General features: G+C 37.2%; 2 protein-coding genes, 1 long non-coding RNA gene and 1 pseudogene across 7 annotated transcripts; 1 reads left to right on the top strand and 3 right to left on the bottom strand.

Moving 5' to 3' along the window:
- Positions 1–288: 288 nt before the first annotated feature.
- Positions 289–11,996, bottom strand: RAG2 (recombination activating 2). The gene is made up of 2 exons (XM_003773690.2): positions 11,815–11,996; positions 289–2,749 (listed from the first exon to the last, which is right to left on the bottom strand). The coding sequence occupies exon 2, from the start codon at positions 2,719–2,721 to the stop codon at positions 1,135–1,137; it is 1,587 nt and encodes a 528-aa protein (XP_003773738.1). The 5' UTR covers positions 2,722–2,749; positions 11,815–11,996; the 3' UTR covers positions 289–1,134.
- IFTAP (intraflagellar transport associated protein) lies at positions 4,498–83,722 on the top strand. Of its 5 annotated transcripts, XM_031944183.1 has the most exons (11): positions 4,500–4,722; positions 10,722–10,759; positions 12,034–12,067; positions 40,758–40,907; positions 59,730–59,872; positions 61,577–61,651; positions 62,332–62,403; positions 65,182–65,248; positions 74,811–74,953; positions 76,445–76,552; positions 83,464–83,722. In XM_031944183.1, exons 3-10 carry the CDS (start codon positions 12,034–12,036, stop codon positions 76,505–76,507), a joined length of 747 nt encoding a protein of 248 aa, XP_031800043.1. In that variant the 5' UTR covers positions 4,500–4,722; positions 10,722–10,759; the 3' UTR covers positions 76,508–76,552; positions 83,464–83,722. The 5 variants fall into 5 exon arrangements, with proteins under 5 accessions (XP_031800042.1, XP_012408025.1, XP_031800043.1 ...); XM_031944180.1 differs by lacking the exon at positions 76,445–76,552; XM_031944182.1 differs by lacking the exons at positions 12,034–12,067; positions 76,445–76,552 and having other exon boundaries at positions 4,498–4,722.
- A 20,334-nt stretch (positions 83,723–104,056) lies between these two features.
- On the bottom strand, positions 104,057–105,192 carry LOC100924688 (annotated as a pseudogene).
- A 2,717-nt stretch (positions 105,193–107,909) lies between these two features.
- Positions 107,910–112,729, bottom strand: LOC116419962. Its single transcript, XR_004230285.1, has 3 exons — positions 112,648–112,729; positions 109,708–109,789; positions 107,910–108,279 (listed from the first exon to the last, which is right to left on the bottom strand). It is a non-coding gene; the product is annotated as an uncharacterized LOC116419962 (long non-coding RNA).
- Between the last annotated feature and the right edge of the window lie 25,317 nt (positions 112,730–138,046).

Genomic DNA, 138,046 nt, shown 5'->3' on the forward strand with positions numbered 1-138,046 from the left:
ATATGAAAGTAATGGAAAATTATTGTTGTATAAAAAATGATGAACAAGCTGATATTAGAAAGGTCTAGAGAGATTGGTGCTGAATGAAACAAGCAGAACCAGGAAAACAGTGTTACACAACAAGAGCAAAATTGGTGCAATGATTAACACTGACAGACTTGGTTCTTCTCAGCAGTTCAGTGATCCAAGGCAATCCCAATAAACTCTGGATGAAAAATGCTATCTATATCCAGAGAGAGAGCTATGGATACTCAATGTAAATCAACATCTTATGTTCACTTTTTCCTTCTTTTTCTTCTGTTTTTTTCCTTGTGATTTTTCCCTTTCATTCTGACTTTTCTAACATAATTCATAAGCAGATTTGTAAAAAGCTGAATGTACATGTATAATCAAAAATGTTGTTTTACACAGTAACTGGGGAAAACAAAAATTAAAAAAAAACAAACAACCCTCTTCCCACTAAATGGTACATAAGGATCCCTCCATACTGCCATGTTGATTTAGAAAACTACATATTAACATTATCTATGCTCTTTTATGCTTTTATTTATTTAATCAACTAATTCCCAATTACATCTTAATTTGTTTTGGTTACTTTCAGTATTATTGGCCATATATAGCACATCTCTGACCAAAAAGGCATGAAAAATTTTAAAATTAAAAAATTAAAAGTTCTATAGAAACATAAGCTATTATGAGTATATTTCTATGTTTAAGGTTTTTCAAGGTTTTTCAATATTCAGATATGAAATTCTCAACAAAATGGAAATGAAGTGGATCTGAGTTCAAATTTTGCTCCAATCTGTGACTACAGATAAATCTTATAAACTTTCTGGGATTCAAGTTCCTTATCTGTAAAATAAAGAACTTGAAGATCTCTTCTAACTCCAAAGTTATGATTTGGAAGCCTCTATGTGTATTACTTGCTGAACTTAGTTTCATTTAATAAATATATTTGGAATTGGATTTAATGAACTCCCTCTCCTCAGGACTAAACTCATAAGGGTAAAAAAAAAAGATACATTTTTTTTTCCCAGTGGACAAAACAGAAACTCCCTATGTTAAAACTGTGATTTTAAAGCTTAGGTCTAAAAAATTGATGTGTGGAATTTAAATCCAAAAATTTTTATAATTCTAATCAAATAACTTTCTGAAAAATGATTTCTTGGCTGGAGTTATTATTTTTACGGGGGCTTTTTTGTGGAGAGGTTTCAATGGGGTTCTTTTTAAAGGCAGAGTCTTCTTTGGTGTTTGTAGGCCCCTTGCCATTTCCACATGCTCATTACAGAAATATTTACTGCTTCCTTCTGAGAGATGAATGAGCAACTGCTCGGCCAAATTCATACACTGGGCATGGACCCAGTGGCCGTCTCCATGAGAACAGTAAATCATGGCAGGCTTGTTGAGTTCAGTGGAATAGAAGGGTACCCAGGTATTGATGTCAATGTCACAGGTGGGGCAGCAGATGATCCAATAACCTGTTTGTGATTCATCTTCTTCGTCATCTTCATTATAGGTATCAATATCATCATCCCCATCAAAGCTGTTGATTTCTGCACTGAAACAAAATTCTTCTGAGTCTTCGAAGGGAGTGGAGTCACCTGGGTCTTCTGCTGATGTTTGACTGCAGGAGACTGTTGCCTGTTCTTCATCCATTGGGTCATCTCCACCACACTTCAAGGTGTAGAAATAGTGTGCATCTGACATAGCTTGCTTATTGTCCCCTGGTATACCAAGAAAAACGGTCCCATCTCCCATGCTGCTTCCAAACCATAACTTGCTGTGTTTAATATCAGGGGTCCAATCTGGAGTCTCCATATCTTGGATCTCAATCTTGTTGTCCTCTACCGTAACAATGTTGCAGACCATCCTTTTTTGATTTTCAAGCTGGTAGCCCCCCACAATGACAAACTCATTGCTTTTAGTTTGAGTCAGGATGGCACTGGAGATCGAGATTCCTCCTGGTAAGACAGTACAAGTCACTGCGGGGCTCCCCAATGGCAGATCCACCTTCAATTTGTACAAGTTGGGAGGTCGGCTATTATTAATGAGAGAATGGCCCCCGAGAATGTAAATAGTATCATTTTTGGCAATGGAGACATGAAAGGAGAGCCCATCCTGGAGCTCTGGAAAGTTGTAGGAGGTACAGCATCCAAATTCAATATCCATTAAAAAGACACATGGAGAGCAGTCAATGACACTGTTCCATTTTTCTGTGGTCCTCTGGGCAGATGGCATATAAGACCGTCCTCCAAAGATAATACACCTGCTCTTTCCTCGGCTATAAACTGCATCAATAGTGTGGCCGTATCTTGCCTCAGGAAGATCTCCAACTAATTCTTTCTCTGTACAACGAAAAGTAACTTTCTTGTTATTCTTGCAAATGGCACTCATGATGTAAATCTTATCTGACAGTTCATTGTTTGGGGTTTTTCCTCCATGGATGATATATTGTTTTGTCTCTGACTCAAGATTACTTTGGAAGATGCATGTAGCTGGATATCGAAGAGGGGGGAGGTAACAGGAGTCCTTAGAGAAAAGAGCAGGCTTCAGTTTGAGCTGGTTCCGTTTGACATCGAAGAGAAAAACACCAGTGGGGCAAGACCTCTTGGGCCAGCCCTTTTGCCCAAAGAAAAAAACTTGTCTATCAAAATTCATCAAAGAGAAACCTGGTTGGATTAGGGAGGCATTATTATTCACTGTTATCATCTGTAGGGACATGTTGACTGATGATGGGCAGATCCTTTATCTAAAGAAATCATAGAAAGCAATAAATAGTAAGAACTCACATTAATATAGTACATTTGTTGTTGTTGTCTTTCTGTTTAGGCTTTGTTCAGTCTATGTGACCTCATCTGGGGCTTTCTGGGCAAAGATTCTGGGATAGTTTGCCATTTCCTTCTCCAGTTCATTTTACAAATGAAGAAGTGGGGCAAGGAGAGGTTAAGTGACTTGTTAAAGTTGCATAGTTGCCAAGTGTCTAAGGTGAATTCCTTGAATTTAGGAAGATGAATCTTCCTGAGTCCGAACTCAACATTCTATCCATTGTGCTCCCTAGATGCCCTTAAAGTAAATAAATATGAATATGTGTGCATATGTGTGTGTGTGTGTGTATGTAAAAACAAAAGTTCAAATGACTACATGTAGGGAAAAATGCAAATTCCTACACACACACACACACACACACACACACACACATTAGTTAAATACAAGGGTTTTGGGGATGGAGCCTCTGAATAGTGAAAGGACTTGACCAGGATCTCACCACTATTGTGAGCCAGCGTTCTAAGCCAGCATTCTTCCTTGAGTCTCTGTCCAAGGTACCTGCCACTACATAGTGACCCTGGAGGTATAGATTACTCGTGAGCTCCTCACTGGGACAGCCACCACCAGCCTTTTCCCATTCAAACTCCGTCCCCTAGATGGGCATTTAGGCGCAATGGAGAGAGACGGCATTGGACTTTTAAGTCAGGAATGTAAATTCAAGTTCATTCTCAGAAGCTTCATTGCAGCCAGCGGGACCTCGGGCCAGTTTTAGGAACTAGATCCGTCAGCTTTCACTAGCACCAGCTTGTTCTGCCTTTGGACAGCTCTTTGCTGAATCTCCGCCTGGGGGAAGGGCTCCACCTTGGCCATCCCAGGTTCCCCAGCCTTGATCATGAAGTCCCCGCTCAGATATTTTCTCTCCCTCCACCCCGTGTCAGCGTCATCTCCGTCCAAGGGCAGGGACTGTCCTTTTGCTTTTATTTGTATTCCCGATGCTTAGCACAGTGGCTGGTATACAGTAAGGACTTAATAAATGCTTGTGACTAACTGGTCTTTCAGCACTGATTTCCTTTTCTGTGAAAAGCAGTTCATAATAGTACCTGCCTCCCTGGGTGGTTGAGAAGCTCAAATAGGACTCTTTAAATGGGACATATTGGTCAATACAATCATTCTATCGATGGGAAAGACCTCTGGGAAGTTAGACGGCGCAGGGGATGGAGTTTAGGGTCTACACGCAGGAAGCCCCGAGTTCAAATTCTGCCTTAGATACTTAACTAACTGTGTGATCCTGAGTAAGTCACTTAACTCTATTTGTGTCAGTTTCCTCATCTCTTAAATGAGCTGGAGAAGGAAATGGAAAACCACTAGTATTTTTGCCGAAAAAACCCCAAATGGGATCACAAACTGTCAGCTACGACCGAACAAGGACAACAGAGCAGCCAATAGGAGCTAAGAATGAATGTCCCCATATTCAACATGTATAGGACTGCTTGCCATCTAGGGGAGGGGATGGAGGGTGGGAGGGAAAAATCGGAGCAGAAGTGAGTGCAAGGGATAATGTTGTAAAAAATTACCCTGGCATGGGTTCTGTCAATAAAAAGTTACTATAAGAAAAAAAAAAAAAAAAAAAAAAGAAAAAAAAGAATGAATGTCCCCCCTTTCCTCCTTCCCTCCCCTTCCTGTTAAGCCAGGAGAGCCAGAACCTTCCACCAGAGCTTTTTCACCCGGGGACGGATTTAAGGGTAGGACTTGTTTCCCTAGGAATTCTGGGAATTGTAGTTTCAGTTGATCCAACATTCCCCTCAGTCCTGCGGGCGGGACCGAAACTACATTTCCTAGAAGCCCTTTCGTTCAGGGATGCGAGGCTAACGGACAGCGCAGGCCTCGGCCCTGCTCCCACAGGGAAAGAAGCCCGGACTCCACTCGGCTTAAGATCTAGGGACACTGAGTGACGAGGTGAGCGTCGAGGCCGATTCCGCCGACATTTGCCCGAGGGAGGCCCAGCGGAAGGGGCGGCCCCCGGCGGGGAGCCGCCGTTGTCATGGCGACGCGGGTCCTCTCTCCCTCCCCCCTCGGAGCCGCGGATGGAGGAGCCCGGAGCTGGGGGTGACGGGGGGAGTCCCTTACAGAGGGGAAAACCGAGGGCCGGACGAGGGACTCGGAGGTTGTGGGGCTCGGAGGGGGAGACAGAGGCCCAAAGAAGTAGTGAGATAGGAACGCATAACTCTACCCCCGGCAGCCATTGATTTCCCACCGCGCCTCCCCCTTCCCCCCCTTTCCTCCTCCTCCCCGTGTGACAGATGAGAAAACCGGGGCCGAGTTGAGGGAGGAGACTTTCCTAAGACTGTCCCGCTGGGGCGTGACGGAGGATTCGAACCCAAGCCCTCGGCCCCAGACCCAGTACCCAGCGCCTCGGAAGGAGGCACTTAAAGGAGGAATGAACGGCCTTTTGGCATTTCCTGATCTAAACCACTGAGTGGGAGTCGCCAAAGTCCAACTTTAGACTCGTTCCGGAGTTTCTTGGTATTACGTCATCGGCTCCCCCCTCCCCCCTGCGTTTGGTCATCCTGCTCTGTATCTGCTGCGGATCGGGTGGCTCTGGAGGGGGAAGGGAGGCGGCTGCCCTCCCTCACTGAAATCCCATTCCCTTGCACCTCCCTGACTGAAAGATCGTCTTCCAGAAGGAAGATGAAAGTGGCTCAAAGAAAACCACTGAATCGCTTTGAGCCTCCACTTGTTCACGTTAATAAAACGAAACAGGTAGAGCGGCTAGACCCGGGGTTTCCTGGGTTTGGGAAGTTCCCTTCATCACTGTAGGTCCGTCATTTCTCTGCAGATTGATTCAGGCAGTTTATTGCTACCTCTTATTCCCACATCCTGCTTTCTGAAATGCGAAGGGTCTTTAGAGTTTCCTTGAGTAGGGACGGGTCAACCTGCCCCGTTATAGGCAGGACTTGAACTCGGGACTTCCTGCTTAGCCATTAAACCGGCTTCATAATGCGCAGAGTGCCCAGGCTTTGGAATAGCTAGAGGACGTGTGAAGTTTAAGTTTTCCTTGCAAACTTGAAAGCACCACATGCGCTTTAAATGTCTCTGTCAATCATTATTAAGAATAAAGTCTCCACCTGGGGTTTGAATGGCTTCTACATACACACTGGAAGTAAGCTGAACTAAAGGAACTCTTATTTTTAAATTTATTTCTTATCAGTGTGTGTGTGTATATATATATATATATATATATATATATAGTTTCTTTTGGTTCACCTTTCTCTTTTTTTTTTTTTCTACTTTTTACTTTTTTTTACTTTCTACTTTCTACTTTTAATTTATCTATTTCTTACCAGCATATAATGGCTTCTACATACACAATGGAAGTAAGCTGAACTAAAGGAACTCTTATTTTTAAATTTATTTCTTATCAGTGTGTGTGTATACACACATGTATATATACATACATATATATGTGTATATATATATATATATATATATATATATATATATGTATATATAGTTTCTTTTGGTTCACCTTTCTCTTTCTCTCCCTATGCTTGTCTTTCTCTGTCTGCTCTGTTAGAACTTAGTTCAAATCTGAGCCCTGACATTATTTTACCAGTATGTGGGCATGATCAAACCATAGAGTCTCAGTTAGTGAGATCATCTAATCCAAGGCTTCTTAACCCCCCCTTTTTTTTTGTGCCTTTGACAATTTGGAGAAGCCTTTGACCCTTCCCTGAATATTTTCAAATTCATGAAATAAATCGCATAGGATGGTAAGGGAAACTGATTCTATTGACACATAATTATCAAGATACTAACAGGTTCACCTTCCTGGCTAAGAACCGCTGACCTAATCTCAGTTTTATGTTGGAAAAAACTGAGACAGAAAGTGATCTTTCCAACATTAGATAATAAAGAGCCAAACAAATTGAAGTTTAGTAGTCTCTACCACACTTCCTCCTAGTGAATCATCCTGACCCTCAATTTCTTTCTCTTTCAAATAGGGGTCATAGTAGTTTCCTTACATAGTTCACACAGAAACACCTTATAAATATAACTTATTGTTATAAGGCAAGTCAGTCTCCCACTCTTTTCTCTCCTTTTCTTTCTCCAAAGAAGAGCCAGCACAATGGTAGAGGGGATTTTAGTTTGTTGCTACCTCTTATTCTTCCTGTCCTGCTTTTGGAAATGGGAAGGGTCTAAGAACAGATTGTTATTTAATAAAAAGTATGCTTTCATATATGAGAGTGCAAATCTAATTCAATTCAGTAAAGATTAAGAATTAAAGACAAAAGCAAAATCGTCCCTGCTCTGCAAAGTTTACATTCTATTGGGTGTATACGGCAAGTACACAGAGGAATTTAATACCAGTTAATTTGAAGAAGGAGAGAGCATTTTCATTTGGGAAGGCTCCACAAGTTGGGACTCCACATCTGATCCTGGCAGGAAACCATTTCTTACAAGGGGCCAAAATGGGAGGGGACAGGAGCCAGGTATGGGAGGTGGCTTACGTCAGTACCTGCAGGTAGGAGATATAATGTCAAGGCCTGGCTGGTGTCTGGGTTATATTGCCAGGTCCATGTAGAGGATTATTCTGAAATAAGGCTGAAAGGTGGGTTGGAGGCAGATTATGTGGGGCTTTAAATGCCAGCCAGAGAAATGTGCATTTTTACAATTTGTTCAGAGGTAATGAAACTTTTTGAGTTGGGTCATGATGAGGTTAGACCTGGGCCTTCAGAAGATGCTTTTGGCAACTGTGTGGACAATGGATCATAGAGGGAAGAGATGGAAAACAGTAGCACCGAGTGGGAAGCCCTCACAGAAAGCCCAGGTGCATCAAAGAGGCCTGGACTAGGGTATTAGCTGGGAGACATAGAGAAATGGAACCCTGAGGGGCAGACTCTTCAGCAGTTAGGGGCATCAAGTGATCCAGGATAAACTCTAAATGTAGGGAGCCTCATTGGCTGAGGATGGATACCTGCCGCACAGAAAAGAGGAGCTGGAAAAAGATGACTTTTTTCAGGGAGGAGAATGGCTTCCATCTTTAGCATTAAGTTGACATGCTGGGGAACATAATGAAGAGTTTTGGGAGATGGCAATATGGGAGTGGGGTTTAGGAGTGCCATTATGGCTGGATACATAAATAAAGGGAGTCTTTAGTATTTAGCCATGGTAAAGAAAGATCAACAAGGAGAAACAGTGTTTAGGGGGAAGAAAAGAAAGCACAGAACAGAAATTTGGGGTGATTGGAGATGGGTGATACTACAACAAAAGAGACTGAGAAGTGGTGCTAGAGAAAAATCAAGAGAAGGAAGCAGCTGCTTTCTGTAAGCCAAAGTGGCAAGTAGGTACCAAAATTGGCTGAGCTTTTAGTATTTATTTCTTTTGTGAAAATAGTACAGTCTCTTTCCTAAAAATGCTTATAACCTAATAAGGCGAAAGAGATTTATGTGATATTAACATTTCTATGGCATTTTAAAGTTTGCAAACTATTATACATATGTATATGTATGTATATATATTTGCACATAAAAATGTACACACATATATGTATATATATACATACTCATATATAAATGTATGTGTACATACACACTTCTATCTAATAAAATCTTTTATTTGAAATTACCCAGACAAATCTGATTCAAGGTAAAATATGATAAGGGCATTTCTTAAATACCTTCTACCATTCAAAGTAAGTATAATTAGGCCTTATTTAGAAGATGAACTTTAGAAGGATATTGGGGTCTGTGAATACTATATGCCATCTCTGTTTAAATAACAGCTAAACTTAAGGTCAAAAGGTTCAGGAAACAAACAGAATCAGTAGTGTCGGAGAGGAGCAGGAAAGCAGGGCTTGGATTTATTGGGCTCTTTTTTAATATGCTACTAAATCTCAAGATCTGAACCTGCCACAAGTGGTGCTGTTAGTGTATAATAACGTGTCACATTTGGAGGATGATGGTCTTAATGCTGACAGGTGATTACTAAGCTTTGGAAACTGGGACAACTGGTTATTGTGTACAGATTTTTGACTTTCTGGGCTAAATAGGACCACTTAGGGATAGAATATGAGTCACCTTGAGTGATTCCCATTGTAATACCCATTGAGTATGGTACCCATTCTCATAAGGTAAAGGTCAAGTTACTTAATTTGGCATTTAAGGGGAGGCCATGGTACAGTGGCTAGACCATGAGACTTGGAGTTAAAAAGACCTGGGTTTGCAAACTGGGTTTGAGATTCTGAACAAGTTACTTGACCTCTTTGTGCCTCAGTTTCCTCATTTGTAAAATGGGAATAATAACAGCAGCTACCTCCCAGAGCTATTGTGATGGTCAAATGCAATCCCATATATAAAGCATTGTGCAAACCTAGAGTACCATGGACATGCTAACTATTATTAGTCACTGTTAAGTCTTTTAACAGTCTAGCTTCAAACTTCCAACTACCTTATTTGACATAACTCTCTATTTTACAGTCTGTGCTCCGGTATAACTGGATTTCTGACTGTTCCATTTACATCTATGTATTTCTATAGGCCACCTTGTCCCACCCGCCTATTAAAATCCTCCTCTTCTGTAGTGCCATGTCCTCTCTGAAGTCTTTCTTGAGCATTTTTTTTTCCTATTCTCTCCCTCATCCTTGTCACATTCCACTTTGTATCACATTTAAAGGTGTACCATATATTTTTCCTCTTAAATTGGAAGTAGATTGCATGTTGCTTTTCACCTACAAGGTAAAACATAAGCCTTACAAAGATACTTAAAAGTTATTAAATTAAATGTGTGGTCCAGATAACAAGATCAGTTCAGGTAACATGATTTAGTGCCTTCCTCTTAGGTACTTTCCCCTTAGTCTTTCACACCACTAGTTTATTGTCTTTATCCAGACTCTCAGGGTCTGAAGAATCAGAAATTCCCTCAGTGAAGAGCAAAAGTTTCAAATGGTTTGAGTGACAGTTTCAAATGGTTCTTCCAGATTCTTAGAATTTCTGATTCTGTGATCAGTTTACCACCTACATCCTTGGAGCATGGACATAGTTTCCCAACACTAATCATTGTATCAACATTAAATCTTCTCTTTTAGCAAGTTTTGGACTGAAGAGGGACCTTTAAACATTCTTCTGAATTCCCCAGGGTGGAATCCATTGATAATAATCTGGTCCTTTAGCTACTAATAGGGCTAGAAATGATGTATACGGTGTTTTTTTTTTCCTTATCAAAAAATAAAAAGAAATCTTGGTTTCCTTGGTAAGGAAAAATCTTCTTTTTCCTTAGAAAATAGAGGATATGTGGGTTTAGTGAGGTTTTTATTTATTTTCTTATGTATTTGTTCTAGTGGGCAGTTTTATTTATTCCTGACTTATCCTGGCATAATGGCACAAGAAAGAATGACAGCCATGTAATTAAGAAGGTTCTGGCTATGAATCCATAATAACTGAAAGGAATTATTACTGGTCCTCAATTCAATAAACTGGAACACATAGGTGATTATAAACAGCAGTATGTACATCATTTTCTTCTAGCTGCATAGCTCTGGGGCACAGCCTGCAAAGAAGCCAAAGGCTGGTTGTTTCTAACACCTGGGAAGTCTGTTATTAAACTAAAAAACAACTTTAGCAATGGGGAATGGCTTCCTGATCCCATGGGTGAACCAGATACTATGGAGCAGGCTGGTTTTTGTTCAGTAAGGCTTTTAAAAACAAATTTTCATTTGAACCTGTTGGCATCATTTTTTTTTTGGATGTCATAGGGATTTTAGACTCTCATATGTGAAAGCATGATTATTCTTGATAAAATAAAAAAAATTGCTCTTGGACAAGAATCAAGGAGGACTCTCCTCATCCCTACTAGGTTAGGGTCACTGCAGCTTTGGAAATGAATATTTGACAATATTGAATTTTTGACCTGTCCTCCTTTTGATCCCCTGTTGGTAACTTACCTCATTGTCATTGCAGGGCCCTCAGAACAGTGGCAGAGATGACAAATAAATAAGGTAAGTTTGCTTCTGTGTTTTGTAGCACTCATCAAGTATTTTTCTATTCAATTAAAAATACTCCCTATTTAAAATCATGAAATCAATGCATATATATGTAAATGATCAAATGCATTTCATTTGGGCAACTCATGATTTTGTTCTATTTTTTGGTTAGTTATGGCTCACTTTACTGGGTCATACATATTTTCCTTGAATTAGGCAGTTTAACATTTTCCACAGCTTTCATATATTTGCCATGTCTTGGTTTTTAAAAGAATATTGAAAATAAAAATAATGTAACAACGATCTTTCTTTAAAAAAGAATAAGTTAAAATGGGCCAAATTTTAAACAAGACACTATCCTTCAGCTGAGGGAAATTTCAAAGTGAGCACACATTGAAGAGCCTTTCTAAAAGACAGAAATCTCATACCATTACACTTCTATGGTTTTTCTAACCCCATGCTATCATTTCTCAGTGGGAGAATTTCATTTATTCATTTTGAAGCCAAGAGCACACATTATACTCAAAGCAAGCCTACAATATGAGGTCTGGGTTGGTAGTTTCTCATGTCAATCCTCCTTCCTCCTCCCCACTGATTTTTCCCTTCTTGAAGGAGATACTGGACTCTGGATTAAGATCAGATTTGATTGGTCAGTATTGCCCATGTTTTCCAGATTGCCCCTTAATAGCAGATAAGTTTGTGTAACCGCAGGCATTTAGTGTATGAATTAACACCATCTTGCAAGGTTAATCAGGTTTGATGCATACATTATTTGATTTTTGCTAGCAGTAAAACTGGGATTAGTTTTTCTTTCTGACAGTTCTGCCAGGGAAGCATTTGTGCACTAAGATTAATACACAGCTCTCCAAAGGCGCAGGGATTAAATTCCCGCAGTGTGCTGAGCCAGAAAAGCAACCCAGCTTCCCAATTCTTCATTATCCCTTCCCCATCTGGACACCCAGGCCACTTGAAATGAATAAGCTGCTGAAGTGTGGCGTTATAATTTCCCCCAAAGTTTAGGAAGTGGCCCCCAGCTTTAGGTTTGGTAGAAATGAATGGATTGGACCTACCTGAGTGCCAGAGGGGCTGCTTCCCCCTCCCTGAAATCTTTGCGTCTAAACCAGGATTAAAATATCAGCACTTTGGGAAGCTTCTCTGCCTGCACACTGGGACCGTGGCAGCAGAAAGCTGACAGTGAGAGAGAGTGTGTGTGCTTACAGATGTTCTAATGAACACTCCTCGAATGTGGGTAACTGGCTGTGACCGTTTTTTTTTTTTTTCCTCTTCAGATGGTTCAGGAAGATACCCAGCAGAGTATATGGTGTATGTTCAAAATTTAACTCTTTCATGATTAGTCAGAGAACAAGGAAGGATGGTGGGGCGGGGTGAGGGAGGTGGGGGATTCAGTTTGAGCTTGTGAAGATTTGTTCCTTTGATGTGAATTTTTATAAAGAGAATTTTAGAAAATAATAGCAACAAACGAAAGTTTTGTCAAATTGTGAATTTTTCTCCTAAAGTAGACACTACAGTCAATCAATCAGTAAACATTTATTAAGCCCCTGCTATGTGCCAAGAACTGGGCTAACTGCTAGGGATACAAAAAGGCATAAAGTCTTTCCCTCAAAAAACTTACAATCTGATACAGAGACTGTGCAAATATACAAAACAAGCTATATGTAGGATAAATAGGAAACAAATAGGAGAGGAAAGGTGCTGGAAGTAAGAGATGTTGGGAGGGCTTCCTGGAGAAGGTGGGAACTGAATTGGAACTTAAAGGAAGTCAGGGAGATCCGTAATCAAGGATGGGAGGCAGAGAGAATCGACAAGACTTGGAGAGTCTTGTTCAAGGAACAGCCAGGAGGCCACTGTCACTGCATTTAGGAGTGTGTGTGGGGAGTCAGGTAGAAGAAAACCAGAAAGGTAAGAGGGAGCTAGGAATGAAGGGCTTTGATTGCCAAACAGAGTATTTTATTTTTGTTCCAGAGGTGACAGGGAGGCCCTGTAGTTTATGGAATGAAGGATATGGCACTACTGGTCCTGAGTGTTAGGAAAGCATCAGAATGGAGGAAGGACTGAAAAAGGGATAGACTTGAGGCAGCAGTCCTATCCACAGTAACTGCAGTGATCCAGGCATGAGAGGAGGAGGTGGCAATCTCAAAGGAGAGATGGGCAAAGAGGAAATCAATACGCCTTGGCTTGGTTGTGGAGAGTGAGAGAAGGAGGAGTCTGGGATGGCTCCTAGCTTGGGAGCCTGAGCCACTGGGAAAGAGGGCTGCCCTGAACAGTAATAGAGAAGGCTGGGGAGGAAGGTGCAGTTAGGAGAAAAGGTTTTGGATTTATTGAGTTTGAGATGTCAGCTTGATATCTAATTCAATATGTTTGAAAAGCAGGTGGACATGCAAAAATGAAGGTTAGTGGAGGAATTGGAGTGGGAAAGGTAGATTTGAAAATCATCACCATCCATAGTTAAATATTAATATAGATTTTTAAATCTTAAGGAAACTGATATCATCTGGTAAAGTAGGATGGGAGAAGAGAGGAGGGTCAAGGACAGAACCTTGAGGGATACCTGTGGTTAGAGGATGTGATCTGGAAGAAGATCCAGAAAGGGAGAATAAAAGGGGAACAGACAGGAAGAGAACCAGGAGAATGGTATCCCAGAAAGATGAGAGAGAGAAAGAGAGAGAGAGAGAGAGAGAGAGAGAGAGAGAGAGAGAGAGAGAGAGAGAGAGAGGAGAAAGGAGAAGGAAGGGGAGAGGGAGGGGGAGAGGGAGAAGGAGAGGGAGGGAGAAGGAGAGAGAGGGGAAAGAGGGAGAGATTCAAGAAGGAGAGAGATAGAGATATACTGTGTCAGTTTGCAGAGAGGTCAGGGAGAACAAGTCTTTAGATTTGGCAGTTAAGAAATTATTGGTAACTTTAGAGAGAACAGTTTTAGGGAATGATAAGACTGGAAGCCAGAATAGAGTGAAAAGAGAGAAAATGGAGGCACCTGTTAATAGATGCTCTTTTTGAGGAGTTTAGCTACAGATAACAGATGAGAAATAGAATTATATTTAGGAGGGATGGAAAGGTCAAGTGAGGGCACTTTTGTCGGCAGAAAGAATCAGCCAGTAGCCACGGAGAGACTAAAATCATTGAAAGAGTGGGGATGATAGAGGGGGCCATCCATTGGAGGAGATTGCTTGAGCAATTAAAAGGGTTTAGCCTTGGTAAGAAATAAAGCCAGGCCAGGATGAAGGAGAGGGTATCAGAAGATATTAGAGAGATGGGAGGTGAGCAGGAGTGGAGAAGAGGAAGCTCAGAGTGAATGGACTCAGTTTTTTTTTTTTTTTTCTGCACAATATGACTCAAGGTTCTCCAGGTACAAGAGGGAAAGCAGAGGGACCAAGGGAAGTTTGAGAAGGGAGGAAAAGGTTTGGAAGAAGTGCCACAGAGAGCAGGAGAGTGAGTTGAGATCCTGACAACTTAGATGTGCATTTCTGATGACTTGTTTGTGGACCCAATGAAAGGGGATTTACCTGTGCTCTAGTACCCTCAGCAGCTGGAGGCCAGTGGTCAAAGGAAGAATAAGCCAGGATGGAAAATGGGAGTAGCACATTCTCGTTTTCTTTAAGAATCAGTGTCAGCACCAAATGCTGATTGGTTCTCAGAAATGGCCTGAATGCCGTCCTAAAAAATCTGTAGCAGCAGAAACAAGGTTGGCCAGCCACGTAGCGAAGATTGGGGGATAACACACGGCCTCAGAGTTGCCTTCCTGTCCATGTGCAGTTAAAACATTCAGAACAATGCGTCTGTCCTGCAGCTGCATCCTCAATGGAGGATTTATGGAGAGACACAAACAAGAATTTTATAGTGGGAGAAAGTTGCCTAGATGGGTTGTCGTTTGCATGGGCAGGCTGATGAAATTACAGTTCAATTGAAATGTAGTTTCCTTTGATTTGGACATTTGCCCATACCTTTAAAAATGACAATATCTATTCCAGATATTTCTTCCAGATTATCTTTTTGGTTTGGTGGCAAATAGATTCCATGGGATCTTTTTCATGCTGTTTATATTGGCATGTAAGAGCTATGATTGATTTCAAGCAGAAAGCAGAATGAGAAATTCAGATGAGGAATATCAAAGAATATCAAATGAGCAAAGCAGGTGTTCCATGGTCTGAATTTATCAACACAAATCAAATAGCACAGAATAGAAGGAATTAGTAGCTATTGGCTAGTTTCTGAGATGATGGATTTTAGTAATACCTAAATTTTTCATTATTGAGCATGATAGTTGCCTTCCAGGGAAGATGGGAATTAGCAAAAATATAGAATTACAGAATTCAGAACAGGAGAGAAGATATCTGAGTAAGCAGATTGCCCAACTCTCTCATTTTGTATATTTAGGAAGTTGAGGCCCTGAGAGACGAGGGAAGTCATTAAAAGTCACCCAGAACTCAAGCTCAGAGATGCTGATTCCAAAGCCAGGGCTCTTGGAGCTTAAGGCTATGACCGTGCCTCCTCACTGAGGGTTAGCCAGCTTTAGAGCTGCCCTGACCAGAGTCAGGCCAACTGACCTGCTGACATCTTGTGCGGCCCCCAAGAGAAGGGGCCAGTCAGCATCAGGCCCCCAGCACTCACAGGGGACTGACCCATCGATCAAGGGTCTTAAGAGGGTTAGAAAGGGAGTGTTGGATATAGTGCCGGCCTCTTAAGTCCTCAGAGAGTGTTGGGAAGAGACTGCTTCTAGCTGTGGTTATATGTGATCTGAATGATCTCCGCTCTCCTTTTCCTGCCTGATCTGGCATTTCTGAGTTAGTCACAAGTAGGCAAATCACTGTCATTACTTAGATGTTCTTCCCCAGGTCTCTAGGCAGATTAGAATTCAGACTCTTTACTGTAACATGTTTCTATACCCTTGTCTCGAATCAGTAGCAAATGAACATTTGTAGAATGGGAGTAAATCTAACCCCCAAAGTGAAAAAAAAATCTTTGCATCTGTATGTATTTAGAAAGCTTAACAAGGTGATAACACTGACATCCTTTGATGCTTGGATGGAGCTTGATACGGACAATGAGGACACTCTTTCCCCAATGCAGATATTAACTTCTCCACAGATTCTCATCCTGTGCCATTTCTGTCCATACCTTTTCTGAAATCCATCAAAGAAGATATACCTAAGGAACGGGAACTTCCTGTGATTCAGTTACTATTTTAGGGTCACCGCTAGACTAGGGATTGTCCACCACTTTGTTTATCCTTTCTATTTCATGCCCAGTCCCCTTCCTCTTAAATGATACATGTCCTCAGTGTTATCTTCTGTCACTTCTCATATATGATTTAGTTTTTTTTATTATACTTTTTTATTTAATAGCCTTTTATTTACAGGTTATATGTATGGGTAACTTTACAGCATTAACAATTGCCAAACCTCTTGTTCCAATTTTTCACCTCTTACCCCCCACCCCCTCCCCCAGATGGCAGGATGACCAGTAGATGTTAAATATATTTAAATATAAATTAGATATACAATAAGTATACATGACCAAACTGTTATTTTGCTGTACAAAAAGAATCAGACTCTGAAATATTGTACAATTAGCTTGTGAAGGAAATCAAAAATGCAGGTGGGCATAAATATGGGGATTGGGAATTCAATGTAATGTTTTTTAATCATCTCCCAGAGTTCTTTCTCTGGGCGTAGCTGGTTCAGTTCATTACTGCTCCATTGGAAATGATTTGATTGATCTCATTGCTGAGGATGGCCAGGTCCATCAGAACTGGTCATCATATAGCATTGTTGTTCAAGTATATAAAGATTTCTTGGACCTGCTCATTTCACTCAGCATCAGTTCATGTAAGTCTCTCCAGGCCTTTCTGAAATCATCCTGTTGGTCATTTCTTACAGAACAATAATATTCCATAATATTCATATACCACAATTTATTCAGCCATTCTCCAACTGATGGACATCCATTCAGTTTCCAGTTTCTAGCCACTACAAAAAGGGCTGCCACAAACATTCGTGCACATACAGGTCCCTTTCCCTTCTTTATAATCTCTTTGGGATATAATCCCAGTAGTAACACTGCTGGATCAAAGGGTATGCACAGTTTGATAACTTTTTGAGCATAGTTCCAAACTACTCTCCAAAATGGTTGGATTCGTTCACAACTCCACCAACAATGCATCAATGTCCCAGTTTTCCCGCATCCCCTCCAACAATCATCATTATTTTTTCCTGTCATCTTAGCCAATCTGACAGGTGTGTAGTGGTATCTTAGAGTTGTCTTAATTTGCATTTCTCTGATTAATAATGACTTGGCATCTTTTCATATGACTAGAAATAGTTAATTTCTTCATCTGAGAATTGTCTGTTCATATCCTTTGACCATTTTTCAATTGGAGAATGGCTTGATTTTTTATAAATTAGAGTTAATTCTCTATATATTTTGGAAATGAGGTCTTTATATGATTTAGTTTTTTAAAAATTACATTAAACTAAATTAATTTACTTTTTTACAAGTCACTTTTGCAATAGATTGCAGTATCTTTGTAACAATCATATGTTTTTATGTTGGTTTTTTTGGGGCTGCTTACAATTTGTTGCTTCTGAAATTGTAATCTTCCATTATTTATAGTGAAATAACATTGGCAAGAAAAAAATACTTGTATCAAAAAGATGGCCTTTTTTGGCAATAAGAATTTTGAGATCTTTGAAAACATGGGATAGTATGAGTTTCCCAAATAAGATTCAACTTGATCTCCTTTTATTAAGTTCTAAACTTTGACTTAAATTGGTAATGAATTGTCAATGTACATTTCATTTTTCATATGCAATCTGGCTCATATCTGTGGGTTTAAAGTACTTGAGAAATTTTATAGTACTTTTAGTGACCCTGAGCTTTTCCTGGGATAGGGAGAGATTTGGGGTTTTTTTTGGGGGGTGTGTGTGAAGCAGTCACAGTTAAGTGACTTTCCCAGGGTCATACAGGTAGTATGTATCAAGTGTCTGAGTTTAGATTTGATCTCAGGTCCTCTTGACTCCACTATGCCACCCAGTTGCCCAAAGACCTATATAGACAGCAGTCACATAGAAGGAGGGAATGTGGATGGATGGGTGGAGAGAATACTCATACAGTCCATTGGTGATTGTACTATTTCTGATTAAGTCACTAGTAAGGCAGTCACACTCAGTAGTTATCCAGTCTTCCCCCTGCTTGCAGGCAGAATGGAATTTGTACATATATGTCCATATGTACACAACCTGTATACATCTAATATATATCTACATACACAATATATGTAAATAGTCTTGCTCAGTATCTACAAATGATGTGTGATTGCCCATCCAACTTGATGCGGTAATGAAACAAAAGGGAAGAGAATCAACAATAATAAACCAGAACTATGGAAGAACATTTTGAATGAGAAGGGACTTTAGACAAGTGTACTCTTTTTATTTCATAGATGGGAAATTGAAGCCCATGGGTGTGAATTGATTTGTCCAGTGTTACACATTTAGTGAGTGGGAAAGAATGGGGGGGGGGGGAATCCTTTCATGAAATTATCTTAGTAACTATTGCTATAAACCTTGTAAGCATTTTTTTCCCACTTATAGTGAAGCAGTTTAATCTACAAGATGCATTTCAACAGAAAGAGATGTAAAAATCTGCATTTGAGTTAAAACTTTTAGCTACATAAATATTTATGACCAGATCACCTAGTTCAGTGGAAAAATTCTGGAGGCTGGGGTTGATCTCTAACTCAGTATGAGCCAGCAAGTTGGTGTGGCTGTTAACAAAGGGAATTATCTTCTTAGTCACTTTCAAAAATTAAAGGTCATAATTGCTTCATTTTGATCTGCACCAGTCAATTCACAGCTGGTATTGTACATTATATAGGAAACAGAATTTGGCTAAGTCGAGAAAATATATAGATTCCTCTATATTCAGAATTTTGAGGGGTACAAAAATGACTGTGTTTAATAGTTGGTTCCAGGGAATTAGCAATTTTTGTCCTTAAAAAACAAAGACTCAGGGAAATATTATAATGCTTTTCAGATATTTGAAGTGCTGTTATTTGGAAGAGGGAGTAGTAGTTGATTACATGTGATTCCAGAAAGCATATTTAGGACCAATAGGTGGAATTCTATAAAGGCAGAGTTAGGCTTACTATGACAAAGATCTTTCTAATATTCAAGGCAGTCTGGAATGGATTGTGTCACAAAATAGTGATTTCCTTGTTACTAGAAGTGTTCAAAAAGTGATGGACACCTGTCGAGGATGTTTTAGTAGAATGGATTCTTTCACTGAGAAAAATGTTAGATTTGATGACCTCTAAGGTATCTTCCAAGGCTAAGATATTATCATTTTAAGATTTAGTGTTGCCCAGTAAGTCAATAAAAGTACTTAAAAATAGAATCAGTGGCAGTTTTTCATAATATTTTAGAATAAACTAGAAAATTGAATCATTGCTCTCTGTTAACAAGTGCCTGACCTGTCAGGAAACAATATAAGAGAGATTGGAAAGGGAGATAGTTTGGCTTGTTGAATAAATGATTATTACTATGAGGACCTTCTGAAACTGGCAAAAAGGAGAAAGGAGGAAATGAAGGGAAATCCTAAGAAAGAGACAATTTCTAATTATCATGATGGATTGGTAAGAGGAGAAAAAATGACAGTTAATGTGCCAATTTCATTTAAAACAATTAATTAAATGTAACCAGCTGACCAGAATGACTAGAATAGTCTTTCACTAAAGAATTCCATGATATCTGCTTCAAAAATAGGCCAAAAATGATACTTGTAAATGAAGAGGAAATCCAAATTCTAGGACACTTTTGCAGTGGTGACTGAAATTCCTTTTCCAGAGGGAAAAAGCTTGTTTTTCCACCCTTTGAGCATGGAGAAAATGTTGGCAAAGTGAAATTATGTTTTTTTTAAACACATTGAGAAAGTGAAATCAAAACTGCAAAAAGAAAATATCGAAACCAATCTGTTTCAAACTTTTAGAATTTTACTTCCTAAAAATTTGAATTCTATAGGATATGCAGACACACAATAAAATCACCAAAACTTATGCATACATCATATCCTTTTTTAAAGAAATGATGATAAACAATTTTATTTAGTAATGTATTAATGATATACATTTTCAATATATATATTTTTTCTTTAACATTTTTCTTTAAAGTTTTGATTTCTAAAATCTTATCTCCCTCCCTTCTTCTTTCATGCCCTTCCTGAGGCGCTAAGCAGTCAGATATAGGTTATACATGTATAATTATACAAGCCATTTTCAGATTAGTCATTTTGTTCAAGAAGGCTTAAATAAAAGAAAGAAAAACAAGAGAAAGAAAGTGAAAAATAACATACTTCTGTGTGTATTCAATCAATGACAGTTCTTTCTCTGGAGGTGGACAGAATGCTTCATTATTAATCCTTTGAAATTGTTTTAGATCATTGTATTGCTGAGAATAGCTAAGTCATTCATAGTTCTTCATCAAACAATATTGCTGTTATTGTGCACAGTGGCCTGGTTCTCTTCATTTCACTATCCATCAGTTCACTTTACTCTCCATCAGGATCATGTAAGTCTTCTCAGATTTTTCTGAAATCATCCTGGCTGTCATTTCTTACAGCACAATAATATTCCATTACAAACATATATCACAGCTTGTTTACCTGTTCCCCAGTTGATGGACATGCCTTTGATTTCCAGTTCTTAGCCACTACAAAATGAGCTGCTAAAAATATTTGCCCCAAATAGGTCCTTTTCCTTTTTTTTCATATCTTTGGGATATAGACCTAGCAGTGGTATTGCTGAATCAAAGGATATGCAGTTTTATAACTCTTTGGGCATAGTTTCCAAATTACTCTCCACAATGGTTGCATCTGTTTACAACTCCACCAATAGTGCATTACTGCCCCAGTTTTCCCACATTCCCTCCAAATTCAGCATTTTCTTTTTTTTGGTCACATTAGCCACTCTGATAGGTGTAACAGGTTGTTGTTGGGCTTTGTTGGTAATATGTAGAAATATTAATGATATTAATGGTTTGTTTTGTATCTTGTCCTTTGCTAAACTTGTTAATAATTTCAAGTAGCTTTTTAGTTGATTATATGGGATTTTTATAAAGATAACTTATCATCTGTAGGAGTGATGGTTTTGTTTCTTCATTGCTTATACTAATTCCTGTATATATAATAAAAAATTCTTTTTATTTTCTTATGGGTATAATTAACATTTCTAGTACAATATTAAACAATAGAGGTGATAATAGACATCATTGCTTCATCCCTGATTATACTGGGAAGGCTTCCAGCTTATTCCTATTACAAATAATGCATGCTGATGGTTTTAGGTAAATGTTACTTATCATTTTAGGGTAAATTCCACCATTTTTGGTATAAATCTATTTGGTTGTAATATACGATCTTTGTGATGTATTGCTGAAATCTCTTTGCTAGTATTTTATTTAAAATTTTTGAGGCAATATTCATTAGGGAAATTGGACTATAATTTTCATTCTCTGTTTTGGCTCTTTCTGGTTTGGGTATCAGTACTATGTTTGTGTCATAAAAGGAATCAGGTAGGACTCCTTCTTCACCTATTTTTCCAATAGTATATATAGTATTGGGACATTCTTTAAATAGTAGAATTTGCTTGGGAATCCCTCTGATCTTGGGGTTTTTTTCTTACAAAATTCATTAATTTCTTTTTAAGTTTCTTTTTCATAGATTGGATTATTTACGTATTTTATTTCTTCTGTTACTCTGGATAATTTATGACTATAATGTTCCTGGGGGTTTTCATTTAGGAATCTCTTTCAGACTGTGATTGGTAGATTCTTTCGATTTTTATTTTTCCCTTGGGTTCTAATATATCTGGGTAGTTTTCTTTGATAATGCCTTGAAAAATATTGGCCAGGTGGTGTTTTTAATCATGACTTTTAAGTAGTCCAATGATTCTTATTTTAGTTTTCCTGGATCAATTTTCTAGGTTAGTTGTTTTTCCAGTGAGAAATTTCACATTTTCTTCTTTTTTAAAATTTTGTTTCTTGATGTGTCATAGAGTCATTAGTTTTCAGTTGTTCGATTCTTATTTTTAAGAAATTATTTTCTTCAGTAAGCTTTTGTACTTCTCTTTCCACTTGGCCAATTCTATATTTTAGGGAGTTATTTTCCTTGGTTAAATTTTTATATATCCTTTCAGTGTTATTATTGACTCTTTCCCCCCATGATTCTCTTGTAGTACTCTCATTTCTTTTTCCTTTTTTTTTTTAACTTCTCTAATTTGCTTTTAAAAATTCTTTTAAATCTCTTCTAGGAATTAATTCTTTTTGGGCCTGAGGCCAAATTACAGTTTTCTTCAAGTCTTCACATGTAGCTATTTTCATACTGTTCTCATCTAAGTTTATACCTTGATCCTCCCTATCACCATAGTAGCTTTCTATAGTAAATATTTTTTCTTTTTGCCTTTTTTGGACTTTCTTTGTGACTTGGTGTTTTTATGTGAGAGTTGGATCCCGTTCTTGCACTGCCCCAGGCTTTTTTGGACTGGGGCTGTAGATCTCACTACCAGTTTTCATTGGACATCAGGTTTTAGCTGCTTGCTTCCTCTGGAGGGTAGGCTTCCTTCCGGCCTGGACTGAGGGGAGGGGTAGGGCTTCTCTGCTGGCCTCCCCTTGGTGTGGCCTAGTTGTTGGTCAGCTTTAGCCTCTCTGTCAGTAGGCCTTGGAGGAATAAGGGTGTTGCTGAACTTGCTTAATGGGTACGACCTCTTCTGTAGAAACAGAGTCTTTGTTGATAAGCACCAGGGGAAGGGGTCTTGCTTTTGGCCTGCCCTAAGATAGGCCTTACTACTGGTCAGAATTGGGGTCCTGGTGGCTTGTGCTGGGGGTGGGGGTCGCTGGTTTGTGGCTTTGCAACCCTGCATAGATTAGTCACTTGCTTAGGGGACTGGTGACTTTCAGGAGGGTGAAATCTTTCTAGAGGATTGCCTGAGGCTTAAAGCCCCTTGCTATGAGCCTAGGTGTCTGCTGTTCTCGTCCCACTCCAGTGATAGACATTTCCTGCGTGGCTGCTAAGCTGCTTCTCGGCTAATAGATGGGTTCTGAGATAGTTTTCTGGAAGAGATTTTGAAGGGCTTCAGGTTTCTTTTTCACCCCAACCCCTTGGGATTAGAAGTCATCTTCATATTTTTAATAACTAATTTGCTATTGATAGGAGATAAATATTTATTCTTAATCAAATTATTCTTCTCAGGGAGATTTAAAAAGCACAGTCTTTCTGAAATGGTCCCTGGGTAGCTCTAGGCATGTAGTTTGGATAAACTAAAGGACTTCCTACAAAACATTCCTATTTGCTGGTTAAAAAACAGTTACTTGATTTGAATAATTCTTTTCTTTTTCTCAGAAAACATACATCTCTAAAATTTACATTCTTAGCCATTAGGCCTCAATCCCTACTACTAAAAAGTCCAATGGAATTTGAGAGAATACTTTCTCCAAAATTTGCTTCTTGAAACTGAATTGATTGGGGTTCATCCTAAGGAGCTCTTAGAGTTCTGCTTAAAAGTCTCCTTTTGTGTATTCCTGGTCAGTGCCACCTCCTTTGCTAGGTTTTTGATGGGTGATGGAAGTTGGAGACTGTAGAACAGCCCTAACTCTGGTCTGCAGTTTGATCTTCCATTCATACTCCCTGCTCAGCCCTTCTGCAGAAGAGTGGCAGATGGTGATATTTTGGAGATTGAGGGATCATGGTTCTACCGAGTCAAACCTGGTCCAGAGTGCTTTTAGATCTTCCAAACACTAAGTCCTAAGAGTGGAGAGAAGGTCTCTCCTTTTGCCACTAAGATGAGTTTGAATGTGAGTGAAATGTGTGTACTGTGGACTGAATGCAGAATATATGTCACTTGATGGAGTGCTGATTTCTGAATTTGCTAAGGGGTAGTTTTGGCTGGGGATGTTGTAGGTTTATTTGATGCAGATTACATATACCTCTGGTATTTCAAAAGTTCAAGTATTTTAATCTACTTAATTAAAAGATAATGGATTTTTACAAGATTTTGTTTTATAGGCACATAATTCAGGTTCCTTGGACTCAAGAGAATTTTTAAAAAGAGGAATCTCTAGTGCTTAACTATTTTTCTTTGTTTAATGGAATTAACAACTGTGTAATTGAAATCACACTAATATTCAGCTGACCTAACTTGGTGATTCAATGCAGACATTTCTGTTGTGGTTTAAACAGCTGGGAGGAAGACTGGTTTTTTTGTTTTGTTTTGTTTTTTGTTTGAAATAAAATTGATTTTATCCAATCTGCTGATGATCAGTAAGACTTAATGAATGATAGCCTCAAGAAACTTAATTATTATTATTTGGATGGGTGAGCAGGAAAGGAAAGCACATTTTTCAATAAGAAAGAAAGTTTCTGTTTAGCCATATAACTTTATAGGCTAGCTTTCTTTTCATTCTCCAGAGCTTTCTGAAGGATAAAAACGAGCAACCTTGAACTCTTGTACTATGTACAGAGGCAGCGGAGGACACTGAAAGAAGGCTGGATATAGATTTGAGAGAGCTGACTTCAGATTCTGCTACTGGAACTTAGTTATGTGCCCAGTACTTCTTAATTCTCCCAACCTCTTAATTTTCTCATTTGTAAAACAAGAACAACCATAATAAGTGATAATTTCTTCACCCATCTCATAGGTTTGTTTTGAGACAAGTGCTTTGTAAAGTACCATATTAATTCAAAATACTGTTATATAAAATTTTGGATAATTTGAACTCCATATGACTTTGGTTTTGTTTTGTCACTGATCTGTGCCTTGTTTTTTTCTTCTAATTTTATCTTTTTATATCTCTTCCTTTATAATTTTTTGGCTTTTCTTTTATTATAATCTTGTTCTGATTTATATAGTCACAAAAAGGATTATCCAAGCAACCTTGTTATAATACTGAAGTCTTGCTAAATAATGAAATAGGTTATAACCCTTTTAAGAACAGGTTCTGATCTTTCTGTACAATTTGCTGCACTTATTCTTACTTCAGGGTAGCTAGGTGGCACAGCAGATACAATGCTAGACTGTAGTCAGAATTATCTCCTTGAGTTCAAATGTGGCTCCACCCTGTTTGTGTTAATGGACTGGAGGAAGAAATAGCAAACCACTCCATGATCTTTGTCAAAAAAACTCCAAATGTGTCATGGAGAGTGGGACTTAACTGCAAAATGACTGAGATTTTTCACTTTGATGTGGTCTTCCTCTGCTAGGTCAGGCCTTCTCATCCTTCACAGCCTTCTCATCCTGTGCTATTCATATCCATGGTTGTTTATGAGTTTTCTATGGAAAAGCTATCCAGTATGAAGGATGTTTGTCTACACAAATCTAATTACCAATATTTTCAGGTTTAAGGACCCTTTTTAATGTGAAAAAAAATTGCAGATTGCCCTTCCTCACTACATGATAGTCATTGTACTATTACTATTCATTAAGAAAATATATAGCCAAAAAGCTTCTAGGAATTCAGTAATGCTATGAAATAGCATCTGTATTCATTTAGAAAAGTTTTACTTATATTGTGAGGCATTATTTATGGTTTTGCATGTGCATTTTAGTTAGGACCTTTACTGTTATTCAAAAGGTCCTTCCAGGTTCATATCCTAAAAGCTGGGAACCACTTCTGTGCTTTTCAGTAGTTCATGGGCACCAGTGTTGCACTCACATTGTCTGCCCATTATTGCTTGCCCGTGTTATACAGCTGACCCACTTCTACTCTGCATTGTGTATATTTTCTTTATGATGTCTTTTATGTCACTTCTGACATGTAAATCATTACTGTAATAAGCTGAAGCATACTTAAGCTCACCATGTGCCTGATGATTTTAATTCTTAAGTGACTGTGGTATTTCATGGCAGCACCATGTTTCATAATGATGATAATATAGCTTGGAGAATGTTGATGTTAAAAAGATGAGCTTTTGTGTTAGGAAACAGCAGGGACATCATTGAAATCTCTCTTTAGTTTCCCAGATATAGCCTACCCTCCTCCTCTTTGTCATTTCTCTGCTCAGTTCGCCGTCCCTCTGCTTTCTTTGTCCAAGATAAATATAATATTTCACTAACTCAATAGACTGCCTAGTCAAAAATTGAATATCAATATTTGTGCATTACATATTCTTCACCTACTATTTTTCCCCATGTAGAGTACTGGGTCAATTCCTTTTGAATGACCAAGAACTTTAAGTGGGAGACCTTTTGGTATCCTGTGGCTTAATATAATCAGTACAATATATAGGATTATATAGGAATATATAGGAGCATTTGGAGGATCTCACTATCAATGGGAAGCTTGTGTTTTGTTTGGACTCTCCTTGGGAGTCCTCTGTTAGTGTCAGCCAACCCACGAAGTGCATAGCTCTTAGCTCTTAGTTCTTACTCTTAGCTCCATTTCCTCCTCATAGTATGGAGGTGATCCCACAACCTCTGATGCCTTTCTGGTGGTTCACAAAGCTGTCAGGTTCTACCAGACTGAAAAGGCAGAAGTGTGATCTGTTTGCTACTGACAGGCTAGCCTGGGCAGACATAGCGGATGGACGAGCTCATGAGAGTCACTGGTCATGGGGACATGTCACACAAAGGAAAACAGAGTCACCCCCAGCTTTCCATGGCCACGTTCTTTTTCTGTAGTGATTGTAGTAGAATGGCTGGGGAGAAAGAAAGTGTCAGGCCATCTGCATATACCATCTCAATACAAAAACATTTTTAATTAGTGCTGTATATACACTAACCATTGGGCTAGACATTTGAGAAGAAAAACAAAAGTAGTTCCTGTAATTAAGGAACTTAATACTTCTGGAGGGCAAACAGCACAAAGACACACTGGTGCGGTGGAAAGAGCCCAGAATTTCAAATCAGGGAAAGCTGATCAAGGTTCAAATGCTAACTCTACTACTTACTACTTTGCCTAGAATATAGAATGTGTGAGCTGGGAGGGAAAAAATAATAATTGCGAGGATTCTAAAAATGCATCTTTGCCCACTTACCAATGTCAACATGCTATTAGAGGAATCAAGTCCTATCAGTATTGACATTATCTCTGTAAACGAAACCAGAAAACGTAAGGAGGTTAAAGGTTGATGATTCACAAATTCTTTTTATAAAAAGAATTAAAAGAGTTGGCCAGGTTGCTTCATTTTATACCCAAAACTCCATAAGAAATATCATTTCATGGAAAAAATTATTTTACCTTGCTGTGTTCAGGATACAAACAGATTGTCAAAAAAGAAAGGTGAAGAAGAGAACAGTTACTTATTGAGGAGCTAATATGTGCCAAACTCTGTGCTAAGTACTTTACAATATTATCTCACTGGAGCCTTACAACAACCCTATGAAGTAGCTGCTATGATGATTCTCATTTTGTAGCTGAGGAAACTGAGGCAAACAGAAGTTAAGGAACCAAGGCCAACAAGCTAATCTGTCTGAGGTCACATTTGAGCCCAGGAAGGTGGTCCTGATTCCAGCTCAGTCTTCCACATTCTGTGCTACCTAATTGCCCTAAAGTAAGAATAGGTGTGACAATGCTGAAAGAAGACCTCAGTACTTATTGACTTCAGACCTGGTATTCTATTCATTGAGTCACCTAGCTGCCTATCCGAGAGTATACATTGATTTTTAGAAATCTTGTTGTAAAAGATTGCAAAGAATAATTGGAAAATATAGTTTGAGATTAAGAAATGAAAGAGGCCAAAGGTCTGTAGACTAATTACATATATATCATGGATGCTTTATTTAAGAAGTGGACATGCTGAGCACTGAACACATACACAAATAAAATTGACTGTATTTTAATAGATGATTAATAATCGGTCACTGTTGTGTTATTCTCATATCGGCTGCCTATGTACACTCAGCTCAATTTGAAGGAATAAAGCCATACAATTGCAACAGTGCCAGCCTGATTCATTCATGATGGGAAATGGATAAAAAGCAAAAGATGTTGGCATGGATCATGATCATTTCCATTACTTAAGTCATTGCCATAGTAAGGACACTGGAGAAGCCAACAACTGCTTCTGTTGGCAAACACTTGATTTTAATGAGAAGAGAAATAAGGGAATCAAGGGCAATGTTGGTTTAGAATAGAAGCTATTTTGCAAAATGTTAAGGAAAAGAGTGAGAGAAAATTTTGTGCAATATTACCTCACAAGAACAAAACAACAGTGAAGGAGCAGAACAAGTCTGTGGAAAAGTTGGTATTAGACTTTACTAAGCCAAATTATCTGAAGAGCAATTAGACATGAGACTGGAAGGACAGTAGATGGTTGAAAATGGCATAGCTCTATAAGAATTCCTTTCACAAACTTTTCATCATTGTTATATGAAAAAGACACACTTGAGCTTCATCCTTCTTAGATCCTGATATGCTTTGTGAAGTTGTAATGGCAACTATAAGAGAAATGTAGGAAGAACAGCTGCTCTAAGCCAGATGAACCCCAGAAAACCTTCACGCTGGAGGGTCAGTGTTGAACTCATTGATGGATCATATGTTTTTCAAGATATGTGAAAATAAGATACTGAGAAACTAGAAAGTATAATATCATTAAAAAAAGATGATTGAGAGGATTTTATTAACAATTCATTTGCCTGTTTTCTCATTTCTATAATATCTTTATGAGAATGATCCACTTAATTTTAGAGTGTATTCTTTTTATTCTGAGGCAACTGGGGTTAAGTGATTTGCCCAGGGTCACACAGCTAAGAAGTATTAAGTGTCTGAGACCTGATTTGAACTCAGGTCCTCCTGACTTCAGGACTGGTGCTCTATCCACTGCCCCACCTAGCTGCCCCTAGAGTGTATTCTTGATGAAATTATGAAAAGCTGAACAGACAAATCTTTTTGTAAATTATTTTTAGCAACTATGTCCTCAGTCACACAGTTGAATGAAAGGTACAGATACAAAATCCTGCCATTTATTGCTTGCTGATTATCATAACAATTTACAAAAAAGAACAGAAGGCATCTTTAAAGGTCTTCTATCAAGTTGTCTCCCATGTATATGTGAAGATAGTATGAGATTTCTTGATTGATACAATCTTAGCAGATCTCAGCAATCTTCTAATTATGGACATCAAGCAAGGCATAAAACAGGTAAACATACTTTTTAGGAGGATGTCCAGTGTGGAATCCAAATGAAAGAGGGTTTCCCTGTAGACTACTCCTCCACATGGCATTGAGCTAATTATCTCAAATGCCAGAATAGAACAAGAGTTCTTCATTGAGCCCCACAGCCACTTAAAAGAAATCCCACAGGGAAAACCACATGGATTAAGGATATCCATCACATTCTAATGGGGGAGGGAATAAAGGCAGAAGGTAAGATTTGAGCAGTATTGAAAGAAGATATATAGTAAGAAGCTAAGGTAAGGAGGAGAGAGGAGAACATTCTAAGCATGGCTGACAGTGTAAGGCATAGAGACAGGAGATGCAGGGTCAAGCAAGCCAGCATACCTTGATTGGATTAAGTGAAAAATAAGAAGGGCACGGATTATAAAAAACTTAAAGGCCAAATAGAGTCATTTATATTTGGTCTTGGAGGTAACAGAAAGCTTCTGGAGCTTATTGTATAACTTATTGTATAGTGACTTGGTCAGTTATGCTTTAGGAAAATTGCTTGGGCAGCTGATTGGGGGTATAGGAATGCAGGGGATTTATGGCAGGGAAGTCTAGGGGGAGAGGTGATGAAGGCAAAAATGAGGGTGGAGAAAAGATAGTTTATGTAAGAGGTGCTGAGAAGGTAGAAACTTTTGGAATGGATTGTATATGTGAGGTGAAAGTAAGTGATGAGTTAAGGACTTCACCGAGGTTATGAGCTGAGGTGATTGGGAGGTTGATGATAGTAATTGGGCATTTGGGAAGATATTTTTTGGGAAAAAGAATGAGTTCTGTATTATGAAGCCTGAATGTGGATCGAAGCATAATGTTTTCACCCTTTTTTGGTTTGCTTTTTCTTCTCATGGTTTTTTCCCTTTTGGTATGATTTTTCTTGTACAATATAAGAGATATTCAAATATGTTTGAAAGCCTTGCACATATTTAACCTATATCAGATTGCTTGCTGTCATAGGGAAGTGGAAGTTAAGGGAGAGAGGGAGAAAGATCTGGAACACACAGTCTTACGGAATGTTGAATGTTGAGAACTATCATTAACTTGTATTTGGAAAAATAAAATAATATTGGAAGAAAAAAAAAAAGAATGAGTTCTGTTTTGGACATGTTGAGTTTGAGATGCTTTTGAGACTTCTGATTTAAGATTCCCAAAATGGGTAGTCAGGTACAAAGATTTGTGTAGATTCAGTCTGGGTAAGTAGTTGGGGAAGTGTAGCCACAGTGATGATAATGGTACCCAAGGGAGTTGATGAGATCCAAGTGAGACTGAGGGAAAAGAGAAGAGGGCCCAAGATAGTGCTTTGGGGAATTATTCATAGAGAATGTGACTTGGGCGAATGAAGATCCAACAAATGAATCTGAGAAAGAGCGGTCAAATAGACAGGAAAACTCAACTCCTGTGAATTCTACGTTTACTGGGAATTAGCCTAGAAGAGTGAAGGAATATGCTTTCCTTATTGTCAGTACAGATAGATAAAGAGAATGTCATCAGTCTTCAATAGTCATCAGCATTAATGTCGGTGGTTTGAATCTCCCTTTTAGCTGAATTTTGTGCATACCCTAAACTGTATAAAAATAAACATTCTTTTTAAAAGAGACCTATATCAACCAAATGCTTCATACCTTGGGGCTTGTTTGAGAAGGCCTAAATGTTAGCTGTTGTTTAGTTGCACATGACTCTTTATAGCCTCATTTTTTTTTTTTTTTTTTTTTTGGCAAGGCACTATGGTGGCTTGCCATTTCCTTTTCTGGCTCATTTTATAGATGAGGAAATTGAGTCAAATAGGATTAAGTGATTTGCCCAGACATACAGCTAGTGTTTGATGTCAGATTTGAACTCAGGATGCCTTCCCAATTTCAGATCCATTATACCTTGTTGCCCGAATTATCAAATTTTATAGCATGCTCCATTGAAGTTCAATGTTAAGATCTTGAAAATCTACCAGTGTTATCCTGAATTTTAGTATTTATTTCTTAGGGCTTTTGGTGTGAAGATTTTTGTGATCTATATTAGTTTGGAAAGCTAGAGCAATTGAGAATGGAAGCACATCTCACTGACTTTCATCATAGGGGAATTTCTAGGTCATTACTCCTTAATAAAGTCATAAATTGATAAAGACCCCTCCTGATCTTTCTTTCCCATGGTATTCTATTTTATTATTAGGAGACTCCCCCTCATCTTCAGTTAACCCTAAAGACATAATAAACATTAGATAGTTGCATCTCAGAACTAATGCTAATCTTAACTACCTTTTGAATCAGTCAGTCCATTTATAATGCATTTGATCTCCTTGGGGTTTGGTCACTTGGAAAAAATAAAAGTAAATTACCTTGAAAATTACAGAGGTTACTTGCTTAAAATTTCCTTAGCCAAAGTGAGTTATTTTCATAATATCTTTTTGCATCTCTAATCCTAGCAACAGATTCTTATTGAACTTAGAACCATCAAAATTTGAGAAAGTGGGTTTTAACAGTCCCTTTAAAATCCCAGGAAAATGTCATATTATTTATTATTTCTAAGCAGAAGCAATAAGCCTCAAGTTATGTGTTTCTTTTAAAAACTTTTTTTTTAATGCAGATACACAATCCCCTGTGATGTTAAAAGGAGTTTGCACTTTGAGAGGAGACTAGTCTCCAGGGGGTTTAATTTCACAAAGTTTCTGGCACTCTCTTTTGAAAACATGACCCTCCAGGTGATTTTCATTTTTATGATAAGTGGGAATCTGAATTTAAATATGTTAGAAGTAGAAAGTAAGGTTCTCATAGCTGGAATACTGATATTCAATCTGTAGTGAAATTAATGATGATAATTGACAATTTTATAGGTGGGGTGGGGATGTAGTTTGCATTTATTCCAGCTTTTTCTCATCCTTAGTGTCTCATGGAAACATTATAATATGGTGGAAAGAGGGCTTTGTCATCCTGGGGTAAGCCACTGTCCTTCAGTTTCCTCATCTGTAAAAAAAAAATGATAATGTCGGGCCTATCTTGTGTATCATTTTTGTTCCAGTATCTTCAGGATAGGGATTGGTGTTCAATTTGAGCTCTGTGAGGCTCAGTTTCCCCAGCAGTTTGTCATTGCTTTGGTTGTTGGAAGAAGATCACACACAATCAGGGTACTACTATTTAAATGATTATTTACAGCCAATCCACAACTCTGTGAAGCATTTCCTAGTTTCTGCCATTCTGGTCATTGCTGCTTTGGAATGAAAAGAAGAATGAACAGGTTTGAAACCCATTTTGTAATTTTTGTCGGTTTTATAGGTTGCTGTGGCCAAAAATATTCCCCACTTGGTAGTCAGTCTTCTGCTAACGAGCCTCTTCATGTTCAGCTTCTCTTGTCCAAATTTCAGTGCTGGGCCTGTACTAGAAGCTTTACCGAAACAAGCCAGAGTTTGTGCTGTATTGGCAAAACCTTGGAAAATATTGGGTTTCCAGGAAAGCGAGTCTTTAATAGTTTTTGTTGTCCCCATGTTCTTTTAGTAATTTATTTCCAGGGAGTACACTGTTTATAAATATCATCTCAGGTAGTTGTTTTTCTCTTTTGAAAGAAATAATGATGGGAAATAATAATGATGATCATTATTTTACATAATCATTATTATAGATAAATATATTATGTTTTTATAATAGCACTATGGAATGCTTTAAGATGTTCACTTTGTTGGTTTTTTTGGGTGCCTTTTCCCTTTTCTTCTGTTTCTTTTCTTCACAACATGACTTATAAGGAAATAGGTTTCCATGATTGTACATGTATAACTTCTTTCAGATTGCTTGCCATCTTGGGGATGAGAGAGGGAAGGGAGAGAGAGAGGAAGAAAAACTTGGAACTCAAAATCTTATGAAAATGAATGTTGAAAACATGTAATTGTAAAAAATAAAATACTATTTACAAAAAATAATAGTTTTATTTTGTCATTGTTTTTATGACTTCAATTTCTTTTCCTTGTTCTATTTCTATAGCTAGCATTTATACTGCAATATTGAATAATAATGGTGATAATGGACATCCTTGCTTCATTCCTGATATTACTGTCAAGGCTTCAAGTTCATCCCCCTTACAGATATTGCTTGTTTTTGTTTTTAAATAGATGCTACTTATCACTTTTAAGAAAGAATCCTGTTATTATATCTTTTAGTAATTTTTAATAGAAATGACTGTTGTGTTTTGTGAAAGGCTTTTTCTGCACTAATATTTATATATAATTTGTGTTGTTAATGATTTGGTCAATTATGCTGATGGTTTTTTAACCAATATTGAATTAATCTTGTTATCCTGGTATGACTCTCACCCAGTCATAGTTTATAATCTTTGTGATATGTTGCTACAATCTCTTTGCTAGAATTTTATTTAAAATGTGTTGATATTTACTTACAATTATTTAATTAATTGTAATTATTACAATTAATAATTGTAAATTATTAGACTAATTTATTTATTGGCCTGTAGTTTTGATTTTCTGCTTTTACTCTAGCAAAATCATATTAGAGGTATCATAAAAGGAGTTTGGTGGAACTCCTTTACTTGTTTTTCAAATAGTTAGTATAGCTCATGGATTAATTAGTTCTTAAATGTTTGGTAGAATTCACTTGTGAATCCATCTGGTTCTGGGGATTTTTAATTAGGGAACTCAATTATGGCTTGTTCAACTTCTTGTTCTATGATAGGGTTATTTAAGTATTCTATTTTCTCTTTTGTTAATCTGTGTAAATATGCATCCATTTCACTTATATTGTCAGTTTTACTGGCATATAATTGGGCAAAATAATTTCTAAGAATTGCTTTAATTTCATCTTACTTGTTAAAGCATTCACCCTTTTAATTTTTGATATTAGTAATTTGGTTTTCTTTCTTTTTAAAAAAAATCAAATTAACCAAGGGTTTATCTATTTTATTATTCTCCCCCCATGAAACCAGCTCCTGGTTTTATTTATTAGTTCAATGGTTTTTAAATTTTCAATTTTATTAATCTCTTATTTGATTTTTAGGATTTTCACCTTTTTAAAACTGGGGAATTAAAATTTGTCCTCTTCTAATTTTTTTGGGGGGATATATGCCCAATTTACTAATCTGGTCTTTCCTTTATTGATGTAGATCAACTAGAGATATACATTCCCCCTGTAGGATTACTTTGTCTGCATTCCACAATTTTTGGAATGTTATCTCATTATCATTCTTTGTAATGAAATTATGATTGTTTTTGCGATTAGTTCTTTGATCAACTCATTCTTTAGGATTAGATTACTTAGTTTGCAATTAGCTTTTAATCTATACTTCCATGGCTCTTTATTAAATGTAATATTTTTGCATTATGTATGAAAAAGGTGAATTTAATATTTCTGCTTTTCTGCATTTGGTTCTGAATAAAATGTATGCTCTAATACATGATCAGATATTTTTTGGAGGTGCTATGTACAGCTGAGAAAATCGTATACTCCTTTTTATTCCTATGATTAAATTTATCCAGCTTTAAAATGGAAAAGTTGAATTCCCTCACTACTATAGTTTTACTGTCCATTTCTTCTTGTAATTTACTTAACTTTTTCTTTAGGAATTTGGATACTATGTATCTGCATGGAAAAAAAAAGAAGCAACTCTGCTTTGCTTTTATTGAAGGGGTTTCTAGGACCTTGTACCTGCTTCTGAGCTCTGTTTGCTTGTATTTTGTACTAAAAAACAAAGAACTCTTAATTGTTGAACATGTTGGGATTGTTACCCTGCGCCCCCCCCCCCTTTTTCCTTTTCAGAATATAAGAAGCTAGTTATTTTTTTTCTTTTGTAAACTTTTTTTTGTTTTGTTTAAAAATGGCTTTATAAAAAGACTTTTATAATTCAGAAAAAAAAACCAATTTGGATACTATGCTATTTGGTGCATCCCTGTTTAGTATTGATATTACTTCATTGTCTCTGGCTCCTTTTAGCAAGGTGTAGTTTCCCTGCTTAAATTCTCTCTTTTTGCTTCTGCTTTGTCTGAGATCATAATTACTATCCCTGCCTTTTAAAATTTTGGCTGAAACATAATAGATTTGCTCCAGCTCCTCTTCTTCCATTTTATGGGTGAGTTTTTCCTATTCACATTCACAGTTATGATTATTAACTGTATATTATTTCATGCTATTTTCTTCTGCTTGTCCTCTCTTTTTATCCTATCCTTCCCCTAAAGTGAGTTTTGCTTCTGACCACTGCTTTCTTTTATCTGTTCTCCCTTTTTATCATCTTTCCTTGACTCTCTTCTCTTATTTCTTTTCCCTCTTACTTCCCTATTGGGTAAGATAGAGTTTTCTTATCAGTTGAATGTGTGTATGTATAAATGTGTGTATGTATGTATGTATGTATATGTGTATACATACACACAAATATATATCTATATATAATTTCTCCCTTTTTGAATCAGTTTAAATGTAAATGAGGTTCATTCAAGCATTTTCTGCTCTTCCATCCATTCATCATTTTCCCTTTCTCTATAAAAGTTCTTTCTTGCATGCCTCTTCATTCTTCTCCCTTTCTATGCTCCCAGGATATTTTTCTCTCTTACTTATCCATTTTTATGTCATTCTAACATAATTGACTCACTCCTGTGTTCTCTTTCAATTTAGAATTTTTCCAATGCTAAAAATGATCAAGTTCTTAGAAGTCACACATATCATTTTCCTGTATAGAAAGGTACACAATCTAACCTTATTGAATTATTCTTTCATAGTTGCCTTTTTATGTTTCTTTTGAAATTTTTATCTGAAAATCATCTGTTCTATTTGGCGCTGCTCTTTTCATAAAGAAGATTTGAAAATCCTCTAATTTGTTAAATATCCATTTTTCCTTGAAGGATTATACTGTGTTGGGTTGATTATTCTTGGTTGTAATCATAACTCTTTTGCCGTTCAGAATGTCATATTCTAAGCCCTCTACTCCTTTAACGTGGTAGTTGATAAATCTTGTGTGATCCTGATTATGGATCCATGGTATTTAACTGTTTTTTTCCTCTTGGTTCCAAAAGTATTTTCTTCTTGAATCAGGAGATCTGGAATTTGGCTATAATATTTCCAGGAGCTTTCATTTTGCAATCTTTCAGTTGGTGATTTGTGGAGTCTTTTAATTTCTATTTTATCCTTTGATTCTAGGATATTGGGGGCAGTTATCCAGGATTATTTCTTGAAATATGATATCTACTCTCTATCTTTGATCATGGTTTCCAGGTAACCCCAGAATTCTTAAATTATCTCTTCTGGATCTATTTTTCAGGTCAGCTGTTTTTCCAATGGGATATTTCACATTTCTTCTATTTTTTCATCCATTTGACTTTGTTTTATTGTTTCTTGATGTCTCATGGAATCATTAACCTTCATTTGCCCAATTTTTAATTTTTAAGGGATTGTTTTCTTCTGTGAACTTTTGTATGTTTTTTTTTTTTTACATTTGACCAATTATTCTTTTTTAGATAAGTTTTTTTTTGAAGTTTGCATTGCCATTTTTATTTTATCAATAATAGTATGTTTTTACATAGTGTTTTCCCTCCCTTTCTCAGGGACTTCAAAGTAGTTTATGCAAATTATCTATTTTGTCACATTATCCTTGAACCAGAGGAAAAAAGTATCAAAGCCCCGATGAGAAATTTGGGCTGAATTCTCAATACACAACTACGGGATGGATTCCCCATTTCTCTAAGTTCTGGGAATAAATAAGTCATGGAGATCTCAAAAATCATAGAATGTTAGAATTAGAAGAGTCCTTCGAGATCTCTGAGGCCTTACTTCCAAAAGATATGCTCTGGTCAGACAGTTAAAGTCAAAGCCAAATCTGGATCCCTGGCAGCCTAACTTCCCTGACCACATTTAGAAGGTGAGAAAGTTTAAAGTTATTTTCATTACTGGATTGTTCTCTCTCTTTTTCCATTTGGCCTATTCTGCTTTTTCAGGTATGTTCTTTAGCATTTGTGACTTTTTTTTTAACCAGAGTGTTAATTGTCTTTTCCTAATTTTCTTCCTCCAGTTCCCTTTCTTTCCTAATTTCCCCTCTACTACTCTTGTTTGATTTTAAAATTTTCTTTTAGTTTTCTTTCCAGGAATTTTTGTTGGGCTTATATCCAATTACACATTTTTCTTTGATGCTTTGACTTGTAGCTGTTATTGATATCATTGGCTTCTTTTAAATTTGCATCATCATACTAGCTTGTTATGGTCAGATTATTTTTTTTCTTACTTTTTGTTCCTTTCCACATTCTATTTCTTTTCTTTTGAATTTTATGTTAACATTGTGCTCTGTTCCAGAGCATTTTCATTCTGCCATTTTCAGTCTAATTTTTGGAATGTGGAAGTTTTCAATACTTTCAGGTTGGTATTGTCACTGTTCTCTTGTTCAACTTGCCCTTCCTGAAGAAGGGCCTGGCTCCTTGGGTTTGCAATCAGTATTGAGGAGCAATACTCCTCATGCTCCTCATGTCCCTCCTCCCTCAACAGTAACAGAGCCTCTCTGCCTTGTGGCTGAGAGGGATGCTGTCCCTCAGAACTTCTACTTACTCTCTGCTCTGGAACTCTGACCCCAAAATGGGTGTAGTCCATAGGCCTGTATCTAGTGCAAGCAAAAGGGTTTCCTTATTGTTCTGGAGGGAGAGCTCCCAAAAGCTGCGCGTTTCTGTCACGCGGCTTAGTCCTGCCATGTGGGCTCTGGGCTGGGCGCCGCCAGTCTCAGCTCTTTCTACCCTCTTACATTGTCTTGCCCGGAAGAACATCTCACTCTGACTTTTTTGTGGACTCTGCCACTCCAGAATTTGATTTAAGGAGTGATTTTAAAGTTGTTGGAGGGCAATGTTGGGAGAACTGGGGTTAATGCTTTGCACCATCTTGGCACCACCCCTGGAAATTTGACATAATATTGATGTTAACACATATCAGTCACATGGTATGCTATGAAATCTTAATTTAGAGCCCTACCAAAAAGACCTCAGAAGATATTTCTCAGGGCAAAGCATTTTTCTCAGATAAACATCTTATGGTTAAAAATACTAGTAAGTGTATAGTGCCTGAAAGAGCATTGCTTCCTCCAGACAACCACCACAATTTGCATAAACCACTTGCACTGTCTGGCAAAGGATTATTTGCTCTGTCAATCCCTGGAGACTTTCTTAACATTGGGGTTTTTTTTAATATATTTAAAGAAAGTTCTGAATTTCCAGATACATATATATATATTTGTTAAACATTTTGAATAATGACATTTGGGAAATAGGATATTCCAAAAGACTTAAAAAGGTAATAAAAGCATTGTTATAAATGCCCCCTCCTTCCTCTATTAGTGATAACTACATGCATAAAATAAAAGATTATAATGGGTTTTGCAGTTAATCCCTGTTAATTATTTGTTATTTGTGTCACTGAAATATCTGCAAGAAATGTGTGACATGAATTTCAGTTTGAGAATTGGAATCTTTTAAAAAATATTTAAAATATTGGTCTTGAAATATCCTTAAGGAGACACAGAGAGTCAATTTAAATTGCAAGATAGTTGCCTCTTTCTGATACTTGGTACCCTTGATGTAACAAAAGAAAGTTTATCATTGAAATCTTGTCTTGTATCAGGCAGACTGATAGAAATTCTTGAAGCAATTTGTTTTGGTGGAAAGAACATTGGAAATTCAGTGGACCCAGGTTCTAGAACTTTGTGTTTTATTTTTTTTTTAGAGCTACTAGTTACCAAGTGACTTTGATCTAGTCATGTTTACTCTCTAGGTGTTGGTTTCTGTAGTTATAAAAAAAAGGAAATTGAATTTAGTGATTTTTAATATCCCTTCAGCTCTTCAAATTATCTAATCCTAGTAAAGATTATCTCATTGACAGATGGCTATTAGACATATTTGTGTGTGTTTTTTGTAATATTATTACTATAGCAAATAAATTTTGGCAACATGTGCCAGATTACTATATTGTACATTTCAAAATTTTTCCAGTTAGAGTCATTACTGATATAATATCTAATTTACATATATATTATACACCCACACACACACACATATATATATATATATATACACATATGCACATAAAATGTCTACTTCATATACAAATATGTCTAATTGTACACAACTTATAACTAGATGATAAATCTAACTTTACATGTAATATATGCTTCATAGTATATATCCATACACAGATGCCTGTAAAATTATCTTTAAAAAAAGATCATTGACCTGTTCCTTACTATCAAGTCTTTTCATTTAAAGTTATTATAGTGGAAAAAAGTGGAAGAGGCCTGAATTTGAAACTGACTTTTATTACCATTGTAACTTTGGACAGCTCTTTGTCAAGTCTCTATGCCCTTGATTTCTTTTCCATAAAGTGGATAATGAAATGTATAGAATCTACATGGTTATTTGGGATATTCAGGGAGGAAGGATGAAATTCAAGAAGGACAGACTAGTGCCTATAGTGGGAGGATTTCTTGAGCCCTTTTCAAGGTAACTTATCCACCTTTGGTATTTGCCTGTCACTGTCACTGTCACATGCACAGCTGCTGTACCCTGGTAAACTGTTTTAAGCGCACAGGCTAAACCAGGTTGATGATAAGCAGTGGCCTCAAAAACCATTAGTTCATCAAACCCATCTGCCCCAGCTCATGAAGGCTTCCTCTGGTGGAATGGACATATGAGAACAATTTGTTGTAATGACCAGGAAGTCAGCTAGTGCAGGTGCTGGGGAGTTGTTAGAGCTTGGTCAGATACCAGGCTCCTACAGTGCATTCTGGAGCTATTGCTAGTCATCTTGATCTTTATTTTGCCACTGAATGTTAACGATTCAGGAAGAGAAAGTGAGGCTGACTATTTCCAGTAACTTTGGCCTCACTTAAATCCAAATCATGCATAAGTCAAGAAGACATCAATCACCCCACATTATCTTTGGTTCTTTTTGAAAATGAAGCACAAACAAGAACATATTACAGAGGTTTAAAGAGGATCAAATGAGATAGTTAAAATTCTATACAGTTGTGAGCTATAAATATTAATAAAGAATAATAACAATAATTCAATATTAGGCCACATATATTAGTTGAAATTTATTTCCTTATTGAACAATACCATCATTTTGTAAACTATCATTTGTATTTAAGAGTTTGAATATTGCCTTGATGTCTTTTTATAAATTCTAAAAACATAGGACCATATAGATGTAATAGATTCATTTACTTTTTGGTTATCAAAGGAACATTTTGGATAAGACTTCTAACTTTATTTCTTTACAATAAAAAATCTTTATATCCATAAAATTTCAGAATTAATAGTGAGATATAAAAATAGAGGGACCATTATACTAAAGTGGTGGGGAAAGTATGTAGTAGAAATGATGACTTTCTCTTAGTGTTGTATATTTAAATATTAGGTCTCCAACAATCCGCTAATTCCTGAGGCCCATTTGCCAACAGAGCCATGAAACAGTTTGCCTTCTGATAGATTCTCCTCTCCCTCCTACTGCATAGGTCCCTTGGGCAGAGATTATATTGTACTTAAACTTTTTATACTTATCATACCATAAAGCTTTCTAATGGTAACTCTTGGTGCTAATTTTACAAATTTCTTATTTAGAATGTTCAGAATAGTTTCATAAACTTCTTGTAAATCAGACAGATATTTTATGGAAAAATTAGAGACAAAAAAGTTTAATGACTTGAATATGACAATTATCAAAGGAGTCTTAGAGAGTATATAACTTCTTGATTTCTAAGTTTCCCTGCTATCTCAACTCTTTCCATTTCTCCTTTGGCTTATTAAGTCTACAATTCTTCATATACCTTATTCAGACAATTTTCAGAAGGGCTGTAATTGTGTTCTTTGGTCTTAGAGTTCATTTATTTCTTTTTTCTTTGTATTACAGATGAAGAGGCTGCTCAAATAGGTGTGTCTGTTCAGTTGTTGAGAGTGGGGATCATGGATGACGATCAGTTAATTGCAGAAACCCTGGATCACTTTATTAATCACCGGGAATCGAAAAAGGAACTATCTGCGGACACTTGTCTTTCAAAAGGTAAAATTGAATTGTGATACTTTTATATTTTAACACAATGACGAAAATCTAGTATTTAAATCTAGTTCTTGGTCTGTCTTGTGTTGTCTCCTTATAGAGGCTCTCTGAGCACTTTGTAAACATTCATTTACCCAATTCACTTTGTATTGCCCATTTCTGCATAAGCAGCAAACTCTGACTGCCAACAAACTTAAAAGTTGAAAAGACCAAATTAAAAGGTTATTATTGGTAAAAAAAAAAAAAAAAAAAACATATATTAAGCTTTCCTTTGAAATGATTCAGTATGAATATTTTGATTTCTTTGGACAGGCAATTAGAGGTTAGAGAAGAATCTGTCTGACCTCCTTGACTGGATATACATGGATTAGGGAACATTTCTGATGTCAAACATGTATATGTATGTATTTATGGCATATGTAAAAAATGGCATATCATTATAGCCACATTGACTTTATTCTTGCTGTAAATTGTTGCAAAAATTGAACTTAAATAAATGAGTTCACAAATCATCTAAACTGCATTTCCATGCACAGGAGCTTGGCTTTTTTCTCCTTTTAATATATCCCAAGGCACTAGTTCACATTATAAACTAATGACCTGAAAAAAATCCACTTAACGCACAAAATATTTCTGAGTTGTAAGTGTAAAAACATGTCCTAAACAGTAAACTTTCATTTTTTTCTGAAGCATTTAAAAATTTTCTGAAGTTACAGTGCTCTTAAGCATAGGACCTAATGGTTGGATAGCGAGCAACATAATTGACCTTTCTGAAGAAAACTAATTCACATTCCATCTGCATGAGGAGGACACAGATGTCAGTGCTCCAAAAGACCTTATTCTTTCATTTTCCCAAGTCCTTCATTTGTCTTACTGGGTTCTGTTGCCTCACTGATATGCAGGAGAATCAGTTTTGTGTGAAAGTGGTTATCACCCTGCATACGTTTGCATATTTCTCTAGTAAGTTTTAGTTTCCCAAGTCTATTACCATTTCAATTCAAAAAGAGTGACTGTTCTATTTATTGTCATAATACTTATATGCCAGGATGCTCATGGGATTCATATTCTTTCTAAGATTGTCAAAAGGGTCAGTAATTCTATTAAAAATATTTTCCAGAAAAAATTAAACTATAGCTTTATTAAAAGAAATTCACATTACTGATTCAGAATCTTGGAAATCAGTCTGAAACTGTTAATATTGTAATATAATTCTCACCTATGGTAGATTTATTTTAACTAGATTTTGCAGTTTTTATTAGTTAGCACTTCTGGCTTGCTGAACTGTGTAAAGCTGACAATAAATATTGAGCTCAGAATGAATTGTTTAATAAGATGATTCACTCAATATTTCTGAATGACAAAAACATCATTTAGTGTCTTTGGTTTTCCAGTTGGTGGCCAGGTCTTTCTTTAAATGTGTCTTAGAAAATCAAGATGTAGAATTTGATATCATTCATTGGTGATAACTATGTAGTGGAAAGAATACAAGACTTAGAGTCGGAAGGCTTGGGTTCGAATCTGAATTCAGTCATTTAGTAGTGAAGGTTACTTATTTCTGAGTCTCAATTTACTCATTTTTAGAAAAGGGATAATAATACTTGTATGGCCTATTTTACAAAGTTGTAGAAAATACTTTGTAAACCTTAAAAAAAACCTTAAAAAGTTTCTATTGTTATGAATTATATTTTTAATAATAATAATAATAATAATGTATATAATTATTAGAACACTAATATTGTTATGAAGGATATAATATAAATGACTTTCATTCCTTTACATCTTAACTACTTTGTAGATATATTTCATTAAAGATGTTTTTAAAGGCTTGGCTTCAACTCATCTTTCCAGACTTATTACCCATTATTCTCCTTTCCTGCTGGCCTTCTTATTCTTCAGGCATGACAGTGTTATCTCCCATTTCTGAGCTTTTATACAGGTTCTCCTCCAGGTGTAGCATCTACTTCCTTTCCCCTTCTCACACACACACACACACACACACACACACACACACGCTTTCTCTCTCTCAGACAATACATAGACACACAAACATATACTCACACACATACACACACACCACCCTATGAATCCATTGTTTCCTTTCAAGCTTAAAAGTGTCCCCACCTACCTAAGGACTTTCCCTGTGAGGTATTAGTGCTTCTCTAGGCAGCTAGGTGGTAAACTCAATGCAAGTCACCTTGCCCTCTTTGTCTCAGCTTCCTCACCTGTAAATTGAGCTGGAGAAGGACACGGCAAACCCTCATTCCAGTACTCTGCTAAGAAAATCCCAAAAGGCGTTACAAGGAGTCAGATACCAGGGAAAACGACCAAATGCCTCACCAAATTACCTTGTATTTCTTTGTAATTGTTTTAATGTTGATTTCATATGTTCTTGTTGCCTTCCCCTGTATAACATAAGTCCCTTAAAATAGGGGTAAAAGAGCTTGTTTTCATATCCTTAGCAACTTGTAATGCCTGGCACAAGGTACTTAATAAATGTTGATTGTTTCTTCAAATTATTGATATTATGAAAAATGTTATTTAAAAATCATTTAAACATTCTCAAGTTTTTTTTTTTGTTATATTCTTAAAAAACAAACTCATAGACTTGGGTATAGAACCAAAAAATACAGAACTTTTGACATCAAGCAGAGTCATTAACTTGAGTTTTGCTGGAAATATGAGACCTATAATTATTAGGTCATAAAAGATCTTCATTGACAATGACTTTCTCGGACCTAATTTTATTTTTTTGTGCTAATGTAGATAGATCTCTCAAGAGCAACTCTCTACTGATATTGCTTCATTCAAATGTGACTTAGTGGCTATTCTCACCTGTTGTAAATCCTGAACACTTACTTTTATTTCAGTCCAAACCAAAATTGTCACATGATGCAATTCGGGAAGCATTCACACCACCTTTCTGAATTGTAATTATTGGTCATATTTCTCACACAGAGAAATTGTATATTCAGGAAATCAGTGGCTTAGAAACTGGCATTAAGCCTCTTCAACCCCATTTTATTGCATCTGGTGACCATGAAGGGTTGCATCAGTTATATTCGCTTCAATATCTCTCAATTCATTCTTCACAAAGAGGCTAGTTGTACTGATTTCATGCTTCAGCCTGAAATGTAAGTCAGCTCCTAGAAAAGTTGTCTTTTTTACTGATTATCTGTCAATGGTTCAGGGATGAAGATGAATCTATTGTGCCCTTCTGATTAGCCCTTAAATTATTTATCCATTCTTTGCTTCTCAGGATCAATTCTTATGATTCTAAAAAATTCTGCTTTTCCCAAAGATGCACAATTTTTAGCTTTTTTTGGGTATTCTTTCTATGCAATCCACACATTCTCATTTCTTGGTATATTCATAACCATGAAGATAATTCCTTATGCTTGGGTTCAAGACTTCATGATTTTTAAGTGTAATTTTATTTCCAGTAGTTTTGTTGGTCTGATTTTCACTAAAGCATATTGTGCTTTCAGGACTTTTATTGTTCTTTTAGATTATATCCTTAATAAAAAACAGAATTCCTCTCTTTACCTCCTTTCTTCAGGATTTAATGTTTGGATTATTTCATTTTTGATCCGATTATTGTGTGTCTGAATATTCAGAAATGAGTTATTTTATCTAGTGATGTGTAAACTGATTTGGATTTAGGATTTTCAGGTTATTGACATTTTTAAAAACTTAAATTTATTTAAAATTTACTTTTATTAAAAAAACAGCTAATATAAACTGCAGAAGATTGAATCCATAGGCTTCTGCTTTATTCCCTTCCTCAGTGTCTTTAAGGAACTGTTTTGGTGAATGAATGAAAAAAGAAAAGGAATTTATTATATTTCCTATACAGAGAACCATGCTTAGACCTACAGATAACAGATATAAAAAGTAAAACTGTTTTGGTGTTAAATGAGCCTCTATCTTAACAGGAGGAGATAGCATACACAACATAATCAGGAGCAGAGATTGGTGATAGAAAGATCTCATGGTCCATAGGCTTTAGCAGTATGGTATGTGGGTCGTAAGGCCTTTGGTTTCAATGTTAGAACCTAAGTTTCCTCTGTCAAAACAAGTTCAGAGTTGAGCAGTTTCTGTGTAATTTGGGGCTGAATGGGCAAGAAATTCAGATAGACCTACTTTTTAGTGATTGGACCATCTCCATTCTCTCAGATCACTATGTAATTGTCCAACCTTTTTCTTTATTTAGGCTGTAAAGAGCTTGCTTTGGGATATTTTGAAATACTTTGTTAACCAGTGAATTTTTCTACTCATTTTCCTAAGAGCTTAAAATGTTGGAATTGGAGTTTAGTTTGCAATTCAAATATTTTCACTTGAAAACTTGAGAGAAAGGCATTAATAATAGGTTGGTCACATCCCACATCCCACTTTATAATATAAACATTTTTCCTATCCCATTATTTCCCCCCTCCCCAATCTTCTTGAAAGTAGGACTATTATTTGTGTTTGTCACTTCCTAGGTCCCTAGCCTAGTAGATACCAGGAACTCAAATCTTTGATGAATGCTGAATAAGTGGCTGAAATTTAGCTCTATTCACAGCATATCTAAAACTGACCTGTCTCATTTGGGCACCCCAAACTGTTTGGAGTTTGAACATAAAAACGTATCTTTAAACTTCTGTGGGATACAAAGAGAAGCTTTTCTCAATCTGAAGAATAAATTTGAAATCTGCTATAGAAAAACACCACAGAGAATAATATAAGAAAGCAGCTGGGCCTCTTACCAATTTCAGAGCAGGAAGGGAATTTCAGTAGAGCATAAAAACAGCTTTCCCTTATTAAAAAAAAAGCCAACAGAATAACAATCCTCGCTGTGTTCCCTTTTGCTATTGTTTTCTATCTAGGGCCAGACCGAGACAGGAGCCTTACCCATGTTTTGCTTTGTCTGCATCTGGCTGTTTTCTTACCAGAGGAAGTTGGAAACGGACTGACCAGTTTGGGGCTACCAGGTGGCTCTCTCTAGCTGCCTTCTCTGTGCTGTTGTTATCAGTCATTTAATTCCCTGCTGAATATTGAGCCATGTTTTGAATTCACAATCACTCTGCCAGTGTCTTTTCTCCTGCTTCCTTTAAATTTTTTTTTTAAAAGTCAGATTTGAAAGCATATTTACAAATGTGAATTTTAGCAGTTAAAAAAAGGTACCACAGAAAATAACACATTGAATTGTAATAAGCTTATCTTAACTTAAGGAATAGACTGATGGGATAGTGTTAACCCCATGAGAAATTTGTCGAAGGCATCATGTGAGTGGGACTTACCAATAAAAGCAACTAGGCAGTTCAATAAAACTAATTAAATTAATCTGGTATCCCAAGGGAAGTTGAGCAATTCTTGGAATTAAAGAAACGATGTAATTTCAGGACTTTTAAAATTGATATGTTTTGTCATGTTGCCAAAAAAAAAATCAAATGAGAGAAAAAAAAAGGTTTGCAATTTTCAATTGATCATAAATTCAGCAGCTATCTATATGTAATCTCTTTATCACAATGAAAGATCAACAATCTTGAGGAACATTGAAGAGAAGAATGTTAGGGACAAATGAAATGAACAAATGTATAAGATTCCTGTGAAAAGAAATGACTTCAGAAGTATTAACCTGTCTTACTTCTTTGGGGAAACATCTGTAAATTGTAATTAAGCAGTTTTTTCTTTGCTTCTTTATTTCTTTTTTCATCACCAAATCACTACTGTTAGGGAACAAATCCGACAATTTATGAAACACAGAAAATCTGCTGGTTCAGTTGCAGAAGGGAATTTTCACACTTAAAATATGACAGATTTTGAGCTGACAGAGGCTTTTTGTTTTGGATAATTTGGCATAAATCTCCAGCCACAGTTGTTAGAATTCATTCCATTGTTCACACGACAGTTTGTCCTATAGATACTCATTTGTTCCTTATGTTGATATAGCTTACATGTAATTGTTCTTTGTTGGCAATTTTTAATGTAGTGATGCTATTATAATATGTAACTTTTAAAAATATGCCTTCTGTCAATCAAGCCAGATGTTATAAGAATCAAATAATTGTTTGTTTAAGGCAAATATTAGGAATCATTTTGCCAGATTCTGTCCTTATAAAAACGTGTGTGTGTGTGTGTAGAGAAAGACAGAGAGAGAGAGAGAGAGAGAGAGAGAGAGAGAGAGAGAGAGAGAGAGAATGCACATGAGTGTCTTTTTTGTCAGTGAAACTTTTAACTTCAATAAAATATAGGTCAGACCTTACTGCTGTTGTTGATATAACTACCACTGATTTGTCTGTGTGTCTATTCATCTCTCTCCCCAATTGAAACAACATGAAACATGGCTATTTTTGTATATATTTTCTTTTTCACTTGAGAATTATTTTTAGCCATGGTTATTATATTTTCTTCTTTTGTGGAAAAATGGTGGATTGCTCAGCGAGGCAGCTGAAGTAGTCCTAAGGATATGTTGTGTGATTCAACCCAATGGGCACATATTTAAATGTGAGTAATTTTTAGCAGAATGCCCTTTCAACCATAGAACAATAATATTTTCTTTGAAATGGTCAACTGAATGAGAAAGGACACAAACAGGAAGCTGCTCATATACTTACACGAAGAAAAATATAGGCTATCTAGCATCTGGTTTCATCAGATATTTTCAGTATCATATAGTTTATTATCTAATCTACCTGGATTCTAGAAAGGTTAAATATTGTCTGTTTTAAAACTGTTCTCAACTATTGTTCTTTGTTGATTTTACTGGTTCATTAAAACACATAAGGATAATTTTATTTGTTTTCCGTATATGTAGCTTAAATTATATCATTATAGCAGGGAGTGTAAGGAATTCTGAATTAAGAATCTTATTTTCATTTTCCTGTTCAATCAGCGATGAGACAAATTTCTGTTGAATTTTCTAATCATCTAATCTCTTTTGATAGTTTAAATCCAGTTCTTGATAACTTTTTAGCCATTTGGTTTGTACAATTATTGTTCCTTGATTATAGTGCTAAGACATTCAAATGTTGAATGTCAAAAGTATAAATTTTTAAATTTAGGTTTGCAAAAGTAGTGGTTGATGGGTGGGGTCCCGGAAGTCATCCTTTGTATAATTTTGATAAGACTATATTTGTAATATTTCATTTTTTCTTGACACCTCTACTATTAGAATGAATACATTACCCAGTGGCTTTGAAAAGAATAGCAAGGAAATATGGAACACAAGCTTTTGCAAGAGTAAATGTTGAAAACTGTCTTTGTATGTATTTTGAAAAAGAAAAAGCTATTATAAAAAAAGAAAAAAAAAAAAAGAAAAGAACAACAACCCTGATAGAGCGTTTTTCAAATTGTCTTCCTTTAAATTAAAACTTCTGTGAGGTATCTCTTAAGGATTCCTTGGAAGAAACATGAATATCTCTACTGTCTTTAATATGAGTTTGCCTTAGCCTTCTACCAAAGATTTGAGTTGGATCATTTTAAGAACGTATAAGGCTTCTATTATGGTCCAAATGAAAGAGAATTCATTTGTGATCCAGAGAGAAGAGCACATCCATATGTGATTGAAACATTTTGGTGTTAGTGTACTTAGCTATCTCTATCTTGTTATGGAGTAGGAGGATTGTACCACAATATCCAAGATACTCAGGGTCTCAGAGAGGTCCCAAGTGGGGATAGAACCGGGAGCAAAGCAAGCACCATCTTCTCAGTTCCAAAGTGGGTGATCTTCAAGCACAGGTCTGAAGCCACATCATCCTCCTACTTTTTAAATTGAGGATTGGCTACAAAGTTCTCTGTTTGACGTTCAGCCTCTTCACAATGTGGCCTCCTCCTGCCATTTCAGTCTTCTTCCCCTTCTTCCCATGTTTGTCCTTGATATTCCAGCTTTGCCTACCTTCCTTCAGTTCTGCGCAGATAATCCTCCATTTCTTTACTTGTTGCATTTTTTTTTTTTTTTTTAAATTTAATAGCCTTTAATTTACAGGATATATACATGGGTAACTTTACAGCATTAACAATTGCCAAACCTCTTGTTCCAATTTTTCACCTCTTACCCCCCCACCCCCTCCCCTAAATGGCAGGATGACCAGTAGATGTTAAATATATTAAAATATAACTTAGATACACAATAAGTATACATGACCAAAACATTATTTTGCTGTACAAAAAGAATCAGACTCTGAAATATTGTACAATTAGCTTGTGAAGGAAATCAAAGATGCAGGTGTGCATAAATATAGGGACTGGGAATTCAATGTAATGGTTTTTAGTCATCTCCCAGAGTTCTTTTTCTGGGTATAGCTAGTTCAGTTCATTACTGCTCCATTAGAAATGATTTGGTTGATCTCGTTGCTGAGGATGGCCTGATCCATCAGGACTGGTCATCATCTAGTATTGTTGTTGAAGTATATAATGATCTCCTGGTCCTGCTCATTTCACTTAGCATCAGTTCGTGTAAGTCTCTCCAGGCCTTTCTGAAATCATCCTGTTGGTCATTTCTTACAGAACAGTAATATTCCATAATTTTCATATACCACAATTTATTCAGCCATTCTCCAACTGATGGACATCCATTCAGTTTCCAGTTTCTAGCCACTACAAAAAGGGCTGCCACAAACATTCGTGCACATACAGGTCCCTTTCCCTTCTTTATAATCTCTTTGGGATATAATCCCAGTAGTAACACTGCTGGATCAAAGGGTATGCACAGTTTGATAACTTTTTGAGCATAGTTCCAAACTACTCTCCAAAATGGTTGGATTCGTTCACAACTCCACCAACAATGAATCAATGTCCCAGTTTTCCCACATCCCCTCCAACAATCAACATTATTTTTTCCTGTCATCTTAGCCAATCTGACAGGTGTGTAGTGGTATCTTAGAGTTGTCTTAATTTGCATTTCTCTGATTAATAATGACTTGGAGCATCTTTTCATATGACTAGAAATAGTTTCAATTTCTTCATCTGAGAATTGTCTGTTCATATCCTTTGACCATTTTTCAATTGGAGAATGGCTTGATTTTTTATAAATTAGAGTTAATTCTCTATATATTTTGGAAATGAGGCCTTTATCAGAACCTTTGACTGTAAAAAACTTGTTGCATTTTTAATGGTTGTCCGCCATGCCTGGGATGCTGCTCCTCCTCACTTGTGTCTCATAGCTCCTCTGGTTTCCTTTAAGTCTGAGCTCATATCCCACCTCTGGCAGGAGTCCTTTCCCAGTCTCTCCTCTTGTTGGCGGCTTTCTTCTGTCTGCTCCCTTTATGTCTGTCCATAGTTGTTTACATACTGTCTTCTCCATTAGGATGCAGCCTCCTTGAGCGCAGAAATTGTGTTTTTGGCTTTCTGTGGCTCCTTGGTGCTTAGCACATATTAGGTACTCAATAAATGCTTATTACCTGATCTTCATTGATGACTCTAGTTGATTGTGAAGCCATTCTTATTCCTCACTGGAGACTTCCTTCGGTAATGGAATCTCATGTGCCGAATGAAATTGTTCCAAACCCATGTTAAAAAGTCCGATTTGATACTGGCTGAAATGTATCCTAAGTAAGTCTTGAGGGCCAATTTTTATTTCAGTAGGGCTCTGCCCTCCTCCCACTTCCAGTTAATAACCAAGAATTTTTATGTCAGGCAGTGGGTAAAGAGCCCTGGGGCTACAAGACAAAAATAAAACTGCCCCTTCCCTCAAGGAGTTTACATTCTTTCAGAGAATTAGCATTCATGAAAAAAGTGTATACAGAAGAGATACAAAATGAATGGTGCTTTGCTTTTGAGAATCTGTAACTAACTTCTCTTTCTAGCACAGGAGGAAAAGAGTATTGATATCTTGGCATATTCTTCTGAAAAGTTTGATGATCCCTGAATTATATTGTATATAATTATATGGGTTATTGTGGGAACCCCTGTTGCGAGGATTAAGAGGCTAGGATACCAGAAATATGGACAGCCAGAGTGAACTTGCTCTCAATCTTGAACGTTGCTCTCAATCTCTACTCAAAGTAGGGATGTTGAGGCAGCTAATGGGTGCAGTGAATTGAGTGATGGATGGACTTGGAAGTCAAGAACTGAGTTCAGATCTTGCCTCAAGACAAATTGTGACCTTTCCCAGCTTGTTTTCTTATGTATAAAATGATGGGATTGAAATCAGTGACCTCTTAAATCTCTTCTAATTTTCTGTCCTGTGATGGTTTCTATTCTCTGACCTCTGAGAAGGACTTGAGATAAATAGGTTGTCTCAGCAGGGCTATGATAACTCTTCTTGGAATGGCACACTTGTAGTGGGTGATGAACAGGGGAATTGAGAGGGGAATATTACAAGGATGATGTAGAAAGAAAACATGGTCACGAAAGCTCAACATTTAAGAAAATCTTGCACATATAACCTTAAGAAATTGTGCAGTATTATCTCTGGTGGACATGATGATAACTGCGTTCATTGAAATAGTCAAATCCAAATTGGAGAGAGTAGTAATTCTCAAAGTGTGGTCAGCAGAACCTGCGAAGATGGGGGTTGGGAGAAGTATCCCCACTATTCTTTTGAACTTCCAGCTCAAAACTATTTTCATAATAATACTAAGATATTATTTGCCTATTAAAATATTTTTCCCTTTTCCAACTATCTGCCTGTATGAATGCTTTCCTTCAGATATCACAACAGATTGACTGTAGAAACATATAATCTCACCATTTTCTATTATATCAGGTATGAGATGTGCAAAGATAAATAAAACAATGCTACTATCTTTTCAGTATTTTTCCCCCAGAAAAGTTATTTTTTCTTAAAAATGTTATTTGTGTTAATATGTAATGAAGTTTGTTGTTGTTATTATAAATAATTGTTTAAAAGTTATGTCCATTTTAATTTACAACATAGCAAATATTGATAAACAAATACTCTTTGGGCTCCTCAAGAAGCTTTAGATTATAAAGAGTGCTTGAGATCAAAAAGTTTGAGAACTGTGGGGATAGACTAAGGGATAGTCCTACACTGGCCCCTACTGGAGGGACTAAGCTACTTTGTCTATGAATATTATTTAAATATAGTGCCCAGTAGCTTTTACCAGTCAGCATTCGTATGCTTTGACAAAAAAGATATCTCTTTTGCATCATACATTTCTAGATTGTACTGAAAAATTGATTTGGAAAGGCGATGAGGTTATAGTTCACTATTATAAGACAAGTTGGCAATGAAAAATGAGGTATTTTAAGTGTTATTTTATTTTGTTATTTCTGTCTTTGATCTGAAGCTTAAGATGTAAAAGAATATTGCCTCCTAGTGCAATAGGTCCTAGCTCCTAGGGTCTGGTCCAAGAAATGGTCTGGCTTTTGTTGGAGGTATCCCTGAGAGAAACTCATGGGATCAGAAAATATCATAATTTGAAGGAAGCTCTGAGATATCTCCTAGGTCAGCCCCCACCTTTTAGAACTAAGAAAATTTTTATCAGGAAGAGTGAAATTTGCCCAAATTTATTAATATTAAATATTTCTTTAATTTGCATTATTTTATAAGCATTATATATAATTATATAACTGTTAACTAAATGTTAATTTAAAAGAATTATTAAAAAGAAGAGTTGTGATTTGACCTCAGTTCCTCGGATTCAGTGTATTTCTACTATAGCACACTTATTTTTCTCCTAAAATGTTCTGCTCCATGCCTTATCACTTGGGATCTCCACACCCCTTGGCATCTTCCCTCTTCTGGAAAAGTAGAAACATATAATCTAACCATTGTGCCCATGACTTTATGGTCCTGTGGACAGGGATCATAGTTTCCTGTACCCACTCCTCTTTTTTCCTTCTTTTCTTATTTCTTATGTAGAGCCTAGCAAGATACTAGGTCTATAAGCAGGCATTTAGTTAATAAATTGGTGGGCTTGGTAACTTCCTATTGCCCGAGTATTGTTTCATTTTCTTTGGTCTGGAAAGCTACAAAGTTTAGTTTTCAGTCATTGTGGAAAGTTGTTTGTATTACTGAAATCCCTCTTTGATTTTGAATACTAAACTCTTATTCCTGGTCCCATTTCTTTCATTAACTCATGAGATTGGCTGTGATTAACCATCATCTATTCCTTTACTTACAAAGTGCAAAGGTTAGTTAAACTGGGTGATCTCCAAAGTGTCTTCCGGCCCTAGGAAATCTCTGAACGTGATAACTTTGTAGGGTATCTGCACTCCCTATTTCTCTGGATTGGAATGCTAATAGGATTGAAATAACTGATGTGATATTTTACAGTCTACTCTGTACAGATTAGCTCATTTGTTTCTTCATAACTGCTAAGTTGTTCAAGGGTGATTATTTTTCTTTAAAGGCGAGGACCACTCCTCTATGGCTCTGTGGCTGCCTCCCAAAGTAGAGTCTAAGATGATATTTCTGTTCTCCAAATGAGAGTAGGGGACAAAGGGGAGCCAAGATTCATTCTTTCTCTTTTTATTGCCAATACCTAGCACAGGACCTAGCACGCAGTAGGCACTTAATAAATGCTTGTTGAGTGATTCTGAAGAATTGAAAGTATCACCCAGAGGGCAAAAATGTAAGTTCCTTGAGGGCAGAGACTATTCAGTTTCTGTGTTTGTACCCCTAATATCTGGCACAGTGACCTGGCACATAGTAGATTCTTAATAAATGCTAGTTGATTGATTGATTGCAAAGTACTGGATACTGGCCAGTTGGAATTTGGCTGCGTGTTTGGAGTCTCTCTCTGCCCCTGGTGATGGTGGCCATTACCCTCTGCTATGTCAGAATCCGAATGCTGACACCGGAGAGGAAAGGATTCCTCCACAGACAATCTCTGATCACAAGCAAAAGGGAAGAAGTAGTGCAAGTGGCAGGTGGGGAAACAAAGTAAGCCTTTTATGGTCTGTAGAGAGAAGGAAAAATACTGAGAGGGATTTAGTCTTCTTAATTACCAGCTTTCGAAATGTCTCAGGTGACCCCTTTGTGGCTTCAGTCACAGAACTTACTCAGCACTGAGCCAGGTTGACTCCCCCCTTCCCACCAAATCTTGCTGTTAAGTGACTTCCACTCCCATTTCAAAGTTCATCCCCTTCTTAGCTTGCTGCTCTTGTGGCCCTCATTGAGGGACTCTGTCACACATTCTCCAGGCCACGTAGTGTGTGGGGTGCTTTGGCAGGTTGAGAGCTACTGTGAATAATGAGTCAATTATCCCCTAGCCCGGGGGGAAAGCACAATTATTCCTGGCTGCCCAGACTGAGGTAATTCTCTCCTCCCCATGCCCTTTCAAAGGAAGACCATAAAACAGTTGGAATTCAGAGCACCGAAAAGGAGACATTTGTCTGCTGGATTTGGTTTCTTTGGGTCTCTTCTGATTTATGATTGATTGGTTTTTAAATTGCTTATTTAATTCCAGCAACCACCACCTTGGGGGAGGCTAGTTACCAAGGGGCCTGTGATCAAGGAGCAATGAAGGGAGTTTGCCTCGATGGACAAAGCCCGAGTTGACTGGCCCCTGGCCAAGAATGTGAGAGTACAAGTGACCCCTGCTTCTCAGAGTGCCTGCCCTTGTTACAGACATGCGGACTTGTCCCCTATTCTCTTTGCTGTAAGATTTTTGCAACTCCCTTAGGGATGCACAGAATTTTTTCCTCGTGTTTTGATTTGTTTTGTTTTTTTTTTCCTTTTAGCAATAAATCCAGTGTCTCTTCACTGAGAAGTTGTTTTTGAAATACATGATAGTGACAAGCACTGGGCAATTGTGCCAAAGTTTTTGATAGGGTCTGCTCACACCGAAAGGGTGGTTGTCTCTATCTGTGAAAACTGAGCTTTGATTGCCAGTGGCCCGTCTATCCATACATAGAAAGTTGTCTGGTTTCAATCTATTTTCAATCTATTAGGGTTGAAAGACTTTCCTATGAAAATCAAGGAAGTTTGCTCCATTTCTCTCAGAAATATCACTGCTTTCTGGAAAATATATCATCAGGCTATGGTTAGTATCTAATTTTTCAAGGAATCAATAGCTTCAACCTTTTCAAGGAAAGTAACCTTTTTCTTAGATCTGAAATTAGATACTGGTTGCAGTGGTGGTCTTGGAAGGGCGATCTATTGGAAGCTTGCCTGTTTGGTATCAAAAGGAAATTGAAATTCCATTGCTGCAGAATAATGAAATCTTTTAAAACCTTTAGAAAAACTTTTGTTTCATCTATATTGAAGTTTTGACTCAGAAATGCCCAAAGAAAAGCTCTTTCAGGTCTCAATAACCTTCTTGTGCTCTGAAATATTGCTGTTAGATTTATAAAGTGTATTATGTCTGACACTTATTTCAAAGCAAGAAACATTAGGCATGAGATAAAAGAGTGGGAAAGGACTCTGATGAAAAATAGAAACAGAAAGAGGATGAGAGGAACACTTATGTAGCAAATTTAGATTGCTTGCATTCATATAGCTGTGGAAAATGTCTGGCTACCAAAATGTACTTTTGGGCCATCTGGAATTCAACCAAATTGCCCAAATCAGCCATTTTCAACATTGTCATGTTGAAAAAGATACTTTTTTCTCTCTTTTCTTTTTGGTCTGCCAGAGGTTAATTTTTTTGCTAAATATATATATATATATATATATATATATATATATATATATTAAAGTAATGAAAAGCTATTGTAAGGAGAATTCTGAATTTGAAGGGTGTAGTGTGGGAGAGAGGAAGGGAGGAGAGAGAGAGAGAGAGAGAGAGAGAGAGAGAGAGAGAGAGAGATATTGAGATTCATTTCTTTTTTGGATGTTTTTTGTCATTTAAAAAATGAAGACTTTTTGCTTATAAAAGGGAATAATATTTGAATGGCTAAAAAATTTTAGAGAAAATATCCAGAGACAGGAGAGTACATGTTCTAGAGCTGGCTCAGAGTCAGAAATACTCAAGTAAAAGTACTACCTCAGATATATTCTGATTGTATGACTGGTTTGAGTCACAACTTCTTAGTGCTAAGGTAGATAGGTGTGGCCTATAATAATCTTAGGTGACTCCCCATGACTCTAAGTTGAAGAAAAGGTGTAAATTGCATTGAAAGTAGAAATTCCTCACCCAAGATTTCCTGACCAGTGAAATCCTCTGTTCATCCCTGCCCCTAGCCAGCTTCCAATACTATAGCTAATAAAATTTTGTCAAGTCAAAGACCTTAGAGATAATGACATAGTTTACATTATATTGGGGGGGATATAACATATCCATTGTTAGTTCTTGAATGTAACTCACCATCATTCCTGGCCCGATTAGGCCCTTTGTGTGGGAAGGAGCACCTGAACTGAACCTTGAAGGAAGGTCACAATTTTGAGTGCCGGAGATAAGGAAGGCTTGGGCAAAGTCTCAAATCCATGGAGGAGGAAGGTAGAGCGCTGAGTTTGGGGAACAGCTGGCACTCTGGTTTGTTTGTCTGGAAGGGAGAGGCTGTGAAGAAGGGTACTGAAGGCTTCGAGGAAGGCTGGGGATGAGAGGCTGAGGAGGGTTTTTTAATTTAATGTCAGGAGCTTTTAGAGGCTTTGGAACAGGGAGAGCTAATGGTCAGAGCAGTGCCTTAGTAGGAAGTTTATTTTGATAACTGAGTAGAGGATTGAATGAAGGACTTCAGGAAATGACTCACCAGGAAGCTTAAAATAGTCCAGCTAGGAGGTAATGAGGGCCCAGTGGAGAGAAGACAGCAGAGGACAGCAGCTGGATATATGTGGAATTGATAGCTGTTGGGGAAGAGGGAGAGCGGAGAGGCAAGAATGGCCTTGGGCTTGCAGAGAGGTCCAAAGAAAGAGCAAAGTTGTCAGGCAGCTGGGTTTGGGGCAGTGTGTGTGTGTGTGTGTGTGTGTGTGTGTGTGTGTGTATTAGTTTAATTTTAGACAATGGGACATGAGATCTCAGATGTAGAGCTGGAAGAGACCTTATAACCTTCTAGTTCAGCCCCCAGGAGACAGATAGAACAATAGTGAGACAGCAGGATTTGGAATCAGGAAGAGTAGAGTTCGAATCCTTCCTGAGGCACTTACCAAGATTGTGAACCTGGGCAAGTCATTTAGACTCCTGGATTTTCCCTTGTTCTCATGTACAACAGGACAGTTGGGTTCTGTCTCTGATCCATTTATTCTTCAGATTAGGCAGTAACGGCTTGGAGAAGTCTGGTGCTGGCTCTCAGTGGGGTTTGACTCCAGATCCTCCCATTGACCTCGGGATGGATTTGAGAATCTGAGGAGACCTCCAGGTGCAGGAAAAATGTCTAGTGGACACTTAAAGGTGAAACTTAGAAGCGATACTTTTATTGTTCAGTCATTTTTCAGTCATCTCTGACTTTGTGACCTCATGTAGGATTTTCTTGGCAGAGATACTGGGGTGGTTTGCCATTTCCTTCTCCAGCTCATTTTACAGGTGAGGAAACTGAGGCAAACAAGGTGAAATAACTTGCCCAGGGTCATTCAATTGGCAAAATGCCTGAGACTGGATTTTAGCTTAAGTCTTCCTGACTTCAGGCCCATCCCTCTATCCCTCTAATTTATGACAATAGACAGGATTACCAAGGGAGTTCAGTGAAGAGGGTCCATAGCAGAGCTTCCAGCAACACATTTATGTTGATTGCTTGTGCTAGAGATAAGATATAAAGATAAAGAAGAAGGTCTCAAACAAATCTACTTCTAAATAATACATGGTGACTTTTATGAAAAGACCCAATTATAATTCCAGATTGGTGAAATTTCAAATCTATGATATTTCTTGCATTAACATGATACAGGCACAGATATAATTCCTTTTGAACTCAACACACAGGCTGATGGAAACATGACCTAGTGTTTGTTGAGGGTCAGTGGAAAGTTTGATTGGGAAGGACTGTGAGCCTCAGTAGTTGTGAAGACCCAAGATGATGATTTCTCTTGTAATTGTAAGGAATCCATCATAGTAATATTGGAAACACTCAGTAAGTGCATTAGAAGCCTCCACATTGCATTCCTGGGTGTTATAGTGCTTTTTAGTAACAGATACCCAAGATGATTTTAGCAGCAGTGAGTTCCCCAAATTCCCTATTTGAGATTTTGCTGTTTGTAAGTGAATTTTTACCAATTAATAATTTTTCTTATCTTTAGACCTTCTCACCCTTAAATCTCAAAATACCTTATAAATGCCAGCTCACTATCTTCAGAACATGTCCTCGGGAAAGATAGAACATCATGAAAAATGAAGAGAGCTACTAGACTGGTGCACTTCTAATCACAGTGCTTTTAGGAATGGGACAAAAAGGGGATGTACAAAAGGGGATGGACAAAGGGGATGTTTGAATGTACAAACAATGGGTTGTTAAGTTGTATCACATTTTCGATGGGAAAAGTTATACCCACCAGCTGGATATAGGTCCTTGAAATGAAGTAAATATAAACTTTAGGGTTTTCTTTATGATGAGAGGTGTAAGAAAAATCAAAAATGAATTGAACAGAAAAAAAAATCATTGCCTCCTTCCTTTTCTTCACCTTCCATATTGAATCAGTCTCCAAATCCTTTCATTCCTACTTCTGAGATGGCTTACTTATCCATTTCATTGTGCTCCCTCAACACCCCTAATCTGTAGAAGGGGAATAGATTATTTGCATTATATGTAATTGACTATTTGGGAAGAAAGTATTTTGTAAATCTTAGTTTTTTTCATAAATGTCAACTATTGGGAATGATGTAGATAGAGATTAAGTGCAGCCACTTCATTTTACAAATGAGGATTGATAAAGGAGCTTGGTTCAATTCTCCCAAGTAATGAGTGTAGATCTTACGTTTGGACTCATGTTCTCTATTTCCTTTCTACCCTGTTGACTGTCATCTCATTCTTCTCATGAAATCTTGATGAAAGAGCTCTGAGATAGGTCTCTATTCTGTTATTATTCTTTTCTTAATTATTTGTTTTGTTATAGTTCAGGTGCTGGATAAGTGTTGGATTCAGTTTTGAGAAAATACATGCTCTTTATTTCAGCAGTTCTAATCTTTCTTTACACCAAAAAGTTTCTTGAAAAGTCTGATTTGGGAATGAATTAGTTCATGTTAAAATCTGTGGTCACTTCATTAGCTAATTGGATTCTTTAAATCAGAATTCCAGTTTCAGTTGTGTTGCAAGATTAAATGTTTGTGTTATACTCTCTTTGGCAGTACATGTACGAAAAGTAAAATGATAGAGATAATTAACACTATTCCTCCAGGGCTCATGTAAAGTCATTTAGGGTCCATATTTTTTAAAAAATAGGTTCTTGTTGCCAACCATGACTAATGTGACAAATGATGTGCCTTTAAATTTCTGTTAGAAATTAGTGATATTTGGTAAGAGTTGGGAGTTATTTCCACATTCCTAGAGAACTATAACCCACTGGTTGGCAACCCAAACGTTGTGATGCTATTTTTCCAGCAGCTATTAATTTTGATTTCTACTTTTAAAGTGGACTTGTATTTTAATTCTTCAATGACTCTGTGATCTCATAATCAGAGATCTTCTTTCAATGAGTAGAAATAAGTCATTGACATCTGGAGAAGAGAATCCAGGGTAGGTACACATTTGTTGCTGTTGAGGCTTGTAAGCATGAGCTTGCTGTAAGGGAAGCTGACAAGTCATTCTTCTTGGACGAACTAAAACTATGTGTCACATCTGCAAGGAGGTCTTGCTTACAGGATTTCTTATCCTAGGGTGGGAGCCTAAGTTTTGTTGTTTCCTTGTGATTTGATCTCTTCACATGCTTCTACTTCATTACCTATTTAGTAGAAGTGTTAAGGAGTCACACCATAAGTGGTATGATTATCAGAAGGTCTGCATCACAAAAGGATTGCTTGTGTATGGGCTTAGAGAGATTTTCTAATGGAAGATCATTTATCCTTCCAGATGATCAAGACACCAAGGAGAGAACACCTGGCCCAGATGCTTCAGAAAACAGAGTTGCCTCAGACTTGAATTCTCAGCCTCCGTGCCTTGAGAATGAACAGCCTCATATGCCTTCTCTGGCCAAGACTTCAGAGGAAGAGCAGGTAAGATTTCAGGCACCTTCACTGATCTGGGGATGCAGAATCAGCAATTGGCTCTGAGCTCCAGTTTTCTTTTCTGTCAAAAAAAAAGTTAGACCTATACTTGGTCATAGGTCAGTCTGGTCAGAAACCTTGTGTCTGTATGGATGTAGCCCAGAGAGTCATGTGTCCGCTATGGTCAGGGCAGGACCAGCAAGAGGAACTCAGATGGGAGGTGGGAAGCATGGGGAGTCAGGAAGTCCTGATCTGGTCAGGCCTGGGAGGGAACTGGGGCCTACTTCTGGCCATGTGCTCAGTGAGCATCCTAATGGGCATGTGACTCCAGTTGCAGAGTCCTTTCTATTGGACCTTCCACGCCACCTTCCAGCTGGGTCACCAGGACTAGGCACTGGCCCTCTTGGAGGCCCCAGTCCCTTCAAAAGCTGCACTCTCTGCCATATTCCCCAGAAAGCCTTTCCTGTTTCTTCCACTTCTATCTCTCCCCATCTTTCTCTTGGATGAACTAGGTATGTGTGGTCTTACTCCTGGATCTATCTCCCCAGGAAGCTGGACTGTTTCATCCATGTCTTTGTATTCTTGAAGCCTAGTTTATGCGACTCCTTAGGCTTAATAAAGACCTCTCTGATCCATTAATTGGGATTGTAAAATGTTCTACTTTCACAGATTGCCTTATAAAGCTAGAGTTCTTAACCTCAAGACCCTGAATTTGTTTCTTAACAAAAAAAAAATTATTTCAATATAATTGACTTCCTTCGTTAACCCATGCAATGTATTTTATGCATTTGAAAGCATTATTCTGAAAAAAGGTACCTAGCTAGGGGACCATGGCAATAATAAAGAGGTGCTTATTCTGCTCTAAGGTATTAATCTCCAGTGGTTATGGATATCCCCTAGATTTCCTCCGAAGCCTATGAGGGCTGTCTCACAAAGGATTTTCTCTTGAATCCATTTATTAATTTGTACTTGTATGTCTACTTAGAATAATACATTCTACTGTGTTAGTGACCTGGAGTAGAGAAAAAAAAAATCATTTTTATGGTCTTGAAACCATCTATCTCAAAGGGACAATCAAACTCATATTCTTCATAGTTTTGTGAATTTCATTCTTATCTCTTAATGCCAAGAAGGCTTTTTTCTTTTTTTCTGCAATAATCTTATTTTCTCTACTTACATGTAAAACAATCTGTTACATTTTTAAAAAACTTTTGAGTTCCAGATTCTCTCCCTTTTGTATAAAGTCATGTTGCAAAAGAAAACATAGATCTTCCCCCCCCCCTAAAAAAAAAAAAACCTCGAGAAAATAAAATTTAAAAATATGTTTCAGTCTATATTTGGACACAGTCAGTTCTTTCTCTGGGTATGGATAGCTTTTTTATTTTTATTTTTTTATCGTAAGACATTCAGAGTAGTCTTGGATCATTGTACTGCTTAGAACAGCAAAGTTATTCACAGCTTATCAGCCCAAACACTGTTATCTCTTTGTACACAGTACATTTCACTTTGCTTGAGTTCATGGAGTTCTTTCTAGGTCTTTCTGAGAGCATCCTGCTCATCATTTCTCATAGAATGATAATCTTCCATCATAATCACATTACCATAATTTATTCAGTCACTTCCCAATAGATGGACATCTCCCCAATTTCCAGTTCTTTGAAAGGCCTGTTTCTTTCAGTGTGTTAGCTTTCTTTTTGTCTTTTTCATTTTTAGAAATCGGTGCCCAGGATTACACATAGTGGTTTAGCTGTGACTACAGAGAAGTTTTGCAAAGGGTCAGAAAAGAAGGTTGTATGTAAAAAAGATATGTTTTCTAAATAACAACAGTGCCCTTTATAATTATTTAGCACCAGAACCTAGGCCAGAGAAGAACTCATGGGATTTAAGATTATAGACTTTTTAGGGGGATGGAATGGGGTAGGGAAGTGCAGAGTTCTTTTCTTTCTTGCCTTTTAAAATGAAGCAGTATTTATTGTCCTAGCTCCCTTTCCCCCAATAACAAGTATAAGAGGTAGGGAGAGGAAGAAGAAAGAACAGGTGCAAATTTCTCATGGCATGCCCTTGACTTGTGAGAGCCTTTTGGATTTCTGCATTAGGTCCTTGGGGGGCATTTGGAAGGACTTTGGGCTTTCCCCAGAGAGCCCTAAGAGGCTGTATTCTCTGCACTAACACCATCATTTCTCCTTTCAGCATTCCTTGTGTCATTCCCACTGTATACAAGAGAAACTGAGTTGGAGTAATTGAGACCTACTTCTACCTGGGGTGGGGGGGACAGAAATAGTAGCCGGGCCTCAAAGCCAGTTCCTATAGATTCTGCTACCATTGAGTGGAGTGGGCCTTTCATTCTCATCTAATTAACAGGGAGGAGAAGGAAAGGCTGGCCAAGGCTTTGGGGAGAAGCATGTATAACCTACACTGGGCTTAATGTGTTTTCATTTTCCATCTTTCTATTCTTCTTGTATTTACAGATAATGATTGATAAAGGCAGGAGAGTTGGCAATTCCACTGAAGGTGACCTAGATCGGGCAGGAAAAGTGAAGGTGAGGAATAATTTTTTTTTTTTTTTTAGCCATCATATAACAGATTTTCCTTGCTTAATCTCAGGCACACTTGAGGGCATATTCAGCTTTCATCTTTTTTGCTTTAATGATCTTTATCTTATTTGGACAGCTTGGTGGCTCAGTGGATAGAGGCCCAGCCCTGGAATCAGAAGACCCAAGTTTAAATCCAGACTCAAATATTTCCTAGCTGTGTGACCCTGGGCAAGTCACCTAATTTGCCTCAATTTTTCATCTGTAAAATGAGCAGAAGAAGGAGGCAGACCCTTGACAAATGTAGTATCTCCGCAAACAAAACCCCAAACAGAGTCATAAAGAGTCAGATATGACTACAATCACTGAACAGTGAGAGCATTTCATTTTGAGATTGGGTTGAGTTGAGGATCCTTCCTTCTAGATGCTTGGCAGATGGAAGAATTATTTCTGATAGAGAAAAGTGACTCTTGTTCCTCATATAATATACTGAGCGAGAAATGCAGAAACCCAATAAATGCCTAAATGATTCCCCAAAAGCATTTACATTGAAAATAAATGGAGGGGGACAACGCCTTTTGAAGGCCAACAAATGACTACAGTTAAGCGTGGAAAGAAAAAAGATGTAACTCCAGTTACTTTCAGGATTTTGAAGTAACCTCTTATTGTTGTCTGGGAAATAGCAGACTGATGAAAAAGAAGCTGTGCTATGTATTTTTAAAAAGCCTAATACTATTTGTGAGGTCATAACTGCCATTTTAAAGCACTTTGTCATGTATAAGCTGTTACTCAAGACAGTATTGAGGTGGGTTTTGCCTTTACTCCTATAGGTCTCACGCTTGCGGGTGGTGAAATCATTTGATCATTTACACCCTCTGGTGTGTTCCCCTGAAATGAATTAGCCTGGGTCTGAAATGTTCTCATTTTGTCTGTGTATTGTGAGAGGTAATATTTCACCCGCAATATTTCTTTTTCAGTGATGTGCTGCCATTATGTCTGTAAAGGTCACTTGCTCTGCATTTTACTTTAAAGACATTTTCAGTTGTATTTGTGTGAGAGAACACGTAGATTATTATTATCATTATTTTTTTTGCCCTCCTCCTCCTTCGTGTTATGTTCCTGAAGCAGGATGTTTTGTTTTGCAGATCTCTTGCCTTAGATGATTATTTAGCTGTATGACCCTTGGCGAATCTTGTCCCCTATCTTAGTCTCAGTTTCCTGATCCATAAAATGGGGATAATAATAAATAGCACCTACCTCCCAGGGTCATTGTGAGAACCAAAGGAGATAACTTATGAAGTGGGTTTTATAAACCCTAAGGTGCTCTGTAGATGTTGGCCATCATTATCTTTCCTTCTTCAAGTACTCAGGGAAAGCACTGTGGGGCCTTGGAGGTGGGCTTTGGCAGATGCTTTAAAACTTACCAACACATGTAACTGTGCTCTTTGGGGCCCCTGATCCTAATCCCACTGCCACCCCACCCCCACTGCCACCCCCAGCAGTCTACAAAGTTTGCTGTTGTTCAGTACCACCCAAGTTTCAGCTCTGGATCTCCGTCTCCTCCCCCCCCCCCCCAAGCAGGAAGATTTCTAATTATTAGACCAATTCCCACAGACCCAGACAGAACCCAGATAGAAGAACAAGAACTCCCATTTAGAAGGTGCTTGGAAGGGGCCCAGAGCACCTGGCTTCAGGCCTTCGTGGCCATAGACGCTGTGATTGGCCCTATTTAACAGGGGACCACAGAGAGGTTTAATGTGGCTCCTGACTTCCAGGGCTGCTCATCAAGGATGGGATTCCTGATTCCGGTCCCAGCACTGGGTCTCCTATTCCACGGGGCCTTTACCAAAACACAGATGACACGAGATGATCCTAGCAATGGAGCTGAAAGGCATCTCTGAGGGAATCTCCCAAGCATATCCTCACGGCACCGGCAGAGCAGGGGCAGGTTCAGGCATCGTGTCCCCTTCCAAAGGAGTGACATTTTTCTCTTCAGTGCAGATAACCTGAAGGTTTTATTTGTCAAGTCACCAAGTCAGCAAGCACTTATTAAGCACCTGCCAAATGCCATGTACTGTGCTAAAGCAAAGACAGGCTTGTAATGGGGGAAGAGAACACATTGGAGGGAACTGAGAGGGATGAGGAGAAGAGAGAAGGCCTGCAGAGGGATGGCTATTGGGTTCCCTGGCCATTGTTCTTAAAACAGAATTTCTGGGAGGAATGAGACCAGAAGGAGAGACTGCAGGGCTGCAGTGAGTGGCCAGGGTGAAGAGGTTTCTGGGGTGAAGTAGAGATAGTCTGGGAGTCCTTAGGGGAGCCAGCAGGGGAAGTTTTAGCCCCTATACCACCTGGGCTATCCTATAGCTCCAGAGATTGTACTGGGCATCAATGGAAAGGGCGCAATGGACGGGAAAACTTCCAGCTTTGCTCCAGAATCTGAGGAGAGAAATGCATTTGCTTACTCAATTCCAAAACTTGTTTTGAGCTGGATTTCCTTATTCTTGTCTATAGTAAACACTGTCTCTGTCCCTTTGGAGCTCTGTCTCTCCCATCCCTCTCTCCCTTTCCCACTCTGTCTATCTCTCTTTGTGTCTCTCTATCTTTGTCTCTTTGTCTGTCTCTGTGTGTCTCTCTCTGTCTCTGTCTTTCTGTTTCTCTGTTTCTCTCTCTCTCTCTCTCTCTTTTTCCCTCTCTATGTTTCTTCCTCCCCCCCCCCAATCTCTCTCTGTTGCTCTTTTTTCTTGGCCAATATATACATAAAGATAGGTTTGACTTTTTCTCTTCCAGGTAGACAATTTCCTAGATTTGGAAGATTTTGACATGGATGAAGAAATTGATCCCAAGTCGATTCCAGGTATGATTTTTTTCTTGGATTTTTCTCAAAAACTAATGGATCTCAAGGTGGCCTCTTAATTCTTTTTTTTTAAGCATAAATTTTTTTTCACGTTCATTTTTTATTTTTTATTACAGCTTTTTATTTTCAAAATATATACATACGAAATTTTTCAACCCTGATCCTTGCAAAACCTTATGTTCCAACTTTTCCCCTTCCTTCCTCCCACTCCTCCCAAGTAATCCAATATATGTTAACATGTTAAAATATATGTTAAATCCAATATATGTATAAATATTTATACAATTATCTTGCTGCACAAGAAAAATCCGATCAAAAAGGAAAAAAAATAAGAAACCAAAATGAAAGCAGACAACAAAAAATGTGAGAATGTTATATTGTGATCCACACTCAGTTCCCACAGTCCTCTCTGCATGCAGATGACTCTCTTCATCACAGGATCATTGGAATTAGCCTGAATCATCTCATTGTTGGAAAGAGCCATGTCTTTCACAATTGATCTTTGTATAATTTTGTTGTTGCTGTATACAATGAACTCCTGGTTCTGCTTATTTTACTTAGCATCAGTTCCTATAAGTCTCTGAAGACCTCTCTGAAAACATCCTGCTGGTTGTTTCTTATAGAACAATATTATTCTATAAAATTTATTCTCAACTGATGGGCATCCGCAAAGTTTCCAGTTTCTTGCCAGTACAAAAAGAGCTTCTATAAACATTTTTGCACACGTAGGCCCCTTTCCCTCCTTTAAAATTCCTTTGGGATACAAGCTTAATAGTAACACTGCTGGATCAAAGGGTACACATGGATTGACAGCCCTTTGGGCATAGTTCCAAATTATTCTCCAGAATGGTTGGATCAGTTCACAATTCCTCCAACAATATATCAGTGTCCCAGTTTTCCCACATCCCCTCCAATATTCTTCATTATCTTTTCCTGTCATTATAGCCAATGTGAGAAGTGTATAGTGGTACCTCAGAGTTGTCTTTAATTTGCATTTCTCAGATCAATAGTGATCATATAACCTTTTCATATAACTAGAACTACTTTCAATTTCTTCATCTGAAAATTGTCTGTTCATATCCTTTGACCATTTATCAATTAGAGAATGGCTTGAGTTTTTATAAATTTGAGTCAATTCTCTATATATTCTAAAAATGAAGCCTTTATCAGAACCCTTGAATATAAAAAAAATTTTCCCCCAGTTTATTGCTCCCCCTTCTAATCTTGTTTGCATTGTTTTGTTTGTGCAAAACCTTTTTACTTAATATGATCAATATCGGTTCTTCTTTGGCCACAAATTCTTTCCTTCTCCACAGATCTGATAAGGTTCTTCTAATTTGCTTATGATATCACTCTTTGTGTCTAGGTCATGAACCCATTCTGGCCTTATCTTGGTATACAGTGTTAGGTATGGGTCAATGTCTAGTTTCTGCCATATTAATTTCCAATTTTCCCAGCAATATTTGTCAGATAGAAAATTTTTATCTCCAAAGCTAGGGTCTTTGGGTTTGTCAAACACTAGGTTACGATAGTCATTGACTATTGTATCTTGTGAACCTAACCTATTCCACCGATTGACTATTTATTAGCCAACATCAGATGGTTTTGATGACCTTTACCTATATAGTTTTAGGTCTGGCACAGCTAGTGGCCTCTTATTTCTATTTTCTAAGAAGAAAACATCTTCTCTGGGCTCTCCATAGAGATAATAACTTTGGACTAGTAAAACCACTTTGAGTAATCAGGGTTCTAATTCAGGATCTAGGATGAATATCTTCTCTCTTATCAGGGATTTACTAGGCCTTAAGGATTATGCTAGACAACCATGTTTCCCTGAAGATCTTAATGCCTTTTGAGAAAAACTATCCCCATGACAGTCTCAAAATATTGACATTCTGAAAAAGCTCCTGTTTCCTAAGCACTTGATTGCATATGCAAATTTTTCATGATTTCTAGTTAGTCTCTTAACCTGGTCATCTCAGAAATAAGAAGAAATATTAGCTCAGAGACTTTGAGCTTCAGTTTACTCATTTGTAAAATGGGAACTATAAACTTAGAATATCTAATTCAAAGTGGATGTGAGGTAACAATCAGATGAAATACTATATGTTGTAATAAAGTGTACTGTAACTGTAAGTACTTCATAAATATGTTATTATCACTATTATATAAAATTTAACTTTTTGTAGGGCCCATTAATGAGGATATCAATGTGAGAGGATCCAGTGCCAGGATTGAGAGTATCGTATTGATTGGTGTTGATAAGAGTTTTATATGCATTAAATATGACATTATTATTTGTTTTAGGTTATATCACATTGACATAAAATAGCTAAGAGGTGCAACAGTGTACAGAGCACTGGATCAGGAGTCAAGAAGATCTCTCTTTGAATTTGGCCATAGACATGTCCTAACTGTGTGATCCTGGGCTTCTCCCTTTATAAGACTTTTCTCCAGTCTGTCTCAGTTTCCTCAGCCATAAAATGGGAATGATAATATCACTTCTCAGGGTTGTTGTGAGGGCCAAATGAGATCATATTACTAAGGTGCTTTGTGCACCTGAATGTACTAGTTAATGGCTAGCTATTATTTTTTGTTATTATCATTACAAATAGTGGATTTCTTTTTCTTTCTTTCTTTTTTTTTTTTTTTTTTTTTTTTTGCCTTTTTGGTTTTTTCCAAGTTGCCTCAAAATATTTAGAAGTTCTCTTCTTTCATCAACTTTTCTCGTGGTTTATTCATTCTTGATTTTTTTCTAAAAAGATCTCTGCCTGCAATCCTTCTTGAAAGTAGCCAAGAGGCCCTGCTGCAATTGTGGGGCAAAAAATCATTGGGATTGACCCAAGTCTCAACTGCTTGGAATGAGCGAGTCACAACCTTCCCACTCCAGGGGAATAATATTGGAAAAAATCTTTTGAAAAGTGAACGAGGCACTGCTGAACTGTTACAATGATTAAAAAGACCAGTGGGACTTGGGTGTTTCCTTAATGTACAATTTCAGTCATTTGGGAAAAAATAAATAACCCATACCTAGGGGAATTGTGGTTTGAACCTCATTTGTAGCCTTCAGAAATTTAAGCAGAAGGCAGATTTTTATTTCAGATGGGGACATTTTAAATAGGCAACTGACTGAATAATTTTGGCAGCTGGAAGACTGGCTGATTAGATTCTGTTGTTATTATTTAAGCAACAGCTTTGCCTGAGGTGACAAAGAAGTGGCTTGAAGATTGTTTTTCCACCCTTACTTTTTTCCAGTCATAAAACATTTTCCACATTCAGGCTCATGATTCTCTTTTCACGTTCGATTTGTCTTTTGGGTTTCTCTGGTTGAGAGGGAGCTTGAACACATACCACCTCAGGGCAGAGTCGCTGCACAGTCAGTCACCTGAAGCTATGCTGCAGGTAGAGCATCAGGGCCAGAGTCCGTGTCCTGCCTTGGTTTGGACTTTGAGCTGCTTTTTCTCTTTTGCTTTCTAGGCAGACTAGTTAACCTGATGGTATCAGGGGATTACAGAATGGCTACCCATGCCCCAGAAAAGCCCTCCTAGTATCCAGCCAAGTCCTTATTTGCAATGCTAGTGTTTTACTGAAGCCATTTAAGGGAAGACAATCTCTTCTTTTCATCTCTGTTTTTGTTTCCTTTCTGGGACAGCCCAGATGGTCTTGTGACTGGGATGAACTGAGTGTTCCTTTGAGGCCCACTCCCTCACATTATGCTAATTTGAAGAAATCAGCTGTCCGTTGGGGGCACATTACTTGTGGGTGCCCACGCCAGACCAGAATGGGCAGGAAGCACTTTCTGTGACAGGAATATAGCATGACTTGGTCCTAGCAGCCACCGTGTCATTTGTGTTTGATGATGTCCCCAAACCAATTATCTTTTCATGTCTAACAATTGCCATACATGCGAAAGCTGAGGAATGGCTTTTCTTTATTGCTTAACTTCTATATACAATTCAAGGGAGCTTGCGGTATTCATGAAATTCTTAGCTTTTATCTGTCTTGTGCAAATAGTGGCTACACATTTACAAAATCTGCAGAATATAAGATATGTGAGGGCCAGGATCATTGTTTCCTTTGGTTTTATATTCCTCTCTTTCCTATATAGCCCTCCTTACCATAACTCAAATGTAACATAGTAATGTCATTTTGATCCTCTTTGAAAATGAAGGACAACAATCAACTATCTTTCATATATAGGCTTCCTTGCTTGCAGTAGGCACTTAATAAATGTGTGTTGAATTGTAAAGCTGTTTTTTTTTTCACTGCTTAAAGAATGATTCAATTACTTCATTTCCATTATAAAATTGAAAACGTTAGGAAAAAATTCTTCCCTTATAATAAATTTCGAAGACCTAAAAAGGTGAAATGTCATGGGGTTTCTAGACATTGTTTGATGCAAATTGGGTAATAAAATGAATTGTATGGGCAACATCCAAATAGAGGATAAGTTTCAAAAGAGCATCACATCTATCATTGTATATTCTGGAATCCCTAAGTAGCCATTCATTAATCATTTGAGAAGAAATTTTCCCCAACCACACTTTGGGAGATAAGGAAATAGAAAGAATTGATGATTTGCCCATAATTCTATAATGAATCTCCTTGGCACAGTCTGAATCCAAATGCACACTTTTCATCTTCTGGGACAGGCTTGGCCCACACATATTAGAGACTGATTTTGTTCAAAAATGGTTTTAACGTCATCCACATCCATTTCTTTCTTTTCCTTTTCTTTAAACTCAGGAAGAAATATGGAGACAAAAAAAAGAGGTTAGACACATTATACTCAGAGATAGCTATTGGTCACATTTTGTTGAGTGAGAGAGTAGGGGAAGTAGGAAGAAATCTTTTCAAATTAATTAAGTGATGATTCTAAACGAAAATTTGTCCTTTTTTTCTATGTTTTTTCATTTTTTATACTGCCTCAGATCCTTTTTGCAAGTAGTTGCAGTCATACATAAATAAATACATTAAAAATAAACTTTATCTGTTTCAGAATTTATGATTTATAAAAGGGTAGCAATAGCAAGTGTATACAATAATGGGCCTCTCTGTAGTTGAGTTCTTCTTTTTACTCCAAAGCAATTTAAATTGGTCAAATCCTCTGTGATTTAGGAAAACAATTTCTAGTTCCAAATAATGTATTTGGGGTTCAACACCAAATGTTGAGATTGATGTTCACACCAAATATTGGGGTTCTGTCATGTGAAGAAGTCACAGTGGTCATTCTCTTTGGCAAAAGATAGGTTTATTTAGGAGAAGAGGTTATAGTTAAAATGATGAGATACAATAGACACCAGAAATATTAAATATGAAATAAAATTGGGAGAGCATTTTCTTAGCAAGAAAAGGGTTTTAATAATTAGTGATGGAAAAGACAAGTCCCCTAATGAAACTCAACAGTTATTCAGGAGAAAGGGAACACCTTATGAGGTTCAGTAACTTAAAACAGTTATAAGGAGAAACTATTAATTATTTTGTGGAGGAGGGCGAGGAGAGACACCATGTAGTGGGTGACAGGCAAAGGAAAGATACCATGAGGCAGACTGACCCAGAAGGGGTTGAACAAAGATAGTGTGAACCATGGGTAGATATATAGGGAAAATGTGACCTCAGGCTGGAAGTGACTGGGATTTCTGACTGGACCTGGCAAGGTGGGCCTAGTTATGATCTTCACAGAAGGTGGGCTTAGAAGGCTGGACTAATCCCCATCCAGGCCCTGCCCTGCTTGTCTCAGGGTGCTTCAGCCTTTGTCTGCCAACTGCACTCAGCTCCTTATGTCCTCAATACTTTGACTCACCGCTTTTTTAGAAAAAGTAGATTTTTATGTATGGAAAGCTCAGTGAATAGAGTGATGGACCTGAGGTGTGCAGAGTATGAACGTGATGTCAGGAAGACCTGAGTTATCCTGCTTTGGACAGTTAGCAAGATGTGAAACCAAAAACAGATAGACAAATCCTTGGCCATATGTTTGATACTTTCAGTCTAGATCTCTAACAGTACAATCTGGGGAAGGGGAATGGAAGGGAATATAAGTATTTGCACAGAGCCTATTGCGTATCAGGCACTGTGTGCTAAGTGCTTCACAAATATCTCCTCCTGGGAGATGCATTCCATTCTGGTCTTTGTTTTACAGATGAGGAAACTGAGTCCCAGAAAGTTTAACTCATACATCTGTGACCCAGGAAGGTGCATATCAGCTAGATGCAAAGTTGGAGTTGGAACTTTGCATTTCATTCTACTCTACCACACTGCTCTTTTTCTTGAAAAGACCATTTCTCTTAGTAGGTCCTACAGTGAAGAGCTCCTTGCTAGGATTGTGTTGTTCCTGGTTGGTTTCATGCCACCTAGTGTAGTGGTGCTTTTGAATCTTATATATATGATTTGGGCATATAAAAAGCTAGCATCTTAAATTGACATTTTATTGTTGTTTTGCACTATTTATTTAGTATTTTCTTTCCTCTGGCTATATATAAAAACAATTTTTAAATTCGTTTTTAAAACTTTGAGTTCCAAATTCGCTCCCTTCCTCCATCTCTATTCTCCCTTATTGAGAAGCAAGCAATTCCAGATAGGTTTACATGCAAAAGAGTCATGTTGTAAAAGAAATTATAGATACCTCTCCTCCAAACTCCTTGGTAAACCTCCTCAAGAAAAATGAAGGGAGTAAAAAAAAAAGCATATTTCAGTCTATTTTCAGGTACCATCTTTTTTTTCTCTGGGTTTTTTTCATTTTTCATCATTTTTCATCATAAGTCCTTCAGAGTGGAAACTGAAATCTATTTGATTGATAACAAAGGAAATCAATTATTTTGAAATACATTTATCAACTTATTAAAAAAATTATAGTCCCAAGGTTAAGAATCCTTGATTTAATATGACATTACTATTCAGTTGGTCCCTAGAGCTGTGGATGTGGATAGATGGACAGCTCTATCTGAATCTCGGAGTTGCATGGAACTTCAGAGATATTTCTTCATACCCAAAAATGAATCTTTACACAGGCTGCTGGACTAACCTTGGTAATGAGACAGCTTATTTCACTTTGCCTGCCTTCTATTGAGCCACCATTAAAAATAAAAAAGAAAGGAAAGACGATCAGAATTGTCAGAGCCCCACCTAAAGAAGGCAGGTTAGCCTGACTATGGCCCACACAGTTCGCCCTGTAGTCCTGGAATCTGAGGACTTGTAGTTGCACAATTAGAAAAGTTACTCTCTGGTAGGAAGCAAGGTGCATTTCCAATAAATCTCTGTGTTCTGATATCAGTACTTTCTCTTTATCTCTCTATTTATGCTGCCATTGGCAGCAACAAAGACATTTCTCTTCATTAATCATCTCCTCTGAAAACTTAATTAGTGGCTTAATTAGGATCATCCTCTAGCCCTGTAGCATCATCCTAGCTAGCTAGCCATGTATCATTGGATATGCCCTGTGAACCTGACTACTTCCAGAGAAAACTCAAGTTAAGGGGAAAAAAAAAAAAAACATTCCTTGTTTTTTTACCATTTTTCCTTAGTCCCAGAGAGGAGGATCTAGGAACAATGGATGAAAATTGCTTCAAGACAGTTTTTTTTTCGATTTGAGGAAAAACCATTTCCAACATTTAGAACTGTCTAAAATTAGAATAGAATTTTCTGTCATAAAAGGTCTTGAAGCAATTGTTACATGGCAAGGTGCTGAGGGTGTGGTGGAGACAGTTCCTGTCCAGGAAGTGGTAGACCCTGTGACCTTTGACATCCCACTCCAACAATCCGTGGTCCTTTGAGAGCTTTCTAAAACACTCATTTTTTCCCATTATAGCAGCCTTATTGGTCCTGGACAGAGAAATAAGAGGAAAGAATTCACTTTTGTTAGATCTATTGGGAAACAAATAGCAGTTGCTTATTCTGAAGACTATGATAAAGAAGCTAAAAGCAGGTTTCAGTTGTTTGCCCGAGCTAAAAATTAGACCATACATTTTGAATATGACAATTTCTTTTTGCTGAAAGTTAAAATACTTTCTTTCTGCTTTTCTGATTTTTCCAGTGTTATCTTTTTTGAGAGATTGCCTGATTGTGGCATGATGAATTCAATACTCCCTCTTCTCCTCTTACATTGGCTCTCTCTTTGGGAGTGCGAAGAAAAGAACTAGAGGGCAAATGGGGGGAAATAGTATACACTAGTATAGGAAAATCCTTACCCACCCCCAAACTTTCAGCTGTGATGTACCTGTTGATGTGCTATTTAAAGGTGTGAGGCTTCCTTTTTTTCATGTATCACTTAAATAATCCATCTCTTTTGAGACTATATGATTCTTGTGCACAGCCTGCCAAAGATCCTCCCTAGGATGTGTACCCACTGTGCCAGAGACCTTTCTATTGTGGCAGTGGGTCACATCGGTGCTGTTCATTTATTAATCTCTGCTCTGGCTATAAGACTGGCCCACATTTCTGGCAACACATGTCCTTGTTTATACCGGGCTCTTTCTTTTTTGGGGGGGGGGCTCTTGCCTGTGTATATTGTCTGCTTGGTGTTTTGCTTTGAATATTATTGGCTAGTAGGTGATTTAGCGAAAGATCAAGCGAACTTGTCCATATTCCACAGAATTGTTGCTGCTTCCAAGAGAGGTAGAAGAGGAGATCCATTTCTCCTTTTTTCTCTAATCATAATTAACATTGGCATGTGTCTTTCCATTATCTTTTGGATCTCTTAAATTTTGAATCTTGAGATTTTTATTTTGGTTATTTTTAGGCATGGGTTATCACTGGGAAAATATGTTAAAACGATGTGCATTTTTTTTTAAATCAAGTAGTGGCTGAGGGTCCCTGACAATGTTATAGTCTAAATGGATTGTTTCTATCTCCTCCTCAATTCTGGGCCTATTTTGTTCTCTATTTTCAGGATGTTTCTAAGACATTATATACATGCATGCATATACACATACAGGAATGTATGATTATATATATTCATATTTATGTTTACACTGATTTCACATTTATAAAATATATGTACATATGTATATTTGTCTATGTGTGTCTATCTGTTTCCCCATCCTGAATGACTGCCATTCAACTTGAATGTCACAATGACAATTTCCATATATTCTATTTCCTTTTAACTATGTGGATTGCTGGATTGATCTCTTTTAAAGAGTGGCCATGGATATCCTTGAGAATATAGTGATCCAGGGTTCAGTGCTACTTGAAAATGCTATCAATTAATCAATAAGCATTTATTAAGTACTTATACTGTGTATGTGTCAAGTATTGAGAAATGGAAACAGTATAAGCTATTCTATCATTTAAAAACAAAACTACTTAGATAATCTTTCCTTCTTGTAAATAGAATGTAACTTCACACTTTTCAATAAATCTGTTGATTGTAACTTGCTTTTTTGGTAAAAATGACTTTGAGGTCAGAACCTTCAGCTTTTTATTAGAATTCAATCATGCTCTTTGAACTGGGCTTGTGTATAGAGTCTATTTGTTGTTTAGTTTTGAACATCAAATAATAGATGACAATTTAATGAAGTTGTGTACTCGGTTAAAAGGTTCAAGTGAGCTATTTTTTATTTTGCAGAGCTGCTACTGCTTCCAGGAGAGGTAGAAGAGGAATACCATTACTCTACCTCTAGCTACATTCCTTCTTTTGACCAATATTCTCAATCTGAATCAAAGAGTCTTCCACCAACAGAACACCTGGTGTTTGGACATTTCAAGGAGGTACCCTTTCTTGCAACACATTCACTTCTCTCTCCCACAGGATCAGATGCAGAGGCATGGAATGGGATGGAGAGGGATTGTAGTAGGACTCTTGGGGATTATCAGGGTTCTGGGCTTATAATTTTTTTTTGCCATATCACTGGATGGACTTGAAGATTTTTACATTTTCTCTCCATCTTTATGGATGCTCTAAATTAAAGTTGCTTCTTCCATACTCCTCACTGCCTTTCATATTCAACTTATTAATTTCCTTTGGAACATTTAGTGCAATTATGCTTTTTTGTAGAGCTGATTTTCACTTTATGTTAGCATGCTGTGAGTCAGTCCTATCTGGACATTTTCCAACAGAAAAGACAATTTCCTGATCTATCTTTTCTTTCATCTGGACACTTTTTGCTCATTATTGCATTTTGCAGACCTTATATCTCTAAAGTCATTTGTTTGAGGTCTTGGTATAAGTCTTAGAAAACAGGCTTCCAAGAGAAACCATTTTTTTCCTTGGGTTCCAGAGAGAGCTTGACCTCTTTTCACCCTTTATATTGCTGGGTGGGGGATGAAAGGCTTTTTCACAAAAGTGACCCAGAAGGAAGAGGATAGAATTTGGAATTGATGGACTTGAATTTGGATCTTGGTCAGTACCTAAATAGCACTAATAGTCCAGGTGACCTTGTCTGAATATGGAAACATTGGATAAGAAGACCGCTAATGTGCTTTTCAGTTCAGAATCTCTGAAACTGGGTTCCTAAGGTTTCCTTAATTACCTGGTTTCTTTAAAATATCCCAGGAGCATTTCTTGGTGGTAGGTGGTACATTGTCATTGGGAATTTAACTGTGAAACATTTAAAAAACATCTTCTCCACAAATTGATATACAATTGGTGTGAAGAGGTTGCATTATGAAGCTCAATCATTCAATTTGAAGCAATCAATGCATCATAATTTAAAATTGGCCTTTCCTCTTGGAACTTTGTTGCACTCAAACCACAAGGGAGGGACTAGAATGCTTTGGACTTGTATTACACTGTTAAAGTGGTTGACAAACCAACTGGTAGGTACGGCCTCCTTTGAGTATGATTTTTTTAATTAAGAATTTCTCACCTCCTCTAAGATGCAAGAAGCTCAAATTACAACATTGTTTCTAGCAGGATTCCATTTATTTTATAGGTGTCTTTCTTTCTTGACTTGAAACACGATTACAAAATATATTAGAACAGTAAGTGATTGTAGCACCTGACAGAGTTTTGACAATTGTTATAAAATAATTTTAATTATTGGGCAAAAAAAGGATGAAATACTCCTGGAGCACTTCAGGTAGATGACAAAATGCTAGCTAACTTCCATATTTACACTAGTGTTTTTTGAAAATCGCTTCAGGTAAAAGCAAAATAATATGGACAGTACTTACATTAGTAGCATGCTAACTGTGTGGTATTATGAGAAAAATCATTTACCTTTTCTGATCTTCAGAAAAGGTATTTTTATAAACTTTCAGGTTTTCAAGATGATTTTCTTGCTGCATTTCTCATATTTATGTGATATCTTCTTGGAGTTATGAAGATGAACTATAAGGTGTTTTGTAATCATAAGGAGCTGTAATAATGTGAGTTATGTTTATTTTTTATTATTATTGACAGACTTGTGGCCTGTGGACCAATATTTTTAGATGAAAGATATTGTAACATTTGCCTCTGTTGGATTTTTTGATTATTATAAGCTCCCCTTATCAATGGGGAACTTCCTTGTGATCGCTAGGGAGGGGACCTTCTTAGATAACCACAGCAGTTCTCCTGACTCTTCCCATATTTGCCAATCCTGCTCTTTTCCCCCTTGGCACCTGCCACCTTCTTCTAGTGCTTCTGTGAAAGAACACTAGTATTTATTGGTTCTTGTTGCAAAAATAACAGAAATGAGGCAGTTGGAAGTTCTGAGGATGCTAAATGTGTTAGAAGCATGACCTGATTTTCTCTGATTTCATGTTCCAACAGAAAAAAAATTAAGTAAATCTCTCCAAAATTCGGTAAACATTTCTTTCATTTTAGTAATATCACTTGGCATGATGGGCAGGATAATTTGCATATGGATATACTATCCAATTGATCCTGCTAAATATTAAGAAAGGGAGAATAAATATCCTAACCTCCTTTCAGAGTTGTAAAGACAGCTCTGGGAAATACACAATATGTGTATTTACTGAGCACCTACTGTATGGCAGGCCCTGTGCTAGGCATTGAGGGCACAAGTATAGGGACGGAAACAATCCCTAATTTCCTGGAGTTCACAGTCCAATGGAGGAGGCAGCAAAAGCAGCTTAGAACAAAATACCATAAATATAAAGGAAAAAAACAGACGTACATGAAGCAGTCAAACATAAGGCATTTGGGGAAAGGCTTCAGCAGGAGATGTTATATGAGGCAGAAAGGAACCTTAGGAACCTGAGATGAGGAGGGAGTATTTTCCAGGCCCAATCACTGGTCAGTTTATTCTGAGATCACTCTTCAAAGGCATGGAATGAGAGATTCATTTTTATATGTGATAGCTAGAGACAAGATCTGGTGGATTGAATTGCAGAGAAGGGGGTCGGTATCCAGTAAGGCAACAAGTGGGTTGGGGCCAGGCTGTGTGGAATTTTAAACACCAGAGAGGATTTTATATTTTAACCTCAAAAGAGTAGGAAGCCACTGAATTTGACTGAGCAAATTTGGGCTCAAAGAAAATTACTTTGACAGCATGGTATAGGAGGGATTGCAACAGGAGTGACATGGGGAGACTTGCTTGTTAGGAAGTGCACTCTGATAATGGACCAACATGAGGACAGACTTGTGACAGGGAGAACCACCAGAAGAAGAGTGTTTGGGTGTGGGGTGATGAGGGTGTGCTCCAGGAGGGCAGCCAGGTCAGAAGGGACAAGGGGCTGGAGAGATGCAAGAAGTTGGCTCTGGGGGAAGAGAGGAGCCAAGAAGGACTCTTAGGTTGGGAGCTCACTTGACTGGGAGGATGATGGCACCCTTGACAGTCTTAGGGAAGGTAGTAAGAGAAGGTTTTTGGAGGAAGATAACAAGATTAGTCTTGGACATGTTGAGTTTTAGATGTCTGCTGGATATCCAGGTTGAGATGTCTGCAGTGAAGCTGGGGCAGGATAGGTAGATTTGAGAGTCATCAATGTAGAAATGGTAATTGAATCCATGGGAGCTGATCAGGGTTAAAGATATGTGATTGCATTAGGCTATTAGTGCTAATGATATCAGCACCATATTTACATAGCTTTCTGTGACTATAGGGAACTGTGCATATCTTATATCCTTTGTTCCCTACAATGACCCTGTGAGGAAGATAGAGATGCAGTTCTCTTTATCCCAACTCTTTAGATTAGAACACTAACACCAAGAGAGGTAGCAGCCAACCTCGTCCATGGTCATTCGTCATCTTGCTTTACCTCTCTGCCAATCCCTGCCACAACCACTGAAAGGATTTCCCAAAGCATGAGTCTGACCATATCACTCTGTTGCTTAATAAACTGTAGCGATTCACAATTGCTTCTAGGATTAAGGATAAACTCTTCTATTTGCCATTGAAGGACCTGTAAAACCTGGTTCAAAACTACCTTTCCAGCTCACTTAGCCATAACCCTTTATATGTTCCATGATCTGCACAAACTGATCATCTTACTGTTTCCTGAGACAAGTCATTCCAGCATGCATTTCTCATGCTTTCGCACATAGTTTGATCCTCTCAGTGCCTCAGATGTTCTCCCTTGGCCTCTTAGCCATTTTTTTTCTATCTATTTCTTAAAGTTCAAAGGATGAACGTCTTAAAACTGTGGGTTGAAGCCAAAAATAGGTTCTCATAACAATATGGGAGTTATGAAATTATGGTCTATTACCAGTAAATATTTGATAATATAGACCCAGCGTCATGTAAAAATTTCTTGGGTAAAAAGGAGTCACAAGTGGAAAAAATTTAAGAAGCTGCATTTTAAATGAAGCTTTTTATGATTCTCTTACCTATTAATGCCCTGACTTAATTACCTGTTGCTTCTTTCTGTCTCTGTGTGTGTGTATCTCTGTTTAATTGGGGTGGGTATATATGTTGTCATATATAAGCTCCTTCAGGGCAGGGATTGTTTCATTTGCAAACTTTTTCTAGCTTTATAAATTCTGGCTATTATTACTTTTTTTCCCTAGTGCTTAGTAAAGTTCTTGACAGAGAGTAGGCATTTAAAAATTGCTTTCTGATGGAGTTTTTGAAGTAGTCACTCTAATTTTGCTTGAATTTTGGCACTATTAAATTTTGTTCCTGATTTTAGCTTGAGATATATATATATATATGCATATATATATAAAGGTATATTCCATTAAAGTCAGATTTTTTTCAGAAACCTGGTGTTCTCTATTTGTGTCTTGCTTATTGTGTTTTAAGGAATCTGAGAACATTCAACCAGCTCTATTGGGCAAAAGGAGTTCACCTTGGGAGGTGAAAATTGCATGCTTTTAATTCAAAAGCATAAAAAAAGGTAATCTATGAAGAGCAAAGAGGAGGAGTTCCTTGGTGTACAGTAATATTAGTAACCATTTCTGTGTAGAGGCAAGACTACTTTGCCTATTCTTAATAGACTTTGAAAGTTCTCATCTCCAGATAGCTTATTTATACCATTTCTCTGCAAAATAACCTACAGCTAAATGCTGCTGTTATTGATATGAGCATTAAGTTCTTTTCCCTTAATTTGGACGTGCGGTCCTATGAATGAAAATGATTCTTTCCTTAACACCCGCTCAGTTAGAGTAAGTCACATGGGCAATTTTAGAGAAACTGGCAGTTTTTCTAATAGTGAACAAATTCTATTCCCAAAGAGTGTACAAAAAGATTTCAATTAGATCTGAAATTAGACACCTGAAATCCACATATTTCTCTCAGCTCCTTAGGCAAAAATAACAAGTTAATAACTTGGTTCTCAGTTGTTTTTTTGTTCAGTGGCAGGGGATTCAGTGTTCCACTGTGCAAATTCTTCCCTTTGAAATAAATTAGAATTTCAGTTTGTAGTCTAAAGGTACAGTATCCTTACATAGGAGGCTGAACTCAACTAAAGCTTGAAAGAACAACTCCCAAAGCATTTCTCAGAAGAGATGTTGTGGCATTGGATCGTAAAAGTTTTCACTGGGGATGCCACAGGGTATAGACTGGACATTACATTTCTATCCAGTTTCACTTTGAATTTATATCTGTGTCTGTATCCATCCATACACACATATATATGTATACATATATATCTTTTGGGGGACAGAATTTTAATTCATTCAGTTGCATGTTCCCCAAAATATTTAAAATGCATCTAAGAAAACCTTTTTTCCCCACCCAGAACTACTCTTATAAGCTGGGTATGTGTCTAATGTACCTAACACTGATATGAAAAGATTATTGTGGTGGTAGATACATATTTTTAGTCTTTGTTCAAAGAATATTTCAGATTGATGAAAACCCTAAGATGTGTATTGTCTTCTCAAAGTATTGCTGTTTACTGATGTCTTTTGCTTTGTATCGTGGTCCTTTCAGATCCTCCACCAGCTCTAGAAGGAGTCCTTTTTTGTGACAAAAATATTAAGCAAAAAATGCTCTGCAAAAAATTATTAGTTTTATTATATACACCATACTCTGTCTAGCTTTCCTCTGCTTTTTTTGGCTGCAAAGAGAAAGAGATGTTTTACTATCTGTTTTCTGGCACCTTCACTGGATTTTCAGTTACTTAGCTTTTAACTTCATTTGAATTTATTTTTTCATTTACATTATTATAGGCATTTTGTTCTCCTGGTTTTGCTTATAGCATCCTGCAACAGTTCAGAAATCATCCTATTTTTTTCCTGAACTCTTGCAAGTCGTCAATTTTTACTGCACAGAAATATTCCATTATATCAATAAACATTGTATTTTGAGCCTTTTTTTTTTAAGTTTTTCTAAGTTTTGGCTCCAACAAAGCACACGGCTATGAATAGTTTGGTATATAATGGCCTTTTCTTTCTGCATTTGTATTCCTTGATGTCATTGGGTCTCTAGGGCAAGTGGTATGAACAGTCTAGTCACTTACTGTATAATTCTCAGTTGGTATCCAGAATGAATGGGACAATCCACAGCAATAGCTGGAGTATTTAAGGAAGGAAGATATTCTTGCATTTTAGCTTAGCTTTTCCTTAGGAAGTTCTTTTCTAAAAAGAATGTATTGGCTTTGGTACAGTGTCCAAACAGTTCTGACATCCACAGTTAAACTTGTTTAAAAACTACTGAGTGTCATATTTTGGCACAGAAATATGATAATCTATGACTGTTCTTGGCTGCGTGCTTTTTAATTCCATCCTTTAATTGATTGCCCAGGAAATTATTCTAGCAACAGTTGCTGTTAATGACTCTTCTTTCTGGAGTGGAGAAAACATTTATAGCTCTTAGAGAAATATCAGCTTTCTCTGTGTGAGAATAATCCTTTTGCTAGAGTTCTATTTACTGACTTGCCACAAACAATCCTTGCTTTTGGTATGATCAACACTCTGTGACCGATGGAGAAAACCATGTGGTCCAGGAAAGAAATATTTAAAGATTGGAATGAAAACATTGAAGGGGAAGCAGGTAATGGTTCCATTTAAAAAGAAAGTGCTCCTAATCAGACAGCCAGAAGTGTTCTGGCTTGGCTGCTTGTATGTTTTAGCCAGCTTAGGAGTTGATTGATTGCTGTGTGATCAGTTCGCCTGTTGTGACTGGAGTAGTGCATAGAAAAGACCACTGAAGCATGTGCCCTTCATCAGTCAGTCCTGTTCCCCTGGTTTCTTTCCTGCTTAGAGCTGAAAGTCCAAAGAGACCAGAGAAGCCATGGAAAGAACCTTATAAAGAACCTCCATCTAGCTCCCAAGAGATCTTGGCACAAGTCTTGGCTTTGCTTATAAAAAGTAATTTCCTTTCTTTGAGCTTCTCATTTTTCTTTTCTTTCTGACATTAAATTGGATGGCATCTTAACTCACTTTTAGGTTTTGTGATTTTTTATTATATATATAGTATTATATATTGTTTTGTGGTGGGTTATGGGGATATTTCACCATGTTAAGAAAGAGACCTTTTTTTTTGGCAAGGCAATTGGGGGCAAATGACTGAGATCATTTGAACTCAGGTCTTCTTGACTCCAGGGCGTGCTGTATTTGCTGGGTCATCTAGCTGCCCCTGAAAGAAGTCTTTCTTACAAAGATCTATTGCATTGTCTTTGTCTTTTTAAAGTAAATTTTGGAGAAGAGGAAAACTACTAAAGTACTCTTTGTAGATGGTTCTTTGATACCAGGTTCCTTGAATAGTTTCATGAGGGCAGGAGGGTGATTTAGAAAGTTGCACAACTAACCCCTGGAGAACAAACAAACAAGGCTGTGTTTGTGTAGGGGTTCCCTTTCTAAAGACCTACTGTGAAGGAGGAGGGAAAACATCCTTTTCATGGCTTCTGTTCAATATTAGTTCTGCCCAGTCATTTCTGAGCCAGGTATTTTTCTTTCAAAATATTCCAGAGATGACTCAGCAATCACCAGGTGTACCCAACAATTTAGGATGACTCCATCCTGGGGTGTTGTGCACTTTCACATGAGTGTGTAATGCATGGTCACTGGGTTAAAACCAGATATTGCCTGTCCTCATTCTGTCCTACTCCCAGAGTGCTGAGTTTTCGTTGTGTTACCACCTTCACATGGGCTTTCACAAAGAGCCAAAGAGAAGATGCATTGAGAGTTGAAGCAATGTCTTCCTAGTTGTTTACTGAGAATATATTTTTTAATCTGGTATCTTTTTAGTAAGCATGTTTTTAAAGAACATGAATGAGGAAGGTAATTTATTTTATTTCTTTTCAACAACCCTGTTGTATATATAAAAAACCCAAACAAACCAAACCTGTAGCTTTTCCATGTTTTGGTTATAGGGATAAAGGCATCTGGATCTTGCAATTGAATATGATCAGTTTCCCAGTTACTGTTTTTATCTGTTCAGTGGGTATAGCTGTTATCTGAGGATATGCAATATGCATATAATAGAATGCATTATATTCATTCTTAAAGAACGTGTTTCATTGAGACAAGTCATTTTTAGGTGTTAGTCAAAGAACAGTTAAAACTTACTATGATCTGAAGGCATGTGTGCTCACAATTTAGCATAAATTCTAATTTTCCCATAGCCCTGCAGCCTTGCTACTATGACTGGTAAAAATGGAATGGATATGTGCAGGAGAGACTTTCTGTTCTTTGCCTAAAGCCAAATTTGTTAATGATATTCATTCAGATATAGTATAGTACAAATGGGGCCTATTAAAAGGCTTAAATTAGGTCAAATTGAATAATGGAATTTATTCTTTTACTTAAAAACAGTTTAATCAGTTGAGAGTGCTGAAGTCTAAAAAAAGTTTAATTAAATATTAATAGATAGTATGTGTTTTTAACTTTTTAAATCTTCTTTTAGCATCATTTCTGCATATCAAATATTTCTTTTTATCCCCCATTATCTTAGGTATCTGGGGATGAAGTTCAGCCATTCTCACTTGATGAAGACTTTGACTACGACAACGTGATCCTAACCCCCAAGTACTCTAATGCAGAGATGAAAACATTTGAAGAAATGTCCAACCAAAGTAAACCGAGCCCTGACCCGCAGGCCAAAGAATCAAATAAGTGATTTGTAACGATATTTGTTTGTTTGTTTTTTCTCTTGTTCTTATCAAGCAATTTTAGAATAAAAGGCAAACCAGCTGTTACACGTTAGGAACATATATCTGTATTAATTGTCTATCTTTTGTGTGTATGTCTCTACTTGCCTCTCGTGGAATATATGCTCCTCAACGTCAATGGTGGTTTTATTTTTGTCCTTATATTTCCAGGATCTAGCACAGTGTCTGGCATAGTAGGTATTTAAGTTTTGTTAATTGAATCGAAAAGCACATGCAGCCATATATGTGGAAATATTTAAAAAACTATGTCCCTGCTGTCAGGGGAATCTGAGAATGAGTGAGGTCGGAGGATGGCAAAGGGCTGTAAAGATTCAGATGTTGAATAAGGCAGGAGAAGAGAGACAGACAGAAGCAGGCCCAGAGAAGAAGACAGACAGAACCACAGATATACAGAGAGAGACAGACACAGGGACACAGAAAGACAAGGATAGGGAGGAAAAGAGAGAGAGCGAGAAAGAAAAAAAGACAAAGACAGAGAAGACAAGAATCTAAATCATTACAGGGCCTGAATGTCTGCAATTGAGTGAGATTTTGGAAACATTAATTGTGATGATATGTGAAAGTTGACAAAAATCAACATGTAATCATTAAGTGGCTAGCACATTTCTATTCTGGGAAATGAAATGGAAGTAATATGAACTCTTTTCAAGAAGTTTATAATATACTTAGGGAATCAAGAAATATAAATATGAAACCATTGTAAAAAGTGACCATGTTTAATCAGTCATTAATCCACATGTATTTATTAAACACCTGTTATGTGCCAAGCACTTTGCAGGTATAAATGCAAGGAAAGAAATTCTAATCGTGTGAATTAGGAGCACAGATCTGGATTTGGGGAGAGACTTGAGAATTCTAGTCCCTACCAGAGACAATTGGTGGGCAGTGTCTAGAGCATTATGCCTAAAGCTAGGAATATTCGAGTTGAAATTTCTCTGGATGCTCTTATTATTTGTGTCTCCCTGGACATGTTGTTTCACTGCTGTCTGCCTCAGTTTCCTCAACTGTATAATGAGGATACTAGCTGCACCACCTCCCACAGTTATTGTGAGGCTCAATAAGATCATTTTTGTTAAAAGCAGTGTCTGACCCATAGGAGGTTCTCTAGAATGCTTATTCTTTGTCCTCTCCCCCTTTTCCACTACCCTCCCATTGCTGCATGACCTGAAAGACCATCTGGTCTAAGGAAAAGAGTGCAGAATTTGAAATCAGGGTCCAGATGGGATCCAAGCTCTGTCATTTACTTTATGAAGAAACTTGAACAAGTTCCTTCCTGTCACTGGGCCCTATGTTCTTTGAACTCAGTTCTTCCTGACTCTACAACCAAGTACTCTATCCACTGAACCATCTAGCTGCCCATATAGTAATAATAAGAATAAGAATAATTGTAATAATAATTTTACCTGGACCTGTTGTTCCTTCAATAAACTTCACTCTGAGTAAGGAAATTGCTTTGCAATTTAGGGTTTTAGAGTTTTAGAGCCCTGGAAGGTACAGTATTCACTGAGATCCACACGACCAGCTTGTGTCAAAGGTGGGATTTGGACCCCGGGGAGACCAAGACTGTCCCTCTAGCCACTTGGATATATGGTGTTTGTGTTAATAGAAAAAGGTCAAAGTATTTTACTGTGTGTGTGTGTTTGTGTATGTGTATGTGTGTGTGTGTTTGTGTGTGTATTGGGAACATTTCTGTAGATAACTCACTTGGCATAGGTAACAAAGAAACTTTTTCTGTTGGGCTACATATATTAGAACTCTTCACTATTTTCCAGCTTCTTTTTTCTTGACATGTTTTGATATATTTCTCTATTTGTAATAGCTGTGCCTGATGACCTCACTTGATTTACCTATAATCATCTTGCAGAATCATAATTGGAGTAGAAGTGTTTTCACTATTTCTATTTCCTGACCCCCTCTGGCAGTCTGGTGTAGTTCATGGACCCCTCAGAATATTGTTTTTGAATGAAAAAAAAATAGGATTATAAAAAACATCAAAGTGAAAATCAAGTTGTAATTTCTTCCTGTCCAAATCAACAAGCTCTCTCAAATATATTTATGGACCCCTTAGGTGTCCATGTACTACAAGTTAAGAACATCTGCCTTTGAGGTTAACTGATACAACTCTTCTCTGAAACACAAATTCCTCAATACAACATTTTTTGAGAAAAGTTATATTGGGGGGGGGGGAAACTCTTCACTTGAATGAATGTATTTAAAACCCTGTGAGTGAAAAATCTTTGTCTTGGGACTGATGAGGAGAACAGTGATAGTGGAGAGGAGGGGTGTTATACCCCGATATTGCTGCTATGCTGCTGAGAAATCCACGAATCAAAGAGAGTGGCACTGCACTTACAGAGAAAGTAATTTGTTTCAGGCTGGTTCACAAATGGGAGCCGCACATCTTTGGCAGTAGCATGGTCTTGCTTTGATTGATAGATCCCGCCTTGATGGGGTGAGTGTCAGTTCAAGTCAGATGAATCCAAAGTGAGGGGAAGGAGGAAGCACCTGAGTGTAACAGACCCAATGGGAGAGAAAAACATCAAATTTCCCAAAGTGCCTTGAAAAAAATGTGAAAGTGGTAGCGCCAACTGGCCAGAACAGAGAAATTCAGCTCCAAGGCCAAAACATCAGCCTCCACTTTGTCACATCTGTCTTAGCTGATTCTCTTTGGCAGCACACACTGAACATTCAAATCAGACCCATTCCTTTCACTTACAGTGTGTCTCATAAAGGGTAACACAGCCCTGACTCTGAATTTCCCCCTTTACTCAAGAAGGATCTTCTAGTTGTTTCCTGTGAATGTACTATATCCTTGAGGACTTTTCAGTAAAAGACTTTTAGTTTTGTTGGTTGCTGTATGGTAAAATTATAAGGTTAAACAAGATAAAAAAAAATACTCCAGACACATCTGCAGGTTTCCTAGAAGCAACTGAATAAGGTAATAGTAGAAATAATGGGGGGGGGGGGGTTGAAGAAATATCTAATGAGGCTTTTTTTGAGGAAAAAGGATCATCCATGTACAGAAGAGAAACCTGGAAGATAGAGTAAACTAATTATTTTGCATTCCTAAACTTAGATCCTGCTTTCTTTTTTAAAAAGTTCACAATTAGAACCAAGCTGATCTGTATTGCAAAGGTTAACCAGGTTGAGGAGCCTGAGAAATTCTTGGGTGGCAAGTTGTTCTTAGGCTGAAAGATATGCATACATCTACATTTTCTTTCTCTGAGAATTTAAGCACACTAATACCATTATATTCAAAAACAAAAATTAAAAAAAAAAACCTTTTGTCTTTATTGGAAAATTTTTATTTCTTTGAGCTAGCATTTCCTTTAGATAGATATATGCTGAATGTATGATAGCAGATTTTCTAAAAGGAGGACTAATGACTAATAGAAAACAGGCAATGAAAAAGTAAATCATTTAGAGAGGATAGTTTGGAAGAGGAAAAATTCTAACTTGGATTCCAGGTCTTTGAGATCAAATTCATTCATTCACTCAACCAGTATATTTTATACCTCTGGGGTATATAAATGAGGCACTAGGTATGCTGCAGCAGATTACAAAAATGAGTGAGAAATGGGCCCTGCTTTTAAGGAATTAACTTTGATATTTCAGTGAATCAGGCATCTGGTCGATGTGGGTCCATCCCTTGCTTGCCCAGGGTGTGTAATTCCTGTCCTTCTTTCTCAGCAATTTGCCATGCACCCTGCTAAGGGCCTTCATCTAAGGCTCTAAACAAAACACAGGTCCCAAGGGAGCACACCCGATCTATTTTTCCATTATCACTTCTCTTCACTATAAGTTCTCTCCAATTTTTCAGTCATACTTTTTTTTTCTGATGCCAACTTTTATCCCATTTCTCTCCATAGGAATTCCATAATAGTAACATGTGCTATTCTGTTCATGTCCGTTTTGTGTTTTTCTATTGCCCTTTTCCCGATCTTCAGCTTGAATTCTTAGAGATGGTGGATGTTTATAATGGCTTTTAAAAAACCCCAGCAACAACAAGTTAAATCAAAGGATCTTAACATTTTTTCCTCTTATGGGGCTCTTTGGAGGCCTGGTGAAGCCGATGTATCCTTTCACAAAATATTTTATTATTTTAAAATATTTAAAAATATTATTTTATGCAAAAATAAAATAAGGATAAACAAAGGAAATAAGTAATATTGAAATTAAGATATCAAAATATACATGTGTATAAGTGTGTATGTATATGTATTATGTGCTATATATATGCATTATACACAAGGATATGTTATATATAAATTATATACATACACATGTAATACATACACACACACACACACACACACACACACACACATATATATATATATATATCTTATCTATCCAGCTCTCTACCTATCTATCAAACTCATGGATCCTAAACTAAGATTATGTGAACCGAAGCAATTCTTTAGCTTTCTGTCTCAGTTTAAACTCCAGGAATCAAGCTCAAGAGGTGCTGATACATTTTATTTATATACTTTTTATGAAAACAACAGCCATGATATCCTGCAATAGTACAAAATGTGTCACCCTGGATAAAAGCTATATAGGCAGACATCAATTTGTTGAAGGATAGTGTTTCAAAAAGATTGTTTTATAAATACCCTTGTTTGGAACTTGATACACACTTTCCCCATAGAAACAATGTTATACAGGATGGTTTGGTTTCCAGACCTGGACAACAAAAGGCCTCATAAACCAGAATGAGAAATAACCATCATGAATAACACTGGTTCTAAGGGAACACTGACTCATTCAGAATTTTAACTCAGGAGGGGTGCCAGGAACACATTTCAGAGAGGGAAGACAGTGCAGTGGAATGAACACTGAATTTAGAAGCAGGGGACCTACTATTCCTCACTGTGTGAATTTGGGAAATTTACTTAAACACTCTGAACCTTAGTTCCCTCAGATGTAAAATGAAATTGGATTAAATTTTCCTTGAGGTCACGTCCACGTCTAAATCTATGATCCCATGACCCATTACAAGTCTTGGAAGTGCCTTTCCACATAATAGGTATTCAGCAAGTGTTTACTGAATGAAGAGTTGCTGTTGCTGACGCCATCAGAAAAAAGGAGATGGGGTCTCTGGGCATCTCAAAAAGTGGTAGGAAAGGATTGTGGTATCTACAGTAACAGTGAGGAGAAAAGAAGATCTTAGGAACTCCAGAGTAGGGGAGAATCGGGAGAATTGAATCCCAGTTTAGAAAGCTATGTGTATATGAGGGATATTTATAACTTGAATGTTTGTAATTGGGAAAATCCCAATAAATTGAGACCTTTAACATAATGGATTACATTTAAATGGATTCTTGAAACAAGTGCAGCCAGCAGACAACTCTATGTTCTTCAAATTACATTTTCTTTCTTTTGTTAGGGAAATAAATGATTAATTTCATGATGTAGCAACCAAAAAGGATTTTAGAAAGAAGTTAATGAAAAAGCAGCTGAAGTTGTCCTTTGGACTTTGATTTCCTGAAATAGAAATGGGAACAACTAAGTCTAATCACTGAAAAAACAAAACAAATTTATATATGAATAGTATTATTCTAAATCATCAGTTTGTTTTTGCATAGAGGAATACAAGAAGATTCAGTCTGTTGTATTTTCCTACTGAAAATGTGGCAAGCTAGCAATATAAGTTAAAGCACATGATACTTAATTATGTAATGCATTGCCTTTCCTCAGCAATGCAGTATTTTTCCCGGATATTTTTGTTGGTTCCACATCAGATCACATTACATTGCTATCTCCATTGTGTGCACTTGGGATATCGGCATCCTTGTTAAGATTAAAAAATAAATCCAATAACTCTTAAAATTGTGTTAATATTGGCTATGTTCTCAGAAAGAAATTAGCATCAATTTTATTTGAGATTGAAAAGTATTTTCAAAGGATAGCTTTGTGCAAGTGGCGGTAAATGGCGCTTGAAGTAATTAGGGTGTTTAACAACCAGGCAGAAAAAAGCCACTAATTACTCCCAGCTTCATTTTGCCCCCTGCAAGGAGAGGAAAACCTGAGAAGGACATGGATTTTATAAAGACTGAGAATTTATTATTATTATTATTTTATTAACTATGCATGATCAGGAGGGCAGAGGGAGAAGGACCACTTTTCACATGTACTTTGTGATTATCATTCAACATTTTAAAGTGCCTGCTGTATACTGAGCACTTGGCTAGGTACTGGGGGATATCAAGTTGTCATTCTTGATTTATATACTCTCTCATGTATGATTTTGAGAGTGTAGGTGATTTGGAATTTAGAAGCTTTAGGGGTACTGTTCTGCTACTAACATTCTTTGCCATCTTAGCCAAATCATTTCCCTACCGTGGGTCTCAGTTTTGACATATGTAAAATGATGAGGTTCCTCCATCCCTAAGATTCTGTGCTATCTTTGGCATTTGAATTCCATCGAGGAAGACAATTGGTTTCTGTTGTTTCTAGAGAAGGACTAGAATGGAAACCTCTGCTGGGCAAGGACTCTTGATTTTTGCCTTTGTCTCGTATACAGTAAATGCTTAATAAATGCTTATTGAATTGACATGGATTTTCTTATCATAAAAGCATCCTACTACTGGCACAAATAATGACTTCTGCTAGGCCACTATACAATGTGGCTCTGTTAAGAACAAAAACTAATTTGGTTTTAGATTTCCACAGGATTTCCACTGACCTCCCCTTTCTCTATGCCCCTCCTTTCCACTGGTCTTTCTATTACTTCTTACAAAAAAAAACAATGATACCTATGTTCAAGTTTCTTTAACTCAAGTTTATTGATCCTGCAAGTCCATGACTAGAGTTATACAGGATTGGGTTTTTGTCAACTACATTTCTTTTCCTACAGGAACATTGTTTTTCTCAGCCTGTGGTTCTGTGTGTACTGACTGGTTCTGCTTGCCTTGTGTCCTATTTTAAAATGTTACATAGAGATGTTTAAAAAAATAAGCTATGCTTTTGACACCTGTTAATGCAGGTGCACAGTATTTGGGTATAGGTTTTTGGTTATCAAAAATCCCTAACAACCCTACTTCTTTATTGTATCACAGGTGAGAGGTTGCAGTGTGAAACAAGAAGCTTGACTGAGTTTTTGGTTTGTTTTATTTGGGAAAATGACCTCACATCAGGGCAAGGTATTAGAGAATAAACTGGATATAGAAACAAGGGAGATTGCTCTGAATCTTGACTCCAGCATTGTGGGACTCAAGGCTATAGCATCTCAGAGCCTCATTTACTTTATAAAATGGATCAGAGGTTCATAGAGCCAGACCTGAAAGACCCTTCAAAAACACAAAGGAAACTTCCATTTGTCATGATAGTTAATAATCAAAGATGATAATGAATAGCTCTCTCAGATTTGCCATGTGCTTTATTCATTATCTCATTTAATTCTTATCCCATTTCTTGGTAGAAGTGCTATTATTATCCCTATGTGAGGAAGCTACAGCTCCCTTGATCAGTGTCACAAAGCCAGGAAATACCTAGAGGCCACATTCAAACTCAGATTTTCCTGACTCCAAGTCCAGTGCTCTATCCACTGTGCAACACCACCTCCTAGAAATGGGAACTATTTTGATGTTTCTTTTGTAGCAAATACAAGGCAGTCCGGTCCTTTTCCATTTATAAAATATCTATTGCTTGCCAGGACTATAGAGAGTGTTCCTACCCATAATGCTTCTCTTTTTGTTGAGAGGGAAACACTACACCAATTATTTAACCAATTCCAAAGTAGATGTATTAGCATAAGGGAAGAAATAGAGGAAACCTGGCAATTAGCATTTCCCTATGGGACATTTCCCCCAAGTCTATAACAATATTAATAATGATAATAGCACAACAAATCAATTAAGTATTAAATGTCTACTGTGTGGTCAACATTATCTTGGGTACTGTAGGGATTACTTTAAAACACCCCAGGGAGGCATATAATCATATCGGCTCAATATTGTTGGATAAATCAATACAGAACTGGAAATACAATTCAGACTTTTATACTCTGCTCATTTCATGACTCTTTCATATATCCTTCATTTTTAAAAAAGAGCTGAGCTGTTGAAAAAACTTTTTGTTTTTAGAGGCTGCATTGTTCTTAATGGAGAAGCATATCAGGGAGATCATAGTAAAAAGAATACTGGATTTGGAGCAGGAAGTCATGGTTTGGAAGCCCTCCTCTGCTGTGTGGTCTTTGTTTTCTTGTTATTGTGCCTTTATCTCTTTGGACCTTATCCTTGATTTTTGTAGAATGAGGTTGTTGTAAAAGGTGACTGTGAGGGTTTCTTTGAAATAATAATAATAATAATAATAAAAACTTGTCAATAACCACACACTTAGTTGGTAAGGCATCCCTAAGTCAGTCCATATATGCCTACTGTTTATTTTTCCTTAAGTGTTTTTATCCTTTTAAAATTGTTTTTTTTTATTATGAACTTAATCATTAACAAATAAAAACCTTTTCCATATACAAAGAACGACAATAAAAAAGATTTTATGTGAAACTTTAATATCTGTTATGTTGTTTGTTTTTAAGAATGTATATTAAATTTAACAAGATAAGATTTTATATCAAATCCAGTAAATTAACAAAAGATAGGAATAGATGATGAGATGAGAAAAGACATGGATAGTCAGTTTTAAAGGTGCTGTGGCAAGATGGGTGGGCTAATGTATGATTGATGGGGCTGTGAATTGATCCAACCATTCTAGAAAGCAATTTGGAAATATGTAGAGTGACTAAAATGTCTAAATTCTTTGACTCAGAAATTTCACTGCAAGCCTTATTGTACCCAAAGGAATCGCAGTGTCACAAAGAAAGGCTCCATGTACATTGAAATATTTATAGCAACACTTTTTTTTTGGTATTAACAGAGAAATGGTGATGGTGGTGGGGAGTGATATCCGTTAATTTAAGAATGGTTGAATAAACTACAGAACTTGAATGCAATGGAATATTACTGTGCTGTTAAAACAGTAAAACAATGAATATCATGAATATTGAGATGCATGAGAAGATATATGAACTGATGCAAAATAAAGTATGCAAAACTGGGAAAACAACACGCATAACCCAATAGTAGAACTATTGAAACTGGATGTTGGAAATTATAATGATTGAGCTTATTCTTCCCCCAAAAACTATAAGATAGCACCCCTACCATTTCTTTGCAGAGTTTGGGGGCTCTAGGTATGAACAATGCCCAGTAATTTTTTAAATATTAAAAATATTTAAGTAAATTATAGTTATATATTAATTATACTACATAATATATTAGATATAATTATATTGATTAACAATATTAATATATATTATTTGCCATATTTTAAAGTATTCTTAATAATTAATAATTTAAAAATTCTTAATTTAAAAGATTTAAACTTTTAAAATATGTTGATTTATTTTATTGAACAGATGTCTCCCCATCCCCAACATATATATTCTTTGTTGTAAAGGATAGCCTGGGGTAAGGGATAATATTGGGGAGACATATTGGAGAAAACAAAAGATATAAATAGATTTTAATTTGTGAAAAATGAAAGTTAAAAATTGTTTTTACATATAATTTAATATTTTTTAAAAAGAGAAATCTGAAAAACTGAGGTCCTATTTCTCTTCCCTTCAGATCACTTTGTTGTTCTTCAGCTCCAAATTCTTTTCTATCCCCTCTATGACCCATTGAGATGGCAAGGAACACGCTATTTAGTATATTTTGATGCTGTATTGATTTCTTTTTCTTCTTCTACATCTTTATTACTAATGACTAATTTATCCCCCTCTTTCCTGAATTCAAAGCCCTTCCTTGTGACAAAAAAGCACAGTCAAGCAAAGTACACCAACAAATTGACCAGGTCTGAGAAAGTGTCTGATTCTGATCTCTAGGCCACTGCCTCCCCAGAAGTCGAGAGCCGTGCCCACCTTAGAAGGTAGAGCTCTTTGGGCTTGCCAGCTCCCTTTGGTATCTGAATGCTGCTGCACAGATGGCTGTAGGCTCCCTTTGTAGTGGTGCAGCTCAACATGAAAGACAGAGAATCCTTTGACAGCCATCCCTCTCCACCCCACAAGAACAGCTCCCCTTAGCCACAGAGATGAAAGCTCGAGATAGTGGGGGCATTCCCACCACTGATGCTGTCTTGTGGGTGAGTGACAGTTGACACAGGTGGGCGTCTGGGGCTGCCTTTCTTTTGAAGTCTGTCTGTTGAAAGATAGTGCCACCTGTTGGTGATTTGGGGGGTTTTCTGGTCAGCTCAGTCAGGTGGCCATTACCTATCCATCCATGCTGAGAGCCATAGGTGGTTGTCAAAAGATCCAATGGGGGTACAAAGTTGGGACGAGGCGAGAGGTAGAAGGTCTGGCAAGTCTTGGCGTTGTATGGCCGTTGAAGATGATACCTTTGCAATTTAGGTTTTTCAGGAACTAGGACAGGTGTCTCATTTCTATCTCTCTCACTTTGAGCTGGTTCAGAAAAAAACCAACGTTGACTTCACTTAGGGTACATGTTCCCGATGTTTGGAGAAAAAAATCACTTATTATGTGACATTGTCATTTCTCTAAGCAAATATCATTTGTTGGAAATTGCCCAGCCTTATTTCATCTTGATTCACAGGTAATAGACCTGAATTCAAATCTGGCCTCAGACATTTAACACTTATGAGCTACTTGATCCTGGAAAAGTCACAATCCCAATGGCCTCAGGAAAAAAAAAAAAGCAGATAGATGTACAAGGGTTAGAGCAAGAGCCCTGGAATCAGGAGGACCTGATTCACAAGTAACAGAAGCCTACTATAATACAGTATGGCACACAAGATGTTTAGTTCATTAATTAAGCCCTGGGAAGGGGAATGAAACTCTTAAAAACCTGCATTGTGTTGTACTGAAATCTTGTACCACCCCTTGTTTATCAATATTCTCTCTGTACTTATGGCCAAAATTAACCTGCCCATAAATCCTCCGGTTCTTGACTTAGTAAGAAGGGCTTTAGGGTTGTGGTTTTTAAAGTAAATTAAAAACAAACAAACCTCTAGATTAGCAGCTAGACAAATGGCCTCTGAAGAAGTATCATTTGCCAGATAATCCAAGCTTTTCAGAAAACCTCTGAGGGCAAAAGATGGGTTGAAGAAAATGTAGTCAGAGGTGTTGACTTATGTGATTTTCTGTCATTTTTTTTCAGCTTTTCTGTAAAAGCACAATTAATATTTCATGCTAACAAGGCATAATAGTGTAGTGAAAAGAAGACTTTATTGGAGTTATAGATAATACATTGTTTGCGAGCTTGAAGGCACCTCAGAAGCCATTTAAGCCAATCTCCTCATTTTTAGAGAAGGGAGATGAGGCTTAGCAAAGTTAGATGGCTTTTCCCAGGCTTGTCTCACACAAAATAAATGTGAGAGGTGGGATCTGAACCCAAGAAAAGCCCATGATCTTTACTTACTAAACTAGCTCCCCAAATCAATTAATCAACAAGCATTTTTACTAGATACTTACTATGTACTAAGCACTGGATTAAAAACAAAACAACAACAAAAAAAATGAAACAGTCTCTACTCTCCATACTACATTCAGAAGTACTGGATTCAAGTCTTGGCTCTACCAATTTTAGCAACTCAGATAGTTTCTCTGAGCCAAATTTTCCTCACATGTAAAATGTGAGTAATAATCTTGAATGACATACTTCATGGGGCAATTGTGAGGATCAAATGAGATACTCCTAGATTTTTGATTAGCATGAATACTCAATCCCATGTAGTAGTCACATATATTTAAATTCGTGTAAGTTAAAATTATGTAAAATTTGGTAATCAGTCCTAGTCCAATGAGATATGAAGTAGAAATTGAAATAATGTGACCACTTCATGTGATTCATTCTTAGCTTTAATCAGCATTGTTCATGAAGTCCTCTGAAACTACTCAATGACATTTTCACTAGTGTTAAGGATCTGTGATTTCATGAATGTAGTAATTTCACCAACAAAATTGGTGTACTTGACCTTAGTTATAGTTTCAAAATGTTGCCGTAGGTCCATGGTGTGAAGTGACTTGCCCCTGGTTATACAACAATGTGTTGGAAGTAGAATTTGAAACTATGGCTTCCTAACTCCAAGTATAACACTATATTGAAGCTATCTCTATCAAGTGCCATACAAAGGGAATTTATTTATCCATTAGTTACTGTAATTTATCCATTAGGACTGTTGTCATTATTCATTAAGTGAGTCAATGCGCCCAATCCAATTGACCCTTATAAAATCTTAATCATCCCACAACACTACATCATTTTGTGGTCATCTAGTCAATGACATGCTTTTATTCCATTCATCTAAGCTACAATTGGGAATCTCAGCTACAATTAGAAAACAACAAATAGGAGACAATTAATACATCACCAGAACTGGTCAAGAAGACTTGAATTCAAATCTTGTCTCAGACATTTATTAAGTATATAACCATAGGCAAGTCATAACTTCTGCTTCTGTTTCCTCATCAATAAAATGGGGTTAACTATATCCTTATGTCCCATGGTTATTATGTGTATAAAATGAGATATTATTTACAAAAATACTTTGCAAACTATAAAGTATTATATAAATCTTAGCTAAGTGTGCTTGGTAGTTTTCCCCAGAGGGATTTTTACTTTATTATTATTATTTTATTGTTGTTGTTTAACTGAGAAGTAGACACGTATTGGAGTCACACCATATGTCAGAGGTTGCCAGATGCATTGGGAATAGAATATATTTGGTACTGGGTAGGACCAATTGCACCATTTGATTACTGAGTATGTCTAGGACCTTCTATGGAGTGCATCCGTGACTGATGAGATGGAGGAAAGTAATTTGGTACCAAGATAGTGTTGTAAGGAAGTTAGTGGCAAAGAAAGTACTTATGTAAATTGGAAGATGTAATTTTCCTCACTTAAAAATTTCTGAAACAAATGAAATTACAGATCCCTGTGAGAATCTCTTATTTTCTAGACCAAACCAGATTACTCTGCTAGATAACATAATCAATAGAGTGTAGGATTCAGAAGGATGAAGACCTGAGTTTAAATCCTGCCTTGTACAGTTCCTAGATGTGAGATCTTGGACCAGTCAGTCACTTAACCTCTCTCATCTTCATTTTCTTGGAAAATTAATAGCATCATCTACTTCAAAAGGTAGTAAGGATCAAAGAATTTAACATTTTCAAAATGCTGTGGAGAACTTAAGATGCTATGTAAATGTTATCTATTATTAATTATTATTATTATCATCATTATTCTTCAAAACATTATTCTTTCTGTCCTTTTATATTCCCATGTTTTTGTTCACACTATCCCCATACCTAGAATAGAATTACTATTTGTGCCCAGGTGGCTTTTTTCTCTATGTCCCTCCTCATCTCTGTTTGAAGCCCAACTCAAAGACTACTTCCTTTTCAGTTAAAAATGACCTCTTGCTTCCTCAAATTTTCAAAGAACCTTGACCAGAAGTATCTCTTCTTTGCTTTTATGTCATTTTCTTATATTATTATTTGGATATTTCTCCTTCTCCCTCCCTTCCATTAAATTATAGTCAACTTGAGGGCTTGTTTTTTTTTTTAATTTTTGCATTCCTAGAACTTAGCACCATTATTTTGCACAGTGAGCTTAAATCCATCCATCCATCCATCCATCTATCCATCCATCCATCCTTCCATTTGATAGTAAAGTGGTATAATGGCTAGAAGGTTGACTTTGGAATCAAGAAGACTTGAATTAGAATCCTGCTTCTGAAAGTTGCTATCTGTGTGACCTTGAACAAATGACTTAGTTTTCTCTTTGTTTCAGTTTCCACATCAATAAAACAGGGATAGCAATTGCATCTATCTTAACATTCTTATTGTCAGTATCAAATGAGATAATGGAGAGGAAGTTCTTAATAAATCTTAAAGAGTTATGTAATTTTAGTTACTATTATTTCATTTAATAAGTACTGTATATATTAAATATCTACTATGTGTTTGGGACTAGGGTTAGAAAGATTGCAATGGAAGAGCTGGATTTCTTGAAGATGGACATATCCACAGAAAAGTAAATATAACATGTATGCAAAATAGATTTAAAGTGATTTCCCAGAATGAGAAAATTAACTGGAGGAATCAGGACTGGTTTCCTATAGGAAGTGCCTCTACAGCTGAGCTAGGGATTCTATTTATTGGCTTAAAAGACTTAAACTATATGTTTGGTTGATGACAGCTTGAATATGTTCTGAAAAGTCCCTGGGCAGAAGTAGCTGACGACTTTTTCAAGGTCATTTATGAGCCAGTCTTAATGCATAGCTCAGGAGTGGTCCAGCTGTTTTGAAAAAAGATATGTTGAGGAAAAAATCCTGACTGGAACTGAGAGGTCATGGAAGAAGGGGACACACTGATCTTTTTCAGCTCAATCTCTGCCAAGGCTGTGGATGTTTTTGTCACAATGCTCATTTTTCAGGGCTGTGATTTTGATCAGCTTTCTTCACAACTCCACATCTCTGTGAAATTGGAACCCATGAACCAGCCTTTGGTCTCCTTGTTTTATTAGACGTAAATAAAACAAAGGCTATGATAGGTTTCTGTGCCGGAAAAATACCGCTATGTGCTTCAGAGGGGCTGTCTCCCTTCACTGTGTAAGGGAAGTGTGGCCAGTGTCTTAACAGAATGCTCACTCCTTGCTAACAGAATGCACACTCCTCAGGCCTCTCATTAGGTCAGCTTCATTCTTCTGTATAACTTTAAGGGATGTGGATATTGCCACCAAATGATCAGCAATTTCAGAATCACTACAGATGGGAGAAAACCCCGTTGAGGCTTATGTAAAGCCCATGTCAGGGGAATTGCTTGCTTGACTTTAGGGGTCCTAAGAGGTTATTTGAATCACCAAAATGATTGAACTTAGTTCCAGTAAATAAAAATAGTTTTTAAAAATCTAGTATCCTTCTCTTATTTTGAAAATACATATTTAGAGATGGAATGAATTTTAGAGGTCATCTAGTACTCCCCTTTCTATTTACAGATAAGGAAATTAAGGCCAAAAGAACCTGAATGATTTCTGAGGTTACACAACTAGTAAACTATTTGAGATAGCATTAGTCTCTACCACAGGACTACCAGAGCTGCCAGTGCCCTTTAAATTTTACTATGCTGAGGTTAAGCCCTGATTGCCCTGCCCTAGTTATGGCTTCACCCATCATCAATACACTGCAGCCTTAGCCACATTCAGTGCCCCAAGTTTCTCTGTGGGCCCTGTGTTCCTTTTGGTAGATGATGTGATCTCGTTTCCAGCAGTGCCTCAGAACTCAGCTGAGAATGCTTCAGAAATCCCAGCCTTTTATGAATCCTCATTTGAAAACTTAAAAAAAAAGAGATATAAAAATCAATTAACTTCACACATGAAAAAATACCTCATATGGTTAATCTTCCTTTACATGGTTTCCTGATTATGTTTGGAAGTAAATTGCCTTGATTATACCTTGGATGGAAAGGAATGTCTTTTAATTAATTTGATACATGCTGTAGTAATGCTGATTTGTACCAAAGAATGATAAATTGGGTTGGAAGCAGAAAGTCTCTCCAGTAGGACTGAGTACAGTTCAGATGGCTGCACTTTAGTTTTAATTTTATTTTTGGTTGGGTTGCAAAATCCTCAGCTCTGCGTTTTCAAAGGGGAAGATGGAAGGGTCTGGAAAAGCACTTTGGTAAAATGGAAAAAAGTATCAAATGGGGGAAGCAGGAGATTACAATTTTAGACTTAGATCTTCCCTCTAACTACCTGTATGATTTTGGGCAAGTCCCAAATTTCTCTTTTTAAAATTTCTCTCTCTCAAATTTCATTTTTTCATTTCTAAAATAAAGCCTTTGTAGTATGAAAGAAAAGAACAACCAGGTAAGATAGTTACATAATCATAATAACAATCTTGTCCTTAGAAAAGAAATGTAGAAAGTGCATCTCTCTTTTCTCTGGTGGAAGATTATGGCTGTGGAGTGTTGTATACACTCCCACACAATTATCATTATTTTTCATTTGTTGTAAGATAAGGATAACTAGGGAAGTTCAAGGGATAGCAGAGAGAGTAGTCATTTCTGAACAAAAGGCATCAAAAATCTTAAACAGAAAGGATTAAACTAGGTGATGCTTAAGGAAGTTTATTTCTATTAAAAGACTTAGGAGGTACATCATCACTTTTTTCAGGTTTTTGGAAAACTGTTCAATGGAAAAGTAGAAGAGAAGTTGCAATCGTTAAAGGGAATTTTTGTCTTTTAAGCCCTTTATGTCTAACATAGCCCATTCATATTGTAGGCATGTAAGAAGAAGAATAAGAACAACAAACACTTGTTGAGTTAACATTTTTCTTTTGAGTAACTTGGATCTAATATGGCTCATTCACATTATAGGCATTTAAAACCCCCCAACAAAAAACACTTGTTGAATCAAATTGAACTGAAGAAAGATCAGAATTGTTCTGTTTCCAGAGAGAGGACCTGGGAGCAATGGATGGAAGGACACTGAGAGAAGTGAATTCATATGGATGTCCAGAAAAATTTTCAAACAGTTAGTATCTTTCAAAAAGAGAATGGACTACCTCACTGGTTTTGCTTTTCTGGAGGTTTTCAAGTCTATCCTGACTAACTATTTGGGGACTTTGTAGAATGGAATCTTGCTCAAGTATCTAGTGGATCTACTGGATTTAAGGTCAGGAAGATCCGAATTTGATTTCCATCTCAAAATATGTAGTACTTGTGGACAAATTATCAAGCCTATCTCTTCCTCAGTTCCTTAGTCCATAAAATGGGGGCATTAATAGACTCTATCTCACAGGGTTGTTATAGGGATGTGACGTTTTACAAATCTTAAAAGTGTTCTGTAAATGCTAGCTATTCTTGTTCGGGTACAGATGGACTAGATGTTCCTTCACCTCCCAAGTACTTTCCATCTTTGAAATTCTACAAACCAGACTGATTTCCTTGAATTGGGCACCATTGTAGTTTTAGGGAGAGAAGGCAGTTTTGATACCTTCTTAAGGCTGGGGATCTTTGAATGATTGGATTTATAAATTACAGCTCTTCTAAATACAATGAGAAGAAGGTTCAGTGCTGTAGGTAACAGTTTTAGATGAAGAGATTAAAGTGACTGATTCCATTTGGATTATTGGGACCCTGTGAATGATTGGCAATTAATTAAAAAAAAACAACCCATAGTATCTTACCTGAAATGACAAATCATTACTCAAATTTGCCCCACAGCGATTAAGCTATTATTGCTGATTGAATGGGACAAACTCTGAATTATGAGGTTTTAGGAATCAGGAGAATACCCCATTTCCTCTTTTCCCATTAAAATTTTTGATTTGTCTTTGTCTTAATCTGGACATGATGGAACACATAACCCAAGGAACAGGATAGATATAGTTATAGATATAGATATATAGATCTTTCTCTCTCTCTCTCTCTCTCTCTCTCTCTCTCTCTCTCTCTCTCTCCCTCTCTCTCTCTCCATACATATTTGTCATGAATCCTCTATCCATTACCTTGACATGGTTCAAATATACACAAATGAAAAATATTCAAAGTATTTGTGCCAGTTTCAAAGTACCCCAAAACTACCAGTGAAAAATATCTTCAAGGGAATCTGTATATTTTTCTAGGCATGAATATTCACGGGACTTGAAATGCTGCTATTGTTCATTTTGGAAATTTTTGCCATTTCTTTTTCCAACTCATTTTACAGGTGAGGAACTGAAATAAATAGGGATTAAATACCTTGTGGAGGGTCACAGAGCTACTGAGTATCTGAGGCTAGATTTGAATTCAGGAAGCTGAATCTTGACTCCAGGATCAGAGCTCTGTGCACTATGGTGCCACCTAGCGACCTCTGCTTGATATATAGCAAGTGCTTTATAAATGCTTGCTTGTTAACTTGGTCTTTGTATCCTGGGTCCTCAACCATCCCAACAGCATGAATGAAAAGGTTTGAAATTGGAGGGCTTTGGGGGCAAATCCTTGCTCTGCTCCTTACTTCTTGTGGAACCATGAACAACAAATTTAATCTTTGCCCTTATTCCCTCTTTTGTAATATGGGGTAGAGTGGGGTTGGATTAAATCAGAAAAGCTTGATCCTTTTCGGATTTTGAATTGCCCCGGGCTTCATGAAATCCATGACCCCTTTCTGGCACTATGCTGTAATATGCATAAAATAAAATATGAAAGATTTCAAAGGAAATCATTTATATTAAAATACAGTGTGTGTGTGTGTGTGTGTGTGTGTCTGTGTGTATGTGTGTGTGTGTATCTGTGTGTGTGTGTGTGTGTGTGTAGACAGTTAGATGGTTCAGTGGATAGTGTTGGGCTGGAGTCAGGAGAACCTGAGTTCAAATCTGATCTCAGACAATTACTAGCTGTATGACCCTGGGAAAATCACTTAAATTCTGTTTGTCTCAGTTTCCTTATCTGTAAAATGAACTGGAGATGGAAATGGCAAACCACTGCAGTATCTTTGCCAAGAAAACCCCATGGACAGTATGGTCATGGAGTCACAAATAGTTGGATACTACTGAATGACTGAAGAATAAATGTCTGTCTTTATGTATCTCTCTCTCTCTCTCTCTCTCTCTCTCTCTCTCTCTCTCTCTTCTGTCTGTCTCTCTCTCTGTCTCTCTCTGTGTCTCTCTGTCTCTGTCTCTGTCTCTCTCTCCCCCCTTTCTCTTTCTGTCCTTGACTCTCTTTCCTTTTCCCTTTCCTTTCTTTCTGTCTCAGTCTCTGTCTCTGTGTCTCTGTCTCTCTCTCTCTCTCTCTGTCCTTGACTCTCTTTCCTTTTCCCTTTTCTTTTCTCTCTGTCTATGTCCTTGTCTCTACTCTCTCTCTCTCTCTCTCTCTCTCTCTCTCTCTCTCTCTCTCTGTCTTTTCTGTCTATCTCTGCGTCTGTTTCTTTCTGCATCCCCCCTCTCTCTGTCTCTCTCCTTTTCTTCAAAGACTCTCAAATTAAGAATTCTTAGACAAGATGATCTCTGAAATCCTCTCTAGCTTGAAATCCAATGATCTAATTTTCAAGTCTTGTCTTCCATCAGAAGAACATTTACTTTGAAAAGAAGGTTTTTTCTCTATTTCTTCCAAAACAGATCTGAAGACTGAAGGATGAGGTAGAAAAAATATTGTTATGAGTAATTCAGAAAAAAATAGTTGTTACATTTTCTTTGACATAAATTGGATGCTTAAAGCAAGCAATCTCTCCTCTAAGTTGGTTTAGATTTATTTTTTATTTTTTACTTAGGTCCATTCTGAAGAAGTGGTGTGGGATAGTGGATTAGGCATTAAGTATACAGGCCAGATCACTTGGACTCAATCCTTGTCCTTCAGCCATATTAGGTGTGTGATACTGAGCAAGACATTAAATCTGCATGAACTTAATGCAAGTCCTTTGGGCTAATATGGGGAAGCTAAGTGGTGAAGTGGATGGTGAAGTTAATCTATTATTCCTAGAATAAGAAAGATTTGAGTCCAAATATGGCCTAGTCACTTACAGCTGTGTAATCCTGAGCAGCTCTGTTTACCCCAATTTCCTCATCTGTAAAATAGGGATAATAATAGCACTTACCTTTCATGGATGTTGTGAGGATCATAATACTTAGCACAGTAAGCACTGTATAAATGTTAGAATTATTATTATTACTCATTAAGTTATAGCTTGAAATCTACATTGGTAGATGTTCTATCACTAAACATTTCCTATGTGAGTACTATTTTGAATTCATGCATCTCCCACATTAGGAGATTCAAATGTTAGTGAACTCACAGATCCTTAGTGTATCCTCCTATATATGTATATGTATATTTATATGTTCCCCCCCCTCACTATATATGAGAAACAGAAGAAACATAATCTTTTAGTAATAGTCATAAAGCTCATTTAGATTCTTGGATCCTTTTCTTAATTCTGAGTCTTGTATAGTGGCAGTTGAATAAATTTGTAAGGTTTATTTCATAGAAGATTGTCACAATTAGATCGCTGGTTCCATTTGAAATCATGGTAGCTTTGGGGCCAGCTCTCAGTCATATATGACCCAGACTTTAAACATGGAGATGACAAAGTATCCCATTACTGGCTGCAGAGCCAGAATAGCTGAGGACTCAGTGGACTTCTTACTTTTAAAAATTTTTCTTCCCCCTTTAATTGATCTTGGTAAAGTCATGACATTTCATTTGGTAACCCGCTTATAATTATAAAAATCATTTCACCCATTCCATATTGCTCTGGGCAAAACTTCCAGGCAATTCCCAACCCATTTGGCATCGTTCTTAGAAACTGTATATACAAACAATGTCTGCAGTGTCATAGGTGGAGAAGAATTCAGTGCAATACATATTGGAAGTAGAGATGGTGATTATGTCCTTGACAAGTCCAGGTTCTTTATCTTGAATATCCTGGCCAGTCAATTTTCTGTGATGAATGATTCTTCTAGGACATCAAACTCAAAATCTTTGTTCCCAATCTCAGCATTTCTGACCCTATCATAGCCCATTGGATACTTAGATTCTGTGTAGAACCTATCCAAAGCAATAGTAACACTTCTTGTACCCGAGGCAGTTGAGGATCAATTGGAACTCCCCAGTTGGAGTATAATAGTCAGGCTCCTTGATGTGCTTCCCTGTGTCTGTGTTTCCCCCCAATCCAGAGCATCCATAGAAACTTGTTAATGTCATCAGGAAAATATCCAATGAAGATTACAAATATGACAAGAACATAGATGTCATCAAACTTGCTCATGATCTCATAGGCTTCTCTTCTGTAGATGCTGTAGTCTGCCCTCTTTAAGAAACATGAATATTGTTCCAGATATTGTACACTAAGACTGTCATGTTTGCCATAACTGTGATCTGGTAGCCATAATCCCACCACGATATGATCTTTGCATCCCCTGGAGAGTTGTGCCCAAGTACAAGAATGCCTCTCGGAAGTTATCCTATATGATCCTGCTTCCATCTCCATCTCATGCAGAAAGCACAGTGGGAAAGAGGAGACTTCCTTGATGATTCATGTTGAGTGGAAAATGTAAGTGATAAAGAAAAAAGCCATGACCAAGGTTTTTCCTACTTGTCATCTCATTCTTGATAGGGTAGGTAGAATCTCGTTGCTTTTTGCTGTTCTTATCTGGATGACTAATGTTCAGATTTTTCATGGAAGTGAAGAATCTCTGGGAAACTCCAATGCCAGAAGGAATACATATCATGGGAATTAGGACTAGCATCAGATGTACTATGACAGTTGAGAAGTACATACATACTGGCCACACCATACATGATGATAAATATCCAGGCATTGAACAAGTTGCTAGAGCAGTAATAGAGGCTGATTGGGAACATGAAGACTAAGAGTTGTAGCTCCAAGAGAACCAGGGGGCAAATTGCTGCTCAGACACAGAGATAATAAAGGGATATTGTTTTTAGCACAAGAAGACTCCAGCAGAGTACTAGTACATGAAGAGAAACCAAGTTGATCAGAAACATATAACTTCCCCATGAGAAGACAGCGTAGAAAGTGGGCAAAAGCAAAGGATTGGAAAGAGGCTTTGAACTTAGGTATGATTTTCCCCTTGGGCCAGATTCATATTGTTTATTAATTTAGAAATAGCTTTAAACTATTATTTTTCAGAATCTGAGTGACATATGGGCTTACGAACCTCAAGGTTGAATGGTAAGGGGTATGAAAGAAGCATGATTCATCCATGGGTAGAATTGAATGGCAGCAAGGGAAGAGTCTTTGGCATTTATTCCAGTGCTTTTGGAGAGGATGACCACCAAAAGGAAGAGGCTTATAAAAACACTGGTCATTTTACCAGCACGTCTGTTTAGACAATGTCAAGAAAGGTGAAATGTAAATTGTCTGATTGGCAGTTTTGCACACTGTTTATGTTCTAATGAGATTTAATGTCAACTTCATGACATATTAGAATAGTAGTAACCAATTGCTAGTTAATTCTAATTTTCTATGAATACTCACTGTGATTCTTATGTTTAGTATTCTTTTTGTGTATAAGAATTAATTACCTGTCCCATAACATAATTTATGTTATCTAGGGAGTAACTCTTTTATTCATTCCTCTTGGTAGACTTACACATAAGCCAAAATTTAATTGTGCCCGGGGAGCAGAATAGAGAACATGGCTAGTCAGTGATTATGAAAAAAAGGGAGCTTTCTCTCACCAGAGTTCAGGTTCCCAAGGAGTGAACGTGGTCCAAAGTGCTGATTGACTCATAAAAAGTGCTGATTGATTCAGTGTCTGTAGCTTGGTGGGCCCACCAGTGATTCTCTTAATGGTAGGCTACCTTCCACCTCGCTTGTCAGACTATCAGACAGATACATCATATTTAGATAAGTTGGGCTTCTTGACAGACTTATATTGCTCTTTTAAGGGAGATTTCTTGAATCAAAGTAGATGTGTAAATTCTATCAGTACCATCAGTGAAGTGTATTTTTTTTTTCTTTTGTAGTCAAAAATCCTTCCACGTATAGAAAGCTGGAGAGAAACAACAGGCTTTGCATAATATTTTAATTAGAGGATGTTTGCTTTGTAAAACCTTATGTGATCCATGAAATGATCAAAATAATTATGGGCACAAATTGCATATGCAAAAACAGAGACCTGGTAGGTGTTCTCTAATCCATAATGTTTATACCACAGGGGACTGCTGGATAATGACACCAAAAGTATCTATAGTCACAAGTATACGGGTCCTGCTTCCTGTGGGTATATTCAAAAATACTTCTATCATTCCCAAACAAATAGACAACATCTTGGACTTACCTAGAATCATTGAGCCTTGAAGAATCATCTGAAATCTCTCAGTGTCTATAGCAAATATTGTTCATAATTGCTCATTCTGGATAATGGAAGGATGATATGGTTAAAAAATTGGAATTTTGGAATCAGGGAGAACCTGGGTTCAAATTACAGTACCAACATTTGTTAGATATGATCCTGGGCAGTTTACTATAAGTCTGACTTTGAGGTTCTTTTTCTAGAAAATGGGAATAAGAATACCTGTGGTCATATCTCAGAAGGTTGTGGTGAGATTCAGATGACAGTGGGCAATAAAGTATAATTGTGTAATAAAGTTCATTTGAAGTCTTAAGACACTAGCTAAAGATCAGTTCTTACTGTTTTGGACTTTACTGTCTTAAAAATACTACTTACATTTTTGTACTTATATTCCATTCAATGAACATCAAGTACCTGTGGGTTATGGCAGCCGTAATATAGTGACTAAGAAAACAGATGTAGAGTCTGGAAGACCTAGGTTTGAGGAGCATTTCTGACCCATGCTGCCTAGGTGAGCTTGGGTAAAATTATTTAATAGCAGGTAATGATCTTCATTGGTAGATTCGACGTGGAGCCTAATATTCCAAAGAAATCCCGTGTTCTCATGTTCTCCATCCCTATCCCCCCCACATTTCACTATATATCTGGGACACAAAAGATCACTTGGGGGCCTTCTTTATTACTCATGCTTATCACACTATCCAGCATATATAGTACTTGATAAAATACTTGGTGATTAACAAACTGAGGTATCATAGCAGCACAGATATAGAGCTTGAAGATACTTTGAGCACCATCCAGTCCAACCCTCCCATTATACAGATGAATAAACAGAGCCCCAAGGTACATGCATTCCCAGGGCCACAGAGGTAATAAATAACAGAGAAAGGCTTTGAACTTTGGTATGGCTTTCCCCTTGGACCAGATTCATGTTGTTTAATCATTAGGAAACAGCTTTTAATTGTTATTTTCCAGAATCCGAGTGACATATGGGCTTACAAACCTCAAGGTTGAATGTTGAGGGGTATGAAAGAAGAATATCCATGTCAAGGGCTTTACTCAGTCATGTAAGATGCTCTGGGGAACAGAAAAGAAATTAAGGGGCTGGTGCCGTTAACATTTAAGAAGCCACAAGGTGGCAATATTACACCATTCCTGAGGCTGGCAAGTCTTCCAACCAACACTGTTTCTAAGAGAATGTCAATTCATTTGTAAAAGCAAAAAAAAATTGGCAGATGCAATAATCCAATGTTGGTTTAACCAGTGAACATTAGACTTGTACGTGGTGCCACTGATTGTGTTTTCCACGATAAAATATAGCAGACAACAGGAAAAGTAATACATCCTTCCCCTTCCTTGTTCGAACATGGGTATAATTCAGGCAAATAATAAACATGGACACAGTTTGAATTTTGCAGTCACATCAACTCAGTTTCACCCAAGATTAGATCAGTCTAATTAGTTTTATTCCACTCAGCCAACACCTGCTTGAGGAGAACATTTAATGTCATAAAACAAACCACCCACCAAGTTGCCAAGCAAGCACACCGATGTCTCGGCTCTAAAACAAAGCTTCACTCTGCACCCTGTTGCATTCTCTTGATGGAAGCTTCATTTTCTCCTAGAAACTCTTTGTAGCAAAAAGTTCTTTTGGAGCTCCTGAAATGTCCTCGAGCAAATGACACTGTGGGAGAATACTTGCCATTTCATTAGGAAACACTCTGGCTGGATCACTCTTAAGGTTCACTGATGTTTGGAAGCATCAGAGATTTCCGATTAGCAATTGTCTATAGGGAAACAGAAAATGAGAGTCGTTGGGTGTTTTGACTCTGTCTCCTGTTTTGGATTGTTTCGAAAAGAAATTAAAACTAAATGGTAAATACTCTTTCAAGATGGTAAAAGTCAGATTATCACAAATCTGGATCTGAGAGGTCTTTTAGTCTAGTTACCCAAATGGGAAACTCAGAACCAGTTACATTAAATGGCTTATTCAGCACCACTACTCTAGTAGAAAGCTCCCTTCTCTTCAAATTATCATGTGTACTTTTAATCTGTTTATAGGTCTTTTAGTTGAGTTTCCCAAATGGGAACATTTAATGGCTGATTCAGCACTGCTACACTAGTAGTAAGCTCCCTTCTCTTCAAATTATCATGTGTATTTTTAATCTGTTTACAATAATACCTAATACTTACATATCACTTTAAGGTTTGTGATGACTTTGATATGATTGTTCCAACAAATAATAAATATCCCCATTTTGTAGATGAGGAAGATGAGAAGTTAAATGACTTGTAGAGGGTTTACAAAGCTAATGAGATGTAAAAATTATAGTTATTTATCGATTTATATTCACCCATTTATTTATCTTTATTATTTTCCATTCATTTCCATCATTTTATTTATTTTTAATTTTCATTATTTCTTTTTTTATTCTGAACTTAAGAAATAAAATAAGCATTGCCATAAGTAGTATAGAAAAAGATGGTTGTATATGAAACTGTAAATCTATTATGTAGCACTTGCAGTTTCTTCCAAATATGTAACTTTCATCATGTAACTTTCTTTCCCCCTTTTTTCTTCCTTTTCTCTGCCCCCATAACTACCATTAATGGGATCTGAGTATAGATGTTCTTTACTTACTGTCTCATACTCTGTTACGCCGTTTTGTTGGTTTCATATTGTATGTGGTCAGTAGAATGTTAACTTTTTAATGTCAGGGATTATTCACAGAACCATAAAGTTGCAGAGTTGAGATTTAAAAGGATCTCAGAAAGCATTTACTCCCACCCATACCCCAAAGAATTGCCATTGTGATATGCCATGACATGACCAGCAACTATTCTTTCAGCCGTTGCTTGAGGAGGAAACTCATTTCTGAAGGCAATCCACTCCACTTTTGAACAACCCTAATTGTTAAAGAGTTTTCCTTGTTACCAAACTTAAATTTATTTCTTAGCAACTTCCACTTATACTGGTTCTTTTTTCTGGGGCTAAAACAGAGGGAGTAGTTCCTTCTCAAAAGAGAAGAGTTCTTTTATTTTGTCTTTGCATTTATTATCTAGGACAGTGCCTTGCCTATAGTAGGTAATTAGCAATTGCTTATTGGATTGGACTGGGAACGATTCACACCTGATTCTAGTTAACTATCTAATGTACGCCACTACCCTATAGTTAAAGTTTAGAGTATTATCTTTTAGGTAAGTTCCAGGCTTACCTCATTTATTCTTGTGGAATATGTTCAAGGAAGAATATTTTCCATCACCAGCACCAGGTATTTTCCATTTTCACTTAGCACACTGCAAGGGGGAAGAATTTTATGACTAAGTCAACAAGAGATCACCAGATCATCTACTTGCACTGTAAGTTTTGGTTATACAAAGATGCTCTTTTGGAAGTGACCAGCTACTGGGAGAGATTGCTCAGGATTTAGGGAGAAGCATTGCTAACACAGGGATAAACTTGAGTAGGTACTTCTCTTTTTTTGATATTGAAGATGGGAATAAACAGCTAAGGGAAGTTCTGTAGTTCAATGGATTGTGCTTGATTTAGGAAGCTCCAAGTTCAAGTCCTGCCTCTGACATTAGCTAGCTATATTGCCTTGGACAATTCATTTAACTTCATTAACTATACTAAGGAGCAACTACAATCTGTGTTGGGACAAGAGTTGCCATAGTGAGAAAATCACAGATCCTTGACATATTAAGAGCTGTGACATTCAATTCAATATCTTTTTATTAAGAGGCAACTATGTGTCATGTAGTACACTAGATATTGGGAATGTAAAGATGAAAAAAAAATCCCTGTCTTCCAGGAGCTTGCATTATATTGAAGGTGTGTGTGTGTGTGTGTGTGTGTGTGTGTGTGTGTGTGTCTGTGCTTGCATGTGCAAAGGAATAGAAAATCAATTGCAAAACAAATGCAAACTAATTTTTAGGGGTGTAGAGTGTGTCTCATGGATGATTAAATATCATCCTGCTAAGAGAAAGGATTTTGTATCCTTTGTTCCACTCTATCACCCTGTTTCTTAGGGTTCTTGGCCAAGAGTTGTGCTTGGTACACATTTTCTGATTCAAGAGTAATTGATTTCTGTCTTCAGAGGCTATCCACACGATTCTAACATGATCAGCTGTCTCTGATGCTCACTCTCTGTCTGACAGTTCACATGACTTCTCTGCACCACATCTATAAAATGAGGAAATTGAACTTGATGAATTCTCAGGTCCAACTTTAGGTTTAGAGTCCTTTGGAAAAGAAATGAAGTCAAACAACAGCAAACATTTATTAAGCACTTACTGTTTGCAATGTACTGGGCTAGGTTGGGGAAGGGGAGAATATGAAGTTTAGGGAAGACCCTGGTCAATATTTTGCCAAATAACTGGTTTAATGAATTTTTATTGGGTTGAGAGTGATTTAACTGAACTGGGCAGATAGCAATTCTTTTGGTGCCATGTGACCAACCAGTATAGGAAATTTAGAGCAAGTTGTCCTAATTTCTCCAGATCAAAAATAACTATTTGGGGGGGGGGAGCGGGCAGAGGGTTTTCATAATAAAAATCATTCTTCTTAGGACAAATCATGTGTGATGTGTGTTAAGCTGGGGCTGTGCATTTATTTTGGCTTGATTTGGGGCTGGCTCTTGACACAGTTGCCTCCCATTGCAGAAGATCAGGGGGTAAGTTGGCACCTCTTGGTGTGGCAGCCCATCAGCACTGTGGGGTCCATCCCTGCAGACATTAACAGCTCACTGAGCGCGGCAAATTGCTGTCAGCTTTTCACAGAGCAGACTGTCCCTTTGATCTTTCTTGGTTCATGTTCAGACTGCTCTGACATTGCTCTGGCCCTTTGTCTGGTCCAGCTGCTGGCTTCTTATTTCATTGCATTCTTAAGCAAGCACTTATTCAGAGCCTGCCCTGTACAATTGAACAGATATTCCTTCACTACCTACCAACATGCAAGGAAAGCACTGTACTAGGTGCACGAAAACTCAATAATCTTTGTCTTTGGGGAGCTTCCATCCTATTGGCTAAGTGGTAAATAATGGCCTAGCAAATGATATTCTACCAAGTTTTGCACATGGCTTTGGATAAACAGGTATAAAACCCCTCCCTATAGCTCTTAGCTTCAAGTAGTTTATAATATAGTGAGGGTAGGAGGAGCGGAGGGGTGCATCCGGAGGAGGGAAGGAAATACCCATAAATAGCCATTGTAGTTATCTCCACCCAGATTCTGACATAGGGATGTGAGCAAAACTGGCCATGTGTTCTTTTAAAAACAAAACTTGTCATGTGTTCTCACCTTCCTTCCACCTATTCTGTCTGCTGTTGTCTCTCACATTTATTATTTATCACTCCAGGATCAAGTAGTCTAAGGGTATATTCTAGAATTACTTCAAAATTACTTAAACTATAAAACTTCTAATTGGTTTGGTCCTCATCTGGGCAATTCAGTTATAAGCTATCTTTTCTCTAGTAGCATCAAACCCTGAACATAAAGGCTCTTACAAGCAAATTTGTTACTGGGTATGAGATTTATTAATGGAAGCAAGCAATTAAAAGAATAACAAGAAGAATAACAATAGCCAGCTAATAAACGTCTAAACAGCATGCATTGGATTCAGTGGAGATCATATCCAGAACCACTTCGGTGTTTTAGGAAATTAGGGAAAGACCAAGATCCATCATGGGCTTTTCTCAGAACTGTTGGTTCTATTTGGTCTCCCATACTGTCACTGTTATCATGTACACATTGTTCAGAGTGCTCATCTGTGTAATCCTGGACAAAGTTTTCTGGCTCCAAAAAATTGTCTCAGCTTTGCTGAGAAATTCTCTTTAGATAACAGTTCTGTCAGTTCTGCCAAATTCCTCACCTCTTTTTTCTAAAGGCAGTTAACTGTATATACATCCCACAAAGACTTTCCCCCACAACAGTGTACTGCTAGTCCCAAGATTTTCTGTGTTTTCCTCAAAGAAAAACCTCAATTTTCAAAGTCTCTGTAATCCTGGATCTGGGCAATACTAGGACTCTACCACGCAACTTCATTTTTCCAAAGATGTGTGACTTTGTTGATGTGCTTAATCCATCCACTTTGCAACTCCTCTAAAACTTTGCCTAGAGTCAGAGGACCTAAATTAAAATCTTTCTTCTCAATACTTACTGTGATTTTATCTTGGGAAAGTCATCTTAGAGCTTTGTGCCTCAGGTTCTTTGTCTAAAAAATGATGTAGAAACATGTATTGGTCAACCTGCCATCTGGGGAGGGGATGGGGGGAAGGAGGGAAAAATTGGAACAAAAGGTTTGGCAATTGTCAATGCTGTAAAATTACCCATGCATATAACTTGTAAATAAAAATAATATCTATAAAATCAAATCTGTAATAAAAAATAAAAAAATTATGTAGATTGTACTACATGGCCTCTGCCACCCCTTCCAGATCTGTAGCTATGATCTTATGATCTTATACATTTAGTAGATAATCTATGAAAGTTCTTGTGACCAAGAATTTCATTATCCTATGATCAACCTGATGATGAACATTTTGGGACTATTCCAATCTTTGTTGCACAGATTATACAATCCACCAAGTAAAATCCTGCTTTTTACAAGAAGATTTAAAATTTTATTTTACTAAATTTGTGATTTCAATTGTAAAGGGAAGTCCTGAATGAAAAATCTCCCTTTATTTATGATTGTTGGCATTTATAATTTTAAAGCAAGGATTTTTAACCTGTTAAGTGGTGCAATGGATAGAGCCATGACCCTGGAGTCAATAAGACCTCAAATCTAGCCTCAGACACTTAACTACTGTGTGACCCTGGGCAAGTCCCTCAACCCTATTTGTCTCAGTTTCCTCATTGGCAAAATGAGCAGAAGAAGGAAATGGCAAACCACTCCAGTATCTTTGCCAAGAAAACCTGAAGAGTCAGATGTGACTGAACAACAACAAAAGATGTGAACAAAAGGTAAAATGGTAGCTTCATTTCAATATCATTTGTTTCCTTTGTGATCTTTTGTATTTTGTTTTGTGCACTTAGAAACATGAGCCTGAGAAGGGTACGATAGGTATCAGTAGGCTTCTAGAGAAGTCTATGGCACAAAAAGGTTAAATATCCCTATTTAATAAAATTTCCCAGAGCACTGAGAGGTTAGATTAACTTCCCCAATGGTAGCATATCTCAGAAGAGGGATTGGAACTTTAATCCTCCTGACTCTGAAGTTGATATTTTATCTACTATGACTGGTTTCTCTAAACAAAATCATACTAAAGTGTATATGACTGATAGCAGCTTAATGTATCAGTTCTCTCCCAGTTGTATTTTTTGTTCTAATCAGGTAATGAGACAATTAAGCCAAAGCATAGAATTTCCAATTCTGGAACTTCAGTCACTAGTCTCTGGCTGAAATAGGTTTGGGGGTTTATGGTCATCTTCCATGTACCCATTCCATCCCGTTCCATTCTATACCATCCCATCATGCTCATTCTGCTCATTCTCATGAAAAAAGTAGTGTTATTCCTTAGTCTAATTGTACCATTGGCATAAATAGCATCATATTTACTTGTACTCCTTGAAGAGCAAGCATGCATTAACCTGTGGGATTGTTTTTATAGTAATGTAGTGATAAAAACCCTCTTAGAGGCTAGAGTTTATCAGAGGCTTTTGTGGTTGATTAGCAAGAGAGTGAAACTGAAGAGTTTAATCAACACAGGAGTTGCCAGGTTCAAGTACACACCAGCACCCTGGATAGCTCTGCATTGGGGGGAAATTTTCCATCCCTGGTTCATCTAATGTGTTCTATTTCTGGCTCACTGTGGTTGAAGAAAGAAGGACCTAACCACTGCCCATCTGCCTTCCCGCTGGTGGTCTCTTCTGATGTGCTGACCTCACAGCTGAGTTCAACTCTGCTTGTTAGCTGGCCATGTCAGTGAGCTCAAGGTCATAAGGATGAGTTTATTGCTGGGGAGACTCTCCAAATTTAGACTATGAGCAGATTGTTGAGTTTAATCTCAGAACTATCCTAGATTTCCCCCTTTTTTCCCTTTTATATGTATTCAGTTGCTGAGTTTATTTCCCTGTTTCTAATCCCTTTCCTCTTCAGGTCAGTACCAAAGAGCAGGCCAGTACCAAAGAGAACTGCTGTTAGAGGCAGGACAACTACTGCTCAAGCCCTGTCTTGGCTATGCACTGATGTATGATCTTGGGCAAGTCACTTGTATTCTCAGTAATTCTTATGATTATAGGATGCAGAACAAGCATCCTTTGGTATGGATGAGAGAAAATCAATAGTGAGTTCAAGTATTTTTATATGAATATAGATGGTTTTAATTTTTTCATCTTAATATTATCTCCTCATATCCTCTGACCATTTATCAGTTGCTGAATGACTTGTATTCATATAAATTTGACTCAGTTCTCTCTATATTTTAAAAATGAGGCTTTTATCAGAAATACTGGCTATAAAATTGTTTCCTATATTTCTGCTTCCCTTCTTTTTAAATTTGAAAGTTTTTGATTTTATTGCTTCTAGATTTTTATATTATTATTTTTATTTTCTGAAATCATACATAAAACTTTTTTTTTTGTTATACATTGTAGAGGGCTGAAACTCTTGAGTCAATGCACTGAGGTCAGGACATCCAAGCTCTTGAAACTAACTACTGATTGGACAATATTCTATGGGCATATGCTTGGAAAATGGCCCTTCCCACTATCCTGTGCTGGCTTGATGATTGGTGTATACAGAGGATTGTAGGAAGGACTAGGGGGTGGAGTAAGACTAGCCAGGGTTACTTTGGTGGTAGACGAGGAAGATGGAGGTCACAGAGATTCTGCTTCCATCCTGTTCATTTCTACCTCTATAGACCAAGAATAAAGACTTTTGCTTATCCTGACTCCAGCTGATTCTAAGGTATCTTGGGTGATCACAATACATATATATTCTTTTTAACATTTCCATACGAATCATGCTAGGAGAGAAAAATCAGAACAAAAAGACAAACCACAAAGAAAAAAAAGAAGGAAAAAGGGGTGAAAATAGTATGTGTTGCTCTACATTCAGTTTCCATAATTCTTTCTCTACTTCCAGATAGAGTTTTCCATCCAAAGTTTATTGGAATTGCCTTGGATTACTGAACCACTGAGAATTGAATCTATAATACTTGGTCATCACACTGTTGTTTCATCACATATTGCTTTACAATATTTTCCTGGTTCTACTTGCTTCACTCAGGATCATTTCATGAAAATCTTTCCAGGTGTTTCTAAAATCAGCTTGTTCATCAATTTTTATAGAACGATAATATTCATTACTTCCATATACCATAACTTATTCAACCATTCCCCAATTGATGGGCATCTACTCATTTTCCCAATTCCTGGCCACCACTAAAAGAGCTGCTACAAACAGTTGTGTCCAAGAGGACCCTTTCCCCTCTTTTATTATTTGAGATACAGATATGGTAGTGATATTGCTGGATCAAAGGGTATGCATATTTGGGGATAGTTCCAAATTGCTCTCCAGAATAGTTGGATCAGTTCACAACTCCACCAGCAATTTTGTTTCCCCTCTAATCTTGATTTCATTGGCTTTATTTGTGTAAAACTTTTTAATTTAACATAATCAAAATTATCAATTTGCATTTCATAATGTTCTCTATTTCTTGTTTGGTCATAAGTTCCTCACTTTTCCAAAGATCTGACAGATAAACTATCTTTTACTCTCCTAATTTGCTCACAGTATCAACTTCATTAATCCATTCTTAAATCACAAAACTCATATCTCTGACCATATTCCTTACCTACTTAAAAACCTTGAGGAGTTCTCCAGTGCTTCAAGGGTGAATGAAGGAATGGATGAATAAAAAAAGCATTTATTAAGGCCTGACTATTTGCCAAATGGGGCAGATAGGTGGCAAAGTGGATAGAGCAGTGGGCTTAGATTCAGGAAGATCTAAATCTAAATCCAGTCTCATACACTTATTAGCTATGTGTCCATGGGCAAGTTATTTAACCTGTTTGCTTTAGTTTCCTCATATATAAAATGAGTTGGAGAAGGAAATGGCAGTCTCTCTGCCAAGACAACTCCCCAAAGTAGTCACAAAGAGTTGGACATGATTTTAAAAAGAACTAAACAACAACAAAATTTGCCAAACACTATGCTAGATACCGAGGATACAGAAAAACAAATCCTTTCCCTCCGGAGCTTAAATTTTGATATAGGAATCAACAAAGGGTTTATGTCCAGGAACAGCGACTTAGGACTAGAAATGTTCCATGAATATTATCAGTGATATTATATAATATTACAGTGAGGACACCAGGTAGAATGATACTTTCTATCTCTTATTTGTCATATAAATCCCTCTATAATCTGACTCAACTCACTATAATTTCCAGTCTTATTTTATACTCTATGTCTCATTCTAGTTGAGCTTCTCCCACCCCCTCTTTTTCTATTTCTGTCTTTCTTTCTCTCTCCTCTCTTTCTCTCTCTCTCTGTCTCTCTCTCTGTCTCTCTGTCTCTCTGTCTCTCTCTTTCTCTCTTTCTCTTTCTTTCTCTCTCTCTCTCTCTCTCACATGTGTTTTTTTTTGGGGGGGATAGGAGATCTATGTTTTCTTTCACAACATGAGCATTTGCACAGGCATTAGCCCATTCTAAATATACCCCTTCATCCCATTTGCCTCCCCAAGACCTTGTTTTCCTTCAGGCTTCAGTTCAGGACCCACCTCCTCCAGGAAGCCTTTGTGATTTCCCTTAGCTGTTAACGTTCTTTCCTTTTAGTACTTTAAACAGGTCTGTTTATAGTCATATCATGTCCCTGGTAGAATGTGAGCTTCCTTACATAGGGACTGATTGGTTTTTGTCTTTATACCCCCTAACTTCTAGAATAAATCCTGAAATCCAGTCAATGCTTATTTGATAAATATTTGTTGAATTGAATTAAATGTGGAAACTGAGGCCCAAGGAAGTTGAGTCATGCAGCTTGTAAGGCCTCAAGCAGAGGTAAGACTCAAAACTAGAGTTTGACTCCAAATTCAGAGCTCTTTACACTACATTATAGTTGCTTCCCAAGAGACAGCTAGTTTTGCCTGTGTTTGGTCAGTTCTATTGAAAATATGCACCATTTTTATGGGAAATGATGAGCAGGACAGTCATGGAAAAAAATCCTGGAAAATCCTCCATTAACTTAAGCAAAGTGAAATGTACTGTATACAAAGTAATTTTGTATACTACAATGTTCTGGATTGACCAGCTATAAATGACTTTGCTGTTCTCAGCAGTACAATGATCCACAACTATTCTGAAAGACTTAGGGTGAAAAATCCAATTCATACTCATACCTAGAGAAGAAACTGATTGTGTCTGAATGTAGATTGAAGCTCTCTCTCTCTTTCTCTCTCTCTCTCTCTCTTCTTTCCTCCCTTCCTCCTTCCCCTCTTCTCTCTCTCCCCCCTCTCTTTCTCTTTCTTTCTTTCTTTCTTTCTTTCTTTCTTTCTTTCTTTCTTTCTTTCTTTCTTTCTTTCTTTCTTTCTTTCTTTCTTTCTTTCTTTCTTTCTCTCTTTCTCTCTTTCTCTCTTTCTCTCTTTCTCTCTCTCTCTCTCTCTCTCTCTCTCTCTCTCTCTCTCTCTCTCTCTCTCTCTCTCTCTCTCTCTCTCTCTCTCTCTCTCTCTCTCTCTCTCTCTCTCTCTCTCTCTCTCTCTCTGTCTCTCTCTGTCTTTTCTCTTGCACATTTTTTTAATTGGGGTAGGCCATCTATGTTTTCTTTCACAACATGACTTTTATGGAAATGTTTTGCATAAGTCCACATGTGGTTTCTTAATAGGGACTGGGGGTGGGGATAAGGGGGGAATCTGGAACTCAAAAAGTTTTAAACAAATGTAATACAATATATTTTAAATGTAACCGGGGAAAATATTAATAAATTAAAAAGACAAAAAAAACCCCCAAAACAAAATATGCACTATTAAGGGAGACTCTTGGCAGAATGAAGATTAGTAGGCATGATTTCGTCCTACCTCCACATGTCACTATATGTCTTTATGGACAGCAGATTGGTTGATTCAAATTTGAGTACAGGGTTAAAAAAGAAGAGCTCTAAAGAGGCCTTAGAAGTCACAGAACTCAGTTGGCTCTCCTCAATGACTTTTCCAGAAGAAAACAAGGAAATTTATAAAGTGATTACTTGGTGCCAGGTATGGCACTAAGGACTTCTGCAAACATTATCTCATTTTATCCTTACAACAACCCTGGGAGAAGTGTTGCATTATCTCCTTTTTACAAATGAGGAAAATGAGGCAGATTTTAAGTGACTGTAAAAGGGTCACACAGCCAGTAAGTGTCTGAGGACAAATTTGAAACAGATTCTCCTGAGTCAAGGCCCAGCACTCTATTCACTGTTGCAACTAGTTCTACCTTAGGGTTAAATAAACAAGTGACAAATATGAAGTACAATATTTATTGCTATTGTTAACTGAATAATTTTACCAGGATATTGTTAAAACTAGGTCTGGTATATGTCAAAGGAGTTTTATCTTTTTTCAAGGGAAAAGGATTTTATGGAAAATAGGACTCATAATAACTTCTTGTATAACTATGCTTGAAGTTATTATTAATAATCTTTCTAAGCTATAAATTCTGTCTTTTAATAGCTAGAGACATAGAACATTGGTTTTATAAGAGGATTTCTACAGAACTTCCATGTTCCTACAAATGCTTAGGACTGAAAGGGTCTCAATCATTGAGAAAGAGGTTTGGATCCCAGACGGTTGTAAGTAGTTTCTTGAGCACATGAGTTTTGAAAAGCAAAGCTTTAAAATGTCTTGTTAGTGTGGAAGCCAGCAAAGTAAGTAGAATTAAAAAAAAATAGTATAGCCAGGAGCAGCTAGGTGGTTCAGTGGATAGAGCACCACCCCTCATGTCAGGAGGACCAGAGTTCAAATCTGGCCTCAGACACTTAACACTTCCTAGTTGTGTGACTCTGGGCAAGTCACTTAGCCCCAATTGCCTCAGCAAAAAAAATAATAATAAAATAAAAATAGCATAGCCAATCCCATGGTGATGGAAGGAGGAGAAGATAGAAACTGGAAGAAAGGACAGTTTCTCAAGACCTTCCTGAGGTAGGTAAGTAGAGAAAGACACATGGAAGAAAAGGGTTAGATTCATGTGGCCAGAGGAATAGAGGCTAGGTGGAGAAGGAGAGAAAGACACATGGAATAAAAGGAGTCATGTGGTTAGAGGAAAAGAGGCTTGGTGGAGAGAAGATGGCACATGGACTTTGTATAGCATACATGAACTCTAGCATCATGTCTGAAGTCTGATGTGGTTGGGTGCAATGGCCAAGTATTACCAGAGATCCCATCTATCAGGCTAAGAGTGAGAGGCGAATGATTAAACAGTGTATTTAGTTATAATTCCAGCACTTTGGTTTTTTTTAAGCATAGATGACATCTTTGTGTTTACATCATCTTTATTTCTGAGTAGATCTCTCTTTCCTCCTCTGTACAGAAAGCTAGTCTCTGTAAAAAAAAAAGTATGTGGGAAGAACAATTCATCACAATTAACCAATGTATCAACCAAGACTGACAGAATATGATGGTCTACAAGCATAGATTCCCACCTGCACAAATAAGGGAAGAAAATGCATATTTCCATTTCTTTTTTGGGGCCAAGGTTGGTTATTATAATTACACAGCAGTACTGTGAATTTAAACAAGCTTCATCCTTTATCCTGCTGTGTTGGAAATAAATAGGAGAATGGAATGAAGAGTTGACTCATGCTCTCCCTTGGAAGCCAGAAAGGAAGCAACCCAGGTCTGAGTGTCAAGAACACTTACTGCTTGATTCAGTTCTTTACTTTGCTATTGTGCTTTATTAAATGCTTTCGTTTTGAATTCATGTGTCATATAGTTTGGTCTGGTAAAATGGAACATCAGATGGGGGCTCATGCACTTTGAGGCATGCAGATGGGGTCATAGCTACTGCAGTAATTGGAGGCTACCTCTCAATAAGGTATCAAGCACTATTCCCCTCACTTCCCCCAAGATATCTTGCTTTTCTGTATACCTTTCTGTCAGTGTGGTATAATAGAATATTGGATTAAGGACCTGAAATTTAAATTTTGGTTTCAGCACTGCAACTAAGTGCAGTTAGATTTTTTTTGGGGGTCCTCAGTTTCTCCATCTGTAAAATGAATGGGTTGAATTAGCTGATTGATAAGATGTCTTCTAGTTCTAAATGTCAGAGTGATATTTCTAAAAACGATTGTCACATATTCTAAGTGCTTAAGGCTGACTGAGGAAGGTGAAGAATTCCTCAGGATTTGTCCCACAGGGATTTTTTCCCTGAGAAGTCAAGAAAGTTGGCTGAAGCAATTTTATTATATGTCCAAAGACTGAAAGAACATAAGCCTATGGACTATTTGATCATATTATATTGGTGAGCCACGAGTTGCAAAAAGGCTACCATGAAAATAATTGTAGCTTTTGTGCTGACATTGGTTGTAAATGAAGAAGTAAAAAAGTTCTGTTTTGCATAGATAGAAAACACCTGGCTTTATAGGACCCATTGCTTCTCAATATATTGATTAGCTTTTAAGACTTGAGTGGTATTTGAGGAAGCAGCCCCACTATGGAGCTAACCTATCAATTCTAACACACAAGTTAAATTCCACAAAAAACACCCAAGGAAAAAACATAAATATACCTTCAAACTTTTAAGACAAATTCAGTTTTTTAGGGGCAGATTTCAGACCTAGGAGAACAAGGACCTGTGGAAGGGACCCTACCTTTTAAGATAGACACTTAGGGGATATCCAGAAGCCTCTGCTCTGAAAGTAGGATGCATGTGGGGCTGGATTATGTAGGAGCTCCCCTGAGGTGTAATTGCCAGGGGAGAAGGTGTCATCATCTAATTGCATCTTAATTAAATCAAATATTCTTTTTAGAATATTTACTCTATTGTGTGGACTTGTTGATAGAATTCTAAGGATTATAGGATCTTTTCAATTTTGGACTCCTGTAACTAAAGCTCTGGTTGTTGTACCTGTCCTTGCTTTGCTCTTTCATCAGGACTGGATTCTGAGAAGAAGCATATGAACACAGGATCAGAGACTTTGAAGAGATCTGGGATTTTATTGAGTCCAATCCTTTCATTTTACAGATGAGGAAACCGGCAAATCATGGGCCATATTCTTGCGCAAGGTCACAAAACTAGGAGAGATGTTCTCACAGAATCAAATAGATAGGATTTATCCTCTATCACACCATTGTATTTTGGGAAGTGTGGTTGAAATTTTAATAAAAATGGAAAGGATAAATGAAAGTCAACAGAGAGTAGGAAGAGGAAAATGCATTGATCTGGCTGAAATTGCTAGATCTTGATATTGATTTCTATTTTGGGGGGTCCATATATGCGACTTTTTGGTGTATGGAACTCCCTCTAAGAGAACAGATGGGTATCTTTGATACTACTTTAATTCTTAGAGGGTGGGTTGAGATAGGAGATTAGGAGTATTGTTCAACTTTATATAGTCAAGGTGTGTTGTTGATACTTGAATTCAGGTCTTCCCAAGTCAGGTCCTAGCTCTCTGATGACTCTGCCTCAGTGATACACACACACACACACACACACACACACACACACACACACACGTATGACTTATCACTGATCCTATGGGAGTTGTATTTGCCAGACCATTTTTTCCCACATAGATATAGGTATAGATATGAAAAAAACCACTATCATCTCCATTTCTATGTCATTTTTCTCTTTAACTCTCAATATATATACATACATGTAGATACATATAATATATACATTCATACTATAATTATATGTATATATACACATATAATATATACTATATTTACATGCTATACTATAGTTACATATACTATACATGTATACATGTTATACAAGTATACATACTATAATTATACATATATACACACATACTATATACATTCATACTATAATTATATAAACTATAATATATACACTCATATGCTATATATACATATATCATCTATATTTATGACTACAACTAGATCTCTATTTGTCTATATCTTTACTATCTATTTCTCTGCCAACAAACACATACTAGTATAAATATATATATATATATATATATATATATATATATATATATACATATGCATACATCATTACAGATGCACATACTATATATGTATATAGTCTGCCTACTTCTCATCTCTCTGTTTCTTCTCCCTCCCTTCTTCTCTCTCTCTTTCCCTCTCTCTTTCCCTTTCTCTCTCTGTTTCTATTCCTCTGTCTGTCTTTCTCTTTCCCTAATTTAGATATACATTGCATTTCTTTTTCTCTCATCCCATGAACCTCTTCATGCTGGAAGCTCATTCCAGCTCTGAAATTCACAAATTGGAAGTATTTCCCACCACTGTGAATTCTTACTGTGATTGAATGATTCCTTCCTAAACTTTCATTTAAGGAAAACATCAAGGACAAGCATGTTTTATTCCTGTACAGGTGACACTCTATCCTTCTTCTCTACCATACCTCTTGGGTGTCCCCCTTTCCCTTTTCTGCTTCCTCTCATGTGTTCGCTTATCCATTAGAATGCAATCTCTATGAGGCTTTTTTTCTGCTTATATTAATAATCTGAGCACTTAATGTTTACTGTGCCTGTAACAATGTAAGTACTTAATAAATAATTGTTGACTGACTGACAATATATGTATACATGGATATGTATGTGTATCTGTATATATACATGCATAGATATATATACACAGAGACAGACACATGAACACAGAATGCCTGTATATAGTGAGTGTATATGTGTACATGTATTATGAATACATATTATATATAGTCACTATATATTCACTCATATCCTCACAAATGTGGATATACATATGTACACAAATAAATACATTTGTGTGTGTGTGTGTGTGTATGGGAAAGTATCAGTGAAATGAATTTTCCACTGTAAATTTGAGGCAAACCTATACATACATACATACATACATGCATATAATTATAAACACACACACACACACACACACACATATATATATATATATATATATATATATATATATATACATTCATAGTTAATAATTAGAATTTGTTGATCTTCAAGAAATATTATTAAGGAATGAATCTTCTTAAAGTTGCTGTTTTGCTTAACTCAGAGACATTGTTTGGTGGCTTTCCAAAGAAAGGTGCATCTTTGACTCTAATTTTGCCTAGGGAAATAACTGATTTTTTCCTTTTCCTAATTAGAATAAATGGACACTCTTTTTCTAAAACCATTTAAGTTTGAGTTAAAACCAAGCAAATGATGGGGGGGGAGCAAGAAGCATTCTGAAATCCATGGTAAATGAGAAAAGGGTTTTCCATCACTCATCCTCAGGAGAGATGTTCCCACAATTCAGAATAGATGGGATTTGCCTTCTATCACACCATTATATTTTGAGAAGGATGGTTGAAATTTTAATAGAAATGGAAAGGATAAGTGAAGGTCAGCAGAGAGTAGGAAGAAGAAAATGCACTGATCTAGCTAAAATAGAACTGGACATTTCAAAGGTTACCAGACAGATGCCAGATGCAAGGGAAAAGAGAGTGGTTTATAGACCTAAATAACAAAGCAGTCTTTCTTTAAGTAGAAAGAACAGGGAAGGCTATTGATTCAAGCTGGGTCAAAGGGGTCCACCATGAGAGTGGTGGTGGTCATGAGTTTATCTAGAATCTTTTGTAACATATTGTCATTCACTGATGCTGTAGGAATAGCATCTGCTAGACCAGCATATCTTAAGCAAATGGGGCCATGGAATCCATTGAGGCTTGAAAAATGCTAATGAGACCTATAAATGCATATGGAATACCCCCAGGATAGAGGAGGTTTGGAAAAATGCAAAATGTGATGCTGCAGAAAGAACATGAGCTCTAGGGGCAGAAGATCTAGATTCAAATCTGACCTCTGCCATAGTCTACTTATACAACCTTGGGAAAATTACTTCTCCTTGTGCCTTAGAGTACTCTTTTGCAGAAGGAGGGGGCTGAATAGATGGATTCTGAAGTCCTTTCTGGTTCTAGCTTTCTGATCATTCAATGAGCATTTATTAAATTGATATTTTTATCTCTCCCATAGCCTCCCTTTAGAGAGGGTTCAGAATGCCAGTTATCTCTTCAGTTGCCACTGGCTGCCCTTCTTTGTTTGAATTCCATCCTCCTCATCATTGTCATCATGATCATCATTGTATAATGCCAGAGAACCTGAGGCAGGATAGAGATTAGAGAGTTTTAATATTTTATTTGAGTTTTTGAGAGGGAGAGGTTTTCTGGGGGAAAGATCAGAATCCGATATTCCCCCCAGGGCTGGATTGGACTTTCATCTCAAAGCATTCAGCATCAAATGTGAGATTCCAATGATTTTTATATGGCTCCAAGTGATCAGGGAAGACAAAGGTAAGGGGTGGAGTCTGAACACTGGTGACCATGGGAATTTCCAGGAAGGGACCATCAATTTGGTTCTGACAGATTAGGGGTAGGACCATAAATTCTGATAACTTAGGAGGACTTAGGAGTCAGGATGTCTGAACTCCCCTTTATCTGAGATTAAACATTTACAGTTTATGACCCTAAAGTAGACAACCCTAAGTTATATCAGTCCTAAAATCAAGAGGGGTGTTTGCAATCAGGAGAACTGAGGCAGGAAATTGAAGGATCTGAGGCAGAACAATTTAGGGAAACCGAGGCAGGATAATTTAGGGAAACTGAGGCAGAACAATAAAAGGAAACTATGGCACAACAATTGTCATGATCATAATCAAATCATCATCATCATCATCATCATCATCATCATCCTGATGTACTCAGGGTAGCAATTCCTAGTTCCAAATGATGTGTTTGGGATTTAGCATGAAATGTTGGTGTTAGTCAAGGGAAGAATTCACAATGACCATTCTCTTTGGTAAAAAGTGGGTTTATTTAGGAAAAGATGCAGACCAAAGGAAGAGATACAACAGACACTAGAAATGGTAAATATAAACTAGAGTTGGGAGAGCATAAGGTTAGCAAGGAAAGGGGTTTTAAAATTAACAATAGAAAGGGCAAGTTCCCAAGTAGAATTTATAACTAACCAGAAAAAAGGGAATACTCCATGAAGTGGGACATGTTCTTAACTAACAGGCTAAATCCTAAAAGGGATTTAACACCCTAAAATAATTAATTAGCTATAAGACACCATGTGGCATGGGAGAGGGCTGAGAAGAAAGACACTGCAAGGTTGAATGCTGTGGTGGACTGAGCCAAAAGGGATTCAGCAAAGATGGTGTGAACTATGGACAGATTTATAGGGGAAAGTTCATCTTAGGGGTTTGATATAACTTGGATTTCTGGCTGGATACACAGCAAAATGGGACTACTCATGATCTCCACTAAAGTATAAGGTTTAATTGATGCCCATCAGTGCTATTCCATGTTTACTTCAAGGAATAATTTTATCAGACTCTGTATACTAACCCCACCTAATAAATCCAGGACCTGTCTCCTCCCCAAATGCTGTAGCACTCCCCTCTGCCTTTTCTTTTCTTTTCTTTTTTTTTTTTTTGGTGTATTACCTTTTCCTATTGATTGTAAGCTCCTCAAAGATAAAAGCTATCTTTCTTTTTTTTCAGATTCATATCCCCAGTTTAGCTCAGTGCCTGGTACATAAGAGGTGCTTAATAAACATTTATTGTATTGTTTTAAGTACCTACTGTGTGTCAGGTACTGGTTAACTGTTGAGGATAGAAAGAACAATGTGAAATGATTCCTACCTTTAAGGCAGCTTGTATTCTACTAAAGGAAACAACATGTAGAAAGATCACAAATATAAAATAAATACAAATTAATTTCCAGGGGAGGATAACTTTAACAATTAGGAGAATTAATTTGTTAATTTTATGGAATCAGGAAAGTCATATAATGAGGTATTTTTTTGATATTTCATTTCTAATATTAAGAAGTATTTATAGCCTTTACATTTTCTTATAAAACCTAGAATAATGACAATAACAGCAACAACAATAACAATGAGAATGATGATGATGAGAACAATAACATTTGATTCCCCCATAATTCTTCAAGTTTCCAAACACTGGTATATTTCACTGCAGAGAATGTCACTGTTCTTCAATGCATGATTTGGAAAAAGCTAAGATGTGACATATAGGGGACATTAAATAGGCAAAAGAACACTGAATTTAGAATCTGAAGACTGAGGTCACTTAACCTCTCTGAATTTCAGTTTACTAATTTGTGCAATCTGGGGGTGGGCCTAGATAATGTCTGAAGTCTGTGAGCTTTAAGTCTAAGGACCTTTGTGGGTGTCTCTGAATGAATTGGCCCAAGGCAACCATGTTGATTTTTTTTTGCTAAGCAAAAGTCCAGTCATTCCACTAGGATTTTACCTCGTTGAAAGCAAGAGCCACCACTCTACCTGATGAGGCAGAAAGGTGGGTAAAGGTATTTACTATCATCCAAAGAATATCAGGTGAACAGCTCTGGGAAGTTGGCAGGAGCTGGCCCTTTCTGCTCTACTTGATGGTTCCATAAGTTGGGTTGGCTATGACAATTAAATTCTTGGTGTCTGGCTTTCTGGTGACACACCTAATAGCTCTTTGAGAGCAGATTTTTTTCTACTTTTTTATTGAATTATGAACCTTAGCAATTAGCTCGAATCCAGTAAGTACTTAATAAATATTCCTTGTTTGATTACATAGACAAATTCTCTTGTGAGAATATCCATACAGGCTCCATTGCTAGGCTAGACCTGTGTTCAGAGCCTTTCAACTCAATAAGTCCCACCACAGTTTGTACTTTCCAAGTATAATCCTTGAAACCATAGCTTCACTTCTGTACTACACCATGATGCAATATTATGGGCAGATTTTAGTAGAAAGGTACCCTTCCTTAAAACATAGGTAATGTCCCATTTAAGAAATAAGGCAGATTTGTGCAGAGGTGGACATATAGGAAGGAGAGCATCATCCCAGCAGTCCCCAAAAGAGCTCACCAATGTCTTTCCTCTTCTCTTACATCTTCAAATTTTAAAACGAATAAAGAGAATATTAAATGCCTCTTTACCTCCCGTTGTCCTTTTTTCTAAACTCTGATTCTAAACATTATATTTAATCATCCTGAAAACTACTGATTCAGTCATTGTTTGGAGACAGTACTGAACCCTGAATGGGCATCCGTTTCCAAGAGGGTAGCACATAACTGGCCCATGAGCATCTTATAATGAGCATTTCCTTACAGAGGTCTGGCCCTCATGGACCTTTGGAAAGATCCATACCATATGATGAATTAAGCAATAATTTATGGCTAGGTGGACGTTTATACAAAAATGTTTCATAGTTTGCAAAGATTAATGCATGAGCCAAGTGCAAATACATTAACTTAACCAACTATCTGGAAAGCCAGCTTAATGAGCGCTGGAAATGAGTTTGATACGAGAAAGAAAACGATGGGAATGTAGAATTTAGGCTATATGCAGGGAACTTTTTCCGTAGAAACTTTCTTTTCAAGAGTATCAAACTCAAGGACAAATTTAGATAGACCTCACCCACTATCCTGTGAGGAAGCTGGTGACCTGGAAGCCTTCCTACTCCTGTGATTAGGTCTATACTGTAGATATTTTTAGAATATTCTGCCATGGTCAGACTGCATCTGGACCATTGCCTTTAGTTCTAGTTAAGACATCTTAAGAAGAACTTTGATGATCTGTAGTTTAAAACAGAGGAAAGCAGTAAAAATAGGAAAGGATTTTGAGTCCATGATGTATGACAACTAATGGAAAGAACTTGGGGGGGGTGCTGATTTTTTTTGCCTGATTAAGAGAAGGAATTGTAATGCGAAATAGGGGCTGAGTTTATTCTGCTTGACTTCAAATGGCAGAAGAAAAGTAATTTGTGCAAAATGGTTGGATACAAATATAAAAATGGGTTTTCATTCCTACCTCCAATTAAAGCACAGAGACCTTAATTGAATCAATCAACAAGATGTGTGGACTAGATATTAAGGATTTTTAAAAATATAATCTCATTATAATGTGTTTATGGACAAGCCCATAATTAATTTGAAAAGACCATAGGATCAGGGCAGCTAGATAGCACAGTGGTTAGAGTACCAGCCTTGAAGTTAGGAGGACCTGAGTTCAAATTTGATCTCAGACACTTAATACTTCCTAGTAATACTTCCTAGCCCAGTGACCCTGGGCTAGTGGCTTCAGAAAAACAAAAAAGAAAAGACCATAGGATCTTGGGCTATTGAATGCTAAGTAGATGATGTCACCAAGGAAACTTCTTGGGATTGGTTGAGAAGACCAAGTCTCTTGACTGTGTATATAAACAGCTGGTCAGTTGAGTGGTGCAATCAAATGGCAAGCCAGAAAATTGGTACTGAGCTATTTAGAGGGATTCATCTTATGGGTTGATAGTGGAGGGGAGAGTTTTTCCCTATTCTTCCTCTCTGCCTTGTTATCGAAAAAACTAGACCAGCAAAAGATAAATATATCTAATTAGGAACAGAGAAAGGCAATCTAACAGCAATCTAAAGGTGTCTCAAGAAAAGGAGAGGGCATACATCTATTCTCATGTCTCTTATCTTAAAAGCAAAAAAGGAAGAGAAACTGCCCTGTGTCCTACCTGAAAGTGACAGCTGTGAGAAGAAGGTTTGGTCTATTGTATTTGTTATTGCTTGATCTTAGTTAGCCAAGCATTCAGAGACAAAACTGGTAACTTGTGACCTATGGTAATAATAATTCCACTCCTCAGGTTACTCTCAGACTTCTGAGGATAGTAAATTGTCAATCGACCCTCTGGAAACCTTAACCTATGAACACAAATTGAGAGAGAAGCCTAAGATTGAATAAAATTAAAGAAAAATTTCTGCCATTAGATTCAATGCTGTGTTGGTAAATGTCTAACAGCTGGCCTTCCCAAAAGATTTGCTTGACACCCTCTTAAATTTAATCTACACTATTAATTTCTCTATTGCTTTTTTAAATCTGGGAAGTCAAAAAAGAATACATCAGAGTCGCATTTGTAGCATTTACCCATTTTTGATGGGACAATTTGGGGTTAAGTGACTTGCCCAGGCTCACACAGCTGGGAAGTGTTAATGTCTGAGGCTAGATTGGAACTCAGATCCTCCTGACTTCAGGGCTGGTGCTCTATCCACTGTACCACCTAGCCGCCCCACCATTCACCCATTTTGAAACATAAATGCTCAGACAGAAAATTTTACGATCAGGTCACATAAGATGATTCAAGCTGGTTCCAACACATCTCTGATTAGGGTTGTCCAAAAGTAGAATGTTCTGTCTTAAGAAGTAGTCGGTTTTATATATGGAGATCTCCTAAAAAGACTAAATGACTACTTGTTGGATATAATATATCTAGGGGATCATTGATTTGGTATGGATTAGACTAGAGTTTTTTTTCAATTATGAGATGGGCTTATTCTGAAGTAGTTGCAATCTTTTGGGAAGGCCAGTTGTTAAACATTTACCAACACAGCATTGAATCTAATGGCAGAATTTTTTTTAATTTTATTTAATCGAGGAGATTAATCACTTTCTTAATCATCTTTCCATACAATCAATACCAGGCTCTTTTCATCTTTCTCTATAAAAAGAATAAGAGTAGTGGGGTCAGTCAATTGCCCACTGAGCCAAGCTTGAAATTCATTTTTAGAAAAAAAGTTTTATGAATTTGATGAAGAAATCAAGACAAAGGGATCAGGAAGTTTGTTTGTGAATGAGGCCGATTGGACATCTGTGAATTGAATCAGTTAAATTGAATTCAACATACATCAACACACACATAGGTATTACATCGCATATATCACATCAATATTTTAAACTTAACCCTTCTGAAATGGAACTCATTGTCTTCTTCCCTAAAAACCAATCTTCTCTAGATTTCCTTATTTCAGTTAAGAATAAGGGAATAAGGGAAATACCTTCTACCCAGTTTCTTGAGTTTGGATCCCTGATATCCTCGACTGTTCTCTCTTGTCCTCCATCCCCCCTCCTTATCTCCATATCCCACATCTCCTGTCATTTACTAAATTTTATTAATCTAATCTACATTCACAGCAACGGCCTCAGTTGTCTTATTGAAGAGAGTCAGCAAGGTTATTTTTTGCTGGTTATTCTTTTATTTAGATCTATGAAGTTTATTCTTATCAGTAGAATCACTGATAGGAAGAGAAAGACTCTTCAACTCTTTAAAACTGAGAGCATCTTGACTCAGTTTCAGTCTGGGAATTTTGCTTATGAACTTCTGAATAGCCTTGTGAGGAAGATGTCCTTGGCCATGTGGCCTGAAGGAGTAGTTTGTGTATATCATATTCTGGAGGCTATTAGGATGCAGGAGCTTTTTAAACATTATTAACAAGCTACCCTCTCAGGCCATATGAGCAAATTACACGTCTGCCTTTGCCATGTGCCTTTGTAGGAATTCTATTAATATTTCTCTCAGGTCACAAGAATAAATCCATGCAACTACATCATGTGTGTCTGTGTTAGCGAGGGAAGGAGACTCCACGTGCTCAGGTCATAGACAGCTTTACTTTGCTAAGCTTGGGGCTAGAATCTGAATGGGGGCGGGTGAAAAAAGGAAAAAAAAGGCAGAGGAGGGTCAAAGGGATCCATCCTGCTGATGTCTAGAGCCCAAGACCTTGAAGGATGGTTCCAGTCACTGAAAACCAATTAGGAGTTTTTAATTTTCTTCTTAAAGGTGTCAGAGCACATATTTATGGTCCCTAGGGGCAGAGAGGTATTCAAACTGATTGGGAGCTGGGGATTGAGGGAAGCTCCTGATGGATCCCTTACAAATAAACCTGAGAATCATATCAAATAAGAATGTAGCTGGCTTTTTTTCAATACCTTTGCATTTAGCACTGGACTTCTTTATTAGCTATGTAGTCATGGGACAGTTTCTTCATCTCTCTGGTTCTGAATCTGCAGACTGAAGGAACTGGACTCAGTAACTTCTAGATCCCATCTATCATTCTATTCTTCCTTCCTTGTTTCAGGAAAGGCCCACACCTGGCTCATGCTCATTCATCCCAACCCCTCCTTGTCCAGTTTTGGGACCTACCTAGAGTTAATACATGTATGGCAAAGGATTTTATGTCCTGCTGTGTTAATTCAGAGTAATAGAGAAGAGGTCTTTTGAAAATAAAAATTGGTTCTTCTCGGCATCTAGTGTCAAAATCACCAAAATATCCAGCTAAGTCCCATTCCTGCTTTGAATGTTCTTAACAATTTCTCATTTCTCACCTGTGGTGTATATTGGCTTCATTGATCCCCAGGGGTGCTGTTTAAATCCTGCATGGAAAAATCTATTTCCAGCAACATTTATTTGCAATTTCTGTCAGCCTTGTCTTTTCTCTTTTCTCTTGAGTTCTTGGATACTTAAAAAGCACATTTAAAAGGAACCCCCCACATAGACTTCTAATGTGGAAGTTGGTAGATGGGTTATAAGAGTACTTAAAGCTGCAATCACTTGGGGAGGGGGAGGGAGACAACAAATGCTGGTTGACCAGTGAGTCTATAATGAAAGACTGGGTTGGGAGCTGAGAATGTTACTAACACCACAGGTGGGCTAACTCTCCACAAGAACAAAAATGCTCTGAGACTTATTTGGAAGCCTGAGTGGGGTGGGTGTGTTTGCAAATGTGCACAGAGGTGGATGCATGAGCCAACTTAATAACTACAAATAATTAAAATGATAATAGATGTGTAAATGATAGGAGATGAAACTGCTTACAGTAATACCATTAGTCCATGCTTTCTACCAAGTGAGTCATGACTTTGATGCCCAATACTGTAGATGCCAATTACAAATAGAAGCCCTCATCCATCTAGTATACATGACAGACTCAATCTAGCTGTAAAAAATCAATGGGTTTATCTTAGCTTGATTTGACTCTCGTAGAAAACGTTAGGTAAAATTGTTTTTTAAAAAATTATACATATTTATGTATGTATACATACATATAGACACAGACACAGACCTACATATACATATATCTTATATGTATGCATGAGTGTATATAAACAAATATATATGCATGTTAACTAATATTTTATATGTGTGTATATGTATGTATGCATATGTGCATGTGTATGTGTACATCTATACATACATGCATATGTATACACACATGTGTATACAGGCACACACATATGCATGCATATGATATAATAGAGGACAGACCTTAGAATCAGCAAGATGTGTCCCATTGATTTATTGTGTGACTCTGAACAAGTTACTTACTTACTTACTTAAGTTACTTAACCTTACTTAAGCCCCAAGAAATGAATAGTGATACTATTGATCAGAGAAATGCAAATTAAGACAACTCTGTGATGCTACTGCACACCTGTCAGATTGGCTAAGATGATTGAAAAAAAAATGACAAATGTTGGAGGGGATGTGTGAAAACTGAGACACTGATACATTGTTGGTATAGTTGTGAACTGGTCTAGTCATTCTGGAAAGCAATTTGGAACTATGCCCAAAGGACTATCAAACTGTGTATGCAGTTTTGATCCATCACTGTTTCTACTGGGCTTATATCCCAAACAGATCATAAAGGAGAGAAAGGATCCCACATGTGCAAAAATGTTTGTGGCAGTCTTTTTTATGGTGACAAGGAGCTGGAAACTGAGTGGATGCCCATCAGTTGGGGAATGGCTGAATAAGTTATGGTATGTGAATGTTATGGAATATTATTGTTCTACAAGAAATGATCATGAGGATGATTTCAGAGAGTCCTGGAGAGACTTACATGAACTGATGCAAAATGAAATGAGCTGAACCAGGAGATTATTGTAGATGACAACAGCAAGAATATGTGAAGATCAGTTCTGATGGATGTGGCTCTCTTCAACTGTGAGGTGATTCAGAACAGTTCCAATGATCTTGTGATGAAGAGCGCCATCTGCACCCAGAGAGAGAATTGTGGGAACTGAGAGTAAATCACAACATAGCATTTTCATTTTTCTTATTGTTTGTTTGCATTTTATTTTCTTTCTAATTTTTTTCCTTTTTGATCTGATTTTTCTTGTGTAGCAAGAGAATTGTATAAATATGTATGCATATATTGGATTTAATACATTTTTATCATGTTGAACATATGTGGGATTATTTGCCATCTTGGGAGGGGGTGAAGGGAAGGAGGGGGGGAAATTGGAAGACAAGGTTTTGCAAGGGTCAATGTTGAAAAATTGCCCATGCATATATTTTGAAAATAAAAAAGCTTCAATTAAAAACAAAACAAAACAAAGCAAAACGAATAGTGAGTGGTAGGGGGAGGAGTTTTCCCTTTCAATGAAATCACAAACCAGATCGACATTTCATGCTCTAAAATTCAAGGGCCAGGTAGTTTTTTCATCAGTTAAATGAAGGGCTTGGACTAAATCAGGGGTTCTTAACCTGGAGTCCATAAATTTATTGAAAAAAGTTTTGATAATTGTATTTCCATATAATCAATTTCCTTTATGCCCCTATATATTTTATTTTAGGCATTTAAAATATCATTGAGATGGGGCTTCTAAACCTCATCAGAATCAGGGTTCCATAATATGATAAAAGTTATCCAAGGACTGAAAAAATGCTCTTGCTTATACTTTTTCCATCTTGCTTCATCTTGTGTGAGATGCATGGCACAAGTCTCCCTATTGCCATTTTTATAGATAAGGAAACTGAGGCTTAAAGAGATCAAATGAAGGGTGGTTTGATCCTAGGCAAGTCACTTCACTTCTGTTTAACCTACTTTCTTTGGGTGTAAAATGGGGATAATGCTACTACTACCTCTCAGTATTATTAAGAGGATCAAATGATATAATAATTTTAGAGCTAAGTGCAATGCCTAACACAGAGTAAGTACTATACAAATATTAGTCATCATTATTATTATTATCTCAATATAGTAGAAAATGATTCATTCACATCAGATTCTGGTTCTAGTACGTATTGTTTTATCATTATGATTTTTGAAGGATCATATAGCTACTAAATGGTAGAACCAAGGCTTATTGAACTTTGATCTTCTGATGCCAGATCTCATGCTCTTGTCATTATACTTTGCATATTTGATGGTGATGGGGACCAGATGTACTCTTTGAACCATTCTAAAATTTAATAGAAATTCATCATTCATCCTCAAAAGAAAGCTGCCACAAGACTATCAAATTAATGTCACTATGAGCCAAAAAGGACCTCCCTTTGCTTGGTCACTACTTACTTATAAAGAAAATGACTGGGTAGAGAATAGGGAAGAATAGGGATAGGAAACCAGGACACTACTTTGAGAACAGCTGCTTGCTCTTTTGTCAGACAGTGGTATCGCAGAACATCTGGAGACTGGAGGCCAGTTGTTTAGGTCAGCTGGAACTGTGCACACATACAAGCTGTTAATACTCATCCAGCTGTTTCACTGTGACAGCACATCAATATGCCCTGCTGGGCTGATGGCTTAGATTCATTTAGAGGGTTTCAAGGGCACACACAGAAACCAAAGAGCTCACTATTGTGGACATACACACAGAGAGAGAGACACAGAGAGACAGAGACAGAGAGACAGAGAGAGAGAGAGAGAGAGAGAGAGAGAGAGAGAGAGAGAGAGAGAGAGAGAGAGAGAGGAGAGAGAGAGACACACAGAAAGAGAGATGAAAATGAGAAGAAATGCAGCCAGCTTTAGCTGGTTGACAGGCTTAGTTTTAACAGTTTTGAGATGATGAAACATTCGGAGAAGAACCCATGAACTGTTTCCAAAGATGGCTGTGGAATTGAAAGTAACTTTCCTAAGGCATTATTTAAACAGGTTGCCTTGAATTGGCTATTTTTTAAATTATTATTATAGGTTTTTATTTATAAGATATATGCATAGGTAATTTTTCAGTATTGCAAGTTGTTCCAACTTTTCCCTCCTTCCCCCCTACCCCTTCCCCCAGATGGCAGGTTGACCAATACATGTTAAATATGTTAAAGTATAAGTTAAATACAATATATGTATGCATGTCCATACACTTATTTTGCTGTACAAAAAGAGTCAGACTTTGAAATAGTGTACAATTAACCTGTGAAGGAAATCAAACATCAGGAGGACAAAATTAGAGGGATTGGGAATTCTACATAGTGGTTCATAGTCATCTCCCAGAGTTCTTTCCCTAGGTGAATCTGGTTCAGTTCATTACTGTTCTATTGGAACTGATTTGGTTCATCTTATTGTTGAAGAGGGCTTCGTCCATCAGAATTGATCATCATATAGTATTGTTGTTGAAATATATAATGATCTCCTGGTCCTGCTCATTTCACGCAAGTCTCTCCAGGCCTTCTGAAATCATCCTGCTGGTAATTTCTTACAGAATAATAATATTGAATTGGCTATTAAAAGCAGGAAGTTTTGTTGTTCTAGAAGAAGCATGGACTGAAGTATCAGGAAAAAACTGAGAGTTCCAGCTCTGTCTGGGACTGCGTGCGTTTGACACCATTACTTCAATTATCTTAATTTTAGGTTCACTATTGTTCAAAATGGGAACAATAAGATTTATAGTGAAGAATAATAATCATTTATAGTGAAATATAATAATCATAACAATCAAAATAATCTATGTTTACATAGGGCTTTAGGATTTGTAAATCCTAGGAGAATTATCCCATTTGATTTGTCTGGCAATCCTAATGGCAAATATTAATTCCATTTTAAGGAAAAGGAAATTGAGAGCAGGAGAGGTTAAATATTTTCCTCAGGGTCACCCAGCAAATTAGTGAGTATCTGAGACAGGACTGAAATGCAGGTCTTTCTGAATCTAGGACCTGTACTCTATCTGCTCCACAATAGTGGCTCTCAAATGAGGTCATGTATGTCACTGACAATAGTCATTTGTATGTAGCTTACAATGGTAAGTAAATGTTTATATTTGCAAATTAGTAAATGTTTATTTTTGTTTAGTAAATGTTATATTTGAATGTGATGAACCATTATTGTTATGACACTACTTTTCTTACAAAAGGACAGCACATGGTTTAGAATTACAGATCTAGTGTTGAAAGAAGAAGATCCTTGTTGTAAATGAAGGGGCTGGACTACAAGCTTTTGAGGTCTTTCTCAGCTCTAGAGCTATCATCATAGGAGGTGCTCTGAAAGCAGATGAAAGACTTACCTTCTCTCTCTGCAGTGAAGAGAAAGAGTGCACTATTGTAGCCAAATGAATGGAAGCACCTTGGGGAGGCCAGATGGATAGGCATAGGAACTGCAATCTTAATTTCATTGATAGTAGGAATGCTTACATGAGGAAACTCCTGTTACCAATGCAAATCAGCATTTATTTTTTGCAATCTGTGGTCTTAGAAAGCTGCTTAGAGCATTGAGACATTAAGTGATTTGCTCACTGTCACACCGTCATTAAGTATCAGAGACAGAACCTGAATCCAGGTCTTCCTCGCACCAAGGCCATCTCCTGACCCACTGTTTCCAACCTCAGAACCCAAAAAAGTCAAGAAAGATCTTTGGAATTTATGAAAAATAGTTGTGTTGGAATAATAAAAGGCTCCCTATTACTGACTGATAGACTACTTCTTTTTAGTTCTATTTGTTTTGTTCTGTTTGGCCAAGACCAAAGGGCTAATAAAAAAAATTAAAAAAGAGATACATTGGAGAAGATTCATACTACATTAGAGTTGGAAGAAGTCTTGATCAAGGCCATCTGGGCACAGACTCTCATTTTATAGCTGAGGAAGCTCTGGCCCAGATATGGGCAGTAATTTGTCCATGATCATTCAGTATCTTATTAACAGATCCAGAACTAGAAACTTGAATTAAAGTTCTAAATCCATAGTACAATTATCTCAGAATAATAACAGCAGATATTTCTATCAGAAATTTAAGGTTTTCCAGTGCATTTTACTTACGCTGTCTTTTATGATCATCACAATAATTCTAAGCCATTAGATATCACAGACGTGATTATTCTGATTTTACTGATGATGAAACTGAAGTTCAGAGTGATTAAGTGATTTGGTCACAATCAAATAAATAGTAAGTGTCTGAAGCAAGATTTGAATGCCACATTTTCCTAACCCTAAATCCTGTGATCTTTTCATTATACTAAACTTCTATTTACCCATGATGCTGACTCTATTTTCCCCTTATACCCCATTCCTACTAACTAGTTCTTGCTTTGTCTATAACGACTAAGACTCCCAAATTATTTTTCAGTTATAATATCAGAACCTAATGTTGTTCCCTCCCTAAATTCTTGCCTGTTTCTATGGTCTAGTTTTTTAAAGGGATCCTGCTTAATTCTTCAGTCTATTCAAAGATCAGATATCAGAATCCTACACTTGGGAGTAAGTCTCAGGGCCCTGTGACCACTTATGTAGGCATGCCTGAGAGAATACAGAAGGGTTCTCAAAATATTGTCAGAAATGTAACTGTCACTTAGCTCTCTGTGTCACTTAGACCTCAAGCAGGTTTTGTCATAGCTCAGCACACAGAGCTTTCTCCAAAGATACAT

Source organism: Sarcophilus harrisii, chromosome 6 (genome assembly GCF_902635505.1).
Source record: "Sarcophilus harrisii chromosome 6, mSarHar1.11, whole genome shotgun sequence".
Classification (NCBI taxonomy): Eukaryota; Metazoa; Chordata; class Mammalia; order Dasyuromorphia; family Dasyuridae; genus Sarcophilus; species Sarcophilus harrisii.

What these genes read in the sequence shown, in the direction of transcription:
- IFTAP (XM_031944180.1), top strand. Translation starts at nt 12,034, where the DNA reads ATGGTTCAGGAAGATACCCAGCAGAGTATATGGT. An exon ending in AGACTTCAGAGGAAGAGCAG is followed by an intron (nt 59,873 to 61,576) that starts GTAAGATTTCAG and finishes TTTCATTTTTAG; the next exon opens with AAATCGGTGCCCAGGATTAC. An exon ending in GCAAAGGGTCAGAAAAGAAG is followed by an intron (nt 61,652 to 62,331) that starts GTTGTATGTAAA and finishes TTGTATTTACAG; the next exon opens with ATAATGATTGATAAAGGCAG.
- RAG2 (XM_003773690.2), bottom strand. Translation starts at nt 2,721, where the DNA reads ATGTCCCTACAGATGATAACAGTGAATAATAATGCCTCCCTAATCCAA.